General features: G+C 36.2%; 2 protein-coding genes across 4 annotated transcripts; both read right to left on the bottom strand.

Annotated features, from left to right (window-relative positions):
• Positions 1–29,354: 29,354 nt before the first annotated feature.
• On the bottom strand, positions 29,355–132,207 carry SH3BGRL (SH3 domain binding glutamate rich protein like). 3 transcript variants are annotated; one of them, XM_059157931.1, is made up of 6 exons: positions 131,872–131,921; positions 82,791–82,845; positions 76,217–76,356; positions 41,934–42,119; positions 37,347–37,427; positions 29,355–31,248 (listed from the first exon to the last, which is right to left on the bottom strand). In XM_059157931.1, exons 3-6 carry the CDS (start codon positions 76,334–76,336, stop codon positions 31,216–31,218), a joined length of 420 nt encoding a protein of 139 aa, XP_059013914.1. In that variant the 5' UTR covers positions 76,337–76,356; positions 82,791–82,845; positions 131,872–131,921; the 3' UTR covers positions 29,355–31,215. The 3 variants fall into 3 exon arrangements, with proteins under 3 accessions (XP_059013914.1, XP_059013916.1, XP_059013915.1); XM_059157933.1 differs by having other exon boundaries at positions 76,201–76,356; positions 131,872–131,917; XM_059157932.1 differs by lacking the exons at positions 76,217–76,356; positions 82,791–82,845 and having other exon boundaries at positions 131,872–132,207.
• LOC131821672 (52 kDa repressor of the inhibitor of the protein kinase-like) lies at positions 82,863–83,840 on the bottom strand. Its single transcript, XM_059157930.1, has one exon. The coding sequence runs from the start codon at positions 83,549–83,551 to the stop codon at positions 83,039–83,041; it is 513 nt and encodes a 170-aa protein (XP_059013913.1). The 5' UTR covers positions 83,552–83,840; the 3' UTR covers positions 82,863–83,038.
• Positions 132,208–144,179: the final 11,972 nt, after the last annotated feature.

Raw genomic sequence — 144,179 nt, 5'->3', positions numbered from 1 at the left:
TCTAATGTGCAGCCAAACTTGAGAACAATAGCATTAGAGGAATTTTTCTAAAGTATGAGTTTAATCAAGTGGATGTAACCTGCAGCAGAATTTCTCACAGTGTAGGATAAGAAAACCACATTCTGGAAAACTTAATAAATATTCAGATTCCTGAGTCGTCCCCCAGACCTGTAAAGCTGGGGCAAAAATATTCAAAATTTGTATGAGTAATTTCAGATGATACACTGATTTTTGGAAATGTATAGGTAAGAATCTAAAGTGTATATTTGTTCCCTGAAACAAGGTTCTGTAGATTGTTCTTTTCCCACCTTTTAGTTACATGCAAGTCTCTACCTCATTAACACTGTTTACCTCTTGGTAGTTTCCTAAATTTATCAGTTTTGCAGACTCTTCTCTTCTGCACACATTTGCAGATTTACTCTTTCCTGCCAACTGCTTGACAATTACTGATATTTCAAGTAAAACTCCCTTATGATGCCTTTTGTGACTTCTTCCTCCCTAAAAGAATGAGACACTCCTTTTTTCTACAACCTAGATGATACCCAGTACCTACTTCTATCACGACATTAGCAACAGTTTAGAACTATTGCCTCCCTTGAAAGTCATAATAGCCAATACTTTTTCAGTGCTCACTTATGCTCCAGGATGTTCTAAAATAAATGAATAAATAAACAAATAAATAAATTACTTTAAATTATTTACCTCATGATGACCCTATGGGATAAGTGTTATTATCATATCAAATGAGTTGTGAATTAGTAATTTTCATCAGGTTATACATCTAATAAGTGATAAACTGAAATTTTATACTTATTACATAGACAAAGTAAGAGGCCCTTTCTAGACATAAGGGAGGAGAATCTAAAAGGAGAGAAGACAGAAATAAAATGAGTCAGTGGTGTGAGCCATTACAAAACTAACTCCCACAGGTTGGCCCTCCTTATGATCAGAACCCTGAGAGATTTGGGAATAGAGTCCTTAAAATCCCAGCTAGTTTTAGGGGGACCATAAAACAGAAAACACTGGTAACTTTTATTTCCAAAGTATACCCAAAGAAGTCCTACAGACTCTCTTTGTACCAAAATTAGAGAGTTGCAATTCTCAAGTGAAGGTATAGGATGTTTGGACTGAAGGCAGCCTCGTAGAGCCCTATATCTCCATTGCACTGAGATAGAATTTCAAACATTCTCACAACTCCTGCACAAATAAAAGAAGACCAACCAAGTGAGAACTATTTTAAAGATTTAATTTATTTGACAGACAGAGATCACAAGTAGGCAGAGAGGCAGGCAGAGAGAGAGAGAGGGAAGCAGGCTCCCTGCTGAGCAGAGAGCCCGATGCGGGGCTCGATCCCAGGACCCTGAGATCATGACCCGAGCCAAAGGCAGCAGCCCAAACCACTGAGCCACCCAGGCGCCCCCAAGTGAGAACTATTAAAGGTTATTTATTCAGGGATTTTTATAACAAGGAGATACACCCCCCACACACACACCAACTGGAATTTTTCAGACTCAACACCAGGCAAAAGAGGAGAAAAACCTTAAAGAAAAGCTTCAGATATGCCCTGCTTGGAAATTGTTGGGATGAGGAAGCTGGAAGTAGATGAACTAGAAACAGGGCATCCTACATTAATGTTAAGGGAGCCTATTTGGTTTTCTTCAGTTAGTCCTAAATTGAAAGCAGGGCTAAAAATTAGGAAAACTTGAAATTACTAATCAGGCCCTGGTTATTTGGGACGCATTGCTGCAGAGATAGTCTGACTTTCTGGATGGTTTACTTCAGATATTGTGATTTGGTTTCTTGGGCTGACTCTTGAACGTTATGGGTTAGAGCTCTCTTTTTGTATAAAAACTGGCCTCTGTATATTCAGTCTAACACTCTACTGCAAGAGAATATCAAAGGTGACTGAGTGTGAACTAGCAGTTACAGAAGCCCTCTAAGGTAAGGAAATGAATAAGAGACATTTTAAACATGGTGACTAGAGAGTAGAAGGATATAAACATATCAGTCACAGTTTAAAATCAGTTTATCTTTTAAAACAGAGAAAATGACTACCATGTGAATTTTCCCCTTTAACACCTTATTTGTCTAGTTTTCAGGCACAGACTAAGAAAACAGGAGGATTTTCACACAGCATAATAACACTAATTGGAGATGCTTATGGGACTGTTAATCATAGTAGTGTAAAAAGTCTTATGATTTGCAGATGATGCACTCTAACAGCCATCTACTGAGAAGGACTTTTTCTCGTCTCCCCTCCTAAATCCCCTGCAGTGAACTGAATGGCAGCCCTGAACATATACATCCACATCTGGAGCACCTGGTTGTTGCAGTCAGTTGAGCATCCACCTCTTGGTTTTGGCTCAGGTCATGATCTTGGGATTGTGAGATCAAGCCCTGCTTTGGACTCCATGCTCAGCACAGAGTCTGCTTGAGATTCTCTCTTCTTCTCCATCTTCCCTTGCTGCTCTTGCTGTCTCACTCTCTCAGATGAATAAATAAATAAATAATTTTTTAAAGATTTTTATTTATTTGACAGACAGAGATCACAAGTAGGCAGAGAGGCAGGCAGAGAGAGAGGAGGAAGCAGGCTCCCTGCTGAGATAAGAGCCCAATGCGGGGCTCGATCCCAGGACCCTGGGATCATGACCTGAGCCGAAGGCAGAGGCTTAACCCACTGAGCCACCCAGGCACCCAATAAATAATTTTTTTTAAAGATATGTCCTAATCCCTGGAACCTATGAATCTTACTTTATTTGGACAAAGAGGTTTTACAAGTGTAGTTAAGGATCTTGAGATGAGAAGATCATCCTGGATTTTCCAGGCAGGTTCTAGATGTAATGAGAAGAATACCTATAAGGGTGAGGCAGAAGGATAGTATATAGAAGAGGAAGTACTGTGACCACAAAAGCAAAGATTGGAATGATGTTACCATACACCAATAAATTCTTGGAACAAAAAGCAGTCAAAAAATACAAAGAATAGATTTTCCCCTAGAGCCTCCAGAAGGAATACAGAACTATTGACATCTTAATTTCAAACGTCTGGACTCCAGGACTGCGAAAGGTTAAAAGTTTGTTGTTTTAAGCTACCCAGTTCATGGTAATTTGTTATGAGACTCATGAGAAACTAATATGCCCCATGTACAATTTCCCCAAATTAAGACGAAATAGAAAAAAAAAAAAAAACACCCTGGGGTCATGGTGAGGTCAGAAGCGGTTTCCCTTTATGCTGTTAAAGAAGGGAGACAAGGATATTCCTAAGATCATATGATGTTAGAGAAAGCTAGTGGAATAACACAAGAATCACTCCAAGTCCCAAGTAGTTTTTTACAAATAAATTTTGTAATACAGAGATTTTGAAAATGCAGGTGGCTACACAATAAAATTAATAGGGTTGTATGCTATGAGGATTTTTTGGAAAGATGAAATAAAACAATTGAAAATAATACATTATATGGCACATATTTGCATTTTTGTATTCAATTTGAATTTATTACCTATGATAATAATTATTAATAACACTGTCTTCACTTAATGTGCCAGCCATGTGTTATCTTTTTTTTTAAAGATTTTATTTATTTAAATCACAAATAGGCAGAGAGAGGAAGGGGCGAAGAAGTCTCCCTGCTGAGCAGAAAGCCCAATTGGGGGCTTGATACCAGGACCCTGAGACCATGCATGACCTGAGACGAAGGCAGAGGCTTTAACCCACTGAGCCACCCAGGTGCCCCCAGCCTTGTGTTACCTTATAACTGATTGGGTTTACATCTTATAGCTGATGAAAAGAAAAGTTAGAAAATTAAATAATTTAACAAATATGTACAACTAGTAAGTGCTACAATAATCAGAATTTGCAATGATGTGGATGGAAATAGAAGAGATTATGTTAAGTGAAGTAAGTCAATCAGAGAAAGACAGTTATTGTATGATATCACTTATATGTAGAATTTAAGAAACAAAACAGAGGAGCATAGAGTCCATAGTCTCTCATGGTTCACCTCCCCTTCCAATTTCCCCCAACTCCCTTCTGCTCTCTAATTCTCCATGTCCTCCATGCTATTTGTTATGCTCCACAAATAAGTAAAACCATATGATAATTGACTCTCTCTGCTTGACTTATTTCACTCAGCATAATCTCTTCCAGTCCCGTCTATGTTGCTACAAAAGTTAGGTATTAATTTTTGATGAAGGTACCAAGACTACTCAATGAGGAAAGAATAGGTTTTTTCAACAAATGGTGCTAGTACAATCAGCTATCTACATAGAAAATAATTTATATGGACCCTGTACCTTAAGCCAATATATAGAAATTAATTGAAATTGGATGAAAGACATAAATGTAAGAGCAAACACTGTAAACATCTTAGAAATAAACATAGAGATAAATCTCTGTGTCTTTGTATTATATAATCATTTCTTGCACCACAAATAAAAAGAGATAATTGGATTCTATTGAATTTCAAAATGTTTGTGTATCAAAGGCAACTATCAAGAATGTGGAGAGACAACAAACACGATAGGAGAAAATACTTGAAATTATGTATTTGATAAGGGTAGAGTATCTAGAATATATGAATTCAGCAACAAAGAGGACGATCCAATTTAAAAATGGGCAAAAACTTGGATAAACATTTCTTTAAAGAAGATGCAAAAATGGCCAACACATACATAAAAAAATGTTCAGCATCATTTGTTACTTGGGAAATACAAATCAAAACCATAATGAGATATCACTTCACACCAATTATTATGGCTGTTTTCAAAAGAAACAAAACGCAGATATTAAGAAACATTGGGGAGATTGTGGAGAAATTGGAATGCCATGCACTATTGATGGGAATGCAAAATGTCATAGTCATGGTGGGAAAGAACTTAACATTCTCTCAAAAAGTTAAACATGGAATTATCCTATGACCTCACATATACATTCTAGATATGTGTAAATGTAAACACATGCTTATTGGAGCACTAATCACAATAGCCAAAAGGTGGCCACAACCTAAATGTCCATTACCAAATGAATAGATAAATGGTGGTATAAACATACAATGGACCATTATTCAGTGATAAATAATTGAAGTATTGATACCTACATCATGGATGAACCTCTAAAACATAATGCCAAATAAGAAAAGCCAGACACAAAAAGTCATGTATTTTATGATTCCATTTATATGAAATACCAATAATACATAAATCCATACAGACCAAATGCAGATTGTTGGTTATATAATACTTGGGAGAGTGGAAATAGGAAGAAATTGTTTAATGAATAAGGAGTTTTATGTTGGTAAAAAATAACAAAAATTAACAAACAAGAAATACAGCATCAACTTCTGTCTGAGTTTCTAGCCTGCTAATCTCTACAAATTCTAGACTTTCTAGTTCACATAGTTGTGTGAGTCAATTCCTTAAAATTATTCATATATCAGTATATACACAAATTTAATTTTGTATATATTGATATATGAATAATTTTATATATACACTTATAATCATATAATATATACATATTTTATGTATACATATACATATGTTTATGCATATGTATATGTATATGTATATATGATACATCATATATATATATGATGTATATGTATATTCCACACACATATATATCACATTTGTTCTGTTCTATTCCTCTAAAGAATCCTGACAGAGATTTTGGTACAAAGGGTTGTTCTATAGGAACAGAATCTTAAGGATGAGTACTTTTGGGATTTGGTTTTGGGATTTTTAGTATTGTTTCTCTTATCTGATTAGATTTGAAGGCATTACTGAAAAGGGCATTGATAGTCCCAAGACATTAAGTTGTTAATAGAAAAAAATCAAAATATAACCACTGGATACCCCTAATCAAATATTTATAAGAAGTTTCTATGTAACTATGTATTTTATGCCATAAAGTATTCTTGTCAGATTCGTGAATATAATGAGATGGCAGTCTCCCCCTAACTGCAACAGAGAAAGTGGGGAAAGAAAAAAAAAATGCTGGTATCTAAAATTTCTTTTCCAATTATATGGAGAGATAGCATACATGATTATAAATATGTATATATGATATGATTATAAGTGTATATATAGAGATATCAATGCTGATAATGATGCGTATACATATAGATGTATATTAAGGTGCATTTCTCACAGGACATGTTGAGCATCTTTCATGTGTCTGTTGGCCATCTGTATGTCTTCTTTGAAAAATGTCCTCTGTCCATTTTAATCAGATTATTTGTTTGTAGGGTGTTGCTTTATATCATTTTTTTAATCACTTTGGATATTATGCTGTATTGGATATATTGTTTGTAAATATCTTTTCCCATTCAGGAGGTTGTTCTGTCATTTTGTTAATGGATTCCTTCACTGTATAAAAACTTTTTTTAATTTGATGTAATCCCAATAGTTTATTTTTGCTTTTGTTTCCTTTTCTAAGGAGACAGATCCAGAATTATATTGTTAAAGCCAATGTCCAAGAGATCACTACCTATATTTTCTTTAGGAGTTTTATGGTTTCAGATCTCATATTTAGGTCTTCAACCCATTTGGGGTTTGTTTTGTGTATACTATAAGAAAGTGGTCCAGTTTTACTGTTTTGCATGTAGCTCTCAAGTCTTCCCAACCCCGTTTATTGAAGAGATGGTCTACTCCACATTGTATATCCTTGCCTCATTTGTTATAGATTAATTGAACATATAAGGATGAATTTATTTCTGGCCTCTATTCTATTTCATTGATTTATCTGTCTGTTTTTGTGCCAATACCACATGTTTTTTTCATTTCTACAGCTTTGTAATATAGTTTGAAATCTGGGATTGTGGTACCTCCTGCTTTGCTCCCCCCACCCCCGCAAAGTGCTTTGGCTATTTGTAGTCTCTTGTGCTTCCATACAAATTTTAGGATTATTTGTTCTAATTTTGTGGAAAATGCTATTAGTATTTTGGTCAAGATTGAATTGAATTTGTAGATTGCTTTGGGTAGTATGGATATTTTAACAATATTAATTCTTTCATTCCATGAGCATAGACTATTTTTGAGTTTATTTTTCATCATTGTCACAGTTTCCAGAGTACAGGCCTTTAACATTCTTGGTTAAATTTATTCCCAAGTATTTATTCTTTTTGATGCAATTGTAAATGAAATTCTTTTTATTAATTTCTCTTTGTGATGGTTCATTGTTAGTGTGTAGAAATGTAACAGATTTCTGTATATTAATTAACTAGTATTTGTGTATATTAATTTCATATCCTCAAGCCTTACTGAATTTATTAGTTGTTTATTAGTTGTGATAGTTTTATGTGAATTCTTTAGGGTTTTCTAAATATATTGCTATGTAATCTGGAAATAGTGACAGTTTTACTTCTTCCTTACTAATCTGGTTGCCTTTTATTTGTTTTTTTGTTTGTTTGTTTGTTTAGTTAATATATTTGTTTTTACTGTCTAATTGCTGTGGCTAGGACTTCCATTACTATGTTGAATAAAAGTGGTGAAAATGGATAGTTTTGTATTGCCCCTGATCTAAGAGTAAAAGATTTCAATTTTTTACTATGAAGTATGAGGTTAGCTGTGGGTTTGTCATATATGGCCTTTTTTTATGTTGAGATATGTTCCTTCTAAACCCACTCTATTGAGAGGTTTATCATTAATTGGTGCTGAATTTTTTCAAATGCTTTTTCTGCATCTGTTGAAATGATCATATGATTTTTATCCTTTGTTTTGTTGAGATCATGTATTACATTGATTAGAAGATACTGAACCATCCTTGTATGCCTGGGATAAATCCTACTTGATTATGGTAAATCATAATTTTAATGTATCACTGATGTTTTTGTTTTAATAATTATAGCTATGTTTGTGTGTGTGCAGTGGTGTCTCACTGTGGTTTTGATTTTCTCTAATGACTAATAATGTTGAACCTGTCTTCAAGCACCTGTTTGCCATTTGTATATATTTCAGAAAAAGTCTATTCAAATATTGTGCCTAATTTTAAAATGGACTAATATCTTTGAATAGTTGAGTTGTAAGCTTTTTAAATATTATGGATATAATTTTCTTATCAGGTACATGATTTTCAATATTTTTCCCCATCCCATGCATTGTCTTTTCACTATCATGATGGGTGCTTTTGGAAGCACAAAAGTTTCAGTTCTGTTGATGTCCAATTAATTCTTTTCTTTCATCATTTGTGTTTTATTGTCATATCTAAAGATGTTTGCCTAACTCAAATCCATCTTTGCTTCCAAAGCAATAATAACAAATTTTTTACAAGTATGAAGACATGTGGACCCAGGACCCACACTAGGAAAATTGTAAAACAAGACCACCATTCCATCACAAGCCTCTTTTTCTGTTCTCACAGATAGGTCTGTACCGTAACAAAATTTTCATGTGTCTCTTGGCCATTTGTGTCTCTTTGGAAGTATCTATTCAGATTCCCTGCCCATCTTTAATTGGATTATTTGTTTTTGTTATTGTTGAGTTGTATATGTTTTTTTTGTTTCTGAAATTAACCCTTTATCAAATATATGATTTGCAAATATCTTCTTTCACTCAGTAGTTTGCCTTGTCATTTTGTTGATTGTTTCTTTTGCTGTGGAAAAGCTTTTTATTGTGGTGTAATTCCAAGAGTTTATTTTTAATTTTGTTTCAACTTGTTAATCATCAGGGAAATGCAAATCAAAATCACAATGATATATCACTTGATATTTGTCAGAATGACCAGAATTAAAAAGATAAAACATAAGAAATATTGGTGAGAATGTGGAGGAAAAGGAGCCCTCATACCTTGTTGGTGGGAATTAAAATTGGTGCAGTCACTATGAAAAACAAAATGTGGGTTCCTTGAAAATTTAAAAATATAATTACCACATGTCTAGTAATACTGCTATCTGGTATTTAACCAAAGAAAATAAAAACACTTACTTGAAAAAGTATATGCAGCATTATTTATAATAACCAAGATATGGAAGCAACCTAAGTGTCCATCCATAGAACAATGGAGCAATAAAATGTGGTAATGGAATATTACTCAGCCATAAAAAGAAAAAGATCTTGCCATTTGTAACAACATGAATGGAACTACAAGGTATAATGCTAATTGAAATAAGTCAGACAGAAAAGACAAATACTAATGATTTCAGTCGTATGTAGAATTTAAGAGCCAAAACATGTTTGAAACAAAACTTTTTTTTTCTTTTCTTTTTTTATTATCATTAACATATAATGTATTATGTGGTCAGGGGTATAGGTCTGTGATTCATCAGTCTGACACAATACACAGTGCTCACCACAACACATACCCTCCCCAATGTCCATCACCCAAACACCCCATATCCCCTCCATTCAGCAACCCACAGTTTGTTTCCTGAGATTAAGAGTCCTTTATGGTTTGTCTCCCTCTCTGGTTTCTTCTTATTTTATTTTTTTCCCTCTCTTCCCCTATGATCCTCTGGTTGTTGGTTTTTTTTCTTAAATTCCACATACCAGTGAGATGATATAAATGCCTTTCTCTAATTGATTTCTTTTGCTCAGGGTAATACCTTCTAGTTCCATTGACATCATTGCAAATAGCAACATTTCATTTTTTGAAGGCTGCATAATATTCCATTGTGTGTGTGTGTGTGTGTGTGTGTATACCACATCTTCTTTATCCATTCATCTGCTGATGGACATCTGGGCTTTTCCCATAATTTGACTATTGTGGACATTGCTGCTATAAACATTGTGATGTATGTGCCCCTTCAAATCACACTTGTATCTTTGGGATAAATACCAGTAGTGCAACTTCTGGGTCATAGGGTAGCTCTATTTTTAACTTTTTGAGGGGCCTAAATACTGCACCAGCTTGCAGTGGCTGCACCAGCTTGCATTCCCCCCAATTTTTCTTTATGAAGAAAAAAAATAAAAAAGAGACAAAAAACCAACTCTTTTTTTTTTCCAGAAAAATTTTTTTCAAATTTCTTTTCAGTGTGACAGAATTCACTGTTTTTGCACCACACCCAGTGCTCCATGCAATACATGCCCTCCTTAGTACCCACCACCTGGCTCCCGCAACCTCCCACCCCCCGCCCCTTCAAAACCTTCAGATTGTTTTTCAGAGTCCATAGTCTCTCATGGTTCACTTCCCCTTCCAATTTCCCTCAACTCCCTTCTCCTCTCCATCTCCTATGTCCTCCATGTTATTTGTTATGTTCCACAAATAAGTGAAACCATATAATACTTGACTCTCTCTACTTGACTTATTTCACTCAGCATAATCTCTTCCAGTCCCGTCCATGTTGCTACAAAAGTTGGGTATTCATCCTTTCTGATGGAGGCATAATAACCAATTCTTAAATACAGAGAACAAGCTACTGGTTACCAGAGGTATGGTATTTGGAGAGAGGGATGAAACAGACAAAGAGAACTAAAAATATACTTATCTTGATAAATGCTGAGTAATGCATAGAACTATTGAATCCTTATATTATAAAATGTAGACATAAAATTTAGAGAGTCATATTTTTATGACAGACTTCCCTGATGACCCAGAATGCCTTTTTCTTTTTTTTTTAAGATTTTATTTATTTACTTGTCAGAGAGAAGGAGAGAGTGCACACAAACACATGCAAGGGGAGAGGCAGACAGAGGGAGAAGCAGGCTCCCCACTGAGCAAGGAGCCCAATGTGAAACTCAATTTCAGGACCCCTGGGATCATGATCCAAGCTGAAGGCAGACACTTAACTGACTGAGCCACTCAGGCATCCCCAGAATGACCTTTTCCTTTTTGTATCTCCTTAGAGCATATAAAATAAATTTTAGGGAGCAAAAAATGTAGAATGGAGCTGGAAGGGCTATTCCAGAATGTAGAATGGAGCCGGAAGTGCTATTCACCACTAACTATATAGACTGATGTATCACATACTGAGGTGGCAGTCACTATACCAGGTGCTCAATTTGTGGTTCTTCCCACCTCCACTACACTTTAGTTATTATAAATTGAATATACACAATCATTCCCAGTGCCTTCATTTAATATCTTATTAATATTTAGAAATAGTTGAAATCATGTATGATTTGCATGTATTTCATCTGATATTATGAGGAAATGTGAAAAGAAATGAACTTATCCATTATTTCTCCCAAGCTCCATCTACATGAACAAACCAGTTTCATTGTTTTGACTGACTTAACCAGTTTAAACTGGCCAGAAGCTGTCAATCACACATCATTTGACATTTTACCCTGATGGCTGGAAAAGTCAGCACAAAAATCAAAACACTTCATGAGTGAAGAGCCAGATTAAAGTTAGAAAAGCTAAACATTGGAGGCAAAATTTGTACTTTCTTTTGTTTCCTAAATTATTTGCTTTTATTTGCCTCAAAATACCATTTCACAGAGCAGACTTTCTGCTGCCATAGTAACAGCAACATTCAGTAGGACTAGGATCTGATTCTTAAACACAAACAACAACAACAAAAAAATGGTTTGGGGCCTCCAAATTTGACTTTATAGTAACGTTTTCAGAAATATAGTGATCTCATATATGTGGCCTGGGAATAAAAGGGGCAAAAAAGACAGTTTCTTTCACGCTAACTTTTAAGGAGAGACAACACTACAGATTTTGGAGTTACTAGGACTAAGGTAACTGCTATTTATCAGCTGTGTGTCCCTGGTAAAGTTATATAACTTCACTTTTTCCATCAAAAATATGGAAATAATAATACCTATTGCATTAATTAGGGTTCTCAGAGAAACAATGCCAATAATACCAACAATACCTATATATATGCATCTCCTATTGATATATATAATATATATTGTATACTATATATATATATATATATAGAGAGAGAGAGAGAGAATTGGTTTAAGTGATAGTGTAGGTTGGCAAGTCTGAAATTTGCAGAACAGGTCAGCTGGCTGGAAATTCCAATAAAAATTGATGTTGCAGTCTTGAGTCCTGAGGCACTCTGAAGACAGAATTCCTTCTTCCTCAGGGGGCCTAGGTCTTTTTCTCTTAAGGCCTTCAACTGATTGGATGAGGTCTCTACACATGGAGAGTAATACTTTATTCAAAGTCTACTGAATTCAATGTTAATCATCTCTAAAAAAACCTCTAAGACAATATCTAAATGCATGTTTTAACAAACATCTGGACATTAGAACCTAGCCAAGTTGATACATAAATTTAGTCATAAATTTAATTTAATCATAAATTTAATGATTACATCTACTTCTCATGGTGTTGTGAAGATTAACTGAAATTATGTGGACAGAAGACCTGTACAGTGGTCAGAGTATGTGCACAGCCTTCACCTTGCCCAGTCACAATATAATAATTGGGATTTGAATGAAGAAAAGTAGTGAAGAAAGAAAAGGTGCTATATATATAGCTATATATATGTGCTATATATATATGCTATATATACGTGCTATATATATATATATAGTCTAGACTATAGACTATATATTGATATATAGTCTATCCATATATAGTCACATATATGGATATATATATATATAACTATATATAGATATATCATATATATGTATATATATATGTGTGTGTATACATATGTATATGTATGTATGTATATATACACACATATATAGTCACATATATATATATATATATATATATATATATAGTCATCTTTGCTTTGCTTAAAAGTGGGGGAATGAAAATAAAGTTACTAAAATAGGTTCCCATTACTGTCTCTCTGCTTCTTGCCCTACACTAACCCAGTACTAGGGCAAATGGTAATACAAATTAGTAGCTCAAAGTTTTCAAGAATCTCAGAATCTCAGTCACTTAAATGGTTTGACTAATTTCTGAAATTGAGTCCTTTTCTTTACCCTTACATTTTTAATTTGGGTCATTACGTTAACCTTCCCACAATGTGGACTTTTTAAGAAACCTGGAAAGATCACCTATTTTTTTTAAAGATTTTATTTATTTATTTGACAGACGTAGATCACAAGCAGGCAGAGGCAGGCAGAGAGAGAGGAGGAAGCAGGCTCCCCACTGAGCAGAAAGCCCGATGCGGGGCTCGATCCCAGGACCCCGAGATCACGACCGGAGCTGAAGGCAGTGTACTAACCCACTGAGCCACCCAGGCGTCCCAAGAGCACCTATTTTTAAAGTTATGCTATTTTGATGACATTTTGGGAAAATATAATTTTTTCCATAAATCCCATGGCATGATATGTTGGAGGAATTAAAGACTTTGTTTTTAGAGTATAGACCTATACTGGAATAAGAAATGGCGCCAGATGGTAACTTAATTCCACAGGAAGAGATTCAGTAAAACAAAATAGTAAATAGGATTAATATGCACATAAAATGTCATTTATATTTGTTCTGTCTCTCTTTTCTCAGACTCTTTTAAAGACATAAATTAAATAAAGTAATAAATAAAACAATCTGTTGTTGAATTTGTAACATATGGATGTAAGAAGCATAATAATAACAGCACAAAAAAGAAAGAAATAATGGAATTATATAGGAGTGAATTTTCTATATCTCACTGGAATTAGGTCAGTATGAATCTGAGGGTGATTTTGACTAAAATGAATATTGTGTCCTCTGGACAAACATTAGAAAGTTGAAATATTATTTAAAAATTATCAAATAAATTAAAAGATTATAATAGAAAATAACTAATTCAAAAGAAGGTAACAGGGAAGGAAGAAAGGAACAAAAAGATTATGAGGTATAGAAAACAAAAAGCAAGATAACAAATGTTAATCCATCTATATCAATAGTAACATATGCAAATGGATTTAAAAATCTGATCTGAAAGCAGAGTACATCAGATTGGATTAAAAGAGCAAGTTCTAACATTAAATTGCCTGTGGGGGATACACTTTGGATTCAAAGATAATAACTGGTTGAAATGTAAGGATGGAAAAGATATAGTTTGAAAACAACCACCATAAGAGAGGTAAATTGGGACGCCTGGGTGGCTCAGTTGGTTAAGCGGCTGCCTTCGGCTCAGGTCATGATCCCAGGATCCTGGGATCGAGTCCTGCATCGGGCTCCTTGCTCAGCAGGGAGTCTGCTTCTCCCTCCGCCTCTGTCTGTCTCTGCCTGCCTGTGCTCGCTCTCTCACTCTCTCTCTCTCTCTCTGAAAAATAAATAAATAAGATCTTTAAAAGAAAAAAAAAAGAGAGAGGTAAATCGATAATACTAATATCATGCAAAACAGATCTTCAAACAACAAAAATGTCATTAGAGAAAAAGGTGGACATTTCATAATTATTTTAAAAATCAATCCATGAAAAAAAAAATCAATCCATGAAGAAAATAAAACAATCATAAAACTACATACACCTAACAAAAGATTTCTAAAACAAAGAAAGAAAAAATTGAATTGAAGTGAAAAGTAGCCAACTTAGCAGTAATAGTTTGAGACCTTAAACAACGTGTTTTAAATAATGAATAGAATAATTGGGCAGAAAATCAAGAAAGAAATTTGAATAAAAATATAAACCAATATGTCGTAGTAATCATCTTTAGAACAACATTAAAATACTTGCTCAAGTGTACATAAAATATTCTCCAGAGATCATATGTTAGGCAATAAAACAAGGCTTACTAAATTTAAAAGGATTGGAGTATATGATGTATGTTATCTAAACATAATAAACTAAAATTAGAAATTAATAACAAAAGGAAATTTGGGAAACACAAAAAGTAAAAATTAAAAACAACAACAATAACAATCCTAAGTAACCAATGAGTCAAAGAAGAAATCACCAAAAAATTAGAAAATATCCTATTGCACTTACCTGATAGAAGAGATACCATAATCAAAAAAATACATTGATATAAGTGAAAATAAAATCATAACATTCTCGAACTTATGGGATACAGCTAAAGCAATCCTTAGAGCAAAATTTATAACTAATATTTTAATGTAAGAAATATCTCAAATCAATACATTAACCTTCAGCTTTAAAAAGTTAAAATAAGACAAGCAAGCTAAACTCAAGAAAGCTAAAGTTTAGTGTGGAGAATTAAAAATAAGTTTTTAAAAAACCCACAAAAGTTGATTTCTTGAACGATCAGCAAAATTTGCAATTATTTAGTTAGACTGATGAACAGAAAAGAGTAAAGACTCAGAAAAGAAAAAAGGAACATCATGATCAACTACACAGAAATAAATAGAAGCATATGGAACAGAACAAACAACTGTATTTCAACAAATAAGGTAATAGATAAAATGGATAATTTCCTAGAATTTTTTTAAAAACTGTAAACTAACAAAGAAGTAGAATATCAGAACAGATTTGTAACAAGTGAAGATATTTAATTAATAATACAAAGAATGTCCAAATAAAAAGGCCATGGATCAGGTTGTTTTACTGGTAATTTCTGCCAAACATTTAAAGAAAAAATTAGCATTTATCGTTACAAAAATTTGAAGAGGAGGATAAATTTCACAATTCATTCTATGAAGCCAGTATCACTGTGATACTGAAAGTAGACTAAGTCATCACAAGGGAAAAAATGACAGAACAATATTCCTTATGAATATAGATTCAACATTGCTCAAAAACCACTAATAAATGGAATCCAGAAATATCTAAAGGAGATTATGCACTATGGCCAAGAGGCACTTATCCCAGGAATGCAAAGTCAGTTCAACATATTTAAATCAATTAATATCCAGATACGATATCACCCTCAATGGGGAAAAACTGAGAACTTTCCCTCTATGGGCAGGAACAAGACAGGGATGCTACTACCCAAAGCAATCCACATAAATGTAATCCCTGTCAAATATCAACAATATTTTTCACAGAGCTAGAGCACATGATCCCAAGATCTGTATGGAAATACAAAAATAAAACAAAACAAAAAACAAAAACAAAAACAAAAACAAACAAACAAACAAAAAACTGGGTAGCTCAGTTGGTTAGCAGCTGACTCTTGATTTTGGCTCAGGTCATGATCTCAGGGTCATGGGATCAAGCCCTTCATCAGGCAGTATGCTGGAGATTCTTTCTCTCCCTCTGCTTCTTCCTCCTGCTCTCTCTCTCTCAAATAAATAAATAAATCTTAAAAAAAAAAAAAAAAAGAAAGGACCCTGAACAGTGAAAGCAACCATGAAAAAGAAATGTAAAACTTCAAGCATCACGATTCTGGACTTCAAGTTATCTTACAAATGTGTAGTGACCAAAACACTATAATACAGACACAAAATAGAAACATAAATCAGTAGAATAGAAAAACCAGAAATGAACCCACAACTATGTGGTCAATTAATCTTTGACAAAACAGGAAAGAATATGCAATGGGAATAACGACAGTCTTTTCAACAAATGGTGTTGAGAAAACTGGGTAGCTCATACAAAAAAGGAAACTGGACCATTTTCTTACACCATATGCAAAAATAAATTCAAAATGGGTGAAAGACGTAAATGTGAGACAGAAAACCATCAAATGCTATAGGAGAGCACAAGCAATAACCTCTTTAGCACTGGCCATCACAACTTCTTACTAGACAGGTCTCTTGAGGCAAGGGAAACAAAAGCAAAAATAAGCTATTTGACTTCATTAAGAAAAAAAAGTTTCAGCACAGTGAAGAAATAATCAACAGAACAAAAGACAATCTATGGAATGAGAAGATATATTTGCAAATGACATATTTGATAAAGGCTTAATATACAAAATATATAAAGAACTCATCAAGCTCAGGACCCAAAAAATGAATGGTCCAATTAAAAACTGGGCAGAAAACAAGAATAGACATTTTTCCAAAGAAGACATACAAATAGCTAACAGAAATATGAAAAGAGACCCAACATTACTCATCATGAGATATGCAAATCAAAACTATAATGAGACATCACCTCACACCAGTCAGAATGGCTAAAATCAGCAACACAAGAAACAATAGGTAATAGTGAGGATGTGTAGAAAGGGGATCCCTCTCTCACTGGTGGTGGGAATGCAAACTGGTGCAGCCATTCTGGAAAACACTATGGAAGCTCCTCAAAAATTTTAAGTAGAACTCTTCTATGACCAACATTTGCACTAGTAATTATATACCCAAAGAATAAAAAAAAAATGAATTCAAAGGGATGCATGCACCCCAATGTTTATAGCAGCATTATTTACAATAGCCAAATCATGGAAACAGCCCAACTGTCTACTGTCTATTGACAAATGATAAAGAAGATGTCATATGTATGTATATATATATATATATATATATATATATATATATATATATATGATATTACTTAGCCATCAAAAAGAATGAAATTTTGCCATTTACAGTGACATGGATGGATCTACTAAATATAATGTTAAGTGAAATAAGTAAGACAAAGAAAAATACCATATGGTTTACTCATATGTGGAATTTTGACAACAAAACAAATGAGCAAAGGGGAAGAAAAGAGAAAGAGAGAGAGAGAGTCAAATCAACAAATAGACTCTTTACTATAGAGAACAAACTGCCAGTTACCAGAGGGGAGGTGAGTGGAAGGGATGGCTTAAAAAGGTAAGGGGATTAAGAAGTACACTTGTGATGAGCACCAGGTGTTGTATGGAAGTGTGAAATCACTGTATCTTACACATGAAAAAAAAATGCACTGTATGTAACCAACTGGAATTTAAATAAATACCTAAAATCAATTAATGTAATATAGCATATTAATAGAATAAAGGGAAAACATGATTATCTCAATAAATACAGAAAAATAATTTAACAAAATTTAATACTGTTGCCCAGAATATCTTACACATTGGCAAAGACTGAGTGCTCTTCCTACATCAAATTATAAATCATAGAAATACCATATGATTCCTACATATATATAGCAAAGAGAGAGGAAAATAAGTGCTCAAATAAAACAACTGTACACAAATATTCTTAGCAGCATTACACAGAATAGCCAAAAAGAGGAAACAACCCAATTATCAACTGATTAATGGATGAACAAAATGGTTAAAGACATACAATGAGATATTATTTGCTAATAAAAAATGAAGTACTAATGCAAACTACAACATGGATGAATCTCAGAAACATGTTACTTGAAGCCAACAACAAAAGACCACATATATTGTGATTCCATCTATATGAAATATTCAAAATAATTAAATCCATAGAAACATAAATAGATTAGTTGTTGCATAAAGTTGAGGGAGTATGAGATGGGCAGTGTCTGCTAATGGGCACAAGGTTTATTTGTTGGGTGATAAAATGTTCTAAACTTAAATTATTGCCAGTTGTGCAACTCTAAGAATATACTAAAAAGCATTTAATTGTATACTTTAAACAGGTGAATTTTATGGTATGTGAATTGTATATTAATGAAGATATTTAAAGGCAACTATACTCAAATAATACTTATATTAACTGTATGTTAACATTTAGGTAGAAATTCAAAATTGTGTTTCCTAAATAAGAGAGAGATAACTGACAACATTTAGGGACAGCATGGGGGTGGTGGGGGGAAGAACACAAGAAAGCCCCAATGAATCAAATGTGAATGACTCTTATCAGTTTTACTGGAATTCTTCAAAAGAAAAGAAATATTTATTTTACAGAGAAAAAAAATAAGTCAATGACAATCTTTCTATATTTTCACCATCCATATCAGGACAATAAAATTCATGTGAGTCTTCTTTCTTTTTTTCCTTTTGCTGAATAAATGAAATATGTGAAGTGAAGTCTGATTGTACAAAATTCTCTGTATTTATACTTTCCTGAGGAAGTAAATAATAGCCTGTTTCAAAATTCTGTTTCCATATTGGATGAGATAGACATAACAGACATATACAGAACATTCTATCCCAACACAACAAAATACATATTCTTTTCAAACACACATGGAATATTTTTCAGAATAGATCACATATTATGCTATAAAACAAGCCTCAATAAATTTAAGAAAATTGAATCATACCATGCATCTTTTCTGACCATAATTGTATGAAACTAAAAGTAAATCACAAGAAAAAATTTGAAAAACAAAGACATGTAGAAACTAAACATTATATTAAATGGCCAATGGGTATATGAATCAATCAAAGAATAAATAAAAAAAATACATGAAACTGAAAACACAATGGTCCAAAATGTATGGGACACAGCAAAAGCAGTTCTAAGAGGGAATTATATAGAAACAGGGGCATACCTCAAGAAACAAGAAAAAACTCAATGTTAACTTAGGCCAATGGAGGAAAAAATAAGAAGAACAAAGTCCAAGGTGAATAGAAGTAAGAAAAGAATACAAATCAGAGCAGAAAAACATGACAAAAAGAATTTAAAAATAAAAGAAAAAACTGAATGAAACCAAGGTCTGGTTCCTTTAAAAAATAAACAAAATTGAAAAGCACTTAGCCAGACTTATTAAGGGAAAAAAAAAAAAGAGAGAGAGAGAGAGAGAGAGAGAGAGAGAGAGAGAGGACCCAAATAAATAGAAGGACAAACGGGAAAGAAGAATAACAACTGACACAACAGAAATACAGATTTTTTTTTTATTTATTTGACAGAGAGAGATCACAAGTAGGCAGAGAGAGAGAGAGAGAAAGAGAGGGAAGCAGGCTCCCTGCTGAGCAGAGAGCCTGATGCAGGACTCAATCCCAGGACCCTGAGATCATGACCTGAGCAGAAGGCAATGGCTTAACCCACTGAGCCACCCAGGTGCCCCAGAAATACAAAAGGTTGTAAGAGAAAACTATCAAAAGTTATATGCCATCAAACCAGATAATCTATTAAAAAATAGATAAATTCCTAGAAGCTATTCCAATCTTCCAAAATTCCTAGAAGCTATTCCAATCTTCCAAAATTAAACCAAGAAGAAATAGAAAATCTGAATGAACAGATTATAAGTAATAAAATTGAATTAGTAATCAAAAACCTACCAAAAAATAAAAGCCCAGGACTACATGTATTCACAAATTAATTCTACCAGACATTTATTTTTTTAATTTAAGTTTAACTAGCCAAAATATATTACATCATTAATCCCACAAGTAGTGTTGAGTAATTTATCAATTGTGTATAATGCCCAGTGCTCATCACATTACATGCCCTTCTTGATACCTATCAACAAGCTCCCCCATACCCTCACCCACCTACCCTCCAGCAAGGGAGGTGTTCTATAGTTTGTTTTCAGTTTTTTGTTTGTTTGTTTGTTTGTTTGTTTGTTTTGTTTTTATTTTTGTTTTTGTTTTTATAGTTAAGAGTCTCTCATGGTCTTTATTCCTTTTTGGTCACTTCCCATTCAGTTTTCCCTCCCTTCCACTATGATCCTCTCTATTGTTTCCTATATTCCACATGTGAATGAAAACGCTTGATAATTGTTTTTCTCTGATTTACTTATTTCACTCAGCATAATACTTTCCAGTTCCATCCATGTTGATTCAAATGGTAAATATTCATCCTTTCTGATGGCTAAATAATGTTCCATTATATAAAAATACTACATCTTCTTTATCCATTAATCTGTCAACGGACATCAGGGCTCTTTCTACCGTTTGTTATTGTGCATATTGCTGCTATGAACATTAGCGTGCAGGTGCCCCCTCAGATCACTGCTTCTGTATCCTTGGGGTAAATTCAAAATAATTAAATCCACAGAAACATAAATAAATTAGTTGTTGCAATTTCTGGGTCATAGGGTAGCTCTATTTGGGAATATTTTTTAGGGACCTCTATACTGTGTTCCTGTGTGGCTGTACCAGTTTGCATTCCCACTAACAGTGTAAGAGGGATACCTTTTCTTCCCATCGTCACCACCATTTTTTGTTCCTTGTCTTGTTAATTTTAGCCATTCTGACTGGTGTGAGGTGGTATCTCATTATGGTTTTGATTTGTATTTATCTGATGGTTAGTGAGATTGAACATTTTTTCATGTGTCTGTTATCCATTTGTATGTCTACTCTAGAGAAGTGTCTGTTCATGTCTTCTGCCCATTTCTTGACTAGATTATTTGTTCTTGGAGTGTTGAGTTTTATACGTTTTTTGTTTTGTTTTGTTTTGTTTTTATTTTTATTTTTTTTTATTTTTTATTTTTTATTTTTTAAGATTTTATTTATTTATTTGTAAGAGAGAGAGAGTGAGAGTGAGCACAGGCAGACAGAGTGGAAGGCAGAGTCAGAGGGAGAAGCAGGCTCCCTGCGGAGCAAGGAGCCCGATGCGGGACTCGATCCCAGGACGCTGGGATCATGACCTGAGCCGAAGGCAGCTGCTCAACCAACTGAGCCACCCAGGCGTCCCTTGTTTTGTTTTTAATCAGTCTTGGATACTAACCTTTTATCTGATACGTCATCTGCAAATATCTCGTCCCATTATGGAGGTTGCCTTTTGGTTTTGTTGATTTTTTTTTTTTTTCCTGTGAAGAAGCTTCTTATCTTGATGAATTCAAGGGACAAGGGACATATCTAGCAAGAAGTTGCTATGGCCGAGGTCATAGAGGTTGCTGCCTCTGTTCTCCTCTAGATTTTGGTGGATGCCTATCTCACGTTTAGGTCATTCATCCATTTTGAGTTTAACTTTGTGTATGGTGTGAGAAAATGTTCCAGTTTCATTCTTCTGCATGTGGCTGTCCAATTTTCCCAGCACCATTTATGGAAGATATTGTCCTTTTTCATTGGCTATTATTTTCTGTTTTGTCAAAGATTAGTTGACCATAGAGTTGAGGGCCCATTTCTGGGTTCTCCATTCTCTTCCACTGTTTTTGTGTCTGTACCATACTGTCTTGATGATTACATATTTGTAATATAGTTTGAAGTCTGGTATTATGATGCCAGCAAATTTGGTTTTCTTTTTTAACTTTCTTCTGGCTATTCAGAGTCTTTTATGGTTCCATACAAATTTTAGGATTGTTTGTTCCAGCTCTCTGAAAAATATCTAAAGTATTTTGATAGGGATTGAATTGAATGGCCAAAGTCAAATGCTTGTGTTCTCCTCTAGGATTTTGATGTGTTTGTAAATTAAATTTAGGTTTTTCATCCATTTCAAATTTATCTTTGTGTATGGTATAAGAAATTGGTCCCATTTCATTCTTTTTCATATTGCTGTCCAGTTTTTCCACCACTGTTTGTTGAAGAAACTATCCTTTTTTTCCACTGGATATCCATTCCTGCTTTGTCAAAGAGTAATTGACTGTACAGTTTTGTGTATTTCTAGGTTTTCTACACTGTTCCTTTAATCCATGTGTCTATTTTTGTGCCAATACCATACTGTCTTGATGACTACAGCTCTGTAATATAGCTTGAAGTCCAGAATCGTATGCCTTGGTGTTTGCTTTTCTTTTCCAGGAATGCTTTGAATATTTGGAGTCTTTTGTGGTCCCATAAATGTAAGGATTGTTTGTTTTAGCTCTGTGAAATATGCTGTTGGTATTTTCATTGGTACTGCATTGAATCTACACACTGCAAGTGTAGATTGCTTTGGGTAGTATAGACATTTTAACAATGTTCTTCCAATCCATGCACATGGAGTGTTTTTCCATTTCTTTGGGTCCTCTCCACTTTCTTTCATAGGTGTTGTATAGTTTTCATATTACACATGTTTTACCTCTTGATTAGGTTTATTCCTAGGTATCTTATAATTTTTGGTGCAACTGTAAATGGAATCAATTCCTTGAGGTTATTATTATTATTATTATTATTATTCCTGCTTCATTATTGAGGTATAGAAATGCAACAAATTTCTGTGCATTGATTTTATATTCTACAACTTTCCTGAATTCATGCATTAGTTCTCACAATTTTTTGATGGAGTCTTTCAGATTTTCTGCACAGAACATCATGTTGTCTGTAGTGCATGAACATTTGACTTCTTCCTTACCAATTTGGATGCCTTTTATCTCATTTTGTTGTCTGATTGCTGAGGCTAAGACTTCTGGTATTATGTTAAAGAGTAATGCTGACAGTGGATATCCCTGTCTTGTTCCTGACTATAGATGAAAAACTCTGTTTTTCTCTAATGAGGATGTCATTAGTTGTGGGGCTTTTATATATGACCTATATTATGTTAAGGTATGTTCCATGTATCCCTACTTTCTTGAGGGTTTTTATCAAGAATGGATACTGTATGTTGTCAAATGCTTTTTCTGTTTATATGAAGAGGATCATATGGTTCTTATCCTTTTATTAATGTGATTTATCACATTGATTGATTTGTGAATATTGTACCACCCCTCCAGTCCATGAATAAATCCCACTTAATTGTGATATATAATTATTTTAATGTAGTTTGACTTTGATTTGCTAATATTTATTTTTGTTTAAGATTTTATTTATTATTGGACAGAGAGAGAGATCACAAGGAGGCAGAGAGGCAGGCAGAGAGAGAAGAGGAAGCAGGCTCCCCGCTGAGCAGAGCACCCGATGCGGGGCTCGATCCCAGCACCTCGGGACCATGACCTGAGCCGAAGGCAGAGGCTTAACCCACTGAGCCACCCAGGCGCCCCTGATTTGCTAATATTTAATTGAGAATTTTTGCATCCATATTCTTCAGGGATATTGGCCTGTAATTCTCCTTTTCAGTGAAGTCTTTGTCTGGTTTTAGAATCAAGGTCATGTTGGCCTCTTAGAAGAATTTTGGAGTTTTCCTTCCATATCTGTATTTTGGAACAGTTTGAGAAGAATAGGTATTGACACTTTTTTAATTGTCTGGAAGAATTCTCTTGGGGAGCCAGGTATCTGGCCCTGGACTTCTGTTTGGTGGGATATTTTTTGATTACTGCTTCAATTTCTTTGCTGGTTATGTGTCTGCTCAAATTTTCCACTTCTTCCTGTTTCAATTTTGGTAGTTTGTACGTTTCCAGATACTTATGCAATTCTTCCATATCTCCTAATTTGTTGGCATATATTTTTTCATAATATTATCTTATAATTGCTTGTATTTCTGTGGTGTTGGCTGTGATCTGTCCTCTTTCATTAGTGACTTTATGTATTTGGGTCCTTTTTCTTTTTTACTTTTTGATAAGTCTGGCTAATGATTTTTCAATTTCATTATTTTTCTTCAAAGAATCAGCTCTTATTTCTGTTGATCTGTTCCACTGTTTTTTTTTTCCTATATCATTTATTCCTGCTCTAATCTTTATTATTTCCCTTCTGTAGGCTTTAAGCTTTATTTTCTGTTCCTTTTCTAGTTCCTTTAGGTGTAAGGTTAGGTTGTACATTTGAGGCTTTTCTAACTTCTTGAGGTAGACCTGTATTGTTATATACCTTCCTCTTAGGATCTCCTTTTTATGCATCCTAATGGTTTTGGACTATGGTGTTTTCATTTTCATTTGTTCCATATATTTTTTTTCCTTCTTTAATATCCTGGTTAACCCATTCTTTAGTAGAATGCCCTTTGATCTCCATGTATTTATGGTCATTTAAAATTTTTTCTTATGGTTGACTTTGACCTTCATAACATTGTGGTCTGAAAATATGCATGGTATGATTCTGATCTTTTTGTACTTGTTGAAGGTTGATTTGTGGCCCATATGTGATCCATTCTGGGGAATGATCCATGTGCACTTGAAAATAATCAGTTTTCTGCTTCTTTAGGATGAAATGTTTTGAATATATCTGCTAGTTTACCTGGTCTTGTTTATCATTCAAATCCATTGTTTCCTTGTTGATTTTCTGCTTAGATGATCTGTCCATAACTGTGAGTGAGGTGTTAAAGTCTCCTACTATTATTGATTATTGTAAATAATTTTCTTTATGCTTGTTCTTATTACTAATTTATATATACATATATATGCACATACATACATGGGAGAAGTACAATATATATATTGTACTTTGATATACAATATCAATATACAATATATATAGTATATCAAAGTACAATATATATATTGTATATCAAAATTAAGGGGTTTATCCATCAAGATCTAACAACTGTAAATAGTTATGCCCCCAACATGGGAGAAGACAAATTTATTTACAGTTGTAAGATCTTGATGGATAAACCCCTTAATTTTGATATAGTGTCCTTCTTCATCTTTTATTACAGACTTTGTTTTAAAATCTAGTTTTTCTGATATAAGTATATCTTCTCCACCTTTCTTTTGATGTCCTTTAGCATGATAGATCGCTCTCCATCTCCTCACTTTCAAGCTGCAGATGTCTTTAGCTCTTAAATTGGTCTTTTGTAGGCAGTGTCTAGATGGGTCTCTTTTCTTTATGCATTCTGTTATCATATGTCCTTTGATTGGAACATCTAGTCTACTTACATTCAGGATAATTATAAATATATATGAATTTAGTGCCATTGTGTTACCTGTTAATTTGGTGCTTCTGGTGATGTGCTGTTACTTTTAAGTCTTTGTTGCTTTTGGTCTTTCTTTGCCATTCAAAGCCTCCCCTTTAATATTTCTTGCAGGACTGGTTTAGTGGTCACACATTCCTTTAGTTCTTGTTGCCCGGGGAAACTTTTTATCTCTCCCCTATTCTGAATGATAGTCTTGTTGGGTAAAATATTCCTGATTGCATATTTTCCCCATTCAGCATATTTCCCCATTGAATATATTATGCTACTGTCTTCTGGCCGGCCACGTGTCTGTCTGTGGACAGATCTACTGTTAAACTTATTTATCCTCCCTTGTAGGTTAAGGACCTTCCCCCCATCCCTTGCTGTTTTCAGAACACTTTCTTTGTCTATGTACTTTGTAAATTTGACTAGGATATGTCTTGGTGTGTGCTGGCTTTTGTTGAATGTGATGTGAGTTCTCTGTGCCTCTTGGATTCTGATGTCTGTTTCCTTTCCCAGATTCAGGAGTTTTTCAGCTATAATTTGCTCAAATAAGCCTCTTCTCCTCTTTTTTTATTCCCTCTTCTTTTGGGACTCCTACGATATGAATGCTATTACATTTTAATATGCAGCTGAGTTCCCTATGTCTACCTTCATGTTCCATTATCTTTATTTTCCTCTTCCTTTAAGCTTCATTATTTTGTATAATTTTATCTTCTATATCACTGATTTGCTCCTCTACTTTGTCCATCTTCATTGTGTTTGCATCCAGTTAGCTTTACTTCTCAGTTATAGCATTTTTTATTTCAGCCTGACTAGTTTTTAGTTCTTTTAGCTCTGCAGGAAGGAATTCTTTGGTGTTTTCTATGGTTTTCTCAAGTCCAGCTAGTATCCTTATGATTGTTGTTTTATAAATTCTGGTTCCAGTACCTTATTTATATCTGTTTTGTCTAAGTCCCTGGCCATTATTTCTTCCTGTTCTTTTTTAGGGGATGAATTCTTCCACCTTGTCATTTTATCTGAGTCACTGTGTGTGTGTGTGTGTGTGTGTGTGTGTGTGTGTGTATGTGTGTGTATGTGTGTGTGATTGTTGGAAAGGCCTGTTATATCCCTGCTTCTGAGACTAATGGTTATATTTAGGAGAGGTCTTATATTGTCCTGCCCAGCTGCTTGATGAGGTGTTTCAGCATGTGCACTCTGCTTTTGTGTTTTGTTTACTCTTCCCTCAGGTCAGTCTTCTGCAAAGTTTCTCCTTGCTTGCAGTGGGGAGTGTTTAGACCTTTTCCACTGTTTGGTAAGTTTTACTTAGGTGTGTTTTGGTCTGCTTCTTAAAATAAGTTTGATCCTGGGGCCCCTGGGTGGCTCGGTCAGTTAATTGTCTGCCTTTGGCTCAGATCATGACCCATCAGTCCTGGGATCAAGCTCCAAATTGGGTTATCTGCTCAGTGGGGAGCCTGTCTCTCCTTCTTCCTCTGCCTGTCACTCTGCCTGCTTGTGTGCATGCTCTCTCTCTCTGTGTCAAATAAATAAATAATAAATAAAATCTTTAAAAAATTAAGTAGAAAGAAGCTTGATCTTATTTCCCCTGGAGCTGAAGCTTTGCAGCAGTCTACCATCCATAGATCTGCTGTGTGCAAGGGGTTTGTGTTGGTCTTCTGGGGGAGGGTCCTGCTGTGCTGATTTCTCAGGTGGACTTGCTTTAGTGGAGATACACCCGCAAATGGTGGGTCATTTATGCAAGCTGTTCTAGCCTCCAATGGGGACGCTGTGTTGCTCACTGAAGTTGGTTTGTACTGATGGGGAGGAGGGGGATGCATTGTCTTGTCCTCTCAGTCTTGTCGTGGGGAATTCACTCCTGCCACTTTTCATGAATCCCTCACAGAAGAGCAAACTCTCTTCTAGTCTCCCTAGCTTCTATCAGATCCATGCCTTCACCCTGTGTCCAAGCTCCCTGTCTTCCAGGCTGCACAGTACCTCTGTGTTTTGTCTCAGGCCCATGGCTGGGTTTCAAAACTCCAAATTTTAGGCACCTGCATGGCACAGAGTCACACTGATCTTTTAGGGAGAGGATCTTGCCACACTGTGTCTGGTGCTGGTCTGTCCCGGAAAAGCAGTCACATGACCATGCAGTGGTTCTGAATTTATAGTATATTGCAGCAAAAATGGTGACACCAAGATTTGCTGCTATCAGCAGGGGTCTCTGTTCCTCTGGTAGTGAGCAGGGCAGAACATGGGCTCCTGCCAGCTCTTTTGTCCCCAGAAAGGCCATGCCAACACTCCCACATGAACTCCAGGAAGGGGAACTCTTCCTCCCTGTGGGGCCCAGAGGATCCTGAGACTACATTGCCCGCTCCTAGGCCTCAGCCCTCCTTCCCCACAGGTACACTGCTAAGCCTACCAGGCACAACCCTGGTTTGTAGGGTTGTAAAATTTGTAGACTTGTAAAACTTCACAAATTTGTAGACTTGTAAAACTTCACACTTTGAGCTCTGCTGGGTTACAAACTTGCAGTAAGTAGTCACCCCAACTCTTTTTCCCAGTCAGTGGTTTTGGTAAGTTTTTCTTGACCAATCTCCTATATGCTTTCATTCTCTCTTTCTCACTCCTCTCTCTGTGATCAGGATTCCCTCCTCTCTCCACAGCACCCACATTATTTTCTCCCTCAAATGAACTCTCCACAACTCCTTTAACAATGTGACCATTGTTCTACTTGTAGATATGCAGTTTGTTCTGTCACTCCTCAGACTGATTTCTTGAGTGTTCAGAATAATTTTATATTTATCTATCTGTGTTTGAGGGATGAAGCAAGCTTAGGGCCCCCCTACTCCTCCATCATCTTAACTCTGAGGTCAAAAATGTCATTTGTTTTTGATGGATTTTTGACATTTTTAACTTATTTGATAGTAAAAATAATTTCAGTGCAGTTAACATACAGTGCTGTATTGGTTTTAGGTGTACAATGTAGCAATTCAACAATTTCATACATTTCTCAGTGCTCATCAAAGTAAGTGTGAAAGATGCTTTTTAACACTATAATCCATAAGTATGTATATGTAGCATGTTGAGCCTTATATTCTGAAATAATCTATTTATATAAAACAGAAAATATGTTTTGAATTTTCAGAATTTCACAGTAGCAATATTATATTATTGTTATTATAAGATATTATAGTGTCTTATTCTATCTTGTGAAAATTTGGATTGAAATGAAAATTAAACTATTAAGTACAAACTATAGAATGCTTCATTGGAAAGGCACCTGGGTGGCCCAATTAGTTAACTGTCTACCTTCAGCTTAGGTCATGATCCCAGAGCCCTGATATGGAGCCAGGCATCTGGCTCCCTGCTCAGCAGGAACTCTGCTTTTCCCTCTCCCTCAGCCTCTCCCTCCGCTTGTGCTCTCTCTCTCTTTCTGTCTCTCAAATAAATAAATACATAAATAGATAAACAAAATCTTTAAAAAAAAAAAAAGAATGCTTCATTGGAGACAATGTAAACTTGAAGGATGAAAAGTGGGTTGACATTGTTTTCTATACTCCACTGTGATTATAGGTTTTTTTAAAAGATTTTATTTATTTGACAGAGAAAGACATCACAAGTAGGCAGGGAGGAAAGCAGAGAGAGAGGCGGGGGGGGGGAAACTAAGCTCCCTGCTGAGCAGAGAGCCTGATGTGGGGCTCGATCCCAGGACCCTGAGTCCATGACATGAGCTGAAGGCAGAGGCTTAACCCACTGAGCCACCAGGCACCCCTCCACTGTGATTATTCTGAGCACATAATAAAACTATAAAATTGTATTAAACAATTGAATTAAATGTTAATTTCTTTCTCTTGTTGAATATCTGTGTCATGAATAACAATGTTTTAAAAAGTATAAGGGAGGTATTATAAAACTCTGAACTGCTGGAGGAATGATTCACTCTTCATGTTGGTAGCATTATGTCTTACATTCCCATTTATAATATCAAAATAATTCACCATAATTAATGTTAGGATAGTAAGCCAACGAAAGCAATAGTGATTTGCTATATTATTTGTTATTATCATTTAAGAATATTTCAACTTAGTACTATTACTTTTCTCATAATTTAAATGAACTGAAATACAATTTTTGAATGAGTAAGTATAAAGAAATGTCCACATAGAATATCGCAAGTAGTATAATCAACTTTTAATAAAGCTTAGGAAAAGATAGTCACCAAACATTTTTTTAGCATTTTCCAGAATCTATTACAAGGCATCCTGTTTTCTCTAGAGTTCTCCCTGGCCTATTTTTGAAGACAAAACAATGGAATAGCTCTTTGTGCTAGTCTAGTGTGGGTAGCAAAATTTAGAATTTTAAAAAGGAAATTTAGAAATTGCATTCAAATTATTTTCTTTCTTTTTTTTTATTTTCTCCTTTGATGCCTTTTAAAACATGTGTTATTCATCTAAAATTACTATTATACTATTTAGAAACTCTAGGGACACATAGATTATATTTCTAAAAAGACTGAATTTATTTTAAAGCATTGTGTCAAGTTTGAATTTCAGTAAACAAAGCTATATCTTCATTATATGCTGATTTTGGCAAAAAGCACAGACTTGAATATATCAAATGATATGATAAAGTAATTTAAATTAAAAGGGTTTTTTAAAGTTTTAGTATGGAATAAAAGTATAATATGTATATCTTCTGGGTAAGTAATTTAAGCCATAATGTTTCTTATTTTCTTAGAAGTTTTCATGATTAAAATTTTAAAAATGGAAGTTTTTAATCTAATACTTGTGCTATTCACTGTAATAGAAGCATAGAAAATATTCTTTCCACTTACATTAATAATTTCATGCAATATATGCCTAAACTGAAAAAAAATATCAAATATCTAAGAAGTAGTGGCATTTGTGATCATAAGTCATTTTAAGGAGGAAATGCTAAGAATTTTTTAGCAAAGATCCTACAAAAACCAGTCTTGGGCACTGAATGCTGTGACCTATCTTACAGTAGTTAATTAAAATTCAGAGCTCTTTGCAAAAGGTTGCCATTTTAAACTTGCATGCTATCATACATTCCTAACATATATACACATGTATCACTGGGCAAGCAACTTAGAAACATGATCACATTATAGCTGTGCAGTTAAGCAGGGAACTTGTTAACTGAATGCATCTATTTTTTGTAGGAGGTCATCTGTTCTAATCACTGAAATATACAATGAAAGGCTACATTTAGAAGCCTAGAAAACCTGTGGTTTACTACATACAGTTTCAATTACAAAATAATAGGCATGTTATAGTTACCATAAGAAATTACAATGTCTAACATATCATAAATATTACCTGCAGGTTCCTTTCAATCACAAAAGCTTCACATCAAAAGGTACATATTTGGGGCACCTGGGTGGCTCAGTGGGTTAAGCCTCTGCCTTCGGCTCAGGTCATGATCCCAGGGACCTGGGATCAAGCCCTGCATTGGGCTCTCTGCTCAGCAGGGAGCCTGCTTCCCCCTCTCTCTCTCTGCCAGCCTCTCTGCCTACTTGTGATCTCTGTCTGTCAAATAAATAAAAATTAAAACAAAACAAAACAAAACAAAAAAAAAGTGACTGTACCATAAAAAAATGTACATATTTTTATTAACTAAAATTAATGAGGCAATTTGGGGACAAGAGATGGATTCTTTCTTTCACTCTGTATTTTAAATTCCTCAACATAAAGCTACAGAAATATTGAAGCTGCAATAATAATACCACAAACAAAGGACAGGTCTTCGCTTTTTAAAGTAACCGAAGTACATAAAATGCCTTGGAAGATAACAAGATACTGTTCCATGACATCTAAAATTTTTATGCACACCTCCCATTAGCCTCATCATAATATTCATATTTTAGTTATGTATTCGTTATGATTGTTTGCATGTGAAAAAACCAACTAATCTATTATCTCAACATTAAGCTGATTTCTCTTGAAGCCAAGATGATTTTAAAAGCAATAGAGACTCCTTTTTCAGGATGCTTAAGGCAGAATGTTTAAGGTTCATGCTTGCTGCTTTGCCTGAGCTTCTGCTTCCTGAAATGAAAAACAAACAAAACAGATATATTTAAATATCACAGAAGGGACATCTATGTACATTGTGGATAAATTATATTAACTTAAATTATTAAGAATATTCAAAAGCTGGGGTGCCTGGGTGGCTCAGTCTGTTGAGCATCTGACTCGGCTTCTGCTCAGGTCATGGCCTCAGGGTCCTGGGATCTAGCGAGTCCTCTGGCTGGCTCTGCTCTCAGTGGAAAGTCTGTTTCTTTCCCTCCACCCCTTCATGTGTCCTCTTTCTCTCTCTCTCTCAAACTTAAATAGATTTTTTAAAACAGAATATATTTTTTGAGGTTAGATTAGATTATATATTTCAGTGAGTTGCCTTGTTCACATAATAAAAAAAAATAGGAATCATCTTTTCATGACAGAGGATATACATATATCACCCACCACCAGGGTCACCTATCAAAACAGAATATTCAAAAACAAAAACGGCTTCTGGAGAAGACTGCCTTGCCTAAAAATTCTTAGTAGAAAAACTGTAAAGGGTGCCTGGGTGGCTCAGTTGTCTGCCTTTGGCTCAGGTCATGGTCCCACGGTCCTGGAATCCAGCCCTGCATCAGGCTCCCTGCCCAATGGGGACTCTGGTTCTCTCTCTCCCTCTCCCTCTGTGTGTATGCTCTCTCTCTAGATCTCTCTCAAATAAATAAAAATCTTTAAAAAAGGAAAAACCATAAAGTAGAAATTTCTGCTTAGAAGCAGCTATAATAGAAGACTGCCTAATCATTACTAATTGTTTGAAATAATTCCATAAAGGCAAGTGATTTACAAGTATAGTTCATATATTATTTGGAAGTAGATGATTTCTTTTCTGTATGATTTTTCACCAAAACTGGCTGTTCCACAACATTGTCACCTAAGGTTTACAGTAAATTGTTTTGTTTAATTAAGGTTGAAATTACTTGGAAATCGATCTTCTTGATTCTTTCAAAAAAATATGCTATTTGTTAAAATATTGTTGTTTTTAAATTTTACAACTGTAGGCAGGAGAAGAGGTCAAGTTGTTATTCTTCTCCTCTGGGCAATGAGTATCTCCAGCATAGGAACTCTGACCTATTGATGTGCTCTGGCACCTACCATAGTACTTGACACAAAATACATTGCAGGAAATGTTTGTGGAACTAAAGATGGGTGGTAAAAGTGACTTTGGTGAAAGTTACTTCAGAGTTAGGTTGTAAAAATCGTGTATACTAGACAATACCATAATAAACATGTGCCTTAACTTGAATACTTGATAGTCTCAGGAGGAGTGGGGACAGTTGAATACTCCAAAATGGGCATCTGATACTATGCCCAGAAAAAGGGGAAAAAGAAAAAAAAATATGCTAGATTTTTATGAAACAAAAAATGGAGAAATGAAGGAAGGATACTAGAGAAGACACTGTACTAACTCACCTTCCAATACCCTTCCAAAAAAAAAAAAAAAAAAAACAGCCCTGATCTCTTTTAAAACATCAAACTCAGTGTTTGGCAGTCAAAATGAATATATCTTAGACCCACATTATACATTTTGTTTCATTTTATGAAATTAAATTCCAAGAATTTCCTTGCACAGAGAATGAATTTTACACCAAGTTCCCTCAAAATCCTAGCACATATAGTTGGGGAAGTAGTTATATGTAAATATGTTCTAATGTGATGTCCTTTTTCTTTTACACATCCAATGCCCCTGAGTAACTAGTATTTTGGAAACAGCCTAATTCCCTAAAATCACATCCTATCAATCTTTGGTGTAATTTGTCATAAATACTTTAGTTCTCAGTTATCCCTTTTAATGGAAGAAATTATTAGCACAAACATCCAAAACAAAAAGACAATTCAAAGTTCTTTATGGTTTATCTTTTTAATACATCATCTTTAAATTATTTCATTTTCTTTTTTTTAAAGATTTTTAAAAAATTATTATTTGACAGAGAGAGATCACAAGTAGGCAGAGAGAGAGGAGGAAGCAGGCTCCCTGCTGAGCAGAGACCCTGATGCAGGGCTCAATCTCAGGACCCTGGGATCATGACCCGAACTGAAGGCAGAGGTTTTAACCCACTGAGCCACCCAGGCACCCTTATTTAGTTTTCTAATTACATTTTATACACCATTTATGTAATTGGGCTGAAATATTTGTTACTACACAGATGTGCCAATATTTATAGTTCATGGATTATGTAACCAACCAGAGAGATTGGAAACAGAGATATGAGGCATCCTCCTCCTCTATTCTTAATATAAACATTATTCTATAAATGCACTGATTTTGAGTCAGATAATCCTGGGTTCAAATTCCAGCTCTGCTACTCAATTGTTATGTAACCTTGAACAAATTATTTAAATTATCTGAACATCAATTTCCTCTACTGTAAAATGCCATTGAGGACACCAAGCTCATAAGTATGATATAAGGATAAAACAAGATGTATGTGAAGTGTCTAGCTCAGTGCTTGGCCCATTGCAGACATCCATCCTTCTTTCCTGCTTTTCTCCACTCCACTTCTTGCCTAATAACCAGCACCAACACCACAGCTAAGTGAAATATAGAATTTCTCTTGGAGATGTAGTACAATAGGATGGGCTTATTGGAAATAGAAATGCTTCAAATTTCACAGCAGAGGGAGTTTCCATTGCTCCTCCCTAAAGCAGGGTGGTTCAACCAAAGCTAATGAGAACATTTCTCTAATCAGTGTTCTCTACTCCATCAACATACTAGTGAATAACAGTTAATGATTTTTCTCTCAACATGATATCACCAAATTTTTACTTTTTAGTATAAATACAATATTTTCTTTCATATCTGAAAATAATCACCTCCACTATAAAGAAATGCTAGTACTAAGGAATAAACTTTTGTATTAATAAAAAAGTAATTTGTAAGTATCAATATGCACTGTTTTAAATGCATCCAATATACAAAAAAATATAAAAACTGTCTTCCACAGAAGGATTTATTTTATGGAAGTATATTTGTCATAAGGTACTTTTAAATATCAAGTTCTCCACTGCATTGGTTTTGAATAATTCTTAAATATAAAGACAATGTATGTTAATTATTTGGAAAATGAAGAAAGGAGAAAAATAGTCACATTTAGCTATGGTTAAGTTCAGTCTCCTAACATAATTAGAATATTAATTATACAGTAAAAACAGCTATGTACTGTATTATAGTGTATCTTTACACAAACCCCTTATTTATTTATTAATTATTTTTATTAGCATATAATGTATTATTTGCCCCAGGGGTACAGGTCTGTGAATCGTCAGGCTTACACACTTCATAGCACTCATTATATCACATACCCTGTCCAATGTCCATAACCCAACCATCCTCTCCATACCCCTCCACCCCGCCCCCAGCAACCCTCAGTTTGTTTTGTGAGATTAAGAGTCTCTTATGGTTTGTCTCCCTCCCGATCCCATTTTGTTTCATTTTTTCCTTCCCTACCCCCCAAACCCCTAACTCTGCCTCTCAAATTCCTCTTATCAGGGAGATCATATGATAATTGTCTTTCTCTGATTGACTTATTTCGCTCAGCTCTAGTACCATCCATGTTGTTGCAAATGGCAAGATTTCACTTCTTTTAATGGCTGCATAATATTCCATTGTATATATATACCACATCTTCTTTACCCACTCATCTGTTGATGGACATCTAGGTTCTTTCCACAGCTTGGCTATTGTGGACATTGCTGCTATAAACATTCAGGTGCACGTGCCCCTTCAGATCACTACCTTTATATCTTTAGGGTAAATACCCAGTAGTGCAATTGCTGGGTTATACAGTAACTCTATTTTCAACTTTTTATAAACTAATTTAATTTTTTTTGTTTCTTTAAATATTTTAAATGATTTTTTTTATGTATTTGACACATAGAGAGAGAGAGAAAGAGAGCACAAGCAGGCAGAGGGAGAGGGAGAAGCAGGATCTCTGCTGAGCAAGGAGCCCAATGTGGGGCTTGATCCCAGGACCCTGAGATCATGACCTGAGCTGAAGGCAGTTGCGTAACTGACTGAGCCACCCAGGCATGCCTACAAACACATTTTTTACTGAAAGCACTAGTTCATTCAGTAAATAAACTGTTTTTGTTGACCCTATATTTGGATGTTTAACTTTGTTTTCAAAGTTTCAAGACTATATAATGGGTTGGCCTATCTATCTCTAATATCTAATTTCCCCCATTTTTTTTCACAATTTATACAACTGCCAATTTTCTTTTTTTTATATTTTATTTTATATAATTTTTTATAAACATATAATGTATTTTTATCCCCAGGGGTACAGGTCTGTGAATCGCCAGGTTTACACACTTCACAGCACTCACCATAGCACATACCCTCCCCAATGTCCATAACCCCACCCCCCTCTCCCAAGCCCCCTCCCCCCAGCAACCCACAGTTTGTTTTGTGAGATTAAGAGTCACTTATGGTTTGTTCAACTGCCAATTTTCTTAAGACATAGATAAAATCACATCTTAAAAATGCAGAGATAAACTTATCATTGTCTTCCCCCATTTCCTGCCATGGCTTTTGTATACCTAGAGCATAAAGCTGAAAGTACCTAACACAGCATTTATAATTTAGTCAAACTTACCTAGCCAATCTCACATCCTCTATTTAATATGCCCTATTCTGGAGACGAACTGCACTACACTCTGCTTCCTGAACATACCATCATTTGAAGCTACATCCCAATGCAGTGGTTCCTATTGCTGCCTCTGTGAAAGACATCTTTGTGTCATTTCAGTATTTTTGAATCCTAACAGCTCAACTGTCATTTCCTCTGTGAAACTTTCCCCAAATTCCTTAGTAATAATTTATTATTATTTCCTCTGGTCACCTACATTTTATTCAGGGTATACAGAATTTACCATAATATGTGTTTGATTATAATTATTTGCAGACATTTTTGTTGAAGAATTATTGTATACTTTTCCTTCATTAGGTTAAATACACTTTGAAGGTAGTGACTATGCTTCATTCTCTGTATTCGTTCCACCATTAATGTCAAGTTAGTGCTTGGCAGTCAATACTTGCTGAAAGAGTAAGTAAATGAATTACTCATAATTTTAATTGAAGGAGAGGGAGTAATGAGCCACAGAAAATAGATTATCTCTCCTTTCATACTTCCTCTTATCTGTACTGATATCAATGATTTAAATTGGATTTTCCTAATTTGATTAAAACAAAAATATTTTACTTAACATTTCTTACAACTCAAATTATACAAAGCCTAAAATAAGACATTTTATCCATGGGAAAAGAAATTTCATCAAGGAAACAGAATTTCACAGTGACTCAGAAAACAATGCTAGTAAATGTTCTCTGCTGAAAACATGAGCAATAACAGACTCTGAAAATTGAAGAAGTTGGAGTTCAAAGAATCTGTTTAACATAAAATTAGTTGCTAAGAACAATACATAAAGTGATAGAACAGGGACATACGTTCTGGTTAAGCCAGCCTGTATAGAATAGACCTATGGTGAAAGGCAAAGAAATATTTAATGCCCATAGCTTTAAGACATTTCATTAAATAGATAATCTAATTTTTTTATTCTTTTCTTTATATGGTCTCCCCTGGAAACATTACCACTTGAAAAATTAATTTGCTGTTGGCAGGGAGAAAGCCCCAAATTTAGCCAGCAATTTAGTGACCAATTTTGAAACTCAAATGCTTTTAGTTAAAGCATTTGCTTTCACACAAAGACAATAGATGCTGCCAAGAAGATAACTATAAACTAAGATCAGTTCTGCTGATACAAAACCATGCATGACAGCTGAAATAATGGAGTCTTTAAAATTGGTAGTCACTTATGAATGAGTCAATGATAAATTTGTTGCTTTGGATAACCCAATGAGGAAATCACTCCACCTACCTCCTACTCATATACTTTACATATTTGATTATGCACATCTGTTTGCCATACCTGGGATTAAGTGCATGCAGAGAAGGAATATTTCCTTTTAGCCATGTTACACTGCCTCTAGTTTAACCTGAGTACTTAATAAAGGTAGAACTCTCACTGACTAAAAAACCCAGCAGCAATAAAATGGCTTATAAAGGAGGGGGAAAAAAAAAGAATCATACCTTTGAACCAGGTGGGGCTGTCAATCCTAAAAAGGCATACACTGCATTATTTTCTCTGGCTTCAAAGAAGGCATCATAGTCCTTAATGAAAAGAAGGCAAGAGGAGTTAGCAATAAACAACCAGCAAGGTAAATAAAATAATAAATTTATTCAAAATGAACTCATTGGTCAACCTTTTGGGTGGGGCATACAGACTACCTAACTTCCAAAATGCTAGAATTTTAGAAAGAGAAGTGAAAACGCAAGGCATATTAGATCCCATTTAACGCGGGTTAGAATAAGTGCTGTTCTGCTGGGCAGAAACTGCAAAATGGCTTATTCCATATCATATAGCATTCAAATCTGTCTGAGGACAAGTAGCTTTCTCCACAGCCCAAAGCAACCATAATTTACCAGTAAAAGGTTGGTTATTTTTGGTAGGGGGGTGTTGTTCCTGTTTTGCATTATTTCCCTTTCGTTATTGATTAAGGTAGAGATATCCTCAGAACCTACAGTATACCAGATATTAGCTAGGCCATGAGAGTAATAAAGCTATGTTGTCTTTGGAGGAAAGGAATGAGATTTTCATGAAATATGACCAGAAGAGCAAACAAACCAGTAAGATGTTTCAGTTCAGGGATCCAAGAAAAAAACCCACATGACTGAATTTGGTTGGGCTTTCCACTGTCATCCTCTAAGTCACCAAGCATGCTTTAGAAGTAACACAAAGAATTGCCTAAATTTAACTATAAAATGTAATCAATAGCAAATCTACTTATAAAACACAGCCATTGCCTCTAGCTGGCCTTACTTTGTTTAATTTAAAACACATAGAATTAAGATTGACATTTTGGCTAATTTATTGGAAGTAAAAAGCATTCATAATTTGCTGGTTTCTCTAGAGATTCCCTCACCAATAAATAATCAATTACAGGGTCACGTCCTGGCACTTGGAGGATCTGGAGATATAAAGTTTAGATATATGCAGGATTTCTGGTACTTGGAGGATTTCTCAAGCCACTGATGACCCTAAATTGGAACCTCACCCCAAGAAACATCAGTATCTCTCTTATTTAGGGATTATTTTTAAAAAGTCAGAATTGTTCAGAGCTACTTGAATCTCCCTAAGGATTGATTCAAAGCATCTTACTGTGTTCCCTCCATGTTGGCAAAGGAATAAACCCTAAACAGCAGACATTTATGAACAGCCTCCTATGAGTTTACTCTTCAAAAAGTGAAACTAATTGGATCTTGACAATAATTTCATACTGAGACACATGAGACTTATAAACTACTCAAAGTAAACAGACAATATACATCATTTCTACACTCAACCACTTGAAAGGAACCTCAAAATGCTAGTTGTAAGAGTTCAACATTCACAGAAGAGGTATTTCTTACTGCTTGTTCAAAGTAACAGAAATAACTCATGCCAGTCTTTAAATTCATGTGAAAGAAAGTAGGTTTCAGCTATACTGAAATCTGATCATAAAGTGCTAATCTAGTTGTCTGTTTCAAGTGTTTTGGGATCAATGTATATTATCATTTTTTGGCCCTGGACTTAGGTTTGTAACTCTGAGAGAAAAGAACATGATCCATTTCTCAATTAAGCCAGATTAATTAATTTATTCTGCAAATATGTACTGAGAACCTATTACATAGCAATCATTTTTGGTGCTAAGAATACAAGATAAACAAAACATGAAGATCTTCGTATCTATACATGGCTCAATCCTACGGAATGCAAATTTAAAATATTTATAAGGAGTATACAAAACCAATTGTGACATCATCTGCTTCTTCTATAGGAATTCACGTGAGGAAAAAATAAAAGATATTTTGTTTACACCTCTGGGATTTCAATAAGATTAATATATAATGTATTCTACCATATATTGGTATCATATTAGTTACTAATCATGAAAAAATGCTCCAGTTCTCCATATACATATCAGAAGCTTTTTCAGAACCAAGATTATCCTTATAAATGTTTTACCTACTATAGCAGAGCTTCATCTATGTTGTAGATTGGTTATTTCCAGTCTAGAAATAAGAACCTAAGCCAGAGTTCAGTGGTAGGAAGTAATCCACCACCCTACACCCTTGGACATCTGGCAAAGTCTGGAGATACTTTTGGTTTTTCACAACTGTGAGGGTGTTACTGGTGCTCATAGATGGAAGCCAAGATGCTGCTAAATGTCCTACAATGCACAGGGTAGCCCCCAACAACAAGAATTATCCAACCCAATATGTCAGTTGTGCCAAGGTTGAGAGACCTTGAGATGTTTTAAACAAGGGAATTTGATGTGAAGAATTTATTTACCAAGGAACTGATGAAAGACAAATGGGAAATAGCAAGGCAACCACCAAGATTAGCAATAGCAAGAAGATGTTACCACAGTTATAGGGCTAAAGGAAGAATTGCAGAAGATGATATTACAGAAACCAGGAGCTGGGATACCTGGTACCACAAAGGAGACACAGCCACTGCCATGGCCACCTCCAGAAGCAGGAAGGAAGTGAATACCTTGGCTTTTCCTCTCTTCTGTCCTCCATTCTTCCAACCAATTCTCCTGTTAATTGGCCAAACCTAATAGGTAGCCAGTCAGCAATAGAGACTGGGAAATATAATTTACTGAGATCAGTACCCCCACCATAATACAGAATGTAGGAAGAAAATAATGAAAATGAAATCTTTGTATAAATAGGAAAATGACATATACAGTAATTTAACAGAAAAAGTAAGCTTGAGAATAAAACAGATTTAGCTAGTCAGTTAACCTTCTAGGCCTCAATTTTTTCATCCATAATACAGGAATAACAACACCTACCTCATGGGATTAGTATGGGAACTAACTAATAAAATACACATAAAGTATGTAGTATAATAACTGACACATCACACGCTTTCTATGATGGTTATTATATACCCTTCTCTCTAAGAGTCTGTATAGAGAAAAATCTTAATTTTTATTGTTATTAAACTCTTAGCTTAGTGCTTGATACACAGCAGGCATTCGATAAAAATTGGATTCTTCTTCCATTAACAAATATTTATTTGGTTGAGTCTCATCTCCTGCCCCTTCTTTTCCAGCTCCCTATTTCTCAGGGATACCTGATTTGTGTAATACACTCCATTTCCTTACAGTGTGGCTTCTGAAGGAGAAATAAACCAGGTCAATGGGGTTTTTTGAAATGTTACCCTTATAACCTAAAATGTGTTTGGTTTTAAAGCCAAATGAATTAAAATATCTACTTCAAAAAAAAAGTTAAGAATATATGCTGACTTATATTGGACTGGATGGCCTCTGAGGCCTCTTCCAGCTCCTGGGATACAGCATTTACAAAAATTTCAATTATAGAGGCATTGAGGTTTCACTATCTAAATGAATAGCCTAATTGCCTTTTTCTTATCTGCAGAGTACATCATTACACGTTGGTACTGTTAGTAACAACAGATGAAATCTTCAGGACCCTCCTCAGAACTAAAAAAAAAATTCAATTCACAGAGAAAATATTTTGTGTCAGTAAAATTCTCATTTTTGCCATGTTCCCTCCCTTTAATTTTCAGAATTGGCACACAAAAAAAAGATCCCCACCAAAGGAATCCTTTTACTTCCATGGAAACCTATAAACTAGAATATTTGGATTGCTGGCTATAATACATTTATTCTCCAGTCATGCTAATTCTGAGGACATAACAATTCAAACAGTTCTTTACTGGAAATTCCTGTAAGCCTTACAAATGCTTTCTGTATTCTCTCACCACATAGCTATGGATTCATAACCACACTCCAATTGTTTGAGGTGTGTGTGACTTTTCCAAACCTCACTTCCAACCAGCTCCTTAAGAGAAAAAATATATATATTTATACTTGTACTTGCCATGGAACCCAGAAAGGCCATAAGCTGCTAAATATAAAGTATTAAATGTTAAATATACATTAACAGAAGATTAAAGGAAACTACTCTATGGCTTAAATAAAGACTAAAGATGGCATACTTGAAAGCACCAGTCACAAAGCAAAAGCCTATTTTTGTTTCCCTTGTTTTTCAATGAGTTTAACTACCTAACATAACATTTTCTAAAACTTCATTAATAATACCAAAATAAAAGTATTACTGGCTTCAAGTAGGAAGTAAGATATTACTCTTTTTAAGTTATTTTTAATCCAAATAAGCAGCTGACTTCTCAGAAGCTTCTTCATGGACATAACTGAAACAACACCATTGCTCTAGATAGAAATAAGATGAGGAAATGGAAAGGCAGGTTGCCTGGCTGGCTTAGTTGATAAAGCATGCAACTTTTGATCTTGGGGTTATGAATTCAATCCAAAGGTTGGTTGTAGACATGGCTTAAAAATAAAATCGTAAAAAAAAGAAATGGAAAGGTAACTATATATTCAAGGTCTGTATTTATGCATTTACAGGACATTTTGGGGGGAATGACTCCATTTGCTTCCTAGTAGAAATAACCCAGCTGCCTAGGATGGATGAAGAGATGAACAGGAGAAATGGCTCTATGCAAAATTGGAGGTGGGGTGAAAGGGATAGGATGGATTTAAGGTGATCCATTTGATAAAACAAGAGTTTAAATTGGTTACTTACCCCACGGTACTGGCTTTCATTGAAAATCTGAGGTGGCAGAGGGTATCCTGTGGCTGGTCGACTGTTTTCAGGTACATTTTCTCTCATCCACTTCCGATTCTCTTCATTGGCTGCAATGTCTTTTTCTTCAAATCCTATTTTGTTAGCTTCTAAAAAACCAAGCACGTCTTGCTGTTTCTTCTTAATCTAGAACCCAAAGGACAAAGAACCTATGTTGAACATACAGATTTTGTTTTTATTTTTCATTTTTTTTATTATGTTATCATCCATGTCCTTGCAAATGTCAAGGAGTTTTTGTTTTTTGTTTTTTTAATAGCTGAGTAATGTTCATTTATTTATAGAATCACACTTTTATCCATTTATCTAACTGCACACTTGGGCTGCTTTCATAATTTGGCTATTGTATATAATGGTATAATAAACATGGGGTGCATGTATCCTTTTGAATGAGTGTTTTTTTGAATTCGTGTATTTTTGAAGTAAATACTCAGTAGTGCAATTACTGGATCATAAGGTAGTTCTATTTATAAAATTTTGAGGAAACTCCACACTATTTTCTGCAGGGGGTGCACATATTTGCATTCCTACCAATGCTACAAGAGTTTCCTTTCCTCCATATCCTTACCAACACTCGTTTCTTGTTTAGACAATCTGATAGGTATAAAATGATATCTCAATGTGTTTTTAAATTGCATTTTTCAGAGTTTCTGAGTGAGTTGGTTAAAACTGCTTTTAGCTCTGGTCATGATCTCGGGGTCTGGGATCAAGCCCATCTGGCTCCCTGCATAGCAGGGAGTCTGCTTCTCCTTCTCCCTCTACTCCTTCCCCCTACTCATACACTCTTCTCTCTCTTTCTGTGTGTCTCTCTCTCTCTCTCTCTCTCTCAAATAAATAAAATATTTTAAAAAATAAAATAAATTGTACTTTTCTGATGATAAGTAATGTGCAGCATTTTCTCGTGTGTCTATTGGCCATCTATATATCTTTTATTTCAATTTTTAATTAATATATAGTTAAATATATATAAATATATTAGTTAATATATAGTGTAATATTGGTTTCAGGAGTAGAATTCATTGATTCATCACTTAACATATAACACCCAGTATTTATTATAACAAGCGCCATCCTTAATACCCATCATTCATTTAGCCCATACCCTACCCACCTCCCTTCACCAACCCTCAGTTTGTTCTCTGTCCTTTAGAGTCTTTTATGGTTTGCTTCCCTCTCTTCTTTCCCCCTTTCCATATATCCATCTATTTTGTTTCCTAAGTTTCAGATATGAGTGAAATCATAATTGTCTTTTTCTGACTGACTTATTTTCTTAACCTTGTACTAGATTTGATTCAGCTGAATCATTGCAAATGGCAGGATCTAATTCCTTTTGATGGCTGAGTAATATTCCATTATATATATATATATATATATATATATATATATATATATATACACACCCCCCACATCTTCATTATCCATTCATCAGTTAATGGACGCTAGGGCTTTCTCCATATTTCAGCTATTATTGAGAATGCTGATATAAACATCAGGTGCATGTACCCCTTGAAATATGTACTTTTGTATCCTTTGGGTAACCACCTAGTAGTACAATTGCTGGGTCATAGTGTACTTTTATTTTTATTTTTATTTTATTTTTAACTTTTTGAGAAACTTTCATAAAGTTTACAAAATAGCTGCACCAGTTTGCATTCCACCGGGAGTGAAAAGAGGGTCCCCCTTTCGCTGCATCCTTGCTAAAATATGTTGCTTCCTGGACTGTTTATTTTAGTCATTCTGACACGGGTGACATGGTACCTCATTGTGGTTTTGATTTATATTTCTCTGATGATGAGTGATGTTGAGCATCATTTCATGTATCTCTTTGCCATCTGGATGTTTTCATTGGAAAAATGACTATTCATGTCTTCTGCCCATTTTTAAAATAGATGATTTGTTTTTAGGATGTTGAACTTATTAAGTTCTTTATAGGTTTTTGGATACTAAGCCTTTATTAGATATGTCACTTGCACATATCTTCTCCCATTTGGTAAGCTGCTTTTAGTTTTGTTGATTGTCTCCTTCACCATGTAGAAGCTTTTTATTTTGATGAAGTCCCAAGAGTTAATTTTTGCTTTGTTTCCCTTGCCTCCAGTAACATGTCTAGTAAGAAGTTGCTATGGCCAATGTCAAAGAGGTTACTGTTCTCCTCTAGGATTTTGGTGGCTTCCTATCTCTCATTTGGGTCTACCATTTTTTTTCTTTCAATATTCTATTTAAATTTTATTTAGTTCAGGGGTACCTGGGTGGTACAGTTGATTAAGCATCTGACTCTTGGTTTCGGCTCAGGTCATGATCTCAGAGTCATGAGATCAAGCCCTGCATCAGGCTCCACACTCAGCACGGAGTTGGTTTAAGACTCTCTCTCTCTCCCTTTGTCCCTCCCCACTGTGCACTCTCTCTCTCACACTCTCTCTCAGCAAAATAAGTAAATACTTTTAAAAAATGAATACAAGTTAGTTCACATATAGTGTAGTACTAGTTTCAGGGGCAGAATTTAATGATTGATCAGTTGCATATAACATCCAGCGCTCATTAATTCAAGCACCATACATAATGTCCATTATCCAATTACCCCATCCCCCCACCTATTTCCTCTCCTGCAACCCTCAGTTTGTTCCCCATATTTAAGGGTCTCTTATGCTTTGCCTCCCTATCTTTCTTTTCTTTTCTTTTCCTTCCTTCTCCCTATATTTATCCATTTTGTTTCTTAAATTCCACATGAGTGAAATCATATAGTATTTGTCTCTATGACTGACTTATTTCACCTAGCATAATAAACTCTAGTTCCATCCATGCTATTGCAAATGGCAAGATTCCATTCTTTTTGATGGCAGAATAATATTCCATAGTGTGTGTATCACTTCTTTATGCATTGATCAGTTGATGGACATCTCGGAATTTTCCAAGTTCTTGGCTACCACAGATAGTGCTGCTATAAACATTGGGTTGCATGTGCCTCTTTGAATTTTTGTATCCTTTGGATAAGTACATAGTAATGCAATTGATGGGTCATAGGGTAGTTCTATTTTTATTTTATTATTTATTTATTTGTTTATTTTACTTTTTAGGGAACTGTTTCACAGAGTGGCTACCCCAGTTTGCCTTCCCACCAACAGTGTAAGACAGTTCTCCTTTCTCCACATACTTGTCAACATCTGTTGCTTCCTGAGTTGTTAATTTTAGCTATTCTGACTAGTATGAGACAGTATCTCACTGTGGTTTTGATTTGTATTTCTCTGATGATGAGAGAGATCTTAAGCATTTTTTCATGTCTTTTAGCCATTTGTATTTCTTCTTTGGAGAAATATCTGTTTATGTCTTCAGTCCAGTTATTAACTGATTTGTTTTTGTTTATTTTTTTTTTTAATTTTTGGGCTGTTGACTTTGTTAAGTTCTTTATAGATACTACCCTCTGATCTAATATACTGTTTGCAAATATCTTCTCCCATTCCATGTCTTTTAGTTTTTTTTTGTTGTTGTTTCTTTTCATGTGCGGAAGCTTTTCCATTTTGAATTTATTTTTGTGTCTGGTGTAAGAAAGTGGTACTGTTTCATTCTTCTGCATGTTACTGTCCAGTTTTCCCAACACCATTTGTTGAAGAGACTGCCTTCTTTCCATTGGGTATTCTTTTCTGCTCTGTTGAAGATTAGTTGACCATATAGTTATGGATTCATTTCTTGGTTTTCTACAGTGTTCCATTGGTTTATGTGTCTGTTTTTGTGCTAGTGCCATAATGCCTTGAAGACTACAACTTTGTAATATAGCTTAAAGTTCAGAATAATGGTTCCTCCAGCTTTGCTTTGCTTTGCTTTTCCAGGATTGCTTTGACTATTTGGCATCTTTTGTGGTTCCATACAAATATTAGGATTTTTTTTTTTTAGCTCTGTGAGAAATTCTGTTGGTACTCTGATAGGGATAGCATTAAATGTGCAGGTTGCTTTGGGTAAAGCAAATATTTTAACAATATTATCCCAACCCATGAGCATGGAATATTTTTTTCCATTTCTTTGTGTCTTTCTCAATTTCTTTCATAAGTGTTCTATAGTTTTAAGACTACACATCTTTTATCTATCTGGTTAGGTTTATTCCTAGGTATCTTGTTGTTTTTGACCCAGTTATAAATGGGATCAATTTCTTTTTCTGCTGCTTTGTTATTGGTGTACAGATGGCAACAGAGATCTGTACTTTGATTTTTTTTTTTTAATGTGTAACATTACACAATTCCTGTATCTTTTCTAGAAAGTCTTTGGTAGAACTGTTTGGATTTTCTACAGAGCGTATCATGTCTTCTGCAAAGACTGAAAGTTTGGCTTCATTCTTGCTGATTTGGATGCCTTGTATTTCTTGTCTAATTGCTGAAGCTAAGACTTCTAGTACTATGTTGAATAGTAATGGTGAGAGTAGACATCCCTGTCTTGTTTCTGACCATAGAGGAAAACCTCCCAGTTTTCCCCCATTGGGTATGATATTAGCTGTGGGTCTTTTGCATATGGCCTTTATGATGTTCCATCTATAACGGTTCTTTTGAGGGTTTTTATCAAGAATGGATGTTGTATGTGGCCAAATAGTTTTTCTGCATCTATTGTGATGATCATATATAGTTCTTATCCTTTCTTTTATTAATGTGGCGTATTGCATTGATTGATTTACAAACATTGAACCATCCTTGCAGCCCAGGAATAAATCTGACTTGATTATGATATATGATCAGTAATTCTCTTCATATACAGTTAGATTCCATTTGCTCATATCTTGTTAAGATTTTTTTTTTTCATTCATGTTCATCAGGGTATTGTTCTGACATTCTCCTTTTTAGTGGGGTCTTTGGGTTTGGAACCAAGGTAATGCTGGCTTCATAGAGTGAGTTTGGAAGTTTTCCTCCCATTTCTATTGTTTGGAATATTTTGAGAAGAATAGTTATTAATTCTTTTTTAAATGTAGAATTCTGGTAGAATTCCCCTGGGAAGCCATCTGACCCTGGACTTTTGTTTGCTGGGAGATTTTTGATTACAGATTTAATTTCTTTGCTGGTTATGGCTCTGTTCTGATTTTCTATTTCTTCCTGCTTCAGTATTGGTAGTTTTCAGGTTTGTAGGACTGTGTCCATTTCTTTCAGGTCGCCCAGTTTGTTGGCATATAATTTTTCATAATATTCTCCTATAATTGTTTGTATTTATGTGTTTTTTTGTTGTAATCTCTCCCTTTCACTCACAATATTATTTATTTTGGTCCTTTCTATTTTGTTTTTGGTAAGTCTGGCTAAGGGTTTATCAATTTTGTTAATTCTTTCAAAGAATCAACTCTTAGTTCAGTTGATCTGTTCTACTGTTTTTTGTTTGTTTCTATATTGTTTATCTCTGCTCTGATCTTTATTACTTCCCTTCTTTTGGCTTTAGGCTTTATTTGCTGTTCCTTTTCTAGATCCTTTTAGTAGGTGTAAGGTTAGGTTTTATCTTTGAAACTTGTTTGCTTCTTGAGGTAGGATTGTAAAGTAATATTCTTCCCTCTTAGTACCACCTTTGCTGTATCCCAACTGATTTGGACTATCATATTTTCATTTTCTTTGCTTCCATTTTTAAAAAATATATATTCTTTAAGTTACTGGTTAACACATTCATTCTTTAGTAGGATGTTCTTTAATATCAATGTATTTGTGGGTCTTTCCAATTTCTTTCTTTCCCCCCATTTTGGGGTTAACTTCAATTTCCACTGTGTTGTGGTCTTAAAATCAGCATGGTAAGGCCTTACTCTTTTTGTAATGGTTGAGAGCTGATTTATGGACCCATTATATGATTTATTCTGGAGAATGTTCCATGTGCCATTGAAAAGAATGTGTAATTTCCTGTTTTAGGATGAAATTTTTTGAATATATCTGTTAAGTTCATCTGGTCTAAAATCAATGAGGGAGACAAACCATAAGAGACTCTTAACTATAGGAAACAGACATGTTTGCTGGAGAGGAGGTGGGTGGGTGGATGTGGTAACTGGGTGATGAGCACTAAGGAGGGCAATTGATGTAATGAGCACTGGGTGTTATATCCAACTGATGAATGACAAAACTATTTCTAAAAGTAATAATACACTATATGTTAATTAATTGAATTTAAATAAAAAATAAAGTAAAATTATGAAATAAATAAAAAGTAAAAAAAGTTCATCTGGTCTAGTTTGTCATGCGGATCCATTATTTATTAATGATTCTTTGCTTAGTTGATCTATTGATGTAAGTGGGATGTTAAAGTCTCCCTACTATTACTGCATTATTACAAAGAGTATTTTTATGTTTATTATTAATCAATGTATATTTTGTGTGCTCTCAAGTTGGGGACATATTTACAGTTGTTAAATCATCTAGTTGGATAGTCGCCATTATTATGATATAGTTCCCTTCTTCATCTCTAGTTACAGGCTTTGCTTTAAAATCTAGTTTGTCTAGATTTAAGTATGGGTACTTCAGCTTTCTTTTGGCATCCACTAGCATGACTGATAATTCTTCATCCCCTCACTTTCAATTTGCAGGCATCTTTAGGTCTAAAATGAATCTCTTGTGAGCATTATATAGATGGGTCTTTTACACTCTGACCTTTTTTTTTAAAGATTTTATTTGTTTATTTGTCAGAGAGAGAGAGAGAGTGAGCAAGCACAGGCAGACAGAGTGGCAGAGGGAGAAGCAGGCTCCCTACAGAACAAGGAGCCCGATGTGGGACTCGATCCCAGGACGCTGGGATCATGACCTGAGCTGAAGGCAGCCACTTAACGAATTGAGCCACCCAGGCGTCCCACACTATGATTTTGATTGGAACATTTAGTCTACTTATATTCTGAGTGATTATTGATATATATGAATTTAGTGTCATTGCATTATCTGTAAAGTTGGTGTTTCTGTTGATGCTCTCTGTTCCTTTCTAGTCTTTGCTGCCTATGGTATTTTTTCACAGTTCATAGAGTCTCCTTCAAAATTTCTTGCAAGGTTGTTTTAGTAGTCATAAACTCCTTTAGTTTTTTGTTTTTTTTGGGAAACTATTTTTCCTATTCTGAAGGACAGCCTTGCTGGATAAAGTATTCTTGGTTGCATATTTTTCCCATTCAGCACGCAGAATGTATCATTCCATTCTCTTCTGGCCTGCCAAATTTCTGGGGACAGATATGCTGTTAAATTTATTTGCCTTCCTTGTAGGTTAAGGACTTTTTTCCTTGATGTTTTCAGGGTTCTTTCCTTGTCTGTGTATTTTGTGATTTTGACTACGTTATTTCTTGGTGATGACCATTTTTTATTGAATTTGTTGGGAGTTCTCTATGGTTCTTGGATTTGAGGTCTGTATCCTCTAGACTAGGGAACATTTTAGCTATGTGCTAAAACAAACCTTCTGCTCGATTTCTTAGTCGTCTTCTTCTAAGATTCCTATAATATGAATGTCATTATTACACTTTAAGGAGTCACTGAATTCCTTTAGTCTGTATTCCTGATCCAATATCTTTTCTTCTTGTTTTTAGCTTCATTATTTTCCATAATTTTTATCTTCTTTATCACTGATTTGTTCCTTTGCTTCATCTATTCTCATTGTCATTGCATCCATTCTGCTTTGCATCTCAGTTATAGCAGTTCTTTTTGGTTTTTGTTTTTTAATTTCAGCCTGACTAGTCCTTAATTCTTTTATGTCTGTAGAAAGGGATTTTCTAGGTCTTCTATGTTTTTCTCAAGCCCAACTGATTTCCTGATGATTATTGTTTTAAAATCTGATTCAGACTTCTTTTATGTGTATTTATTAAATCCCAGCTGGGACTTTCTCCTGCTCTTTCTTTGGGGCGAATTTTTCATCTTGTCATTTTTTCGGGATCACTGTTTATTCTGTGATTATTGGAAAGCTTGTCGTGTTCTTCCTCTTAAGAGTAATGGTTATACTAAGAAGAGGTAAAAATAAATAAATAAATAAATGATTTTAAAAAGGTAAATCCTGGGTCTGCTGTTTTGGTCTGCTTATTAAAAGAAGCTAGATCCTATTTTCCCTAGAGTTGAAGCTTTGCAGCCCTCTATAATCAGTAGACTTGTGTGTGAGGGGTTTGTGAGCATCTTCTGGGGGAAGAGCCTGCTGTTCTGATTCTCAGGTGGACTTGCCCTATTTAGAGAGGCATCTGTGAGACACAGGAGGGTGGGGCTTAGTGTAAGGGACAGCAGCTTCCACTGGGTGGCGCTGTTTTGTACACTGAGGTGGGTCAGTGATGATGGGGGGATGGGAATATGATGTTATCCCACTCTAACTCCTCAGAGTGGGAAAGCAGTGCCCATCACTTTTCAGGAAGCCCTCACAGAAGAGCAAAGAATCATCCCATTTGTGTCCCTGGCTTCATCAGATTCTTGCCTTCTCCCTGCCTACGTCCAATCTATCTGTCTGCCAGGCCACGTGGTACTCCTTCTTTTCATCTCAGGCACACAGGAGGGTTTCAAAACTCCAAATTTTGGAGAACTGCCGGCTACCGACTGGCACTGCTCTGGGGGAGGGCATCGCAGCACTGAGTCTGGTCTCAGTTTGTCCTGGAAATTGGTCACATAACTATGCAGCAGTTTGGAGTTTATGGTAAAGCATAGTCAGAACCCACCACCAAGGTTTGCTGTCCTCAGATGGTCTCTCTGTTCCTTTGTCAGTGAATAGAGCTACATGTTGGTATCTGCTGGATATTTTGCCCATGGAGAGGCTGTGCTACTTCTCCCAAATGGAGGGGAAAGATTTCTCCCCAGGCAGTCAAGGGGATCCTCAGATGATGTTGCCCACTCCTGGATCTCTGCCCTCCTTCCCCAATGGAGCACTGCCAAGCCTCCTTGGGGCCACCCTGGCAATGGCACAAACCTCCAAATTTTCAGACTTTGCACTCTGCAGCTCATAAAAACTTGCAGTAGCCAGCCCCTCTTATTTCCCAATCAATGGTTTTGGGGAAAAGTTCTTCCTGTGTAATCATGCCTTCAATCTTTGTCTCTCTCCTGCCTCCCACCTACACCCCCCCACCCCGCCCCGCCATCTCCTCTCTCTGTGATCAGGGCGCTCTCCCCTTTGCAAAACCTTCAGTTTTTTTCTCTCCCAAATCAACTCTCTTCAGCTCCTAACTTCCATGATATGGTTGGTTACTTTTCTACCTCCAGCTTTGCAGTATTGCTCTCTCTGTCCCCAGATTGAATTTTTGTGTGTTCAAAATGATTTTATACTCATCTAGCTGTGTTCAAAGGACAGTGCAAGTCCAGGGTCCTCCTACTCTTCCATCATCCTCCATCTATATGTCTTCTTTGGAGAAATGTCTGTTCATGTCTTCTGCCCATGTTTGACTTTGATTATTTGTTTTTGGGGGACTATTGAGTTGCATTAGTTTTTTAAAAATATATTTTAGACACTAACCCTTTATCAGATATGCCATTTGTAAATATCTGCCCCCATTTAGTAGGATGTCTTTTAGTTTTCTTGATTGTTTTCTTTACTGCATAGAAGCCTTTTATTTTGATGTGGTCCCAATAGTCTGTTTTTGCCTTTGTTTCCCTTACCTCAGGATATATATCCAGAAAAATGTTGCTATGTCCAAGGTCAAATACAGTAGCCTGTGCTCTCTTTTAGGATTTTTATGGTTTCAGCTCTCACATTTAGTTTTTTTTTTTTTTTTTTTTTTTTTTTTTAGATTTTATTTATCCATTTGACACAGAGAGAGAGAGAGAGATCACAACTAGGCAGAGAGGCTGGCAGAGAGAGGGGGAAGCAGGCTCACTGCCTAGCAGAGAGCCCGATGTGGGGCTCGATCCCAGGACCCTGAGATAATGACCTGAGCCGAAGGCAGAGGCTTAACCCATTAAGCCAGGCGTCCCTCACATTTAGGTCTTTAATTCATTTTGAATTTATTATTGTGTGTGGTATAAGAAAGTGGTCCAGTTTCACTATTTTACATGTAGCTGACAAGTTTTCATAACACTGTTGAGGAGACTCTATCCCATGAGATCTTTTTTGCTACTTTGTCAAAAAATAATTCCTGATATAATTGTGGGTTTACTTTTGGATTTTCTATTCTGTTCTACGGATATACATATCTGTTTATATGGTGGTCCCCTACTGTTATGATCACTACACTTTTGTTAACATAACTTGAAGCCCAGAATTGTGATGCCTCCAACTTTGCATTTCTTTTTCAAGATTGCATTGGCTATTCAAGATCTTTTGTGGTTCCATACAAGTTTTGGATAATTTTTTTCTAGCTCTGAGAAAAAGGTTGTTGGCATTTTGATAGGGATTGTATTAAATGTGTAGGTTGCTTTGGGTAGTATAGACATTTTCACAATATTTGGTCTTCTAATCAATGAGCATGGATTGTCTTTCCATTTCCTTGTATCTTCTTCAATTACTTTCACCAATGTTTTATAGTTTTCAGAAAACAGGTTTTTCACCTCTTTGTTTAGATTTATTCCTAGATATTTTATTGTTTTTGGTGCAATTGTAATTGGGATTGATTCCTTAATTTCACTTTCTGCTGTTTTATTATTAGTGTATAGAAATAGAACAGATTTTTGTATGTTGATTTTGTAACTTGTGACTATTGAATTGATTTAGGAAATCTAATATCATTTTGGTGGAGTCTTTAGGGTTTTCTATATATAGTAGGCATCTGAAAAGAGTGAAAGTTTTGCATCTTCCTTGCCAATTTGAATTGGTTTTATTTCTTTTCGTTATCTGTTGTTGCTTGGACTTCCAGTTCTATGTTGAATAAAAGTGGTGAGAGTGGACATCCTTGTCCTGTTCCTGATCTTAGAGGAAGAGTTCTGAGTTTTTCATCATTGAGTATGATGTTCACCGAGGATTTTTCATATACGGACTTTAGTATGTTGAGGTATGTTCCCTCTAAACCTAGTGTGTTAAGGGCTTTTATCATGAATGCATGTTTTACTTTGACAAATGCTTTTTATGTATCTATTAAAATGATCATATGGATTTCATATTTTCTTTTATTAATGTGTTTTATCACATTGATTGATTTGCGAATATTGTACCACCATTGCATCCTAGGAAAAAATACCCAATTGATTGTGGTGAATAATTTTTTAAATGTGTTGTTGGAATCTGTTAGTATTTGACTCATGTTTTTTGCATCTATGTTCATCAGAGATATTGCCCTGTAGTTTTCTTCCTTCCTTCCTTCCTTCCTTCTTTTCTTTCTTTCTTTCTTTCTCTTCTTTTCTTTCTTTTGGTGTCTTTATCTGGTTTTGATATTAGGGTAATTTTGGCCTCGTAGAAGGCATTTGAAAGTTTTCCTTCCTCTTCTGTTTTTTTTTTTTTAATAGTTTGAGAAGAATAGGCACTAACTTTTTAAATATTTGGTAGAATTTGCCTGTTAATCCATCTCGTCCTGGATTTTTGTTTGTCAGGAGTTATTTGATTACTAATTAAATTTCCTTGCTAATAATGAGTCTGTTCAAATTTTCTATTTCTTTCTGCTTCAGTTTTGGTAGTTTATATGTTTCTATGAATTTATCCATTTCTTCTAGTTTGTGCAGTTAGTTGACTTTTTTAAAATAGTATTCTCTTAAATTTGTTTGTATTTATGTGGTTTGGGTTGTTTTTTCTCCTCTCTCAATTGTGGTTTTGTTTATTTGAGTCCTTTTTCCTTTTTTCTTGATTAGTCTGGCCAGAGGTTTATCAATTTTGTTGTTTTTTAGAAAAAAAAAAACCTTCTGATTTTGTTGATTTTTTCCATTGTTTTATTTTTCATTTTATTTTCTATATCATTTATTTCTGTTCTAATATTTATTATTTCCTCCCATCTGCTGGTTTTAGTTTTTTTTTAAAGATTTTATTTATTTATTTTTACAAGAGAGAGAGAGCATGCACAAGTTGGGGGAGGGGCAAAAGGAGAAGTAGAATCGTCATTGAGTAGGAGCTTGATGCAGTATTTGATCCCAGGACATGAGCTGAAGGCAGACACTTAACTGACTAAGCCACCAAGGCATTCTGGTTTTAGGTTTCGTTTTTTCTCCTTTTTCTAGCTCCTTTAGGTGTAAGGTTAGGTTGTTTGAGATTTTTCTTGCTCCTTGAAGTAAACTTTTATTGGTATAAATCTTTGCTGCATCACAATGGTTTGGATTATTATGTTTATGTTTATTTTCATTTTCATTTGTTTCCACATAATTTTTTTAAGATATTATTTATTTATTTGACACAGAGAGAGAGATCACAAGTAGACAGAGAGGCAGGCAGAGAGAGGGGAAAGCAGACTCCCCACTGAGCAGAGAGCCTGACACAGGGCTCAATCCCAGGACCCTGAGATCATGACCTGAGCCAAAAGCAGAGGCTTAACCCACTGAGTTACCCAGATGCCCCTAATTTTGTTTAATTCTTCTTTAATTTCTGGGTTGACACATTCATTGTTTAAAAGCATTTTATTTAACCTCCATGAATTTTTGGTCTTTTCAGATTTTTCCTCGTGATTGATTTCTAGTTTCTTAATTTTGTGGCCGGAAAAGGCACATGGTATCATTTCAATCTTTTTTTTTTAATTTTTTGAGACCTGATTTATGGCTAATCTATAGTCTATTATTATCTGTATTCTAGAGAATGTTCCATGTGCATTTGAATAGAATGTGTATTCTGCTCTTTTAGAATGCAATGTTCTGAATATATCTGTTAAATCCATCTAGTCCAGTGTGTCATACAAAGCCACTGTTTCCTTGTTGATTTTCTGTTTGGTTGATTTACCCATTTATGTAAATGGGGTGTTAAATTCCCCTACTATATTGTATCACTTCGATTATCTTCTTTCTGTTTGTTATTCACTGTTTTATGTATTTGGGTGCTTCTATATTGGGTGCATACATATTTACAATTGTTACATCTTCTTGTTGAATTATCCCCTTTATAGTATCTTTCTTTGTCTCTTGTTAGTCTTTGTTTTAAAGTCTGTTTGCCCTGGCTTTCTTTTGACATCCATTTGAACTATAGATGTTTCTCCATCATCTCACTTTCAATCTGCAAGTGTCTTTAGGTCTGAAACGAGTCTATTATAGGCAGCATATAGGTGGATCTTGTTTTGTTTTTGATTTTTTTTTTTTTAAATTCTCTCATCCTATGTCTTTTGATTGGAGTGTTTATCCCACTTACATTCAAAGTAATCATTGATAGATATGTATTTATTACCATTTTGTTACTTGTTTTGTGGTTGTTTCTATCATTTTCTCTTATCCTTTCTTCTCTTGATGGTTTTATTTGGTAATATAATTTGATTCCTTTCTCTTTATACTCTCTGTTCTAATAAGCATCCTAAAACAAACAGAAATGAATCTTTCCTTGACCATGTTACAAGTCAGAGTTACTCTACATTCAATTTTCATTGTTTAGAACATAAATTGGATAAGAATTTATGAGCTAAACATGCCTGTATATGAGGTTTGGAATATACATGTACCACTCATGAGCCACTAACATGTGCTGTTAAGGTTATTTTTCATGTGTTTGTGCTACTTCTTTCATAGAAGATTTGAAACCCTATATTCCCACCCTGTGACAATGGAACAAGTATGGTCATGTTTCAATCATATTTTCTGTCCTCAAACTCTTTCTTGTTTTTTTTCTTTTTTTTTCTTTTCCAACACTGATCAAGCATAAAACTGATGAAGCCAATAAGAAACAAACAAACAAACAAACAGCATTTGTACCTGATGCTTTAACAATATTTGGGGGGGGGAGCTATAAATTAATCCATTAAAAAACAAACTTTAGCGGCACCTGGGTGGTTCATTCATTAAGTGTCTGCCTTTAGCTCAGGTCCTGATCCCAGGGTCATGGGATTGAGCCCCACCTCAGGCTCCCAGCTCAGCAAGAAGCCTGCTTATCCCTTTCCAACTTCCCCTGCTTGTGTTCCCTCCCTGTTCTGTCTCTGTCAGATAAATAAATAAAATATTAAAAAAATACAAAGTCTACATTTGATTTCTGTGTTAGCTCTTTAGATTACCAGATAGAGATAATACACTTATTTTGTCTCCTAATCATCCTAGGAGAGAGAGCTTTAAGATAGTAAAATTAATATTTTTAGTTAGGTTTTTTCACCACTGATTTTTTTTAAACTTTAATTCACACATCTATGGTAATTTGCCCAAACTTAAAACTATTACTTAACATTTCTGAGCTGCAGGGCTCAATCAATAAATTTCTCAATGGAGTCACACTGAAAAGTTACATGGAGCAGAGGCATCAGAAATACAAAATCAATAGGAGCAGTTATCCCAAAAGATATAATAATGCAAAACAAAAAGAAAAACAACAAAGCTCTATGGTCAAAACCCCTCTGAATTTGTACCCCACATATACATACATGCATACATACATATATGTGCATACATACACAAAGGCTGTATTTTGTCCTTTTAACTTGCTTGTGATTGTGAGTAAACAATTTTCTCTCTCATCACATAACCTCAGGAAAAATAATTATCTTCTTTAAAGATGCATTACAATCCAAAAAAATTTACAAGATACTTTTGATAACAAGAATCCTATTTCCTTTTTAGCTAATAAGGTCAAATTTTTACTCTTAAGTATAACGTATAGACTTTTATGAATTTTGAGGAAAATCAATGTAAAAATCAGTAAATAATCAGGAGTATCTAGTAGACTAATGCATTAATGGAAAATTCAATTAAATCAGTGGTTTTAAATCTATTGAAAACAACAGGTGTTCAGTTAATGTGAAGTGTGTCAAGTAATTTGTCAATTATGTGCATATTTACAAGTAAGTTTTATATAAAAATGATACATAAATATGGTATTTTCAGGAACTTATCACATTAAAACATATAATTTTTTAAAGATTTATTTACTTTATTTTAAAAAGAAAGAGTGTGTGCAAGTGAGAGCATGAGTGCTGGGAGGGTTATAGGAAGAGAGAGAGAATCTCAAGTAGACTCTCCACTGAGCACAAAGCCAAACATGGAACTCAATCCCAGGACCCTGAGATCATGACCTGAGCTGAAATCAAGAGTCGGACACTTAACCAATGGAGCCAACCAGGCACCCCAACAGATATTTTTAGATAAACAAAGAGTTAATGTTATAGGTCACATGCTAAGCACTACACATGGCACTGAGCAAATGTCATTTTTTCTGTCTGTGTGAAACACAAAAGGCACAGAACATGTAAGATTAATCTTTGAAGTCTTCCCTCCTTATTGAATGCTATGCTAAAAACAATGTATACTGTGCTGAGTTAAGATGGTGGTTAGGCCTAGTATCACTGGGCATTATAGCATATATTAATCGATATCCTTGTCTTTCAAACATCAGCTACAGACCCAAAATATTTTTCCCATCCACTGGAACTACCTGACAATAACTATACATGCTTCCCAAGTGTTTACATCTCTATAAGGTTGAACAGGATGGGCCATAATAACACTAGGTAGGTTTTGCCTTGTCAAATGTTCAGCTTTGAATCATCAGGATAGGTACATTTCCCCCCTAATTTAATCATATCTGTGAGTTTAAATTTATATATAAAATTTATTTCTAACTTCATTAAGTCCTCTAAAATATCTAAAGAAAGATAGCAGATTCCATTCCAAGATTACAATCTAATGGAAAATATTATACAACATGATACTTCAATATGAAGCTAAGACAATCAAACATACAGTGTGGTGAGAGGTGCCAAGTGAATGACAAAGCCAATGAGTGCAAGGACCTCAGAAAAGAGAGCAAGTGCCTACAGCTATTATTGATGTCACTTAGACTAACCTTAATAATATGCTACATCTGTGTCTACTGCATGAAATCTGTAATTTTAGTGAAAAGATACTGTACTTAATAAAGTTTAATAAACTGGCCTGCAGTGAAAACTAAGCACACAAATGTTATAGCATATTGCACTAGAACAATAAACTTGGAAAGTTTCTAAATGGATACTTCACAATTTCTATGACTAAACGTTTATCCATAATTAAACTCTACAAATGAATAAACCATTGTGTGGATGTGTATTTTGTCTTTTTTAAAGAGGTTAAAATTTGTGATCCAGTCAACTTTTGCAAAGCAGAATGCAGATATATATATTTAATCCAATTGGTTCTGCTAATTTTAAATGCTTCCTTAAGAAGGATCACTCCTCTTTGTAGGAAAATAATAAGCCTCTATTTGCCTAGCTTGTACCTAAAGATTTAACAGTGAAGTGAAGGAGGAGTAAACAAATAACATTTAAATATGCCGACCTACTTACAAAAAAAATCCAAAAGGAGAATCAAATCTGAATTACCACTTAGTTTGTTTGACACTGGACAAGTGCCATGTTACCACTGTTAACACTGAGAGAGGAGGAAGAAGGCTCCCTGTGGAGTAGAGAGCCCCGATGGGGGTGCTCAATCCCAGGACTCTGGGATCATGACCTGAGCTGAAGGCAGTGGCTTTAACCCACCGAGGCCCTAGTTTTACTTTTACCACCTCATGTCTACACAGATACTAAGGCCCAAGTATTTTATCTGAGGGTTTGAAGGGGTGGGGTGTGGGAGGTTGGGGGAGCCTGGTGGTGGGTATTATGGGGGGCACATATTGCATGGAGCACTGTGTGTGGTGCATAAACAATGAATTCTGTTACACTGAAAAGAAATTAAATTAAAAAAAAAAAATAGACCCTAGTGTGAGAAGAAGAAAGAGTAGATATTTAAGGTATTTTCTCAGAAATAGCTATTTCTTAAGATAGTCACAGTAAGGAAAGTACAGTCACATTTATTTTCTAGGTTAAAAAGGCTTTTCTTGACTAAATTAAATAGTCAGTTCTGAAGAACCTCATTAACCCAGCTGTTTATTATTTAGCACTTTTTTTCTGTATGTATTGTTTCCCCAGAATCAGAAGGATTGAAGCTCATAAGCTTCACAAGATTTAGAGTATGTGGGCTCACAGAAACTATGGTTTCATCTACCATAGAGGGACATTTTGAGGTATTAGAAGGTGACCAGTAAATATTCCCAAATTCACAGTAATTTCAAATTGTGGTTGCATTCAAACAAGATTGGGAGACAGATATTTTCTTTATTATTTATACCAATCAATCACAACTATGATTCATAGAAAGCCAATTAAGTGACAGTTGGCAAGGTAAGTGTTTTATAAATGCTATTTCATTTAATATTTATAATAGCTCTATAAGGTATATATTATTACCTCCACTTTACAGATCAGAACAGTGAAGCTAAAAAAGGTTAAGTAAATTTACCCGAAGTTACAAAGTTAGTGAGTGGCAGGGCTGACATTTAAACCTAGTTATCTCTATCTCCAAAGCTTAAGTTCATTCAATGATAATTCCCTACCCAGCTTCATGACTATCTTATATAATTTTTTTAAATATGTAAGATTGGCAATCTCTTACAAAGAGCAATAACACCTTTTGATGTGTTCTTACTATATAATTTCATACTATATTCTACTTACCAGACTATAATTTTGGTTCCATTATCATCCAAATGTACATACAATTTAATCAATCTCACATCATTATGAAAAAAAGTGACTAGACTACTCAACTCCAACTCTAGGATCCTTTGCTGCTAGAAAAGGATTAGTGCTGGACTCCTGCCTTGGTAATATTAAGGGCTACCATTCAATCAATAAGGGTAGCTACACTTGTGCCAAGCATAGCATAATGTATAGAGAAGTTGAACCAATAAGTTGTACACCTGAAAATAATGTAACATTGTATGTGAGCTACAATCAAATTAAAATATTATAAAAATAATATAGTTTCTAAGTAAACACTGAGCCTCCAGGCCCTTGTTCTTACCCTGATATAAGTAAAAATAAAATAAAATAGATATTACTTATAGTCTCAAGGAATTTATAAATTATAATTATAGGATTATAAATTCCATACTAGCAGATAATTTAAGCAATGGAATCTAGGCCCTTAATCAAAGTCTGGCCTCTTTCTGCTGCATGATAGTGGGTGGATTAGGGCTGGGGTAATTAGGAGAAACAATAGAACACAGACTTCAAGTTAGGGTATGCTAATAATGTGCTGCACAATTTTATATGTACCAGGTCCCTGTCTGCATTGCACAAAATGTAATCTAACTCTAAAGTTCAATTTAGTAATTATTATTTATTAAGGATTTTTTTATGGACCAGGCATTATCTAAGTCCTTTATGTGCTTATCTTTTTTCTGCCACGTACTTATCTTTAGTTTCCATAACGGCTGGAGGCAGCTAAGGCAGCTACTATTATTTTCATTCCAGACTCATAGATGAAGAAACTAATGCTCAAATGAATAAGAAACTTCCTTCAAAGCACACACCTGCTCAACATCTGTCAGAGTGAAAACACCACTTAAACACTAAGTATAATGAATAATGCACCACCATGCATCACCATGGTGCACCACCATGTGTGTTATCTCATACTAAATTGTACTGTCAATTTAATGATGGCTCTTTGAGTGCAAATATGGGTCAATTCTTTTGTATCATTCTTAACTCCAAACCTTGGCCTAAAGTAAGAGTGAGAAAACCCATTGGTTGTTTCAAAGGTTTTATACACAGGGTGGATTTTTCTACATAACCCCTTTAGTCTTTTCCTATTCTGAAGTTCTATGATAATGAAACAAACATACCACAAGTAATAAAAGCTTCTGGCACTTTAAAACTTGGTAAGAAAAAGTTACAGTGAAGAAGCAGTCATTCGTATGAATCTCCCTGTTTTTATATATTAAAAAAATTCTCCATTTAAAACTGTCATATATTTGGACAAATAAAGTGTGAAGTTAAGAACATTTCTAAGTTCTTCCACATAAGTGTTAGTCACTTGTGGCCATAGGTAGCTACAGGAAATTAACGCAAATGGAGAAATAGGGCAACAAGTATTTTTGGCTGTTCCAGCTGCTTTGGGAATGCCCTTAAAGCAAAAACTGTCCTTGAAGCAAATCATGGTGTTATAATCAAATATCAAAGCTAAATATTTGTGACAAGTGCTAGTTTAACATATGTGTGGATCTTATGTTCCAGCAAAATTCAGGCTAAGTTTGCACTAAGAATTTAAAAATAAACAAATTAATTTATTCCAGCTTTCACCTCCCTGACTTAAACACTTAAATCATTATCAATTCAGGGACACCTGGGTGGCTCAGTTGGTTAAAGCGGCTGCCTCTGGCTCAGGTCATGATTCCAGGGTCCTAGTATCAAGTCTTGCATTGGACTCCTTGCTCAGTATGGAGCTTGCTTCTCCCTCTGCCTGCTCTGCATGTTCTGCCTGCAGCTCTCCATGCTTTGCTCTTTCTCTGGCAAATAAATAAAATCTTTAAAAGAATCATTATCAACTCAGTACAAGAGTTTCTATACAGATTTCAATCCTCTTTAGAACTTTCTTATAATAGAATAAAGGAAATTTGGTATATTAAGAGGTATAAAATGCTGGTGATTTTAGAGTTAGCAAGGATATTCTCCAACTCAGTATCTCTGTAAGAAACAAATTATGGCAGTATAGAAACTTAATTACACAAACTGAGACTTCCTAATGCTGCGCTTTCTGCAAATGCTACAGGTTTCTAATTCTGGTCAGACAGATTCTCGAGGCAGCCTTCCCATATAAGGATAACCAAAAACACAGGAATCCTCCAACAGGCTAATGTAAGGTCACAGGGCAGGCATATGAAAACCAAATATGGTAGCTAAATTCTCCAGCTCACAACAGATACTTTAAAAAAGGGAGGGGGGTGCTGTAACCACCAACTCCAAACTATCAGTTCTTGGATCATAAGAAAAGTAAGCAATTGATCTGCTCTTATTAGTGTTAACCAGATGACAAATACGAGCCAATCTACCATGCATTATATCAGCTATTCCCTTTTCTTCTTTTCCTTTTCAATTCTAGGAAAGGCTACCTGCTGCTAACATGGAGCAGTCAACAACAAGGTATGGCATCTGAAGAAATAAATTAGTCAAATCTGCCCCTGTACAGAAGAAAATATAAATTTCTGAAGTATCTCATGTGAATAGTTTCTGCCCCATTGTAGGGAAGACAGTGTCTTACTCTATGATTATGAAAAATATCTGTGTAAGTAACATCCTTTAGTATTAAGTATATGACCTGAGGGGATCCTTTTCCTCACCTGAAATCCAGGATAGAACAACATCCTGAGACCTGGTCCATGACCATAAAGAGAAGATAATTTCTCCTACTTATCACTACCAAAACCCCCACATTAAGAACAGTTAAGTTACTGTCTTTCTTTCCTGTGGTCATAGAATTTCAATTAGCATTATCATATGCTTCTGAAATTTTGAAGCCTGGTTAATTCATTCAAAGTCAAATAAAATTAGAAGGATTTTGAGAGTGTGCGTCAAGAGTCGTGGAAATATTCAAGTTTCTTGATGCAGTAATTTCACTTCTAGATTTCTGGTTTAAGTAAATAATCCAAAAGAGGCTAGAAATTGTGCCTAAAGATGTTATACAATGTTTTGTTGTGTTTTTATTGTTGTCATTTATTTGTTTGACCTTTTAGCAGTGGAATATTGAAAGCTGTCTGCATCAAAATAATTGGACTTAGTTAAATAAACCATGGTATGGTCATTCAAAAGATTGTTGACTCCAATTGAAACTGACAACTGTATGATTACGTAGCAACAAGGAAAAACTTTATGGTAAAAATAATGGAAAAGGAAGTCTAGAGAATCATGTATTTGCTATGAATCCAATTTATGAAAAGGAAAACTTTTTTGAAGATTGGACAGGAATTCAAACACAATTATTATGAGTGGTTATATAGATAGTAGGAATGTTATCTCTTAGCACCTTGCTCAGGAGACTGACTGAGTAGTGCCGGGATCATGAGACTATGGGGATTCCCCCATTGACATTTTTCAAGAGAGAGAGAGAGCTTGCATATGCAATGGGGGAGGAGAGGAAGAGGGAGAGAGAAAGAGAGAATCTTAAGCAGGCTCTACTCCCAGCATGGAGCCAAGATGGAACTTGATCTCACAATCCTGAGATCATGACCTAAGTGAAAACCCAATGTCAGATGTTTAATTGAAGAGCTACCCAGTGCTTACTCATCAAACTTCTTTAGTGGTGTTATATTGTTTTACACAATTTTTAATAATATTTCAAAAATCAATTTATGTATATTGGGTTCTTAATAGAAGCAGCATAGTATAGTGAAAAGATTATGGAACCCGTGGCAAACATATTATCATGGGGCCCCCCCACATGACCCTCACCTCCTGGTATTCATGCCCTTGTATAATATCTTCCCCTGGAGTGTGGAAATAACCTGTTATTTGTTTCCAATTAATAGAACATGGCAAAGGTGACGGGATGCATCTCTAGTGATGAAGTTGTAAAACTATCTTTCTAGCTGATCCACATTAGATTTTCTCTCTCCTTTGTTGGAAATGAAAAAAAAAAAAAAAAAAAAACTGCCATGAGTGTAACAGCCTCAAGGAAATGAAATCTGCTAATAACCACATGAGCTTGAAAATGGATTCTTTGATAGTGGATCCTCTCAATGGCAAGCCAGTCCTGGTTGGCACCTTGCTTACAGCCTTGTAGAGAACCCAGCTAATGTATACCAGATTTCCTGACCCACAAACACTGTGATATAATAAATGTCTATTGTTTTAAACCACTAAATTCATAGTAATTTGTTACACAGCATTGAAAATTCATACAGAACACGACTGACATGGGTTTGAATCTATATCCTCCACTTATTATCTCTGTGATGAGCAAATTAATTAACCATGCTGAGTCTCAAGTTCCTCATTTATTAGTTGAGAATAATAGCACTCACCTCCCAAAATGATTACAGACAAAATTTTAGGTAAGAGAAGCAATGTACCTCTTACACTGCCTCCCACAAAGCAGGCTAAATTGTAAATTATATGCTCTTTCATGGCTGGAACAATATCTATCTTGCTGATGATTTATCCAGTGCCCATTATCATATCTTAACTATTACAGTTGTTTAAAAAATAAAAAGCAGGTGTTCCTTTTTAAAAGATTTTATTCATTCATTTATTTATTTGAAAGAGAGAGAAAGAGTACACAGAAGTGATGGGAGGAATGGAGAGAAGAAGAAGCAAACTCCCCACTGAGTAGGAAGCCTGATGCAGGGCTCTATCCCAGGACCCCAGGATCGTGACCTGAGGCAAAGGCAGATGCTTAATGTACTGAGCCACCCAGGCACCTCTGTTTAATACTTTTTGTAATTTAAAAATTTTCTGTTTTTAAGGTGATATCTACAAACCTTGAAATTAAAAATGTTAAATGTATATAGGAGGCTTAACTGACTGATCCATCAGGTTCCCCATATAGCAGGTCTTCTATAAATAAGCTCAATTATTTTCTATAGCTTATTATTCTATAGCTTGTTATTCTTATTATTTCTATAGCTTATTATTCTATAATAAGCTCTCCAGGAATGGTAGCTACTATTTTAAATATGCATAAAGAACCCCTGTTCTCAAGTTATTAAAAACAATGAATTACACCATAGTGCATCAATCATAATACAGGACAGTCTTTCCAGAACAGTATGATAGTGAAGGTAGGCATATGAAGGGCCAGACACTGGAATCAAACTTAAAAATATTGTATCTGCACAATTCAATGTAACTTTTTGATAAGCAGCTATCAGTATCAATGGAAATTGCACATAAGGATGATAAAATGGTGTTTAAAGCAAGCAGTGCAGTCCCTAGGTAGTCACAATAGGGCAAGTGGTTTGTAAAGTGCTGGACTGATGCCAGAACATTAACATAGTCTAATGACTTCTCTCTCTCTAAATTTCTGGGGCTCTGAGAAACAAGATGGGCTGTCAAGCACACCAACCAAATGTTTGAGGGACCACTCAGAGACTGTAAAATTCCTCTTAAGAAACCTTAAAAAGATGAAATTCTTTACCATGTTACAGTAAGATTCTGAAGGTGTTGTGCTTAGAAATTGTTGACCAAAGTAAGAAATTGTATCCTGATAATATTCTATAGAAAAGCACTTCTAATGTAAGAGAATCTAATAGAAAGTTGGCTGGCAGTTAGGTATTGTCAAGCAATACATTTCTTGAGACCTAGAGTCAATTTCCATTAAAAACATCCTGCCAAGGGGGCGCCTGGGTGACTTAGCATGTTAAGCCTCCAACTCTTGATTTCAGCTAAGGTCATGATCTCAGGGTCATGGGATAGAGCCCTACATTGGGCTTTGTGCTCAACGTGGAGTCTGCTTGTCCCTCTCTTCTCTCTCTCTCAAATAAATACATATATAAGATCTTTTAAGGATATATTTAAAAATATATATATATATGGCCAGAAGTATGTTGGCTGGCTCAGTTGGTAGAGCATGTGACTCCTGAACTTAGGGTCATGAGTTCAAGCCCCACATTGAGCATAGAGCTTACTTAAAAAAAAAAAAAAAATCCTGTCAAATCATAAAACTGGTCTTTTTCTTAGATTGGTTGCTTTATCTGGCATCTATTAAACTGCTCCAAATGCAAAATAATTACTTCTCCCAACTGAGATATATCTGAAGCAGTAGAAAAAAAAAATTCTAAAGTTAACAAACTCTATACTCACAACACTTAGCTAGTGTTCACCATAAAAATCCACTAACATTTGTTACTGTTAAAAGGGTAAGACCAGGGCACCTGGGTGGCTCAGTTGGTTGAGCGACTGTCTTTGGCTCAGGTCATGATCCCGGACTTCCAGGATTGAGTCCCGCATCGGGGTCCCAGCTCCTTGGGGAGTCTGCTTCTCCCTCTGACCTTCTCCTCTCTCATGCTCTCTCTCACTCATTCTCTCTCAAGTAAATAAATAAAATCTTTAAAAAAAAAAAGGGGGTAAGACCAAAAATACAGTGAAACAATGAGTAACGAAGTCATTGACTTAATCTCTCAAAGTCCTCCAAATTATTCTCGAAAGACCAGTAATACTCTCAAATAAAAAGACACATGCACATTCTCAGAATGCAATTCCTAATAATTCTTGGTTGAAAGAAAATGATATCTCTACTTCCCTTTATTTTTTCAAAGGGAAAAGAAACTGTTTTTACATATGTCATATTATATTTTTAACCCAGTAAAACATATTATTGCTATAACCAAATTCTGTCTCAGTACAATAAAAAATATTTTAAGGCAATGGTTTTCTCAATTAAGAGTGGTATTGTGGTGGCAACAGAAAGAAGGGGAATAAAACGTAATGATTTGGGAAGGTTTGACCTATTACTAATGACATTAGTCAAATAGGGAGAGAATCTCAATTGCCCACCATGAAGCAAAACATCAAATGCAGGAAAAGACCATAATCCTTTTGAATGTTGATCAAATTCATGGGCATGGCACAAAAGGTACCAATTCAACTTATTCAAATTCAATTTATTTACATTTAAAAATTACCATTCTATCAAACACATAACAGGAGATATCAAATTTTTGTACACATTACCTAACTGGGTAACTTTCACAAATAATTCTGCCAAATTTTTAGATCTTAGGGTCAGCTTTCCAAATAATAAAAGCTTTGTCTAACTAAATAGCATGGTTTATTAATGTAATATAATGTAAAAAATAAGCATTTTTGTTTGTTTGTTTGTTTTATACACTAAAAACAAACAGCCACTCAATTAAAAGAAAGCCCTCAGTCTCTTCAAGGTAAAGAATTTCAAGTGGCCTTACACAAACATATGATGATTTCAACTTTTTTCTTTGTTTTTTAAAGGAACTTTTAAGAATCTTTACAAAGAAGTGCATATTACTAAATGTTGTTTAATAATTCAAAAGTTGTTTATATGACTATTTATTTAAGGTGTGCGGGCTCAGTTGGTAGATGAATCTTTGTCCAATTACTTTCACACACATATAAAAAGCATGTCCCTGATCACGCTTTCTAGAATTTCCTGGGAAAACAACTGCTAAGTATATCCAGCTGATGGTGGGTCCATAGCATAATCTTGACACCTATAATGCTGCCTATGACTTCAGGAAGCAAACACGAAAAAAGTAAATACGACATTTTCAGACCACCGACTTATCTGTAGTGCTAATATTGTCCCCTATTATTGGTGAAGTGATAACATTATAAGTGAAATTAAATACTTTCTTTTCAAAGGACCATGGCAACATAGAGAATTCTGGACAAAAATAATCTATTTTCCATAGGAAAAATAATTAGCCTAAAAGAAAAAAGAAAGAAAAATAACTAGTCTGAAGATTTAGCTGACCAGTGGGACCCATGTGAACATTCCAGAGAACACTATGAATGTATCCCCAGACTAAAGCCAATATAAATCATGTTCCAAACTATTCAGCTGAGAATAACTATGTGTTACCTAATTAGTTAAATAAGACTGGGATCAAATGGTCCAAGCAGTTAACCAACTAGCAAACTAAAGTTGCTAAACAAAAGAGGTCTGGATTATGCCATTCTGTGGGCTCATCAGTGAGTTTCAATGCAGTTTAATAGTCACCATTGTTATTTGGACTATGACCATCAAGAAGAAGAGCATGAACATCAATAAGAACTACTGTCAAGGGGGAGAGAAGATGGTGGGAAAGTAGGCGGAGGCACCATTTCAACCTGTACCCTAAAGTGAGCTGATTACCTACCAAAGAGCTCCGATCACCCATGAAATCAGCCTGAGATCAGAATTATACAGGTCTGGATCTCTACAGGGGCAGAAGATGCCAGTGGGCAGGTAAAGCGGAGTGGGAACAGGGGACTGATATCGGAAGATAAACAAAAGGGGTAGGAAACCACCAGAGATGACCAATTAGAGTAATACCCCTAATATAAGAGTGCCCTGCATCTGGGGACCAGCATTAACTTGGAGACTGGTTGAAAGCACTCAAAAAGAGCAAAGGATCGTGGGGGTGAGGGAACTGTGGGAATCGGGGTGGCTAGGGAAACGGGCTTAAGTCCCCAGACCCAGGACAGCCTCCCCTAGCGCTGAGCCAGAGAGAGTGCTGTGGAGAAACCAGGTCTTGGTCCCTGAGCTGCCAGCGCACCGAAGAATGCATGGGGTCCAGCTCCTATGAGGGGCTGGGAGCCTCGCCAGATGGCAGAACGCTGAGCCGTGCTACAGAGCCTGAGACACGTGTGCCCCTCACTCTCCCCTGAGAGTGGTGCGTGAAGGCACAGCCTGGTGCTCTTGGACCTGAGCCCTGCTACCAGAGCTTGAGACACACGTGCGACCCACACCCTCCCAGGAGAGAGGTGCGTGAAGGCACAGCCTGGTGCTCTTGGACACGCGCCCTGCTCTCAGAGCCTGAGACACACGCGTGACCCACACCCTGCCCTGAGAGAGGTGCGTGCAAGCCCGGCACTCGTAGACCCAGAAAGACCAGGCACTCCCAGCCCGGGCCAGCAGGAAAATCTGTGTGTGATCACTACTTGGAACCTCTCTGGTGGTCTGGAGTTTCCCAGACAGCTACCGCTGCCGTGGTTTGGGGTACAAGCAGAAGATCCTGTGTCCCAAGGGACCATGACTCGGAATCTGCTCTGCCAGCGGCCAAGGGGGAATTTTAATGGGCTCTGCAGCACCCGCAGGGGACCATACTGAGGCTTCTTTCTGAGAGGGAGGTCAGGGTGCATTTTGCTTTCTTCTAAACCTACAAAAACCATCAAAAGTGGTCAAGGCGAGAGAGAGAAAAAAAAAGTGAACAAACATAAAAACCTGAGAGAACAAAAGCCTGAAATAAACGGTTTCCTCAGAGCCCACCCCTTGAGGGAAGCAGGAGAACTTAAGTCAGGGAACATTATTGACTGAAAACGCAGGAGGCAGGCCCCTCCCCGAGAAAACCAAACAGGAAAGAAAAAAAAAAAAAAACTACAAGAGATCAACCACCACTACTTCATAGGACAACTTTTATTTTTAACTCGTTCCCACTATTCTGGTTCATTTTTTTTATATAGATAATTTTTTAACCTATTTACCATCACAGTGAGATGTCCAGTACATCAAATTCCATAATAACCTTCTAACCTGAACTTTTTGATACATACAACTGTGTTTTTCTTTTGCATTTTGATTTTTTAATTTTTTTGTAAATTTTAGTTTAGTTTAGTCCAGTTTATTTTTTTATTTTTATTTTCTAATATTCATATAGAGTTAAACTTCAAGGTAATCCCCTTTCTCCAGTCAATGTTACCCCTATAGGTAAACCAATTTTTAATCCCCCGTTATCTTAGGAAAGTTGAGTCCTTTAACAAAGGTATCAAGATACATCCAGGAAGAATCAAAACAAACTTCCTCACTCATACTGAGAATTTATAACCACTCTCCCATCTTTTTCTTCTGCCAGTGTTTCTGTATTTTTGAGTTTGTCCTGATAGTATATAAAACTTATACTTGGGATTCTTCTTGACGAGCTACTTCCTTTATTTGCATATACATATACATATATATTTTTTTCCCTCTTGTCATATACTTTTATCAGTCTTTTCGTTTGTCTGTTTTTGTTTGTATACTTCATAAATCTTAACTTGGGGCCCATTTGGGCTAAACCTTCTCTTTTATCCTCCCATTTTTTTCCTCTCTTTATCTCTCCTTTTTCTTTTTCTTTTCTTTTTTTTCTCGTTTGGGTGGGGAATCCTGATTGCTCAGAAGTGTTCCAAGGTGTACCTTGACTGCGCCATAATCGATACATCCAGCTACATCTGTTCAGTCATCTCTCACCAAAATGACTAGGAGGAGGAAAGCCCAACAGAAGAAAAACACAGAGGATGGGCCTTCTACAACAGAGTTAACAGCTATCAACATAGACAATATGTCAGAAAGAGAATTCAGGCTAACAATTATCCAGGCAATAGCTAGGTTGGAGAAAGCCATGGATGACCAAACAGAAATGAATAGAGCAAAACTGAAAGCGACCAGGGATGATTTTCACAATGTTAGGGAGGAGTTAAAAGCTACCAGGAATGAGGTTCACAATGCTCTCAATGAGTTCCAATCTAATTTAAATTCTCTAAAAGCTAGGGTAGCTGAGAAAGAAGATAGAATTAGTGATCTGGAGGACAAACAGATAGAGAGAAAGGATCTAGAGGAAGCATGGAAACAAACAGCTTAGAAGCCACGAAAACAGAATCAGGGAAATAAATGATGCCATGAAATGTTCCAACATCAGAATTATTGGAATCCCTGAAGGGGAGGAGAAAGAAAGAAGTCTAAAAGATATAGTGGAAAAAGTTCTTCATGAAAATTTTCCCAATCTCACAAATAGAACCAGCATTCATATACTAGAGGCCAAACATACCAACCAAGATTATAGATTCCAAAAAAACATCAAGGCACCTGATAGTCAAATTGAGGAATCATAATTGTAGATACAACCTCTTGAAAGCCGCTATGACAAAGAGGCTCCTTACTTACAGAGGAAAGCTCATCAGAATAACGTCAGACTTGTCCACAGAGAACTGGCAAGCCAGAAAGGGCTGGCAAGATATATTCAGGTCACTAAATGAAAAGAACATGCAGCCAAGAATACTTTATCCAGCAAGACTGACATTCAAATCGGATGGAGAGATAAAGAGTTTCCAAGACCAGGAAGACTTAAGAGACTATGCAACCACTAAGCTGACACAGCAGGAAATATTAAGGGGGGTTATATAAAAGAGGAAAAATCCTAAGAATAGCATTAAACAGAAATATAGAGACAATCTACAGAAAGAAAGACTCCAAAGGTAACATGATGTCAATAACAACATATCTATCAATAATCACTCTCAATGTGAATGGCCCAAATGCGCCAAAAAATGACACAGGGTTGCAGATTGGGTAACATGAAAGGACCCATCCATATGTTGTCTATAAGAGACCCATTTTGAATCTAAAGATACCCCTAGACTGAAAGTGAAGGGATGGAAAAGCATCTTTCATGCCAATGGGCCTCAAAAGAAGGCCCGGGTAGCGATTCTCATATCAGATAAATTAGATTTTAAACTAAAGACTGTAGTCAGAGATACAGGAGGACACTACATCATTCTTAAAGGGACTATCCACAAGATGATTTAACAATTGTAAATATCTATGCCCCCAATATGGGAGCAGCCAATTACATAAGAAAACTGTTAATCATATTGATATGAATACATTAATAGTAGGAGATCGTAACACGCCTCTCTCAAAAATAGACAGATCATCGAAACAGAAAATCAGTAAAGAAAAAAGAGCGTTGAATGACACTTTGGACCAGATGGACATCCTAGATATATACAGAACATTCCACCCTAAAACAACAGAATACTCATTCTTTTCGACTACACATGGAACTTTCTCCAGAATAGACCACATACTGTGTCACAAATCAGGACTCAACCGATACCAAAAGACTGAGATTATTCCCTGCATATTCTCAGATCGCAATGCTTTGAAATTGGATCTCAATCACGAGGATAAGTTCAGAAGGAACTCAAACACCTGGAAGCTAAAGACCACCTTGCTTAAGAATGCTTGGATCAACTAGTAGATCAAAGAAGAACTGAAACAATTCATGAAAACCAATGAGAATGAAGACACTTCAGTCCAAAACCAATGGGATACAGCAAAGGCAGCCCTAAGGGGGATATATGTAGTCATCCAAGCCTCCCTCAAAAAATTGAAAAAATCCAGAATACACCAGTGGTCTCTACACCTTAAAGAACTGGAGAATCAACAACAAATCAAACCAAATCCACACATAAGAAGGGAAATATTCAGGATTAGAGCAGAGATCAATGAGGTAGAAACTGGAGATACAGTACAATGTATCAAGGAAGCTAGAAGTTGGTTTATTGAAAGAATCAATAAGATCGATAAACCATTGGCCACACTAATCCAAAAGAAAAGAGAGAAGGCCCAAATTAATAAAATTATGAATGAAAAGAGAGAGATCACAACTAACACCAAGGAAGTAGAATCATCAGAAGTTATTACCAACAGTTATATGGCAATAAGATAAGCAACCAAGATGAAATGGATGCATTCCTGGAAAACTATAAACTCCCAAAATTGAACCAGGAAGAAACTGACAACCTGAATAGACTGATATCTATTAACGAGACTGAAGCAGTAATCAAAAACCTCCCAAATAACAAGAGCCCAAGACCTGACGGATTCCCTGGGGAATTCTATCAAACTTTCAAAGAAGAAATAACACCTATTCTCATGAAGCTATTTCAAAAAATTGAAGGAGAAGGAAAACTTCCAGACTCTTTTTATGAAGCCACCATTACCCTAATCCCCAAACCAGGCAAAGACCCTACCAAAAAAGAGAATTTCAGACCAATATCACTCATGAATATGGATGCAAGATTCTCAACAAGATCCTAAGTGACAGGATCCAACAGCACATTAAAAAGCTTATCCATAATGACCAGGTAGGATTCATCCCTGGGCTACGAGGATGGTTCAATATTCGCAAATCAATCAATGTGATAGAACAAATTAATAAGAGAAGAGAGAAGAACCACATGGTCCTTTCAATTGATGTAGAAAAAGTATTTGACAAAATCCAGCATCTGTTCCTGATTAAAAAGCTTCAAAGTTGGGGTGCCTGGATGGCACATTAAGTTAAAGCCTCTGCCTTCGGCTCAGGTCATGATGCCAGGGTCCTGGGATAGAGCCCTTCATTGGGCTCTCTCCTCTGTGGGTAGCCTGCTTCCTCCTCTCTCTCTCTCTGCCTGCCTCTCTGCCTACTTGTGGTCTCTGTCTGTCAACTAAATAAATAAATAAAATCTTTAAAGAAAAGATTAAAAAACGCTTCAAAGTATAGGGATAGAGGGAACATTCCTGAACTTCATAAAATCTATCTATGAAAGACCCACAGCAAATATCATCCTCAATGGGAAAAAGCCTGCAGTCTTCCTGTTGAGATCAGGAACACGACAAGGATGCCCACTCTCTCCACTCTTGTTCAACATAGTATTAGAAGTCTTAGCAACAGCCATCAGACAACAAAGAGAAATAAAAGGTATCCAAATTGGCAATGAAGAAGTCAAACTTTCTCTCTTTGCAGATGACATGATTCTTTATTTGGAAAATCCAAAAGACTCCACCCCCAAACTACTAGAACTCATACAGGAATTCAGCAACGTGGAAGGATACAAAGTCAATGTGCAGAAATCAGTGGCTTTCTTATACACTAACAATGAAAATACAGAAAGGGAAATTAAAGAATCAATTACATTTACTATAACACCAATAACCATAAGATACCTGGGAATAAACCTAAGCAAAGAGGTAAAGGATCTTTACTCGAGGAACTACAGAACACTCATGAAGGAAATTGAAGAAGACACAAAAAGATGGAAGACCATTCCATGCTCTTGGATTGGAAGAATAAACATTGTTAAAATGTCTATACTGCCTAGAGCAATCTATACTTTTAATGCCATTCTGATCAAAATTCCACCAGTATTCTTCAAAGAGCTGGAGCAAATAATCCAAAAATTTGTATGGAATCTGAAGAGACCCTGAATCGCTAAGGAAAGGGCATCACGTTACCCAATTTCAAGCTTTATTACAAAGCTGTGATCACGAAGACAGCATGGTACTGGCATTAAAAACAGACACATAGACCAGTGGAACAGAGTACAGAGCCCAGATATGGACCCTCAACTCTAAGGTCAATTAATCTTCAAAAAAACAGGAAAAAATATACAGCGGAAAAAAGACAGTCTCTTCAATAAATGGTGCTGGGAAGACTAGACAGCTATATGTAGAAGAATGAAACTTGACCATTCTCTTACACCATACACAAAGATAACCTCAAAATGGATAAAAGACCTCAGTGTGAGACAAGAATCCATCAGAATCCTAGAGGAGAACATAGGCAGTAAGCTCTTCGATATCAGCCACAGCAACTTCTTTCAAGATATGTCTCCAAAGGCAAAGGAAACAAAAGCAAAAGTGAACGTTTGGGACTTCAAAATCAAAAGCCTTTGCACAGCAAAGGAAACAGTCAAAAAAAACACAAAGAGGCAACCCACAGAATGGGAGAATGACAGTACAGACAAAAGGTTGATATCCAGGATCTATAATGAACTCCTCAAACTCAACACACACGAAACAGACAATCATATCAAAAAATCGGCAGAAGATATGAACAGACACTTCTCCAATGAAGACATATAAATGGCTATCAGACAAATGAAAAAATGTTCATCATCACTAGCCCTCTGGGAGATTCAAATTAAAACCACATTGAGATATCACCTTATACCAGTTAGAATGGCCAAAATTAACAAAACAGAAAACAAGATGTGTTGAAGAGGATGTGGAGAAAGGGGATCACTCTTCCACATATTCCTCGCAGGGGGTTCTCCATGTGTACGGTTGGTGGGAATGCAAGTTGGTGCAGCCTCTTTGGAGAACAGTGTGGAGATTCCTCCAGAAATTAAAAATAGAACTTCCCTATGACCCTGCAATTTTACTCCCGGGTATTTACCCCAAAGATACCGATGTTGTGAAAAGAAGGGCCATCTGGACCCCAATGTTTATAGCAGCAATGGCCACGGTCACCAAACTATGGAAAGAACCAAGATGCCCTTCAATGGACGAATGGATAAGGAAGATGTGGTCCATATACACTATGGAGTATTATGCCTCCATCAGAAAGGATGAATCCCCAACTTTTGTAGCAACATGAACGGGACTGGAAGAGATTATGCTGAGTGAAATAAGTCAAGCAGAGAGAGTCAAAACAGGAAAAAATATACAGTGGAAAAAAGACAGTCTCTTCAATAAATAGTGCTGGGAAATCTGGACAGCTATGCATAGAAGAATGTAATTCGAACATTCTTTTACACCATACACAAAGATACACTCGAAATGGATAAAAGACCTCAACGTGAGACAGGAATCCATCAGAATCCTAGAGGAGAACATAAGCAGTAAAGTCTTCGATATCAGCCACAGCAACTTCTTTCAAGGTATGTCTCCAAAGGCAAAGGAAACAAAAGCGAAAATGAACTTTGGGGCTTCATCAAAATCAAAAGCTTCTGCATAGCAAAGGAAACAGTCAAGAAAACAAAAGAAGCAACCCACAGAATGGGAGAAGATATTTGTAAATGACAGTACAGACAAAAGGTTGATATACAAGATCTATAAATAACTCTTCAAACTCAACACACACAAAACAGATAATCATATCAAAAAATGGGCAGAAGATATGAACAGACACTTCTCCAATGAAGTCATACAAATGACTATCAAACACATGAATAAATGTTCATCATCACCAGCCATCAGGGAGATTCACGTTAAAACCACATTGAGATATCACCTTACACCAGTTAGAATGGCCAAAATTAGCAAGACAGGAAACAACATGTGTTGGAGGGGATGTGGAGAAAGGAGAACCCTCTTCCACTGTTGGTGGGAATGTAAGTTGGTGTAGCCACTTTGAAAAGTGTGGAGATTCCTCAAGAAATTAAAAATAGAGCTTCCCTATGACCCTGCAATTGCACTACTGGGTATTTAACCCAATGACACAGATGTAGTGAAAAGAAGGGCCATCTGTACCCCAATGTTTATAGCAGCAATGACCACGGTCTCATATAAGGTCTCATATAATGGCTCTCTGTAAGGTTCTCAAGGCTTCTAGGTATCTGAAAAGCTATCTAAACATTGAATGTAGTTGCCAAACTGTGGAAAGAAACAAGATGCCCTTCAACAGATGAATGGATAAGGAAGATGTGGTCCATATACACTATGGAGTATTATGCCTCCATCAGAAAGGATGAATACCCAACTTTTGTAGCAACGTGGACGGGACTGGAAGAGATTATGCTGAGTGAAATAAGTCAAACAGACTGAGCCACTTATCATATGGTTTCACTTATTTGTGGAGCATAACAAATAGCATGGAGGACAAGGGGAGATGGAGAGGAGAAGGGAGTTGAGGGAAATTGGAAGGGGAGGTGAACCATGAGAGACTATGAACTCTGAAAAACAATCTGAGGGTTTTGAAGGGGCAGGTGGTGGGAGTTTGGGGGAACCAGGTGGTGGGTATTATAGAGGGCACGGATTGCATGGAGCATTGGGTGTGGTGCAAAAACAATGAATACTGTTATGCTGAAAAGAAATAAAAAATATATTTAAAAAAAGAACTACTGTCAAGAATTGTGAAAGATCTAATATTTTTAGTCCACTTGCAAACTAACAAGTAACCCAGCCAGAGTTTTAAGGATAGTGGCAGATAACATGAGACTTCTAGGTCACAATGGCAATAGTATTCAGATTACCTGCATTTTCTTATACCTTTTCTCTGTTCGTCAATTCCTTTATGGTGGCACAGGAAGCCATGTTAAGGAACCCAGATTTTTTATACTGAACCAAACACAAATCTTCCTTTTGCTTTGGAGAGAGAAAATATCTCATATTTCAAGACTGATTGCATCCTTGAAAAGATAACACAGAACAAATGTAGTCAGTGCCTTTGCTCACAAATGTGCACAAATGAAGGAGACCAATGGATAACTGCCAACATTTACTATTTACAACTTATTTGGCTATTATAAGGTTCTTAAGGTTTCTAGGTATCTGAAAAGGAAGCTATCTGAACATTGAATTTAGTTTTAGGTGATGAAATCCCATAATTTCACCATCTTGTAGAACAGAAAATTGTAAGAATTTGGTTGTACAGAAATTCTACTAAAAAGAGAAATCATGGGGCACCTGGGTGGTTCAGTGAGTTAAGCCTCTGCCTTTTGCTTGGTCATGATCCCAGCATCCTGGGATCAAGCCCCACATTGGGCTCTCTCCTTAGCAGAGACCCTGCTTCCCTTCCTCTCTCTGCCTGCCTCTCTGCCTAATTGTGATCTCTGTCTTTAAAATAAATAAATAAAATCTTAAAACAAAACAAAACAAACAAACAAAAAAACCCCAGAAGTCATTCCTTTCAACCTTTTTCTTGTGGTTGAGTTCCAGTTTCAAAGAATTATGGTCTGATAATATGCAGGGGACAGGGGATAATCTCAGTCTTTTTGTATCAGTTGAGCCCTGATTTGTGACCCAGTATGTGGTCTATTCTGGAAAAAGTTCAATGTTCACTCGAGAATAATGAGAATTCTGTTATTTTAGGGTGGAATGTTTGGTATATATCTATGAGGTCCATATGGTCCAATGTGTCATTCAATTCTCTTATTTCTTTATTGATGTTCTGCTTGGATGATCTTTCTATTACTGAAAGTGGTGTGTTAAGATCCCCTACAATAATGTATTCATATCAATATGGCTCTTTATCTTGATTAACAGTTGTCTTATGTAGTTGGCTTCTCCCATATTGGGGACATAAATATTTACAATTGTTAGATCTTATTGGTGGATAGACCCTTTAAAAATGATGTACTGTCCTTCTTTTATCTGACTAAAGCCTATATTTTAAAATCTAATTTATCTGATATGAGAATCACTGTCCCAGCTTTCTTTGAAGCCCATTGGCATGAAAATTGCTTCTCTCTCCCTTCACTTTTAGTCCAGATTTTTCCTTGGGTTCCAAATGGGTCTCTTGCAGACAGCATATTGATGGGTCCTGTTGTTTTATCCAATCTGCAACCTTGTCCATTTTTTTGGAGCATTTAGGGCATTCACGTTGAGAGTGATTACTGAAAGATATGTTTTTATTTACGTCATGTTGTATGTGAAGTCCTTGTTTCTATAGATTGTCTCTGTAAATTTCTGTTTTATGTCACTCTGGAGTCCTTTCTTCTTTTATAGAGATGCCCTTAATATTTCTTGTGGTGCCAGTTTGGCAGTCACATACTCTTTTAAACCTTTCTGGACTTGGAAGCTCTTTCTCTCCATCCATTTTGAATATCGGCCTCACTGGATAAAGTATACTTGGCTGTATGTTCTTCTCATTTAGGGCCCTGATTAGGTCTTGCCAGCCCTTTCTGGCTTGCCAGCATTCTCTGGGCAGGTCTGATGGTATTCTGATGTACTTTTTTTTGTACATAAGTAATCTCTTCCTCCTAGCTGCCCTCAGAAGCTCTTGTCTAAAATTATGATTTGTCAGTCTCACAATCAAGTGCCTTGAGTTCTTTCTAGATTCGTCGGTCTTTGGAGGTGTTCTTTCTGCCTCTAAGACCTGAACATTTGTTCATGTCCAGGGAAAATTTTCATGCAGAATTTGTTCAACTATAACTTCTAATCTACTCTTTCTCCACCCCCTCAGGGATCCCAATAACTTTAATATTGGAACACTTCATGGTGTTTATTTCCTTAATTCTGTTTTCATGGCTTCTAAGCTGTTTCTTCCATGCCTCCTCCTGATCCTTTTACTCTATCAATTTGTCCTCTAGATCACTAATTCTATCTTCTGCCTCAGTTACCCTAGCTGTTAGAATATTTAGATTAGATTAGATCTCATTGATAGCATTTTGAACTTCTTCCCTTTCACTTCTGCCCTTAGAGATTCTATGGTGTCACTATGTTGTCACTAATGGTTTTCTCCAACCTAGCCATTGCCTGAATAATTGTTACCTTTAATTCCCTTTCTGATATAATGTTTATGTACATATCCAATAGTTCTGATGGAGAGGGCACAGTCTCTGAATTTTTCCTCTGTTGGGTGTTATGTATAGAAGAATGAAATGTGATCATTCTCTTACACCATACACAAAGATAAACTCAAACTGGATAAAAGACCTCAATGTGAGGCAGGAATCTATCAAAATCCTAGAGGGGATAAAAATATATGTATATAAAAAATATATGTTTATAAAAAAAAAAAAAAAAAAAAATCCTAGAGGAGAACATAGGCAGTAACCTCTTCAACACTGGTCATAGCAACTTCTTTCAAGAAATGTCCCCAGGGGCACCTGTGTGGCTCAGTGAGTTAAAGCCTCTGAGTTCAGCTTGGGTCATGATCTGGATCTCTGCTCAGCAGGGAGCATCTGGCTTTCTGCTTAGCAGGGAGCATCTGACTCACTGCTAAGCAGGGTGCTTGCTTCCCTTCCTCTCTCTCTGCCTGCCTGTCTGCCTAATTGTGATCTCTGTCTGTCAAATAAATAAATAAAATCTTAAATAAAAAAAGACATGTCCCTAAAGGCAAACGAAAAAAAAGCCAAAATGAACTTTTGGGACTTATCAAGATCAAGTTTCTGCACAGTAAAGGAAATAGTCAACAAGAACAAAAACAAAACAAAACAAAAAAAGCCAACCCACAAATGGGAAAACATATTTGAAAATGACACTACAGGCAAAGGGCTGATATCCAAGATTGATAAAGAACTCCTCAAACTCAACACACATGAATCAGATAATCACATCAAAAAATGGGCAGAGGGGGGCTCCTGGGTGGCTCAGTGAGTTAAGCCTCTGCCTTTGGCTAGGGTCATGACCCCAGGATCCTGGGATCAAGCCCCACATCGGGCTCTCTGCTTGGCAGGAAGCCCCCTTTCCTTCCTCTGTCTGCCTGCCTCTCTGTCTACTTGTGATCTCTGTCTGTCAAATAAATTAATTTTTTTTAATGGGAAGACTACTTGAACAGACACGTCCTCAAAGAAGATATACAACTGTCTGACAGACACATGAAAAAAATTATCATCATTAACCATCAGGGAGAATCAAATAAAAAACACATTGAGATTCTATCTTACACCAGTTAAAATGTCCAAAATCAGTAAGACAGTAAACAACAAGTGCTGTAGAGGATGTGGAGAAAGGGGAACAGAACCCTGTTACACTGTTGGTGGGAATGCAAGTTAGTACATTTGGAAAAAAGTGGGGAGATTCCTTAAGAAATTAAAGATAGAGTTACTCTATGACCCTGCAATTGCACTACTGGATACAGATGTAGTGAAAGGGAGAACCATCTGCACCCCAACGTTCATGGCAGCAATGGCCACAGTTGACAAACTGTGGAAAGAACCAAGATGCCCTTCAGTGGATGAATGGATAAAGAAGATATGGTCCATATATACAACGGAGTATTATGCCTCCATCAGAAAGGATGAATACTTAACTTTTGTATCAATATGGACGGGACTAGAAGAGATTATGCTGAGTGAAATAAGTCAAGCAGAGAGAGTCAATTATCATATGGTTTCACCTGCTTGTGGAGGATAAAGAATAACATGGAGGACATTGGGAGATGGAGAGAAGAAGTGAGTTGGGGGAAATCACAGGGGAAGACAACCCATGAGAGACGGTGGGCTCTGAGAAACAAACGGGGTTTGTTTTGGAGGGTTTTGGAGGGGAGGAAGATGGGGGACTGGGTGAGCCTGGTGTTGGGTACTAAGGAGGGCACATATGCATGGAGTACTGGGTGCAGTGCACATGCAATGAATTTTGAAACACTGAAAAAATATAAAATATATATTTAAAAAAAAAAAACAGAAATCATGGATTCTTCAAGAATCCATCAAACCAGACTGAGCTCTTCTTGCCCCAGGGATAATACATGTATTCAGCAGTCCCTCATAAGTTAGGTTGTTCATTTGTGAAATCAGTTCTTGTAATCAATGTCATATCTTTAACTTCTCTCACTGAAAAAACAAATATCCATATGTTTGCCAAAAGACAAAAAATAAATCATGACCTCATTTTGAAGTCCAGACAAGCTGCAAAGCATTCATTCTCTATAAACATGTGTTTGCCGTAAGGATTTTGATCCTGATTCAGGAAATGATTTGTTTAAAAAATCTATTATTAATCAAGTTTAAAAAGGAAAAAAAAACTTGGAAGTTATCACTTTTTTATTGAAAGTAAATTCTATGAAAAAAGGACTGTGATGTCAATGTTACTATGAAAATGTTATACAAACAACATTGCTTTTATATTTTGTTTTGATTTTAATCAGTATTAGAAGTAACCATACACTGTAGGGAATAAAATTACAAAAATTAAAATGCTAATTTTACCTTACCATTTTTTTAAACAAAATTCACATTTTATTTAAGTCGAAATAAACTATACAAATTGATCTTCTTCACCAAAAATAACAGCAATATTTTCTGTATTATTCCTAGATAAACCACAAAACACTTATTTTTGTAGGTTTTCCAGGTTTTGTTTATAAATCAAGATGAGGCGGTAGATATAGTCATGGGAAAAGACAGAGGAAAACAGACAAATCAGTTGTCAGTATCCATGGCCTCTGATCCTGCCTTGACCATGAACAGAGGTGTTCAACATATACCTGCTAAAAAGCTTATGAAGTCATAGGTATTTCAACATACCTGTGCTAAAGAGCTTATGAAGATGTAGGCTCAACAAAGGAATGTAAATAGCAACAACCCAATGTGGAACAATGGGAGGCTCTCCCATTCAAACTTCAACTGTAACTTGTTCTGTTAAGTTCATTTGGTAAAGACAAAATCTGTACTGCAATCCTTGCTTGGCAAGCTCACATGTTTCTGTCTGGTAACTCCCTGAACTGTCCATTACAGATTTTAACATACTAACACTCCTACTACTCAAGGGTCACTCATGAGCTTCTTGTAACATTTTCTAAAATATATCCCCTTCCCCCCATACCTCTTCAAAATCTTTATCTTCTAAGAAGTGATAACTCAATACCCGACAATTGAATCCAGTGATAATAAATGTTATGTCTAAAATGACTTAACTAAAACAATTCCCAAGTGCCACTAGCAGAAATCCCATAGAAGTGTAATGTGGCACTTTCAATGCTATCTTCTGGAAGAACAGGTATGTCTCCAAAGCATGAGAGTTTAAACAGGGGCCATTTAAATAGGCATATTATCAAAGTCTAATATACTCAATGAGAGGTCAATATGTCAAGATATTCAGTGATTAAATGGCCTACATACACCTGACAGATTTTCTGTAAGATGTTTTCAAATTTCTTACAGATTTTTCCAAATATCAAACATAAGAGAAAGCCTACTTTAAATGTTTCTTAGGTATTTTCAATGGTTTCTGAGTTATCTGTAGGAAGCTCTGACTTAGTTGTATAGAGTTTGATATATGTGTCCACCATTAAATCGAGATCATGTTTTATGCCAAAATTTATGTTAAACAAAGCCAAGTTACTTGACCGTTGGTCTGTCAAAGTGTTCCTCAGGTATGCTTTGAGATGCTTTTGCCCATTTTCATTGCGTTCATTCTCAACCTTCATCACAGGAAGAGTATACAGGACTTTCAGCAATGCATAAACATTAGGAAAAAACTTGATGTCTGGTAGATGGAGGGCCTCATAAATGGTAGATGGAAGCTCTATATCTTTCCCTCTGTGTTTCCATTTGATTCTCCAGCAATGCAGCTCAGCTGAGAGTGTGTCAGGATTGGGCAAGTCACTTCTGCACATGTCAGCATGGTGTTCCTCTGATGTATTAAATTTGAGCTGTCCCATGACAGAGGGTACAAGAGATATGCATTTAAGAGCTTTGAGGTGCTGTTCTGAGACTGTATCTTTCAGTTCCTGAATAATGTGTTCCACTGTTGGAACACTTAGTTTCTTTATAGTAACTCTCAGAAGTGAGCTGAGATTCCAGGTAACCTTGCTGCGCTCTGCGGAATTTCCCAGGGAGTTTCATCTGAATATCAAGTTTAGTTGCCAAATTTGTGGCTTCTTCAAACCAAAATTCATGATAAGCTTCAATATTTTCCATCACTTCATTTAGTGAATGCAGCACTACAGTCAAGCTACTGGCTGCAAAGAAGACATCAGACGTCTGCCCTTGGAGATTTTCCCCAAAGGCTCTTGTAAAAGATAGAACATTTTTAAGAACAACAATGGTAACAATGAAATCAAAATCTGTTACTGCACAGCAGAGTACAAAAGCTCCACCAGCTATATAGTTATTCCACCTAATATTTGTATCATTATTTATACCATCTAAACATAAAACAAGTGCATCATGCCTACCTGTCCACTGAGAATGGCAGATCTCCTTCAGTTCTTTACCCTTTTCCTCATTGTTCTGAAAGAGGACAGAAATTACATTGTCAAGCTCCAAAAGCAGTTGTGAGGATCGATGGAACAAAGAACAAACTTCCTCAATTGTTCCTAACGCAACAGACACTCCCACAACAGGCACTGATTTTGCCAGCCACATATTTAAGGCACAAGATGAGCAAAGTGTGTAGACAGCTTGGGGATATTTCTCTGAAAGTCTAGAAGCAACAACTTTCATTTTGGAAGAAAATCCACTGGACACAATGTAAGCCTGGCCACGACAATACTCCATGTTTAACCCCCCACTTCTCAGTTATGGTAGTGTGAAATTTCACAGCCAAAATTTCTGCATCAGCTTCACAAGGCAAGAAGCCCACAAATTCCTCTCTCAGGTTATGAGATTCATCAACAAACCTCACCAACACAGGCAAGTGTTCTTCTCCTGCTATGTCCACTACGTCATCAGTGATGATGGAAAAGAAGTGCGCGTCTCTCACTTCCCTGAGAGTTTCTTCCCAAATGCAGCTCTCACAGATCTCTATCATCTGTTTCTGCTGTGTTTTCCAGCAGAACAATGTGTTAACTGCTGTTGTCTCAAAGCGCTTTGTCAGAACCTCTTCACCAGAATTTATCCGGCACTTCAGCAGCGCTTCAAAGTTATCAGGAGTAAAGAGACCCTCTGGGATTTCATCAGTTTCATGCCCATCCAGAGGTATGTTTTGTTTTCCCATAAGAATCAAAATTTCAAATAGAGATTTTAAGTATTCTTTGTTTTCTTTCTCTTCAAGGGTTAAAGGTAAAATATCTTCATCCTGTTCCTCACCCCCTTCTTCTGCACTAAGATTCTGAGCGTTGCTGTTTATTTCTTTATGTTTTGGTTCCTGTTAAGAAGTTTCATCGATTTTTTTTCTGTTTCAGTGTCCTGGTTTCATCTTCACTCAATTCTTTTATTCGTTTTCTGTGTCTACTATGTGGATAGTTCAAATGACTGGTAAGATCAAATATTGTTGGTATTGCATTATCTCGAAGAACTGTCCTATAAGGACTCTCCCATGACTTCACAAGTATCTGCTTCAATTGATTTTGAGAAATAAAATAACCCAATCATTCTTTAGTTTTCTGATGCCTCTGCAAAATGTATAGTTCTACAGATCATAGAGGTCTCAAAGTGTTTGGCATGTAATCGATAATGTTTGTTTAGTTGATCAGGCGTTTTATCTTCTAAGTCTGCACTCCTACAATTCTCCACCCACTTCTGGCATCTGGCCGGATCCGGCGGGAACCTGAAGAAGGCCAGGTCCGACTGCGTGCTCTTCCTCGTGCAGTTGGGGGCATTGCCGAAGTTCGGCATCGGCACCCACCCGCGGGCTGGCCCAGACCTCCCCTCCCCGCCTCCTCAGGGCAGCCCACCCACCTGTCGTGGCCGGGGAGGGGAGCCAGGCCCGCTGGCCAGCCAGACAAGGCCGGCGCGCCGGGGGGAGGGGCGGCGGGCGAGAAGCCTACCTTACCATTTTTAAAAAGTGTTTTACTCTTATGGCAAATGTAGACAAAACCCGTGAAGAATCCAAGGATACTGAAAACTCGGGGTCAGTTATAGATCAGTTTCCATGGTGAGCCAATAAGATATATTCTTTGCATTAAGATCCATATGCACAAGGAGGATAAATTATTCTAAGTTATAATCTAGTTGATTGGACAGTGTAGATAATTTTTGGAAATATATCTAAATGCCCTAAGAATCTGACTCACTCAGATTATAGTAAAGAATTGTAAGAATAATTAACAGAATATGGTCATCAAATCCACACTTATCATGGCCTTTATAAAATTTGAATGTTACTGATTAACTGTGTAATCTACCACAGCAGTAACATCTCATATTTGTGGGTTGGGAGATATGCAGTCTCCTTAAATATTCATGGATCTTATAAAATATCTACATGATACATATTTATTAATGATCCTTCATCATAGAATCCTGCCACTTTTTAACATTAGGCTTGGGACTCACAAACATTTCAGTGACTAGTTTTGTAGGGCAACAGGAAATAATTGCTAAATATTCCCAGCCTTCAAGAATGTGTGAAATTCCATTTTGGGAGCATAAAAACAAGTAAAATGGTGGAAAAGAGATTCATTGTTACACTGCATGTAATTAAAAGAATTTTTAAATTAACATTTTTTTTTCTGTTTTCTTCAATCCATCCTTATATCTTAGTAAAGAAATCTACCCTTTCCCCCAATCCTGTATATTAATTCTTTTTCCACAGCCTAGCTCTTCAGGGAGCAAAAAAGGAAAAAAACACTATTTCTGTTTTACAAAAGTTTAAAATTAAGGACACTAAATTCAATTTTCTGCATTTCAGCAAAATGCTTGTGATAGACTTTTTAAATACTTATGTGCTAAATATCACACTAAGCACTTTGTGTGATTATCTCATTTTTATAGGTCAGAAAATAGTTCTTAGAACAGTTAACCTTGTCAAAGACACAACTAGAAAACAGAGGAACAGAGAATCAAAGTAAGCAGATTTTAATATTGATTGAGCCCCACGTCAGGCTCGCTGCTCCGTGGGAGGCCTGCTTCCTCCTCTCTCTCTGCCTGCCTCTCTGCCCACTTGTGATCTCTGTCTGTCAAACAAATAAATAAAACCTTAAAAAAAATAAAGAAAGAAAATAATCACAGTTCCATAATTATAAAACATAGAGACCTGATACTGCTTAGCAGATAGAATAGAAAAAAAAAGTTGAAAACTTCACAATATTAAAAATATTTTAGAGGTGCCTGGCAGGTTCAGTTGGTAGAGCATGCAATTCTTGATTTTGGGGTTGTGAGTTTGAGTCCCATGTTGAGTGTAGAAATTACTTAATTTTTTTTTAATATTTTAAATTTATTTTTATACATTGTGAAATTTACTCCTTTGGGGTACAATTCTATGAATTCTGACATATGCGTAAAGTCATGCAATCACCAGCAGAATCAGAATAGTTCTTTTATTCCCTCTGAAATTTTCTAGTTATGCCTCTGTGTGGATTAGTTTTTATAATTAAAATTTCAGTTCACAGATATTCTTCTTAACTACTATTATTGCATAGTTACTTGCTAGATTCTTTCAACCTTTTGCTGAATAAGAATTTAGTTTAGTTGTTTGTTTTTTTCACAGAAACACAATAGGATAAGGGCATGTATGTCAGGCCAGAAGTGCCTCTTCTGAGCTCAGATAAGGGTATGTATGTCAGGCCAGAAGTGCCTCTTCGGAGCTCAGAATTGCACAAATTATTCTGGGAACTACAGTAAGAGAAGATAAAAATAGTACATAAGAAGGGAGGTCATAGGAATGTGAAACTTTATAACAATTTGAGAGTTTATATAATGAAATGTTTAATTGTGAGGTTCATATTATGAAAGGGATTCTTTCTCTAAAATGCGTACATGTATATCTTTGAGAAGCGGCTCTAGTGTTTTTATCAGGTTATCAAGATGATTAAAGTGGAAGGTCTATAAATGTTTTAGAAAGGAAATAAGAATAGAGAGCTGGGGTGGAAATAATTGGTAAATCTTATAATCCAATAAGCAAAAGGAAGATCAAAACATCACATAGCACTTTAAGCTTTCATATTCAAGACCAAGAAGCATTTGGGGAAGATTCCTAAGTAATGAAATGAGATAAAAGATACTGTGAGGAAAAGTAGTACATCAGAATGTACTATGTACCATGAATGTACTATGCAGAATGGATTGAAAAAAAGACTGAAGGTAAGAAATTATTTTTAGGTCTAAAGGGACAAGGGGTCAATTGAAAGGTATGAGTTATATAAGTGTGGAGGGAGTAGAAAATCTAAGAAACATTATTAAGTGAAAAACTGATAGGATTTGTTGGGAAACATTATGATTAGGATTTTTAAAAATCACTCACTCATTTATTTATTTTTAAGATTTTATTTTTATTTATTTATTAGAGAGAGAGCATGTGTGTGAACCAGGGGAGGGAGAGAGACAAGCAGACTCCACATTGAGCATGGTAGCTGATGTGGGCTCCATCCCAGGACCCCAAGTCCATGACCTGAGACAAAATCCGGAGTCAGACAGTCAACTGACTGAGCCACCCAGGTGCCCCTAAAATCAATCACTCATTTAATAAGTATTTACTGAGCTGAACCTATTAGGTTCTTGGCACTTATAAGGAACAGATAAAAGAGCAATAAACAAGACAGACAAGGAAGGTCCCTTCCTCTATGGAGTTTATAATCTAATGAGGAGAAGCAGGCAATAAATAGGGAAACAAATTAACAAATAGATGAAATAATTTCAGATATTAATTAATTGATAAAAGCTATCAGTTATCAAAGTGAAAATGACTCCCAAATTTAAACAGAACAAATGCAAGAGAACTAAGTAAGTGTCAATTAATGGAGTAGGCTTTTAAAAAATTTTTCTCATTTAATGAAAAGATGTTGCTGACAATCACATGGGACCACTGGCAAAAGCAAGACATTGTAAATGAAGGCAGACCTTCTGTATGTAAGAGTGTGTGTTGAGAGGGTATATCTGAGAAGGAAAAGATGGTGAAAGAAGGAACAGATAGTAAAGATGATGAGTTATGTTTAAATAAATTGAGCTAGAAGTCCTCTGTTTGGGGAAGAAATCAACCCATGGGTATGATAGCCAAAAGTACAATCTGAACAAAGAAAAAAAGAAACTACCTCAGCACAATAAAACAAGATGACAAATTTAGAAAATGCTATCTTTACACATGAAGAAGTTTTAGTTTATGATAATCATATGACTATTCACAATAAGGAATGAACAATTGGTAAATTAATGCATTGTGCTTCTCTTTTGTTTTCTACTGCCATGGTTAACTGTTAATATAAGTTCTTTGTCATTATAGAGCTGATACTGAAATATATATACACATACACATGTTTACATACAAGTTTTGTTATCCCTACTAGATTGCAATCTGAAGGGCAGGCCCCACATTGGATTTATGTTTGTTTCCATCAGAATACCAGAATGCCTTACACATTGTGAATATTGAAAAAATATTTTTAGGTTAAGGTCTGTTCAAGGCAGAAGACCTTATTTAAACCATGATGCATCACTTTGATGGTTCTCCTCTCATGAGAATACTAACTGGATTTATTCTTTTGGCACTGTAACCACTGTAAAATTTATTTACTACTAGTATTGTCAACTTTCAATCAAAGCCTGTTTTGATCCAATTCTAAATAAGAAGAAAAGGAACTTGAGAAAAACAGAGTATATGGATTTTCAGGCTCTAAAACTAAGCCAGAAAAAAGAGGCAGGCAAAGAGATAAAGAAGGTAAAAATGCTTTGCTAGTATCTCTAACTCCTTCCAGGTTTTTATCTTCCTCTGCCCAACATCTAAAATGTCTTCTGTTTATGGACAGTAAGGAATCTTTCTTAAAGCTGTTAACCAAATACTTAACATATGAGCCACTAGAAGATCTACTTAGAATTAGCTAAGGTTAAAAGATGATTATGTATGTACAACTGGTTTTTACTCTGCCTGTATAGTTTGAGAAGGTAGACAATTCAAAAATGAAAAAAATACACCTTGAGGCAAAAAGCATGAAATTAAATGCTGTATAGAGGCATAATATCACAAGGTTCACAAAAGATGAGTCTCAATTAAAATCTTCATGGAAATGTGCACTGTTGATCAACATTTTAAAGTTTAACATTATTATTTGACTACTTCCTTACAAATGGTCATCAGAGATAGCTACATGAACATAGTCTTAAATAACATGACCTCTCTGGCCCTATAATTTATAAGTGTCCTTCTACCACTCCTTTTTCTTAGCTTTCTTTTCCACCTTTTTTTTTTTTTTTTTGTCTGTGTTCTATAAAGAGTTCTAAGGAGTATCTAAGGATAGGAAAGGCACATATGTTAGATACAAGGATTTTAGAAGTTGGGATGGAAAACCAATCTTGGATAGATAAAATGATTCTAGAAAAAAAGAGGACTAAATGAATTAAGATATAAAATGCTGAAAACAATATCTGACACACAGTAAGCATTTAACTAATGTTAGTTGTTGTTATTACTGATATTATTATTTCCATAGGTGAGGGAGGCAGTATTGGTGTATTGGTAATATTACTGAACTTTGACTTAAAAAATAGGCTCAAAATTTGTCTATTCTACCTACTAGATATGTGATTATAAACAAGTCACTTAAATTTTCTGGGCCTCAAGTTTCCTAATGTCCAAAAGAGTGACATGAGTACTTATGCTTATAAATTATTGCAAGTATTAATGTGAAATATGATATTCCAAGTGAAAAGACTTTGTAAATATAATAAATAATGATTTAATTCAATAAAATTTCTTGACTTTTCTCTCACTAACATCATCTCACTTGAGTCTACTTAATTCCCATGGTCCCAAGTCTCCAGGCTGCGTCTGCTTTCTTACTGAGTGTTCCCTGGGACTTCAAAACCATATCAGGATTCCTTTGCACTGTTATTCTATTCTATTCTATTCTATTCTATTCTATTCTATTCTATCTCTCTTACACACCCACCCACACGTGCACATACACACACATACCACAAAACTTACTGAATTTCAGAGTAGTTTTTCTTTTTCTCCTAGAGCCCTACGTATTATTTCTCAAGTGGTTCCCTGGACCTAGACTAATTCCAAACACTGCCACTTATTTTAGAAAGTCATTATTAATTCTCCAAGCCATGTAATTTTCATTACTTTAAGAAGGACTTGGTTTGGTCTCCCCAGTTCCTCAGCTCCTTAACCTTAGTTACATATAGCTACTTGATTCTTTTTGATATTGCCTCTGATGCTCAAAATGTAGACTCTTGAGTCACATTCTTACAGATCATAATTCAGTAGAGCATCCATGAATGGCATTTTGAACAAGCATCTTGTGAGATTTCTGATGCAGGTGGTCCCCATATTACACCATGAGAAACAAAGAAATGTTTATAGAGCACCTAACATTGAGTTGTTCACCAGTCCTCTTACCATATCTTTGCTCTTACTGTTGCCTCTCTCAGGAATGTTTTTTCCAACACTAATAGTAAAAACTTTGCATATTTTTTGAGGTTTGGCTTAAATGTAGCCTTTCAGTCTACTTCCCTCACACCTGACACATGTGTTCTTTTCCTCTGAATAAAATATGGAACATTATCAGCACTGGGATATAAGTATTGAGTGATCATAGGGTCTCTGGGCTTTACAAACTGAAGTTTTATATCTAAGTCTGTGTCCTTGAGTTAAATTTGCTATAAGGCCTGTAAACTGGGTAAACTAACTGAAAAGTTTACAGAACTTGGCATCAAATTGGTTTAAGGTAGTAACCCAAACCACATAGAAACTGGAAAGGAAGACTGGCAGCTATGTCAGGACCAATCATTGAGAATGAGAAGTAAACAAAAAACAATGTTAGCTAGAACAATGTGCAAGTTCTGTAAGGAGTAGTTAAGTGATACTACTCCAGTGGTCTCAGGGGAAAAGATGATTGGTTACACAACTACCCAAATCAGTTTATACAGTTGGGATTAGCTATATAGTAACAAGGAGGAAATAAGGGAGGGAGGGAGCTAACAGCAGAGTTGGCAGTGACACATGAGAAGAGTAGAAGACTTGGGGATAGTTAATAAGTGGCAAAATAGGGATTTAAAACCAGATCAACCTAATTTCACTATACTAGTGGATTTTCAGACCTTAGTATGACTTGGAATATAGTTCAGGAAATCTTGACATGGGCTCAGAAATCTGCATTAAAAAAAAAAAGGAAAAAAAAAGAAATCACCCTTCTAGGTGCAGTTGGGCAGTCTGTAGGTCATACGTAAGAAAGAGTGAACTACTGCTTTTCAGTTTGCTTGAAGTATTATTTCTTTCCTTCTCCGTATAGCCACATCAGCCTTTCAGAGATACCAAGCTACCTAGCAAGCCCAAGCATTAAAAAGATAAATTCACTGATCTCTTTCCCATTTTCCCCATCTTTGCAAGGTCTGGGTTCTCAAAATTAGACTTCTTTAAACTTCCCAAAATATAAAAGCAACTAACTTTCTGAGACAGCTTGGTAGTGGTCTCTGCCAGACATATTAGATCCTGAACACTTAAGCTCATAAATGCATGTTTTCTTTGTTAAAATTAAATATCATCATCATCATCGTTGTCATCATCATCATCATCATCATCAAGATACCTTATATCTTATCAAGTCATCATCATCACCATAAAGATACCTTACATCTTATCAAGTACCCACTATACACTAGGCACACTGTAAAGCATATCACATTCTCTCTTAATTTTTAAAAGAAAACTGTGAGGTTGATAGTATTATCTTTATTTGACAGAAACCAGAAACTTTATTTGACAGAGCCTTTGAGGGGGAAAAGTTAAGTAACCTACTCCAGATAACCAAGAGTAAATGGTGGTTTAAACCACTACATGGAATTTGAACCCATACATCTGAATCTAAACCCTGTGCTCTCAATTGATCAACTCTATAGTCTGCAGAAACTCAGATATTTCATGACTATTGACTAGCTCATAATTATCTGCACTAACTACTGGCATAAGTCAAAGACATAACCAAAAATTTTTAAAGGAAGACAAAAGGACTTAGTCCAAAGCTCAGAATTATAATCCTTCATGATATTACCTATCCTAGGTATCCTATTACCAAGTTCATACAGTTGTGATCAAGTATTTGCATGCCTCAAGATCCCGAGAGGTTTAATGATTTTAGAGGGAGACAGAATTGGAAAAAAAAAAAAGAAAGGATGAATAACTCCTGTCAACTTGCATCTAAGAACTTTTAATTTCCATAATGTCTAATGTTATGTTAAATATCACACATCCTCTCACAACAGAAGAAAATTTTTTCCATGTTATAGGAAAAATACTCAACAAAGAACATTTTGTCATAACATAGATCATAAAACAGTGTAATCAACAAATCACATCTACTGTCTTTGGACAAAATAATCAACAACAAGTAAAGTCAATCAAAGATGAAATAATCTCTTCAATGATGGTCTAGAAACAGCATAAGTTTTCTCAACAGGATATTCAAAACATATTGGGATAATTAAGATGGGCCTGCCAAATGAGGAAGTTCAAAAGCAAACCACTGTTATAATTTCTGTGGAGGCCAAGCTTACAAGTTCAAATTCACTCTCTTTATCAACATTAACAGTAGCTGGATTTTGTAATTCTCATTAGAATAATGCTAAGGTAAAATCAAGGTATGGATCCTGGTTATGCAGATTTACTGGCTGTAAGACCTCAGCCAAGTTATTAAATACATTGAGACATTATTTTCTTATATGTAAAATGGATATAACACAGATATATTATTGCATGTATGTATGAATGTGTATATATATATATATATATATATATATATATATATTCATAATAATTCAAGGAATAATGAGCCTGGCTTTGAGCCTGGCACCCTCAAAACACTCAATAAATAGAAAGCCTTTCCACATCCTTCTCCTCCTTTTCTTTCTTTTTTTTTTTTTTTTCCTTTCAAGATTCATTTAAGTCCAAGGTAGTTAAGATATAGTGTAGTATTAATTTTAGGGGTAGAATTCAGTGATTCATCACTTGCATATAACACCCAGTGCTTACTACAAGTGTCCTCCTTAATACCCTTCACTCATTTACCCCATCCCCCACCCACCTCCACTCCAATAACCCTCAGTTTGTTGCCTATGGTTAAAAGTCTCTTATGGTTTGCCTCCCTGTTTTTTTCCTTATCTTATTTTTCCTTCCCTTCTCCTGTGTTCATCTGTTTGATTCTTAAATTCCACATATGAATAAAATCCTCTAGTATTTGTCTTTCTCTAACTTATTTTATTTAGCATAATACACTCTAGTTCCATCCACACGAATAAAAATACCAAGATTTCATTCTCTTTGATGGCTAATATTCCATTGTATATATACACTACCTCTTCTTTATCCACTTATCTGCTGATGGAGTTTTGGGCTCTTTCCATATTTTGGCTATTATGGATAGTGCTGCTGGATGCATGGGCCCCTTAGACACTATTTTTGTATGCTTTGGATAAATACCTAGTAGTACAATTGCTGGACCTCAGCTACTTTATTTTGAACTTTTTAAGGAACCTCCCTACTGTTTCCCAGAGCAGTTGCATAAATTTACATTCCCACCAACACTGCAAAAGCATTCCCTTTTCTCCACATCCTCGTCAATATTTGTGGTTTCTTGAACTGTTCATTTTAGTGATTCTGACCAGTGTGAGGTGTTATCTCATTCTGGTTTTGATTTGTATTTCCCTGATGAATGATGCTGAGCATTTTTTCATGTGTCTGTTGGCCATTTGTATTTCTTCTTTGGAGAAATGTCTGTTCATGTGTCTGCTCATTACTTAACTGGATTTTGTTTGTTTGTTTGTTTGGGGGTGTTGAGTTTGATAAACTCTTTATAGATTTTGGACACTAGCCCTTTATCTGATATATCATTTGCAAATATATTCTCTCATTCTGTTGGTTGTCTAAGTTTTGTTGACTCCTTTTTTATACAAAAGCTTTTTATCCTGATGAAGTCCCAATTATTCTTTTTGATTTTGTTTCCCTTGCCTCTGGAGATAGATGTCTAGCAAGAAGTTGCTGCAGCTGAGATAGAAGTTGTTGCCTGTGATCTGCTATAGGATTTTAATGGATTACTGTCTCACATTTAGGTCTTTCATCCATTTTGAATTTATTTTTATGTATGTTGTTAGAAAGTGGTCTAGATTTATTCTTCTCCAAGTTTTTCTCCAATTTTCCCAACACCATTTGTTGAAGAAACTTTTTTCCATTGGATATTCTTTCCTGCTTTGTCAAAGATTAGTTTACCATATAGCTGTGGGTCAATTTTTGGGTTCTCTATTCTGTTCCATTCATCTATGTGCCAGAAACATACTGTCTTGATTACTACAACTTTGTAATACAGCTTGAAGTCTGGAATTGGAATGCCTCCAGCTTTGGTTTTCTTTTTCAACATTCTTCTGACTATTTAGGGTCTTTTCTGGTTCCATAGAAATTTGAGAATTATTTGTTCTAGCTCTGTGAATAATGCTGCTGTTATTTTGATAGGGATTGCATGGAATGTGTAGATTGCTTTGGCTAGTATAGAAATTTTAACAATATTTTGTCTTTCAATCCATGAACATGGAATATTTTTTCCATTTCTTTGAATCTTGCTCAATTTATTTAATAATTATTCTATACTTTTCAGATTACACATTTTTAACATCTTTGGTTAGGTTTATTCCTAGGTATCATTGTTTTTGGTGTAATTGTAAATGGGGTCAATTCCTTGATTATTCTTTTTGCTGTTTCATTATTGTTGTATTGAAATGCAATAGATTTCTGTCTGTTGATTTTATATCCTGAAACTTTGCTCTATTCCTGTATTAGTTCTAACTTTTTTTTTCTTTTTTCTTTTTTTTTTTTTTTTTTTTTTTTGGTGGAGTTCTTCAGTTTTTATATGTAGAGTATCATCCCATCTGTGAAGAGTGAAAGTTTGTCTTCTTCCTCACTGATTTGGATGTTTTGTTTTGTTTTTTAATTTCTTTTTGTTGTTTGATCCAGATGCTGGGTCATCCAGGAAAATATTGAGCAACAATGGTGAGAGTAAACATTCCAGTTTTGTTTCTGAACCTAGAGGAAAAGCTTTCATTGAGGATATTAGCTGTGGGTCTTTTGTATATGGCCTTTATGATGTTGAGGTATGTTCCACCCATACCTACTTTCATTTTTTTTTTTAAGATTTAATTTATTTGTCAGAGAGAGAGAGAGAAAGAGAGTGCACAAGTAGGGGAAGCAGCCGGCAGAGGGAGAAGCAGGCTCTCAGCCAAGCAAGGATCCTGATGCAGGACTCAATCTCAGGACACTGGGATCATGACCTGAGTTAAGGCAGAGGCTTAACTAACTGAGCCACCCAGGTGCTGCTTCACTAGGAGTTCTTAAACCTCCATGGATTTGTGCTTTTCCCAATATTTTTCTTATGTTTGACTTCAAATTTCATAGTGTTTTGGTTATTCCTTCCCTCAGGCCAGATCTCTGCAGTTTCTCCTTGCCTGCAGTAGGGAATATTTGGACTTTTACCACAGTCTGGCAAGCTTTACCTAAGTATGCTTTGGTCTACTTGTTTAAAGAGGCTTGATCCAGGGGCCCCTGATGGCATCCCTATCCCTACTTTCTTGAGGGATTTTATCAAGGATGCTGTATTTTATCAACTGCTTTTTCTGCATCTATTGAGAGGATCATATGGTTCTTATCCTTTCTCTTATTAATGTGATGTATCACTTTGACTGATTTGCACATAGTGAGCCACCCCTACAGCACAGGAATAAATCCCACTTGGTTGTGGTGAATAATCCTTTTAATGTACTGCTGGATTCAATTAGCTAGTATCATGCTGAATATTTTTGATCCATGTCCATCAGGGATATTGGTCTGTAATTTTTTTTTTTTTTAACAATCTAGATTGGAATTTTGGTTTTGGCCTTTACTAGGTGTGCAACATTTTTTAAAATTTTATTTTATTTTTTTAATGTTCCAAGATCCATTGTTTATGCACCAAACCCAGTGCTCCATGCAATACATGTAATTCTTTTTATTGGGGCCTTTGTCTGATTTTGGAATCAAGATAATGCTGGTCTTACAGAATGAGTTTGGAGGTTTTCCTTCCATTTCAATTTTTTGGAACAGTTTCAGAGAAATAGGTATTAATTATTTTTTAAATGTTTTGTGAAATAAAATGGGTAGCCATCTGGTCCCAGACTCTTGTTTGTTGGGAGATTTTTTTAAGTGTTTTTTTTAAACTTTATTTATTTGACAGATAGAGATCACAAGTTGGCAGGCAGAGAGGCAGGCAGAGAGGCAGGCAAGAGGAAGCAGGCTCCCTGCTAAGCAGAGAGTCTGATGTGGGGCTCGATCCCAGGACCCTGGGATCATGACCCAAGCTGAAGGCAGAGGCTTTAACCCACTGAGCCACTCAGGTGCCCCTGTTGGGAGATTTTTGATTACCAATTCAATTTCTTTGTTGACTATGAGTCTGCTCAGATTTTTTTTTTTTATTTCTTCCTGATTTAGTTTTGGTGGTTTATATGTTTCTAGGAATTTATCTATTTCTTCCAGATTGCCTAATTGGTTGGCATATAATTGCTCCTAATATTCTCTTACAATTGTTTCTTTTTTCTGTGGTGTTGGTTGTAATATCTCCTCTTTCATTCATGGTTTTATTTATTTGAGTCCTTTCTCTTTTGTTTTTGATAAGCCTGTTTGGGAGTTATCAGATCTATAAATTATTTCAAAGAACTTGCTGCTAGTTTTGTTGATCTGTTCTACTGTTTTATATATATTATGTTTTTTAGTTCTATATCATTGGCTTCTGCTGTAATCTTTATTATTTTTCTCCTCCTGCTGGACTTAGGCTTTATTTGCTCTTCTTTTCCCAGCTTCTACAGGGGTAAGGTTAGGTTGTGTTTTTGAGACTTTTCTTGACTATTGAGGAAGGTTTGTTTTGCTATATACTTCCCTCTTAGGACCACCTTTGCCACATCCCAAAAGTTTTGGACTGTCATATTTCCATTTTCATTTGCTCCCATGTATATTTTGACTTCTTTAATTTCCTGAGTAACTCATTCATTTTTTAGTAGGATGTTCTTTAACCTCCATGTATTTGTGTCAGTTCCATTTTTTTTTTTCTTGTGGTTAACTTCAAGTTTCACAGCATTGTGGTCTGAAAATATTCATGGTATGGCTTCAATCTTTTTGTACTTGTTGAGGCCTGATTTGTAAGCCAGTATGTGATCTATTCTGGAGAATACTCCATGTGCACCCAAAAAGAATGTGTATTCTCCTGATTTAGGATGAAATGCTCTGAATACATCTATTAAGTCCATCTGGTCCACTGTGTCATTCAAAGCCCTTGTTTCCTTGTTGATCTTCTGTTTAGGTGATCTGTCCATTGCTGTGAGTAGGGTATTAAAGTCTCCACTGTTATTGTATTATTATCAATGAATTTCTATGTGTTTGTTATTAATTGATTAATATATTGTTAGGTCTTCATGTTCAATAGATCCCTTTGTTATGATAGAATGTCCTTCATCTCTTCTTACATTCTTTGGTTTAAAATCTATTTTGTCTGATAGAAGGATGGATATTTTAGCTTTGTTTTGATGTTTGTTACCATGATAAATGGTTCTCTACCCCCTCACTTTCAATCTGGAGGTGTCTTTGGGTCTAAAATGGGTCTCTTGTAAATGCATATGGATTTTTTTTAATCCATTCTGACACCTTATTTCTTTTGATTGGAGCATTTAGTCCATTTATATTCAGTGTGATTATCAGTAGGTATGAATTTATTGTCATTGTATTATCTGAAAAGTCACTGTTCCTATAGATTGTCTGTGTTCCTTTCTACTTTTTGTTGCTTTTGGTCTCTCTTTCCCTCTCAAAGTGTCTCCTTTAATGTTTCCTGAAGAGCTGGTTTAATGTTCATGAACTCCTTTAGTTTTTGCTTGTGTTGGAAACTATCTTTCCTATTCCGAATGACAGCCTTGCTGGATAAAGTATTCTTGCCTGCATATTTTTCCCATTTCACACTCTCTTCTGGCCCACAAAGTTTCAGTGAACAACTCTGCTGCTAACCTTATGTGTCCACCCTTGTGGGTTAAGGAATTGCTGTCCTTAGCTGCTTTCAGAATTCTCTCTTTATCACTGTATTTTGTGAGTTGCACTAGGATATGTCTTTTTGTTGACCTGGTTTTATTGATTTTGAGGGAAATTCTCTGTGCCTCTTGGACTTGAGTGCCTTTTTCCTTCACCAGATTAGAGAAGTTCAAAGCTATAATTTGTTCAGATAAATCTTCTGCTCTTCTAACCCACTCTTCTTTTGGGACTCCTATAATACAGATATTACTAGTTTTATGGAATTACTGAGTTCCCTAAGTCTACTTTGGTGATCTAATAGTTTTCTTCCCCTCTTATTTTCAGCCTCATTATTTTCCACAATTTTTTCTTCTATACCACCTGTACTCTCCTTGATGTCTTCAATCTTCATTGTGGTTATATCCAGTCAGTTTTGCATCTCAGTTACAGCACCTTTTTTTTTCAGTCACCTTAGCTTTTAGGTCTTTTATCTCTGCAGCAAGGGTTTCTCTGCTATCTTCTAGGGCTTTTTTTTTTTTTTTTTCCAAGCTCAGCTAATAGTCTTATAATTATTGTTCTAAATTCCTGTTCAGAAATACCGCTTATATCTCTTTTGAGCAAGTTTCTGATTATGATTTCTTCTTGCACCCCCCTCCCCGGGGGAGAATTCCTCCTTTCTGTCATTTTGGCTAAATTTCTATCATTTGTGTGTTTTGAAATCTTGTTGTTTCCTGTACCTGACAGTAATACTATATTAAAAAGGGGTCATACACTGTCCAGGACCTGGCACTTCAGGAAGTGTTTCTCGTGTATGCTGTGTGCGCCTTACTGGTACATTTTAGTTGTTCTTTCCCATTGTTTATTCCTCTGCAGAGTTCCTCTTTGCTTGCAGTGGAGAGTGTTTGCACCTTTAACTAGGTTTGCTTTGATTTGTCTGTTAACATAAGCCTGGAAAAAAGGGGGGAAAAAGCAAAAAAAAAAAAAAATCCTGACCAAAAATACATAAACAAAAACAATAACAAAAAAAAAAAAAAAGAACAAAGGAAAAGGAACAACAACAAAAAAGACAATAAAAAACTATACTATATAAGCTTGATTCCAAAGAAAAAGAAAGGTTAAAAAAAGAAGAAGAAGAAGGAAAAGAAAAGCAAAAAGAAGCCACATTAAAAAAAAAAAAAAAAAAAAAAAAGTAAGGAAAAAAAACCTAAAAACACACAAAAAACTATAACCCTGATTCCAAAGAAAAGGAAAAAAGAAAGTAAAGCCTTGTCCTATTTCCATCAGCATTTCAGGTGATGCTTTGAACCACTCTATGTGGTGCATGTGGAGTGCTGCCTATGCTGGTCTTCTCAGGGAGAGGCCTATTTCAGTGGCTCAGAGTCAGACTTACCCTAGTGAACATGCACTTGCCACACACAGCAGCCTGGGGTTTGGTATAAGCAACTCTCTCCTCCACTGGGGGCCACTGTGTTGCTTTCTGAAGTTGACCATGTTATTGGTAATGGGAAAATGGGAGCACTGCACTATCTCCTCCCTGGACAGGGTATCTCAAATCCCTCCACTGTTTAGGAAGCTCTCACAGAATAGTGAAGACCTTCAGTGTGCCCACTGCCACAGCTCTCCTGCTTTTTATGTTTGGTGCATGGATGGGATTCAAAATTCCAAATCTTAAAGGACCCGCACTAAAAGGACCAGTCCCCTCTTTTGGAGTACAGTCTTGTTGCAGCACTCTGTCTAATGTTCTTTATCCTAACTGCACAGAGCACAGAATCTATGGTATAGCACAGTGAAAAGCCGTGACCAAATTACCCACCCTTTGTGCATGCCTCTGACCCCTGGGGATGTATAGTATAGTATAGTTTTTTATTGTCTTTTTTGTTGTTGTTCCTTTTCCTTTGTTCTTTTTTTTTTGTTGTTATTGTTTTTGTATATGTTTGAGGGTGCCTATAGGATTTTGTCCTTGGAGAGACAATATACCTTCTTTCAAATGTACTCCGGGAAGGGGAAAGTTTTCTCCCAGTGTGACCTAGGATATCCCTACACCACGTTTGCACTCTGGGTCCAGCACCGTCTTTCTCCCCAGGAATACACACCACAGCTTTGCTCTGATGGAAGTTGTACCCTTCGCAACCTTAGAGTTTGAGCACCACCAACTGATGCAAAAGACCTGCAACATTCAGAACCCCTTGCTCATCAGTCTGTGATGCAGAGAGATTTTCATCTTGTGCCAACCCAGTGCTGCATTTCCTCGACCCCTCTATCTCTCCCTTTTCTCTCTCCCTGGAAAACTAGTATTTCTCTCCCCCAATTCACTTCCAAGCCTCTTGCATCTGCCACATTATCTCCCTCCAACTGTGGAGTTCCTTCTCCCAGTCCTTAGATCTATTTCCTAGGTGTTCCATGTGATCTGACCTCAATATAGCTGTGTTTGAGGGATGAGGAAAGGTCAAGGTCCCCCTGCTTCTCTGCCATCCTAACTTTTTCATGGCCTCCTCCTTTTCTTTTACTCGATCTTCAAACTTAAGCCAAAGTTTTACCTTTCATATAATATATTTACATATATTATATATAATATGTATAATATATAATATATGCATTTTTAAAGATTTTATTTATTTATTTTACAAACAGAGATCACAAGTAGGCAGAGAGGCAGGCAGAGAGAGAGGAGGGGAAGCAGGCTCCCCGCTGAGGAAAGAGCCTGATATGGGGCTCTGTCCCAGGACCCAGGGATCATGACCTGAGCGGAAGGCAGAGGCTTTAACCCACTGAGCCAGCCAGGTGCCCTAAAATTAGGGTGCCTGGCTGGCTCAGTGGGTTAAAGTCTCTGCCTTTTTTATTTTATATAAAATAAAATATATATTATATATATATAATAAATTTACAATTATATAAATTATATAATTATATTTTATATAAATATATAAATAAATTATATAAATATATTGTATAAATATGAATTAATATATAAATATAATAAATAAATAAATTATATGAGATATGTTTTATTTTACATACATAAAATATATTTTAATTGCACTGATTTTCCTTATTTAATCTGAATTCTTATACAGTGGTTTCTGATCTGTGGTCAAGAAATCACTGTGAAGAGGGAAGAATAGAGTTATTACTGTAAATGACTTAAAAAGCTCTGAGTACAGGAAGCATTTTCTAGAGATTTAAAGAATACGTCTTGAACTGAAACGTATGATTATGTTTTCTAATATGTATAGAAACTGTTGTGTAAATTAAAAGACAAATTCATTTCATTGCTTCTCAGCCTTTTGGCTAAGATCAAGTATAAAAAACAAATTCATTTCAAAGTATTACCAAATTTATGGTAGTTTTTCTTATATTTTATTAATCAATACATAGTAAAAATTCAAATACTATCAGGGTATATTTCCATATTTATATTCTGAAAAGCTATATCCCATTATCTCAAGGAGCTCTATAGTTTTATGATGTTCTTCAGTTGTTTAGAACAGACCTAGACTAGGGTGAAGGAAGTGAGGCCCTCACCTAGAGTAAAATTTTAAGGGGTGCCAAAAACCCCAGTAATCAAGATAAATAATATTTTAAAGAAATATTTAAAATAAAAATTAATACAAAAAATATATGATGAACAAAATATCAAAATTTTAAATAAAGACATGATCTGATAAGGCCAAATTTATGGTAAAGTGAGTTAGAAGAATCAGACAAGTGCAGAGCCAGATACTAGTTCATAAGCATATTGAGAATATGACCCTGTATGTCAAAAGAAAAAGGAAATACTGGATCATTATTTCACAGTATGAAAATTGTTTTACTAAGTATTCAGTTAGATCTCTGAAAAAGCAAATATATGCCATGAGTGCTTTCCCAAAGCAGCTACCTTTAGCATGCAAAAACCAGAGCCAGCACAGGAGAGAGAATGAGAAGAGAAAGAGATGGGTATGCATTTGAAAGTGTAAATTTAGTAACAGGAAAAACCATTCCAGGTCAGTATCAATAGAGCAGTAAAAGTCTTTCTGTTCAAAAGGGCTGACAGCTAGTCTACACTTATTATCCATGGGACAGACAAATCATCTTTTTTTATCATTATTATCATCATTATGATTGATTGAATACTTAGAGTATGCCAAACATTAAATTGAGAGCTTCATCATGTTTAGTTATCAGTGATTCTGTGATGTATATGTAGTCATATTACCTCCATTTCATAAAATGAGCTTCAGAAGGGATTAAATAACTTATATACAATGCTGTACCTAGTAAAGGATTTTATGGACAATATGAATTCATCTATTTATATGTAATAATAAATAATAATTACAAAAACTAATAATACCAAGTGACATTGAACAATTACTGCTTTAACACTGTACTAATTATATTATCTCATTTAAACTTCATAACAGCCAAGTAAGGTAGGTTTATTATCTCTGTCTTACTGAGGCTTAGAGGTGTGTGCATATGAGTGTGTGTGTGCATATTTATTTGTAATAAATTTCTTTTTTTAATTAACATATAATGTATTATTTATTTCAGTGGTACAATTCTGTGATTCATCAGTCTTATGTAATACCCACTGTTTATTACAATACATACCCTCCCCAATGTCTATCACCCAGCCACCCCATCCCCTCCACCCCCGTTCCCTCCAGCAACCCTCAGTTTATAATTTCTAAGCAAAAGATGGAGCCACTCCTGACTGGAGTGCCATGTTAGGAAACTAAAATTTAGATATTTTTTTGTGTTCCTATAATGTTGTACTTGGCCAGAAACAGTATACCCAGTCAGTCAATCTCAAAATAGCATGCTAAATCTGGGCCTTCTCACCCCAAACAAGTTAGACTATGTGTCCCCAACCAACTAGATATTTTCTACTTTTCTCTTCCTTATTCTTTATTCTTTATTCTGTAAAAGCTTCCTGCCTTCCACCCCATTTTGCAGCTCTCTAAATGAAGACTTCCTCCTTCATGATGTGTTGAATATAGTTTGTTTATATTACCTACATTGTTTAATCACTTTTTTAAAATACACACATACACATTAATAACATATGGACATACATATATATTTAGCATTTACTATGTGCCAGGTATTATGCTAAATACCATACACATTATCCTAGTTAATTTAATTTGCTAGTTCCCAGAGAATATTGCTACTGTAGCCTTGTACCCAAAGCTGACACTTTTACAACTGGGGTCTTCTAATAGCTTGGCATTAATGTTTATGTAGCTGAGTTTCATATATTATAAGGTTCTGAAAGGTTCTTCTATAGAGATATTATTGGTATCACTTATGAACACTAATAAATGTTACAAAACAAGAACCAAAGAAGAGTACTGGAATTTAAATGTCAAAAATTCACATTTTAATCTCAAAACTAACTAGCATGCTAATGTGGTTTTTCTGACAGCTATATGTAATTTTTCTACATTAATAACCAATTTTCCAATTCTCTGATACCACATGTGTCTACCAATACAATTAAGACACTATTTGCAATTAAATAAGATCCCACATTTATAGGACTCAGTCCTGGGATTATGCCAGTCACAAGTGGTGACCCCAGGAAGCCCATACTTCTAACTACAGATTCAAGGGTTTCCAACCCCACCCCCCAAGATCACTAGAACAACTCATAGAACTTAGGAAAGGTCTATGAAAAACAAAATAAAACAAAACACTTCTATTTACTATTTATTGTGAAGGATAGAAATAGGCAGCCAGATAAAAAGATACATAGAGTGAGTTTTGGAAGAATCTGAAGTGTAGGAACTTTTGTTCTTGTTGAATTAGGGTGCACCATTCTCCTGGAACATGGATATATTAAAAAACTTATAAGTTCCCCAAATCCTGTCATTTTGGGGTTTTATGAAGATTTCATTATGTAGGCAAGATTGATTAAATTTCTGGCCACTGGTGATTGAGCTCAATATCCCGTCCTTCTCCAAGTCCCAAACCCCTAATCACTTGATTGTTTTTCTGGAGATCAGCTTTCAATCTAAAGCCATTTAGAGGCTACACCCAGCCAAGGGCCACCTCATTAGCATAAAATTCCATGTGGTCGTTATGAATAACAAAAAGCACTCTTACCATTCAGGAAACTCCATGGGTTTAGGAGTTCTGTGCGAGGAACCAAAAGATCAAATATATATTTGGTCTTTGGTTATATATATATATATATGTATATATTATATATATATAATATATACATATTTTTAATTAATTTATTTATTGTACCACAATGGCATGCTAAAACTTAAATAAGAAGTCATTATGAAAACTGTCAGCACAGTAATTTTGCACAAATTGAAACTGAATATTGTTTCTTAATTACACCTAACTTAATTATACCCAATTAATTACACACTTAACTTAATTACACTAACTTTTCAGCAAAAATTTGACAAGCTCATCACAAAATTGATTATACAATCACCAATTTAACAGGTAGCAATTCAGTTAAAATAATTGCTATTAGATGATAAGAGTTAGGAATCCCCCTTCCAGTCAGCTATAGCAACAAGTCAACTGCTTTCTAGCACAGGGCAAAATCCCATAGAACTGGACTACTTTATTTAGGTCCTTAGTTTCAGAAAGAAATGATTAAAAAAATAAAGTGCCCAAAACTATAAACTAATTTGTCTATTTTTAAAATGACAAACAACGGATACGGTTATTTTCAAAGGCCATTAATATGTATGGAATGAAATTCAATTTCTCTCATTAAAAAAAAAAAAGCCTAATGTCACGGAGTTAGGAATGATGAGTATTCACTTGACTGCAAATGTACAAACAGAACTTCATCTTCAAGTGCATCTTTTTTAGATGACAGGTAGGTATATGGTATATGGTCAGTGAAATGTGTCATTCTCTTCTGCAGAAAACTATTTTCTTGAAAGATTAAGAGCAAACAACGCTTGTATTCACAGGCTTCTTACTAAAATTATATTTAAACTTATTTTTTAATATTTTATTTTTATTTATTTGACAGACAGAGATCACAAGCAGGCAGAGAGGCAGGCAGAGCTAGAGAGTGGGAAGCAGGCTCCTCCTGAGCAGAGAGCCCAATGCAGGGCTCGATCCCCGGACCCTGAGAACATGACCTGAGCCCAAGGCAGAGGCTTAACCCTCTGAGCCACTCAGGCGCCCCTTAAACTTATTTCTACATGAAAAATTTTCAAGAGCAATCCAACATGGATTTTCTGGCTTCTCTCCTTATAGAGCCACAGACTACCAATTAGTGAATGCATTTGCCTTCAATGGCTATGCCTTCAATAGGAAACAGAGGCACAAGAAAAATTACTAAATTTCCTTACCCCCTGACAAGCCCATAAAATAGGCAGAGTGACATTCCTCTAGGAACTCAACTACCCCCACCTTAAGGCTTTGCTAAGAGCAAAGGGCAATCCTAGCCTGATGATTCCTACCCCCCGACCAGGATCCTGTAAGTCTATTTTAACAATTCCTTTGGACACTATCTCTAAACCCTTCAAGATACAGGTTGACAATCACTCCCAAGCATATGGCCCACTGATACACATCTAAAGGGTCTCACGAAAAGGTTTTATTACTGGTAATGAATAACCTTTTTCCCAACAATAGCTAGCCCCTCAAGGTCCTGGAAACCTTGCTTCCAAGATTCCTTAGAGACTTATGCCATCCCTAACCCCCTTCCAACTTGCAAGCCTATAATGCACCACTCCTCAAAACCCCAGAGTAGCAGCTCTTTCTGCCCATGGGTCCTAACCCTGTGCTTTAATAAACCACCATTTTGCGTCAAAGACATCTCAAGAATTCGTTCTTGCCCACTGGCTCCGAACTCTACATTACTGAAACTTATCTATACTCTAAGATTTCATCATTTGGTGACCATGAAGGGACTTTGAGTTTTTAGATCTGGACTCTAAGTTTTGGTGCAAAATTGGTGAGTACTTTCTCTCTTCCTTTACTCTCATTTCAGGGGCTTTTCAAGGAGTATGGTCTTATTGGAACACTTTCATGTCAATTGCTCAAGCTGCATGCAGTCCTCTAGACTATGACTACTGAATGGGGAGGAGAATGTCTGCCTTTGGGCTGGAAGTTAGTACCCTGGCTGGAATGGTAATAAGATCCAGAAACTTGATGCCCTCTCTTTATTCCTGTTCTCAAACAAAGTGGTCTGTCTTGGGCACGGGACAGCCACCTAAGTCACCAGGATGGCTACCAATCAAGACTCCTGTGTGATGTTTCTTCCTTATTGATCTAATATGATCCCCTCTACATCCTTGGTCTAGCCACTTCTGACCATGGGACCCCCCACTGGGAGCTGGCCAAAACCAGTACCTGATTGAATTAAAACCCAACCAGGGATCATTTCCTAGGGAATTTGGCTGTAAGGACTATGTGTGTTGGAATGTTGCTTAGACCATGATGGATTTCAGTCTTTACTGTTTCTTGTCAGTGTCCTTTACTACTTAAAGCTACAAAATTGGGTAATTTCCCCTTGCCAAACTTTTCTAGTATTTTCCATGGGTTAAAATAGCAAAGCAGTACAAAAATTTCAGGACAGATGATGGCATGGCATAGCACGGTATTTTAGTCCATTCATCAGGCATCCATCGGCAGCCTAGGATGTGATGGGGTAGTGGAGGGCACCAGTACCCCTTCAAGGCCTTTTAGAGCAGGAATGCCTTCCCAGGGAAGGCAGGATACTGATCAATAGTGATGTCTTGTGTGAGGGATGCCTCCGATCCCTTTTGACAAAGGGGAACCTCTGACATATCTGGTGTGGGACCCCACCCAGGAGTCAGCGGGGATTTAATAATGGACCTTCCTTACTTTTCTGGGAGCATGGCCTCAGTAGGCTTCTTTGGTTTCCAAGGACTCTACCTTGGAGTGCCCTTTTAACCCACTGGAAACAAATTGCATTATAAAACTCAGGAAAGGACTGAGCTCCTGTATCACTGCATGGCCTCAGTAGGATCTATCAGTTAGATCCCCTCTGTAGGAAATAGGGCAAATGAACTAGGATACCTTCATTGCTCATACCTAGGCCTTCATTGCTCTACACTTTAAGGAATATTCCTAAGCAGCTGCTGAAACTCCTTTTGTTTCAGGCAAATTCCCTGTCTTTTCTGGCCCGACATGGACTGTCTAACCCTTCCCTCCTTGTTGGTGGGAAAACATGACATCTGCTCCTCTGTTGGAGCTGATGACCTCTAAAACCAGGAACCCTTTCTCTGCCTTCTGGCAGCACTTTGTTTCTTCTATCTTCCCCTTCTCCTGTTTCTGCACCAACCTGGGTATGACTTGGATAACTGGCTTCTAGACCATCTTCAGTGCCTCCTGCACCATGGCACCTCCTCTCTTCTCTCTCAAGGAACAAGAAGAGCACCCCCTGGACCTAACACGCCCCACTCCAGATTTCCCCACCCTTGTCTCAGGTAAACATTGGAAAGTGGAGTGGGTCCAGGTGGAACGTAAATCAGTAATTGAACTAAGTTAAGTCTGTTTGTTTAATTAAGATAAACGTGTCTTTTGAGTAATTATCATTAAAGATGACACTTCAAAGTTTACTGAAGGTCAAATAAGCTTGTGTTATCTGTTGAAATTTGTTAGCAAAGAGATGACTAAATTGATGGTTAATATTCTGTCTCAAATTTCTTATGGGTACTTGCTGAGATAGCTTTCAAAGTTTCTGGTAACCTAAAAGTTTAAAGTTTTGCTTGGATGACAAATGAAATTAAATTTATTGGACATCTAGGTCTTTTCCAAATAGGATAAGGTGCTAAAACATTGATTACTGGACATAGGTTTGTACTTTTAACTTACTGCAAAAAATTAAAAATATTTAAAATTGTTGGCAAACATATTGTGTGCTTAACTGATTCATAAATTTGCCATCTAAAAAATTCTCTTGTAACAGTTGACAATCAGTTAATACTTAGCCATCACTAGAGATTAAGGTGCTTCTAAGAGTACAGAATTCTGCTAAGTGTAACTAAGACTGATGGAAATAAGGAAAACAACTCTGTATGTGGAAAAGTAGAAGATATGTAAGAAAGATATAAGGAGTGGGAATGCATTTTGTTGAAGGTAAAGGAAGGTAATTTTGTCCTAAATGAGATGGTTGTTTGTAAGGAAATGGCTTGGGACAAAATCTGAATGCAAAGGAAATGCAAACCTTGTAGACGGTTTGTGAAGGGAAATCTTTGGAATGGAATTTTAGGTATGGTCAGGATGGACTAAAGATTGAAATGAATTTTAAAAAGGCACTGGTATAGAAAGCTGGTTTTCTCTCTGTTCAAAAAGACAAAGTTTTCGTAGATTAATTGATCTGCTGTTAAGAAGAAAATGTAAATAGATTTCTCTTTGCCTGCCTAGAAAAAAAATAGTTTCTATGTTTTGTTTTATCAGATCTTTAATATCCCTAATCCTATTTAGGCACGTGCTTTAAAAGGTTTTAAAAACTTTCCCAAGATTTAAATCTTGAACAAAGTCTTGACTAATTAGGCTTGCTTGTTTGGTATGGTACATTCTGGTTCTGGCTGTAAAAGTGTTATGTGTCAGTGTGTCATAGGATAACTGAGTTTCCTTGGCTATAGTATCATAGTGAACTCTTATTTCAGATCATTAACAATGTCCATTTCTGAGTTTTTTTTGTCACTTATAATTGTTCTAATTCTCGTGTAAAATGAGTTTTATCTTCAAAGAGATTCATATAAAGGACTTTCAGGACAAATACAGGTATTCAATATATTGAAAATCCTAAAACTGAAATGGGTAAAAATGTCCAGAACTAACTAAAGCTGCATTCAAACTAAACCAGAGTTAGTAACATGGGACTAAATGAACTAAAAGATTATAGTGTTATGTCTCTTATTTTAGACATTGCTTGTTCTCTAATTTTGCTCTTTCAGACTAAGGAAAACTTTACTTAAGTTATCTGTGACTTACAAAAATGTAAAAATATTCATTTGTAACAAATCAAAGCATTCTTTTTCTTTATCTGAACCCTCTGAAACTCAAGGTCTCAGAAAGTATTCTTTCTTCCATGCAGTCATTTGCATAAGTTCAATAAGAATCTGTTCTTGTAACAGGACACTATTGGAAACATTGGTTATTTTACCAAGGCTTTGACTAGAAGGTCATATTTGAGAAAGACATGCATAGACTCACTCACCAGACAGCTTTAAGGAATTGAGATTGACTTAATGAAACCTGGAGCCATAAAGCCCCTTGGAACTGTGGGCCTGATACCTTGCTTACGGAGTTCGCAGTAGCCTCAACAGGTGAGTAAAGAATGTCACTTCCTGTCAGGTACAGGAACCTCAGGATATTTTGGGGACCTCTAACAGGACTCTGCCCAAATCGACAGGTATTGCAGGCATGTCTGATGGCAAGTACTTGTCTTGGCTTCTGGCCTCAGAGGCTACTAAAAGTTCAACCTAGATATTCCTTATAAGAAGTTCCAGCAAAGCAGATTCTAAAAGATTTATATGATCACTCACTGTTCTTGCTGAACTTATGTAAATAATTAGGCCAACTTTGTTAAAACCAGACTTGTTTTTCAAATAAATTAGTCCTGACTTGGCTATCTCTGGAAATGAGGGTTATTTTAGAGTGAAAAATTCTGGGGCACCTGGGTGGCTCAGTGGGTTAAGTCGTTGCCTTCAGCTCAGGTCATGATCTCAGGGTCCTGGGATTGAGTCCTGCATCGGGCTCTCTGCTTAGCGGGGAGCCTGCTTCTCTCTCTCTCTCTCTCTCTCTCTCTCTCTCTGCCTGCCTCTCTGTCTACTTGTGATCTCTCTCTGTCAAATAAATAAATACAATCTTTTAAAAAATTCTGTTTTAATAACACACCTTGGTGAATGTTAAATTCTAGATTTGATTGTCTTGAAATGTTGTTTACCTAAGCTATACAATTTGAGGTAAACTTCAGAAAGGTTGCACAATAGCTTGTTTAGACAATCTTCTTGCTTTTTATTCTGTGGGGATTATAACAAGACCCCATGGCACATGATTAAACAACTGGAAAATGGGATTGATTCCCCAACAATTATATAACTTAACTATAACGTTTACCAATTCTGTGTGGTTGGGATAATAAAATTGTCCAAAAGCCAAAAGCATACCCTACTCCATAGGATTAACTATGGACTTGTGGAGATAATAAATGATGCCAATTTCTTTATGATTGGATTGGATGATGCATGTGGGACTCCCCTTATCTCTTGACAAGTTTTCTCCCACTTGCAAGTGATCCCACTTGCCAGTAATTAGGATATTATTAAGGCTGGACCACTCAAAAAGAGCTTTTTAATGGTCTCATCCCTTAGTCATATTTATCCTAAAAGCCACCTCTATTAAGGTACAATTGCAAACAAAGGCTTTAGCTAAGCATACAACAGTGCTCTTGGTAAAGGGAGCCTCAAATCTAACTGTAGTACAGTCCCTGACTATAATGACTTCACATCAGGTCCAGATTTGTCTTCGAAACCAAAGGCCACCCACCAATGGATGATGGAGGCCAACTTATAAATACCAGGTTTCACTTACAGATATGCCTGAAATAATACTCAACCTATCAGACTTATCTACCCTTATACCTGGACCTGACCATTCAGAGGTTATTGATCTTGCTTACTCTAGTTGACCAGATTTAAGATGCCCCTATTAAAAATAAATGACAGTTGGTTTACTGAAGACAATATTTATAGTTTTCATAAAAAGAATAAGAAAAGCTGGGTATGCCATAGTGCTCACTAGTGCTTTGCAACTGCCAAAACCTAAAAAATAAATATTAATACTGACTCCAAATATGCTTTTCTAGTCCTTTATGTCCATGGAGCAATTTGGAAGAAAGGGGGATTATTATCAAGCTATAACTCCACAATCAAATACAGGCCTAAAATTATTACTTTTCTTAAGGCTGTACACCTACCTAAAGGAGATAGCTATAATTCACTTCAAAGGATGTCAAAGGATATGACCTTAGGATCCAAAGTAATATAAGGTTTACACCAGGCCACTGATTTGGGCAAAAAAGCCATGGAGGTGACAAAAACTTTGTGAAGGAAAACTGTCCCTAGGTTTGGACTCCCTTGGTCCCTACAAAGTAACAATGTTCTGCCTTTATTACACATTAAAAAGACGGCCCTCCAAAACTAAACAGCCCTTGAGATCTTAACTGCAGTTATAGAAACCCAGAATTGGAGGATTGTCTCCTAATGGGACCTGATGGTTATATGGCTCTAATTTATGTTCATGGCTTCCCCAGAGTGGATAGGTCACTGTACTTTGGGTTTTGCCCAGAATCATGGATGCATTATTAAAACCATTACCAACCTGGCCAACCTTCCAAAACTTAAAACAATGGTGAGCTCATTCTGTGTCTCATTGGTGCGACCAACTAACAACCATTTTTGTTTCCCCTTTGGGACTGAAGGGTGTTTTTTGGCACATAAAAGGTCTTAACAAGTATATGGTTAAATACCATAGTGATACTCAAAATAGCATTTCTCTATTAAATAACTGAAACACAAAAGGTGTAAAGCAGTTTTACAAAATAAAATCAACCTTAGCTGTCCTAAGAGCAGCACAGGGCAGCACATGTGCAGTTACCAGAACAAAATTCTGTGTGTACATCCCAGATTATCACAAAAATGTCACCAGATTCTAACATAAGATATGAATACCCAAATTGGGATTCTACAAAATCCTTCTTTTTCTCTCAGTGATTGGTTAAGTTCCTGTTTTAAAGGAGGATTATGGTCAACAATTAAAGATCGTTATTGAACTTCTCATTGTTAGCCTTACTAATCTTAATGTGTTGCCTTGCTCAGTGTATCTCTATTTGGTGTTGAGACTCCATTGCTACAATGACTTCTCATCGACAGATGATCCTTATCACTCACAGAGACACTTCTTTACTGTCAGCGTTGGGTTCAGCTGGCTCTGTCTTTTGTAATTCCCCTACACATTCCTCGACTGACCAATACTGACCCGTAGGTATGGACAGCCTACGCTCCTATTCAGCAGGAAGAAGTTATAGAACATGAGAACTTCTACCCTCAGCAACCTTAAAAATTTAAGGGCCAAGATTGTTCAGGGGAGAATGATGTGGGAAACAGAGGCAGAAGAAAAATTACTAAATTTCCTTACCCACTGACAAGCCCTTAAAACAGGCAGAGTGACATTCCTCTCGGGACTCAACTGCCTTCACCTTAATGCTTTGCTAAGGGCAAAGGGCAATCCTAGCCTGAAGACCCCTACCCTCAACCAGGATCCTGTAAGTTCTACTTTAACAAATTCCTTTGGAAATCTTATCTTTAAACCCTCCAAGATAGTGTTGACAATCACTCCTAAGCATATGGCCTACTGATACACATCTAAAGGGTCTCATGAAAAGGTTTTATTACTGGTAATGAATGACCTTTTTCTCAACAATAGCTAGCCCCTCAAGGTCCTGAAAACCTTGCTTCTAAGATTCCTTAGAGACTTATGCCATTCCCTAACCCCCTCCCATCTTGCAAGCATATAATGCACCACTCCTCAAAACCCCAGAGCAGCAGCTCTTTCTGCCCATGGGTCCTATCCCTGTGCTTTTATTAAACCACCATTTTGCATCAAAGACATCTCAAGAATTTTTTCTTGTCCATAGGCTCTGAACTCTATGTCATTAAACCTTATCTATATTCTAAGACTTCATCAAGTGTATCAACATACTGTTTTCAAGAGCTCTGACCTACAAGTCAAGTAACCTGGAGTTTAGTTCCTGAGCTGTAGCTCTTTATATATATAATCACGAATTTTAAATAGCTTATTTCTAAGGAAGCTTTCTATTCTGCTACACTGTTGTTTCATGAAGTCTTCCACTTCAACAGACAGATAACCCAAGTATAATAAGTGATGTCTAATTATCAATCTTTCTCTTCTAGAAACTCATTGGAAAAATAAGTCCTTGTTTTTCCTGATGAGTGTGACATAAAGAAGTATGCCTTCAAGTGACCACTTAATAAAACAGTTCTTTACTTAGTTTTCAGGGATGAAATTGTTGATATTAGAAGTGCAAACAGATAAAACTCTTCTGCCTACTGTGACTTAATCAGGAACTCCAAGAAACCAATAATTTCATTTGGGGAAAAGTAACTATAGAAGACACCTAGAATACCTTTGATCTGAAGACAAATGAGGAAAACCCAGCTTTCATCCCATCTGACTCAGAGTCAAAGCTGAAATACAGAAATCCACAGGCCTATCTCCATGTGCCAAGATTCACTTAGGGCCACACATTCATTATAGGGATGAGAGAACTCAGGGATATTACATCAAAAATAGTAGTGCCAATAATATTATCACAGCTTAAACTTACAGAGGATTTTAGAGTTTATAAAGTTTACCATCATGTTCTCAAAGCTCTATTTAATGTCTTCTCACTTCTCAGTTTTATCTCAAAATATCTCAAAAAGTTGCTATTATTCCTTCTGAAATATTATTTTTCTTGCGTGTCATGTAATTGATTCTTCCTTCTTTCAAGAGTAAACTTAATTATCACCTCCACAGTGGGATCCTTCCTGACCACACTACCTGAAGTAAGTCTCTTGTTATGCTCTCACATTAAACCCCAAACCCCTCCTTCATGGTACTTATCACAAGTTGTAATTCCATATTTATGTCTTTACTTTTTTAGTATCTGCATTTACCATTAGAATGTAAGCTTAATGAAAGCAAGTGCTATGTCAGTCTTATTTATTGCTGAATCCCCATGGCCTAGCACAGAGCCAAGCAACATAGTAAATGCTCCAAATGTACTTGATGAATGAATAAATAAAAGATACATATTCACTCATTCTTTACAACAACATTATGGAATAGGTAGAGCAAGTACTAGTATACTCATTCTCTAGTTGAGGTCACTAAGGTCTATAGAAACTAAATGACCTAGTAACACAGCTATGAATGATGGAACTGAAATTCAACTTCTGAATTTCTTACTCTAAATCCAATGGACTTTTCATTACACTACATGTTTGGTAAATCCCTAATTACTAGTAATACCATTTCATTTAATCACTGATACCTCCTCTATAGCCTCTGGAAATGAATTCTAGGCACCAGAGATGAATATGCATCACAGCTTCCTTGAAGAAGAGTTACCCAGGAGTGCCTGGGAGGCTCAGTCAGTCAAGTATCTGTCCCAGGATCCTGGGATTGAGCACATCTTCTGGCTGCCTGCTCAGCAGTGAGTCTCCTCCTCCCTCTCCATCTGCATCCCCCTTGTGCTCTCTCTCTCTCAAATAAGTAAATAATATCTTTTTAAAAATAAGAGTTGCCAGATTATCTATGTTCTTTTCAAAAGCAGACCTCCCTTTCAACCAGACATTCAGGATTCCCAAAATTCTATAATAGTGAATCTCAAAACCTGTAAGTCCTATATGTAACTTATAAGCTATAGCTCATGTGTCACACTTAATGTCATTTTGCTGAACAAAAGATTTTAGAGTTATATATCCAAAAAATATAAACAAAGTAAAATGGGTTGACTATATACTATAGTTCAAAATGGACTGTTCTTATAAACATAGTAATAATAACTACCACTAGGAAAGTCAATACGTATTTATGGGCAATCATTGTAAACATATTTTCTAGAGCCCTTGTATCTAAAATTATCTGCTTAATAAAATATATAAAAGAATGAAGCTACATGGTCACAATTTGTTTTGTAATATTTCTGTAAATTAGAGAGTGCAGAAATCCAAGAAATTAGTGAAGTATGTTATCTGTGAGTTAACATTCCAGATGTTAGTTTATTGTACTCATCCCACTCTTGGTTTAGGTTATTTAACAACATACAAGCTTATAAGAGCTGGGAAAAATGACAATTTATTTTTAATTCCATGATTTAAAGAGTATTTGATATTTAAAGGCTATTACTTTTTTTTTTTAATTTTTTATTTTTTATAAACATATATTTTTTATATACATATATTTTTATCCCCAGGTCTGTGAATCACCAGGTTTACACACTTCACAGCACTCACCAAATCACATACCCTCCCCAATGTCCATAATCCCACCCCCTTCTCCCCAACCCCCTCCCCCCGGCAACCCTCAGTTTGTTTTGTGAGATTAAGAGTCACTTATGGTTTGTCTCCCTCCCAATCCCATCTTGCACACCAGTCAGAATGGCTAAAATCAACAAGTCAGGAAATGACAGATGCTGGCGAGGATGCGGAGAAAGGGGAACCCTCCTACACTGTTGGTGGGAATGCAAGCTGGTGCAGCCACTCTGGAAAACAGCATGGAGGTTCCTCAAAATGTTGAAAATAGAACTGCCCTATGACCCAGCAATTGCACTATTGGGTATTTACCCTAAAGATAAAGGCTATTACTTTTAAGAAGCAAATTAATTATTGTGACTTTAAGACTTAACCATGACAGCAAGTTAAAAAAAAAAAAAAAAAGTCCTTTGTAAAGCAAAAGTAAAACTTGGTTCCCTTTATGCTCGAGAGATGTCAACAGTTCCATCTGATAGTCTGTTCAAGAATATTTGTGCAATCTTCACATAGACTCAAGCCCCAAGGGTTTTGCAAGCAATATGGCAGGTTTTCCATTTTCTAAAATAAATCTAGCAGAGTGAGGACATATGGTGGTAAGAAATGTAAGAAATGTACAGAAGAAAATATTTTCCTTGTTTTTAAGTAGAAAAATAAAGTGGAACTCTTAAATGAGAGACTAGTTAATTGCTTTAGCGATATTGTAGTGAAAAGCCCAAAATATTTATTTCAGGTACAACTTTACACAGTTCTTCATAACAGGCTTGATAGAGCTATAACAGGCACTGTTAAACCCAACATTACCTAAAAGGAACAAAAGTAGTCACAGAATTAAACGAATTAGCCAAGAATACATGATTTAACGACAGAGCAGGGAATTATATTGGTTTCCTATTGTCACAATAACATATAATTACAAATTTAGTGGCTTCAATCAATACAGATTTATTCACCTACAACTCTGGAGGTCAGAATTTGAAATTAGCCTAATTGGGCTAAAATTAAGATGGTGGTAAGGCTAGTTTCTTCTGAGGGTTCTAGATGTAATTGATTTCCCTAGCCTCTTATAGTTTCTAGAGGCTACCTGCACTTCTTGGCTTGTATTCCCTTCCTTGTAGCACTCTAACCTATTATTTCCATCATTATATCTCCTATTTCCCCTTCTGTCATCAAATATTCCTTTGCTTCCTTCTTATAAGAATCCTTGTAATTACAATTAGGTCCTACTTAGATAACTTAAGATAATCTCCCCATCTCAAGATCATAAATTTAATCATACCAGCAAAGCCCCTTTTGCCATATGAGGCAATATTATCAGGTTCCAGAGATTAAGACTTGATATCTTTGAGGGCTAGATCTAGCCTACCTCAGGAAGAACACCGAATTCAAATACATTCATGTTTCACCCACTAAACCAAAGATGTCTTGCTCATGGTAATATGGCCTCCATGGGTTGTTTCTGGTTTTCTGTGCGATTCTGGGATTCTGGTGAAATAAATAATCCATTCTCAATCTTCTCTCTCTCTCTCCTTCTCTCTCATTTACACATTGTTAAAACAGAGTATCAATGTAATTTAAAATTAAAAAAATTAACAAACGTAGAGTAATAATAAAAATATAAAGAAATATTTTAGTTGAATATTTTCAACAGAGCAAAACATTTTCACAGTAAAAAAAAAGATTGTTAAATTCTAGCTTTAAGACTGTCAGCAGTAGACTAAGATGCAGAGTAAAAGCTTATATACCAACATTTGAAAGATGGCTGGTAATTATCTAGTGAGTTCAAGTATTACAAATGAAAAAATTTACATAAACCAGATAATTCCTATCCCTCCTTCATCCCATCTAACCCCCAAAATATTTTTACCTCTATAGATAAAAAAAAAAAAACTGGGTATTACATCTGAATTATGAAGCTTAATTTTGACATCAGCTGCCTAATTAAAACCACATATATTCTCTCAGTGACCTCACTGGTGAGCTGTGTGACCTTGATCAAGTCTTTTCATCCTTCTAAAACTCACTTTCATATTTGAAATAAGTTTAAACAAGATATTAAAAGTTATTAACATGAATGACATAAATTGCCAAATAGAATAGATGTCCTTATTATAGTGAAATATAGAGCAATCTAAAAATACTAATTGAAGCCAAAAAATTCTAATCCTCACTCTTCTACCACTTCTTTAAGAATTCTGACTAGTCATTTAATATTATCATATCTTGGGTTTCTGCCATTCACAAATGCTTAGCAACCTTCATATGAATTAAACATTCTATTGTTTGTCATCTTCACGAAGCTTTGAGAAGAACTACTAAGAATTATATTATATCATAAAATCTATCTATGAAAGACCCACAGCAAATATCATCCTCAATGGGAAAAAGCTTGCAGCCTTCCCATTGAGATCAGGAACACGACAAATATGCCCACTCTTACCACTCTTGTTCAACATAGTATTAGAAGTCCTAGCAACAACAATCAGACAACAAAGAGAAATACAAGGTATCCAAATTGGCAATGAAGAAGTCAAACTCTCTCTCTTCACAGATGACATGATTCTTTATATGGAAAATCCAAAAGACTCCACCCCCAAACTACTAGAACTCATACAGCAATTCAGTAATGTGGCAGGATACAAAGTCAATGTATGGAAACCAGTGGCTTTCTTATACACTAACAATGAAAATACAGAAAGGGAAATTAGAGAATCGATTCCATTTACTATAGCACCAAGAACCATAAGATACCTGGGAATAAACCTAACCAAAGAGGTAAAAGAACTGTACTCGAGGAAGTACAGAAGATTCATGAAAGACATTGAAGAAGACACAAAAAGATGGAAGACCATTCCATGCTCTTGGATCGGAAGAATAAACATTGTTGAAATGTCTATACTGCCTAGAGCAATCTATACTTTTAATGCCATTATGATCCTAATTCCACCAGTATTTTTCAAAGAGCTGGAGCAAATAATCCTAAAATTTGTATGGAATCAGAAGAGACTCCGAATTGCTAAGGAAATGTTGAAAAACAAAAATAAAACTGGTGGCACCACGTTACCTAATTTCAAGCTTTACTACAAAGCTGTGATCACCAAGACAGCATGGTACTGGCATAAAAACAGGCACATAGACCAGTGGAACAGAGTAGCCTAGATATGGACCTTCAACTTTATGGTCAAATAATCTTCAACAAAACAGGAAAAAATATACAGTGGAAAAAAGACAGTCTCTTCAATAAATGGTGCTGGGAAAACTGGACAGCTATATGTAGAAGAATGAACTCGAACATTCTCTTACAGCATACACAAAAATAAACTCAAAATGGATAAAAGAGCTCAACGTGAGACAGGAATCCATCAGAATCCTAGAGGAGAATATAGGCAGTAATCTCTTCGATATCAGCCACAGCAACTTCTTTCAAGATATGTCTCCAAAGGCAAAGGAAACAAAAACCAAAATAAACTTTTGGGACTTCATCAAAACCAAAAGCTTCTGCACAGCAAAGGAAACAGTGAAGAAAACAAAGAGGCAACCTACAGAATGGGAGAAGATATTTGCAAATGACAGTATAGACAAAAGGTTGATATCCAGGATCTATAAAGAACTCCTCAAACTCAACACACACAAAACAGACAATCATATCAAAAAATGGGAAGAAGATATGAACAGAGACTTCTCCAATGAAGACATACAAATGGTTATCAGACACATGAAAAAATGTTCATCATCACTAGCCATCAGGGAGATTCAAATTAAAACCACATTGAGATATCACCTTACACTAGTTAGAATGGCCAAAATTAGCAAGACAGGAAATAAGGGGATAGAGGGGATTTGGAGTAAGGGGAACCCTCTTACATTGTTGGTGGGAATGCAAGTTTGTGCAGCCACTTTGGAGAACAGTGTGGAGATTCCTCAAGAAATTAAAAATAGAGCTTCCCTATGACCCTGCAATTGCACTACTGGGTATTTACCCCAAAGATAAACAGATGTAGTGAAAAGAAGGGCCATCTGTACCCCAATGTTTATAGCAGCATATAGCATATAGTTTGGCCACGGTTGCCAAACTGTGGAAAGAACCAAGATGCCCTTCAACGGACGAATGGATAAGGAAGATGTGGTCCATATACACTATGGAGTATTATGCCTCCATCAGAAATGATGAATATTCAACTTTTGTAGCAACATGGATGGGACTGGCAGAGATTATGCTGAGTGAAATAGGTCAAGCAGAGACAGTCAATTATCATATGGTTTCACTTATTTGTGGAGCATAACAAATAGCATGGAGGACAAGGAGAGTTAGAGAGGAGAAGGGACTTGGGGGAAATTGGAAGGCGAGGTGAACCATGAGAGACTATGGACTCTGAAAAACAATCTGAGGGTTTTGAAGGTGTGGGGGGGTGGGAGGTTGGGGGAACCAGGTGGTGGGTATTAGAAAGGGCACGGATTGCATGGAGTACTGGGTGTGGTACAAAAAACAATGAATACTGTTATGCTGAAAATAAATAAGATAAAATAAAATAATATATTATATGCTAATTGTCTTTAATATAAGAAATATGACCCATTTGCTTAGTCATAAAGATCTTAGGTAGATAAAAGCAGGGAAACTTGCTTAAAATCTCTCTTGAGGAAAAAAAAATTGGGGATTGAACTTTAAAATAGACCTGCATTTGGCTCCTTCTGCCAAGCTCTTTCCATAACTCTGTAGATTATATAGTCAGAAAGTTTTATATGGAGTTTAAGTTATATTGACTATCTATAATATGCTGACTCTGTTCACTGTCATATGTCTTTCTCAACAAAACAATCAGGCAGGCAGGCACAATTCTTGTGGTGCCAGATTAGATAGTTCAGGGCTCTGATCATAGTTCCTTACAGACAATTACCAAATGACCAGATCATTGGAAAAATGCTCAATTGTTCCATATAGAAATCTTACCCTACTCCTCCATTACTGACAATATTCTGGAACCTCCTATTTTCAATTCTCTATACTATATCAAGGGAAACTGAGACTATTCAATTTAAACATTGGTTTATTCACTTCTATAACAAATCACCACAAATTTAATGGCTTAAACTAACAGATATTTGTTACCTTAAATTTCTAGAAGTCAGAAGTCCAACATTTCTCAGTGGGCTATATCAAGGTGTTGGGAAGGCTGTGTTCTCTTCTGGAGACTATAGGAGAGAATCCATTTTGTATCTCTTTCCAGCTTCTAGAAGCTGTCTGAATTCCTTGGCTCATGGCCCATTTCTCCATCTTTAATCCATAAATGGCTGTCAACTTGTTCTCATGTCAATCTGACACTGATTGTCCTGTCTCTATCTTTCACTTATAACAAACTCTGTGATGACATCAGTCCCTTCTGGATAATCCAAGATATTCTCCCATCTCAAAATCTTTAATCACATCTGCAAAGTCCTTTTTGCTATGTTAGGTAATATAGTTACAGGTTCCAAAGATTAGGATGTGGCTTTCTTTGGGAGGCCATTACTCTGTCTACCACAGTTGGCCTTAACACTAATAGTTAATCCAATGTGATTGTATGCAGGCATTCATCTATGTTAATTCACCCAATAAATGTAGCCAGTATAGTCAAATGATCATAAAAATAACCCTCTTCAATTTGCCCTAATAGAAAAAAGGAGATTTGAAAATTACTTTTCTACTTAACTATAAAACTTAAGCACAGCTCTTATCTCTGTCACATTTATTCCAAGTGTTATTGCCATCAGATTCTCTCTCAGTCACAGGGACAACCTGAACACATCATTCATCTTAATGTGCTTTTATTAAAATTCATCAAATTTCTCAGAAATATAAGCATATATATCCCAAACTACACTGAATACTTACACCAAGGTTTCAGGATTAAAAACTTTAAAGATAATTAGCGAGACTTAAATTAGAAACTCACAGTCAGGATAGTAAATGACAAAATATATGCATTATATGGAATATTTGAAAGAACTAAGAACAATCAGTCTGCAGACAGATATTCAAAAACTATTTTCAAAAAACTGCAAGAAGTCATGATGTGGGTCTTACCTTAGGTAAAGGGATCTAATATCAAAGAGATGATTTAGTTCCAAATTAAAAAAAATTCAGACCACTGGTAGAAGTTTGAATGAACCATAATTTGACTTAATTTAAAATTACTTTTTAAAAAAATATTTATTTGAGAGAGAGAGAATGAGTGGAGGGCAGGAGCAGATGAAGAAGCAGGCTCTCTGCTGAGCTGGATGCATGATGTGGGGCTCTGTTCCAGGACACTGGGATCATGACCCAAGCCAAAGGCAGAATGCTTAGCCAGTGGAGTCACCCAGGTGCCCCTAAAATTACTTTTAATAACTGGAATTATCTAACAATGAAACAACTATTTTTTTTAATAAAGATTTTTTATTTATTCATTTGAGAGTGAGCAAGAGCCCCGGGGGGGGGGGGGGGCGGTGGTCAGGGAGAGGCAGATTCCCTGCTGAGCAGAGTGCTCTGTGCAGGACTGGATCCGCAGGATCACAACCTGAGCCAAAGGCAGATACTTAGCAGAATGAGCCTCCCAGGCACCGTCCAGGTGCCCCAAAGTGTGAGTGAGAGACAGAGTGTGTGTGTGTTTTGGTTTGTTTTGTTTTTATAGAGGGAGAAATGGGGAGGGTCACAGAGCAAGGAAGAGAGCTAATCTTAAGCAGGTTCCATGCCTAACCCAAAGCCCTACCTGGGGCTTAATCTCAAAACCCTGAGATCATGACCTGAGTTGAAATCAAAAGTTAGATGTTTAACTGACTGAGCCAACCAGGTGCCCATGGAAATAAAATCTTTTAAAGGCATTACATTAAGCCTTACATTAGTCATGGCATATGATTCTCTTCATTATTAATACTGTCATCTATCATAAATGAATGATGCCTAATACTTAGACTTCAGCAAATTACTGATTTCAAAGTGCATAAACTGCTGATTTTGAAATTAATTTAAAGTCAATAAATCACAAGTCTCACGAAATATATATAGCTGGAAATCCTATAGTCCTTGGAAAAGAAGGAAAGAGCCAGAGAGAACACAAAGGGAGAGACAAAAAATAAGATGGCTGAGGTGTTATAAATAAAGGAATTAATGAATACACCTTAGATTTTTGTAAAGCATAATTGTTTACACAAAAGATCACTCCAAAGTGAAGGGATTATTGAGTGGACTAAAAGACATTCTGAGGTAATAAAATAGAGGTCTAGCATGCTTTGTTCAAGAATCCCAAGGTAACTGATAGAAATAGGTAATAAAACCACAAATCCTTAACTTGTCATTGTTGCTACATTTGACTTTAATCAGAACTGTATAATAGTACCAGTGCAAAATCTATAAATATAAGTGAAATGGCAGGAAAAAGGAGTAAAAGTTAAAGTCAATATTAAACTATCACTGTTTTCAGAATAGTGATTCAAGGTGAAGATCATTGTCAGGGCAACTGGAAGACGTAGACAAAATACTTTGGGGTATTTTTTGGAGGTAAGAGAATGCTAATTCCTGCGAGACAGCATACCAACTTGCACAAAAATAGTCCCTAAAGTACTTCCACTTTCAAGCCCCTCATATATATCTTGTTATTTGTAAACCATATAATTTGGTCACTAAAACTGACATCTCTATATGTCCTCCCTTATTCTGGCTCAGGGAAGAGGCTGAGGATTATTCCTGGCTCTTTTCACTCTTGAGTACCTGGGTCTAGAATCTAGCTCAATGGATGACAATAAATATTTTCTGAATGAATGAATGAATATTGGGATAAAAGAAGGGAATGCTCAGCATAGCCTATAGATCCAGAATTGGCAGGGCCTGTCCATGCTAAGATTCAGCACTTGAGTATCTCCACCAAATTTTTATCTAGTATGTGTATGTGTACGTATTAAGTTTGCTCAATGTAGAAGTACTAAACCAGAGCTCTATAAACTCTCTGAAGTTGAATTTAATAATTTAATTTATATGGAGCCTCAAATTTCTAATTTCTTTCCATTTATCTATGTCTTTTTTATTGAGTTGCTTTCACCAGATCCCAAGTCAGCCCAGAAATTTTGGAAGCTAGGTTAAGATTAGGAGGTGGAGGACTAAATGTAGAAGAACAAATTGAAAAAAAAAAAAAAAAAAAGATAAATTGTACTTTCTTTTGACTAAAATAATCCACCTCATAGAAGTTAGAGCATAGAGAACAATATTTTCTGAAGAGTAAAGCTAGTTTTTACTGAAGTTTAGAGTAATGTAAGTTGTCCAGCTATTCTTCATAATTTCTGTAGGAACTTTGACTTTCCTGACTATTCTCTTACAAGGGCAATTTAAATTTACAGCTAAAAATAAAGACATTTTACTACATAGTCAACACAGACTTTATATGGTAACTGAAATTAACAAAGACTTTTATACTTTAAAGACAATACTTTCTGAAGTAATTTGTATCTGTCTTGATAAAATGTTCAGTGGACATTTCAACAAAAATGTTTACTTGTTTTCATTGTTTTATAATTACAAATATTCATTTTTCTCTGTCATAATTTCTAAAATACTAATTCTTGAATATTTCAGCCACTAATAATTGAGTTAGTTTAAAGTTGATTCTACAATGAAATAAAACAACAACAATGTTCTGATAAATATAGGCTGGGAAAACTGACAAATAGGATTTTTTAAGGCAAAATTCCAGTTACTTAGTTTTGTTCCATTTTAATAGCTCTAAGGTAATGTTACTTAATTCTTTTCAACTTTTTTTTCTTTTTATCAAACTACTCAAATCTTAGCCTACCTACTCACCTCTTTTCAATATATAATGCATTTCTTTAGACTTTTTAATCAGGTTTCTGTCCTCAGCATTCCACTGAAACTGCTATTTCCAGGATCACTAATGATTTCCTTACGCTGAATTCAACAGCCTTTCTAAATCAGTACTCTGGTTTCTACTAAAGGATGCCACTCTGATCTCTCTTAATGAATCCTCCTGTTATCTGCTGCACCTGCTTCCTTTTACCCTATCCTAAATGTGAACATCCACTAATATCCTGTCCTTGTTCTTAGCCTTTTTCTCATTTCACTCTACAATTCCTCCTTTCAAATGAGCTCATTCTTTCCTTTGGTTTCAAGTACTTATTTCTGAATGACTCCAATATATATTCTCCAGCACCACCTTCCCCAAGTTCTAGCCACACATTTCCCACTAGCAACTGCAGAACCTCATTTGAATGACATGTCTGAACATGAATTTAAACATGCCATCCATTCATGCATCAACAAATATTTATTTAGAAACTTACCATGAATAAGCATATTCTGGACAGTAAGAAGTTCATGATATGGTAGAGAAAGAAGGTAGGTAAATTGTTATCTCTATTGAATTTTCCATAATTTAGCTAGTGGTGATAATGCTGCTGTAAGCATCGGAGTACAGATATCTCTTTGAATTAGTATTTTTATATTATTTGAGTAAATATCTAGCAGTGCAATTGCTGCATTATAGGGTATTTATATTTTTAACTTCTTGAGGAACCTCCATACTGTATTCCAGAGCTGTTGTACCAGCTTGCATTCCCACCAACAGTATAATGGGGTTCCCCTTTCTCTGCATCCTTGTTAACATTTGCTGTATCCTGACAGGCTCATCATACTGAGAGGAGAAAAGCTAAGACATAAACTGTAGAAACACTGATGAAGCCTCAAAATCTGTTCTTTTATGTACAGAAACCCACCTTGTGTGACTTAAAACAATTATTGCAGTAGAGACAATATTTATAAATTTAAAAATATTTATAAAAAAACTTAATCTTATTTTATACAACAACACTTCAAGCTATTATTACAAAGCTGTAATCATCAAGACATTATGGTATTGGAACAAAAACAGAGAATAGAGATCCTAGAAATGGACCCTCAACTCTATGGTCAACTCAACTAATCTTTAACAAAGCAGGAAAGAATATCCAATGGAAAAAGGACAGTCACTTCAATAAATGGTTTTGGGAAAATTGGACAGCCCATGTAGAAGAATGAAACTGGACCATTTTCTCACACCATATACAAAGATAAACTCAAAATGCACGAAATACCTAAATGTGAGACAGGAATCTATCAAAATCCTTGAGGAGAACACAGGCAGCAACCTCTTCCACCTCAGCCAGAGTAACTTCTCATTAAACACGTCTCCAGAGGCAAGCAAAATGGCATGTTTCCAGAGGCAAGCAAAAAATGACCTACTGGGATTTCATCAAGATAAAAAGCTTCTACACAACAAAGGGAACATTCGACAAAACTAAAAGGTAACCTAAGGAATGGGAGAAGATGTTTGCAAATGGTATATCTGATAAAGGCTGGTATCCAAGATCTATAAAGAACTTAGAAAACTCAACACTGAAAAAACAAATAATCAGTTAAGAAATGGGCAAAAGACATTAATAGACATTTCTCCAAAGAAGACATACAAATGGTCAACAGATAACATGAAAAAAAAATGCTCCTTATCCCTTGCCATCAGTGATATACAGATCAAAACCACAATGAGATACCACCTCACACCAGTCAGAATAGCTAAAATTAAGAAGTTAGGAAACAAGAAATGTTGGTGGGGATGCAGAGAACAGGGAGCCCTCTCACAGTGTTGGTAGGAATGCTAGCTCATAAAGCCACTCTAGAAAACAGTATGGAGTTTTCTCAAGAAGTTAAAAATAGAGCTACCCAGGACCACGCAATGGCACTACTAGGTATTTACCCCCAAAGAATTTGAATTTGAATTTGAATTATGTTGGCCTATAGCAACATGAAAATACTTTTTCAGGGAAGAGAATCAAAATCATAAGTGTTCAATACATGGCACAAATGCTATTTAAAAATCTGCCCTTAGGCAATTTTATTAGCAACAACAAAAAAAGAACTAAAACGTATCTGAAATTGATGCTACTAACCAACCTCCCTACTTTCCACAGTCTCACCTAACTCTCATGTAAAGAGTATGGATGAAGACACATTTGCCTGGTTAGGCATCATTCAGTCTTTTTCTTTCTTTTCAGGCATCATCCAGTCTTAAACAGCAACTATAGGCCCATAGTCACATGACAAGATTTTAATGCACTATTGACATAATTTTTGTTTAATACCTATACACTAAGTGAAAGTTTAAGTAACAGAGTGTTTAGGAGTGGGTTCTGGAGTCAGAACAACTTGTGCTTTTTTTTTCTTCTTCTTCTTTTAAGCAGGCTCCATGCCCCATGTAGAACCCAACATGGAACTTGAACTCACAACCCTGAGATCAAAACCTGAGCTAAGACCAAGAGTTGGATGCTTAACCAACTGAGCCACTCAGGCACCCCCAAAACAACTTGGGTTCTAATCTCAGTTCTGTCATTTGTAACTCTTTGATCTTGAGCAATATACCTAATGTTTCTGGGTCTTAGAAATACTCCAATTTCATTAAATAGATCTAGTAATAGTATTTATATTGATCTTGACCAATATACCTAATGTTTCTGGGTCTTAGAGATACTCTCTCCAATTTTATGGAATAGATCTAATAATAGTACTTATTAGTGTTATTATAAAGATAAAACTAATTAAGATAATGTATGTAAAGCACTGGGCACAGTGTCTGATATATATATGTTGCATAAATAAATGTTAGCTTTTACTATTAATAGAGTCAAATCTTGATTAGTCATGTTAATGAATGAGTAATGAAACAAAAACCTCTGGGGCTCCTGGGTGGCTCAGTCGTTAAGCATCTGCCTTGAGCTCAGGTCATGATCCTTGGGTCCTGCGATCAGGATCCATGTCTTTTGGGCTCCCGGCTCAGCAGGAAGCTTGCTTTTCCCTCTCTCCCTCCCCCTGCTTGTGTTCCCTCTCTCACTGTGTCTCTCTCTATCAAAAAATAAAATCCTTAAAAAAAAATCTAATAACACTGACACTGAATACTTCTAAATATATAATCTTTGAATTTGTCATGATATGTTTTAATTTATATTTAAACTTTACCTAATGTTCTGGCAATCTGCAAAACTTCAAACAACCTAATAAAGCCAAAATGTGAGGGACTGGACTAGCAAATAATCCCTTTGCTTAGAATTCTGCTAAACCAAGTGTAAAATGTCAGCTTCGCCTCTCATATTAATAAAAAAAGTCTTCATAAATGAACAGCCCCTTCTCTCTAATTATACTTTCATTTAATTTTGATCTGGATTGGAGGAAGTCATTAAGGACTAGGTATAAAAGGCTTTCTGGTGGGCTACAAAGCAGAACTGAAAGCAAACAGATGGTCATAGTCACTGACAAATTGTCAATATGTTTAATATTTTCAGTAAGAGATGAAATACCACAGTCAGGCTTAATTATTCAATTAAGTAGCAGAAAATATTCCTATAAAAAGATATATGTTTGATTTTGCAATGTATATTTTAGAGAAGAATTTAGAGATAAACTACAGAGAATTAGAACATTTGACCTGAATGTGTCTGGGGTTTCAATTTATTTTTTTCCCCCAGGCCAATCCAGGGGGAAAATTGACCTTAAGGTACATAGATCAAAATGCCTACTCAGTAGAGAAACTAGTCTTTGAGCTAGAGATGAATTCATTTTATCTTTCTCTTCTACCAGATCATAAACCTAAATTTATACTAAATTCCCAAAATACATTCTTCCCTAAAACCATTTGACTTTTAAGTGCTCAAGAATCATCATTACTGATAATTGTGTTTTCCAAGCATCTTTAAGTTGGGCCAAATTATTCCAAAAACTTTTCCATTATTGCTGTGAAATTTAGGAAGTCAGTCATAGAATATAGGGCACCAAGTTGAAAGCACTAATATTGAGTTCCTGCATTAACCTAGAGAATGCTGTCATTTTCCACTGTTTAGAGCATCCAAAAAGTATGTCCAAACATTCAGTTCCTGATTTTGTTCTTTTAAATAGTTTGTAAATACCTTTAAACAGCATCCAAACAAACCTTGAAAGCTATAACAAAGACCATACATCAAATCAATGTTCATTATAAATGCAGACTCAGAGCAGCAAAATACTCTGTCACCTAAAATACAATTAAGTGAGAATCATATAAATGAAGAACTGTAGTGTTTTATTCCACATCTGTATTATCCAAATCAAAAAAATACTGTGCCTAGTGACTCATGCTTTGGCAATCACAAGCATTTATTTACTTGTTTTTATAGGTTGTGTACTGAAGACTGTCATAAAAAAAAATATGTGTATTTCATTTCTTACATGGATAATAGTTTCCTTTAACAGTCATAAAAGAGATCATTTTTAAAAAATCATTTCATAAATAACCCCCTCAGAAACCATCTATGTATCACAATCTTAACATTTCTACACCAAGCATACCTAGAATACATAGAGATCATAAAACAGAGATTATTATGGGTCCAGGGAAAAGAAGTGTTGGGCTGGCAGGAAGGGCTACCAAAGATGGCGAAAGTTCCCACCACAAGACCTGAGCTCGGACAGGAGAACAAAGGCCCAAGCAGGAATCTGAGACCCCCGCTCCGGGCTCCTGTGGACCAATGGGATCCCGATGAGTGGTGGGATATCCAAATAAGGGAAACTTGCCAAAAGACCCCTGAGCTTTCCCCAAGACCCCTTAAAAGCCCCCTCGTCCCTGCCTTGGGCGCGACTTCCGCCACTCTGCTTTCCAGAGTGGTGGAACCTCGCCCGAGGGTGCCCACCTCCTCCCGGCGCAACTTTCCTGGCTCCCCTTCTCCTGAGCCCTGAAACTTCGCCGGAGAGCGTTTTTAATAAATCTTGCCTTGCACCCACTTTGCCTGGTGTTGTGTTTATCTCGCCGGAAAAACCTTACAAGAAGTATGAGAAAAAATCCTCCCAAAACAGTTAAAATTCTCCAAGCAATCATCCCTCCAGCAATTCTCATCAATACCCAATGCTGATTTTTGTTAAAAGTTTTTGAAGTTTGGGGCGCCTGGGTGGCTCAGTGGTTTGGGCTGCTGCCTTTGGCTCGGGTCATGATCTCAGGGTCCTGGGATCGAGCCCCGCATCGGGCTCCCTGCTCCGCAGGAAGCCTGCTTCCCTCTCTCTCTCTCTCTCTCTCTCTGCCTGCCACTCTGCCTACTTGTGATCTCTGTCTGTCAAATAAATAAATAAAATCTTTAAAAAAAAAAGTTTTTGAAGTTTATTAAGATACACAAGGTCTGTGTTTTCTATTCCTTTTCCATTAAATATAAATGTATAATGCATTACAATCTTGACAAAAAAGGTATACACTTCTGTGTTATAGTTGGTCAAGACATGCACAAACAGTTCTGAACAGGCAGAAATCACCTCCTATAGTCAGACAACTTTGGAATTACATTCCTGCTAAATGATTTCCATAAAAAGAAACTGTATTAAGGTCTGAATTTCTTCTACCTTGACCTATAAAAAATAGTTCCAAATAGGAATGTCTTCTTTATCTCCATGTTCTTGAATGAAAAGTCATTTACCTCACTTACTGACATTCAACTTTAGACATGCTATCCCTCTTCCACATCAGCTCCTCATTTTTCTAATCCCTATATGTGTATATGCTCAGGTAATTCTTCCATATACAGGGGAAAGTCATTTCTGTACCTCTCCTCTCATGTTCACATTTATCTTCTCATGCCTCCTCTACATGCCTCACTGGGACAATGTATTTCTTGGTGGTTAAATACATGTTACTGTATTTAAACAGCTTGTGTTGGATTCAAGTTCTGTGGCTTTCTAGTTATGTGACCTTGAGAAAGTTGTTTAAACTTTCTGAACCTGTATTTCCTTATCTTAAAAATAGAGATAATCATAAACTTAATTCACAGGACTAGAAATTGTAAAGAAAAGGTGAAATAGTACCTGATACACTTAATTGTTCCTATTATTATCACTTTCTTTTTTTATTATTATGTTACATTAGTCACCATACAGTATGTCATTAGTTTTTGATGCAAGAAAACCATTGCAAAACCAACCTACTTGCTTTCATTTCTAAACTTTTGAGAAGCAAGTGCTGTGTTGGGGCAGAGTTGAGTAAACACTTGAAAACTGTTTTTTTGTTTTGTTTTGTTTTGTTTTGTTTTAATCAGTCTATGAAGGAAAAGGAGTCTTGAAATAAGAACAGAACAAGTTAATGTTGTTTTGGACTTAGCATAGATTCTCCTCTAGCTGATAAAACATCTAATATTGGTTATTTTTATAACAACCACTAGAAGGAATCAGAAAACAGTGAGAAATTACAAATTCAAAACCAAAAGCTTTCTTTTAAATGCTCTTCAGAGACCTACACTTAGTAACTTATAGGACTGTCTCATTTTGACCAATTATTGTGTTTCCATTAAGATTTTTGCCCCAAAATTTCTAAATCGTGTGTTAAAAACTATATGGTAGCAATTTTAATGAAACCTTAGTATTTGTGTTATAAATGAAGAATATAACTATTATAAGTATTATAAGTATATAAGTATATAACTATTTGTGTTATAAATGAAGTATACTCACTTTATACTGTTTTAGCACTATTTAAAAGTACCCATGCTTTTAAAAAAAATAATTTATTTTGGCCTTATGCATAATTTTGATAACAGGCTCATAAAACTATAATTAGTGAAACAACATACAAACCTCTACTGATAAGAAAAAAATCAAACAAAACACAAGTAGCATAAATATTTCCTATTTGTATAGTCTTCAGCAATCCAGTCTAACAATGTGCATAATAAGAGACAGCAGTCATTTTTTAAGGCCCTTAGAAACTTAAGTCTTAACAAAGAAAGAGGTACAATTATTCTTTAATAGAAATTATGAAAGGAGTTTATTTTTTAATCTGCTTTTGGGGGAGGGGCAGAAGAGCAAGAAAGCAAAGAGTAAATGGCAATATTGGAACTGCATATCACCCAAAATGAAACTAACTTCCTGATCTGTTCAGTCTAATAAGGAATTTAAGTAAGGTTATTAAGCTGGTCTTTAAAATTTTACAATTACTGTATTGGATTTGAGACTCAGAGTAACTCAAATATTACTTCAAAATATCAAAATTAATATATGTGGTTAATAATAAAGCAAGAAGCTCATGAAGTGAAGTTCAAAGACAATATGAAAATTTTATGTTTTCAACCTGAACTTGCTAAAAAAATGTCAAGTTTTTTGTCAGAAAACTGTCTAAACACATCCACACATAGTGTCTAGAGAAGACAAATTTCAAAGTTCAAGGTTCTTGTGATTTCACATAACCTTCAGTTTTATCCCAAACCCACCTAGGGGTACATAAGCAAAACAACCAGCAACAGTAAAAACATGGAATAGCTGCTGCTCTAAAGCTCAGAAGAGGAGGCAATTATTACATCCTATATCCAGAACTCTTCTATCTACTCTTGCTACTGTTAGCTTTGTTCGAGTTGTGAAAAACAGGCACTTTGATTTATCATGGATATACAGTCAGGTTACATCCCAGTTTATCCTATTGCTTCCCACAGCCGCTGAAGAACTGTTACTCTAAATTAAAAGCACATGAATCCAGGGAGGAACTGTCCCAGCATTTGAAGAAACAGCAACTGGAGTCTACCACTACACAAGCCACTTACTTGTTAGTTCCCTTTTTAGTTCTCAATATATTTGAAGCAGTTAGAACCTGTTAGAAGACAAATCTTTGGGGGAAAAAAAAGAAGTCAAAATAAGGGACACTATGGAAAGAAAAAACAGGTCCCTTGTTACATTGCTTTTTAAAAACCCCACAATTTTGCACCATTGTTCTCAACTTCACCTCCCGAACTCTGCCTAGTTCTAACACTCTTTTTAGTCTGAGTTTAAACACCCTCTCCTACACACTGGCAAAATGACTCTTTGATTAAAGCGGCCTCACTTCAAAAATAATCGCAATGCCTCAGTAGGCCTCCACTCAATGTCATCAGCCGGCGCATGTTTTACATCCTTACAGAAGGGCACGCCAGCCCTTCGTCTCAGTACCTAAAACACAAATGTCAAATTTCCCACTCCTGAAACTCACCAGTCTGTGATTTTATTTGACTTCTTCCACTAACCTTAAAGACCCTATATACCACCTTTCCCCATCTACCAAAATTCAGTAGCTTTTCTTTTCCCTCAAAGAAGAAATGTGATCTTAACATCATAAGGCAAACAAAGCTAAACTCCACGGAAAAATGAAATTGAAGCAACAAAGGAAAGAAAGAGAAGGGCAGGACGCGGAAGACGCTTGTGTCCTCTGAAGGAACAGCTGCCCTGATGAACTTCTGCAATTTAACGGTTCTGGGGCAATAGGAGATAGGTGTGTAGGAAAACAAAGGCGGTTTCCCCACCCTCCTTACCGCCGTAGAACCAGAGGAAGATGCAATATACACACGGATCACCATCCTGGGAACAAAGGCCGCTGTTCTTTGGGTCGTGCAAACGGCTAGAGAGCAGCTGCCGCAAAGGCTGGAATCGAGGTAGAGGTGGAAGAAAGGTGGGAAGAGAAGGGTGGGGGAAGGTGGAAGGGGAACTCGCCGGAGTCCCGCCTCCTCCTTTGACTGCTTTCAGTGAGCTCAGAACACTGCAGTCCCAGCCCCAAAGCCTGGAAAACACAGGCTCCTTTGCATCCTTCCTTCCTTCCTTTCTTCCTTCCTTCCTGCCTTCCTTTCTTCCTTTCTTTCTTTCTTTCTTTTTTTTTTTTTTTTTTTTTAATAGGGAATCTCGAATAGCACCGCGAGATCTGTTGAAACAGATCTGTTGACTGTTCTATCCCCAAGAAGTGGTAGAGGAGAAAGAAAAAACAAAAGGGAGCATTGAATTAAATTACATTAGAATGAAAGACATTTTACCACAGAAAGTCAAAGTTCTGCGCATAACTTCCTGCTTAGAAATGTATGCAAATAAGAAGACAAATCTTCCTTGAAAGAAGACTGTTGAATCCAGAGCCCATGCCTTCAAAGCCTTGCGCATTTTAAGACTTCTATTATGTAATGATCATTTTGAAGTTAGCTGGTAGCAGAAATCCGGCACTGAAGAAGTGAGCAATGGCACAAAAGATTTAAGAAAAGTTTCAAGTTTCCCTAAGACCAGAAATGGCAGGATTGGCTTCTTTTATGAGTTTTACTTTTTGTTAAGATAGTGAATCCTGTCTCTGAAAATTTTCAGGAGGCCTGACTGGCAAACTCAATAATGGAGGAATAAATTGCAAACAATAAAAAATTGAAAATACGGCATAAGAAAGTGAATGATTTTTGTTTTGTTTTATTTTTTAATTGACTGAAGAAAGGGAGTTGAGTTATATGTTGCAGGGATGTTGAAATGATGAACAGAGAGTGAAAGACACCCCCCCCCCCCCCGTCTTTAAATAATTAACTGCTCTTTTGTTGTGTAAGAGTACCCCTCCTCCCCTTGCAGTGAAAAGACCCTTCCCCCAGGGTTGAATTCAATGTAACTGCTCTTTTGCCTTTCTGTAACTGCTTGGCTTTTAGGGCATGACACTTGTCTCCTGTTTGAACAAGATACCTTCTCCTAATAGCCGAGGCATGGTCACATAGGCAAGGGGGCTGCATGGTCACGTAGGTCACGTAGACAGGGGGCTGCATAGTCAGGTAGGCAGGATGTCTTTCTGCTGAGTAATAAGGTCAAACTTCCCCTCTTTGTTTCCCCTTCCCGCCTTTCTCTTCGCGCGAGGGGGTCTTCCAAAGCCAATCCGCTAACACCAAGTATGCCTTTTTTCAAATGTTCAAATTGTCAGCCAATCGGCCCTGTCCCATCCGGGACTTGTATATACCTGTCTATAAAAATCCTGCACCACCCCAGCCAGGTGTGCTCAGCTAGCAGGAGCTGCTGACCACCCGCAGGCGCGCGCTGACCACGGCAGGCGCCTGCGTAACAATAAAGAACCTCTTGCTGTTTGCATCCTGTGTCTTTCAAGAGAACAAATGGTTATTTGTAGCTCTAAGGAGATGTATAAACAATCGATAATGTTCAGAGAGGGACCCTATTCTTAAGAGTATAATTTCATTTTCCCAGATTATGTCAAATGAACAGAAATAAGAAACTTGCAAGATGAATGAGAGTGAGTTGAAGGAGTCAGTCACCTGTCCTGCTTCTTTACTTTTCCTTTGCAGTCCTTCCTCCTTCTCCATTCCAGTGGTGTAATCACTTTTGTCTAGAATCAATAATTGTAATACCTTATCTTAACTGTTCTCTGTTCACAGGATCTCCCTTCTTCAGAATATGTGATTCATACAACAACCTTGAGAGGTATATGTTATTATAACAATTTTGTAGATGAAGAAACTAAGACTCAGGAAAATAAGTAATTTCCCCAATGTCTTATAGCTGGTAAATTCCAGAATCAGGACTCAACCTCAAGTCTAACCAACTTCAAAGGTTCCCTCCTAAACATCACTATATCACATCCCTGAAACAGGGAAAGTACTTAATAATTGTTAGCTGTTTTTCCTCCTAAAATTTTACTTTCATATATCAATAAAGACAATGTAGGCTGAAATACTTTGGATAGTTCTTCAATGACTATCAAACAAAACCTAAATTATGTTTTTGAGGATCCCCTTCCATGATCCTACCCTACAATATCCATAGCTCCTCTAAACATAGCTCCTCTAAACCCATTGCTCCTCTAAACTTCCCTGCATAATCATTATTGACTCCTCATTGGAATAACTGTATTTATTCTTATTTTCATGCCTTTGCTCTTTTTGTCCCATTCTTCACTCTCCCTCCATATTCTTATATGCTAGGCACTCTTATTTTGGAAACACCACTACACAGTGTAGCAAAATTTTAAAAAATTCAAATGTACCTATCTTCTTATTTAAATATAAATAATATAAATGTGAAATAAAATATAGTAATATTTTAAAACTCCATTTCTAAATTCAAAATTACTTAACACCAAGTAATTCATTAAATCATGCTTGATAGTGATTTCTCTGCAACCATTATATATATATATATGTATATATATATGAATTCTGCTAGTGTAGAAGAAAAAATCTGAATTTCAAATTGTTTTAAAGTGAAATGAAATATTGATGAATACTAAATTTAATATTTAAAGAAGCTGACATGGTCATGTTTTGCATATATTTTAGTTAAGCATTTCCTTTTTTTTTTTAAGATTTTACTTATTTATTTGATGGAGAGACAGAGCACAAGCAGGCAGAGAGGCAGGCAGAGAGAGAGAGGGAAGCAGGCTCCCTGCTGATCAGAGAGCCCGATGCAGGACTCAATCCCAGGACCCTGGGATCATGAACCAAGCTGAAGGCAAAGGCTTTAACCCACTGAGCCACCCAAGTGTCCCTAGTTAAGCACTTCTTAATTGTGATTTTATAGTCTTCTTTTTGTATTAGGGGGTAAATAATACTTTCACTTTCTCAACAGTTTAAAAATAGGAAATATTTCTGCTTCTGGCAATAATGGACTGGGTGATCTGGGACAACCTTTTTGCTAAAGACAATTTAAAATTTTAGAAGACAACTTACAAAATCTTCTTAATAATATCAAAGACCTAGGCAGGAAAGTAAGGAATTACCAGGGTAAGAAATGGGGATCGATTACAACTCCAAAGGACTCAGTGATAAATTAGAGCTACTTTTGCCCAGGGTCCATTTGCTGAGCAAGAAAATGAAGCTTCTAAGCAGACCTTCACTTTTGAAGATAATCCACCTAGAGACTCCTAACCCTGAGTGGTGTGTGAGAACATAAGCAGCCTCCACTTGAGAGGGGAAAGTGCTGTTCTGGAGAAACAAGTATCAGTTAAGGCAAGGAGGTAGAAAGAACACAGGAAAGGTTGAAGATGTGGATCTTTCTCATCATAAACAGAACCCCCAGTGAATATAGTAAAAAAGGTTTGGGTGGAAGGAAAGACAGAGATTGAAACTGAGAATTTCTGAATGGGAGATGGCTGCTAGCTCTTATCCTATGCAATATGTATGGACCCATATCTACCAGAAATAATTTGACTCTTGTTATGGAACTTTTCCATGTGAGAGATAAGCTCGATTCTGTCTTATTCTATCTGCTCAACCTATTCCTACACTATGTACCCCAATTCTACCACTGTATGGGTTTTCTATTCTGTTCCATTGATCTATGTGTCTGTTTTTCTGCCAGTACCTACGGGCTTGATGACTACAGCTTTGTAATATAGCTTGAAATCTGGAATTGTGACCCCTCCAGTTTTCTTTTGTTTTCAGGATTTCTTTGGTTAATCAGGGTCTTTTGTTGTTCCACAAAAAATTTAGGATTATTTTTCCTAGTTCTGTGAAAAAATTGGTTGGTATTTTCATAGTGATGGCATTAAAGGTCCCGATTGCATTGGGTAGTATAGCCATTGTAACAATATTTGTTCTTCCAATCCATGAGCATGGAATGTTTTTCTCCATTTCTTTATGTCATTGTCAATTACTTTCATCAGTGATTTATAGTTTTCTTCTATTAGGTTTATTCCTAAGTATTTCATGATTTTTGTGCGATTGTAAGTGGGATTGATTCCTTGATTTATCTTTCTGTTGCTTTATTATTGATGTATAAAAATGAAAGATTTCTGTACATTGATTTTGTATCCTGTGAATTTACTAAATTCCTTTATCAATTCCAGCAGGTTTTTTGGAGAGTTTTTCAGGCTTTCTAAATAGAGTACTATGTCACCTGCAAACAATGAAAGTTTTACCTCTTCCTTGCCAGTTTGGATACATTTTATTTCTTTGTATAGTCTGATTGTTATGGTTAGGACTTTAAGTAATATGTTGAATAAAAGTGGTAAGAGTGGACATTCCTTTCTTATTCCTGATCATAGAAGAAAAACTCAGTTTTTACCTATTGAGGATGATACTAACAGTGGATTTTTCATATATTGTCTTTTTTTGTTGAGGGATGGTCTCTCATGTTGTACTTTGTCAAATGCAATTTCTGCATCTACTGAAATGATCATATGGTTCTTATCCTTTCTTTTAGTAATGTGATATATCACACTGATTGATTTGTGAATATTGATCCATATTTGCAACACAGGAATAAATTCTGCTTGATCAGGGTGAATTATTTTTAAAAGATATTGTTGGATTTGATTTGCTAGAACGTTGTTGAGAATTTTTGCGGTTGTGTTCATCAGGGATAGTGAACCACAGTTCTATTTTTAAGTGCTGTCCTTCTCTGATTTGGTGTCAGGAGAATACTCGCCTCATAAAATGAACATGGAAGTTTTCCTATCATTTCTATTTTATGGAATAGTTTCAGAAGAATAGGTGTAAAGTCTTCTTTAAATGTCTGGTGGAATTTACCTGTGAACATATCTTGTCCTAGAATTTTGTTTGTTGGGAGATTTCTGATTACTAATACAATTTCTTTGGTGGTTATCAGTCTTTCTCTTTCTTTTTTTTTTCTTAATTTATTTTTTATTTTCAGTATAACAGTATTCATTATTTTTGCACTGCACCCAGTGCTCCATGCAATCCGTGCCCTCCATAATACCCACCACCTGGTACCCCGACCTCCCACACCCTGCCCCTTCAAAATCCTCAGATTGTTTTTGAGAGTCCATATTCTCTCATGGATTACCTCCCCTTCCAATTTCCCCCAACTCCCTTCTCCTATCTAACTTCCCATGTCCTCCATGCTATTTGTTATGCTCCACAAATAAGTGAAACCATATGATAATTGACTCTCTCTGCTTGACTGATTTCACTCAGCATAATCTCTTCCAGTCCCATCCATGTTGCTACAAAAGTTGGGTATTCATCCTTTCTGATGGAGGCATAATACTCCATAGTGTATATGGACCACATCTTCCTTATCCATTCGTCCGTTGAAGGGCATCTTGGTGCTTTCCACAGTTGGCAACCGTGGCCATTGCTGCTATAAACATTGGGTTACAGATGGCCCTTCTTTTCATTATATCTGTATCTTTTGGGTAAATACCCAGTAGTGCAATGGCAGAGTCATAGGAAAGTTCTATTTTTAATTTCTTGAGGAACCTCCACACTGTTCTCCAAAGAGAACAAAGAGGCTGCACCAACTTGCATTCCCACCAACAGTGTAAGAGGGTTCCCCTTTCTCCACATCCCCTCCAACACATGATGTTCCTGTCTTGCTAATTTTGGCCATTCTACCTGGTATAAGGTGATATCTCAATGTGGTTTTAATTTGAATCTCCCTGAGGGCTAGTGATGATGAACATTTTTTCATTTGTCTGATAGCCATTTGTATGTCTTCATTGGAGAGGTGTCTGTCCATATCTTCTGCCCATTTTTTGATATGATTGTCTGTTTTGTGTGTGTTGAGTTTGAGGAGTTCATTATAGATCCTGGATATCAACCTTTTGTCTGTGCTGTCATTTGCAAATATCTTCTCCCATTCCGTGGGTTGCCTCTTTGTTTTTATGACTGTTTCCCTTGCTGTGCAGAAGCTTTTGATTATGATGAAGTTCCAAAAGTTCATCTTCACTTTTGTTTCCTTTGCCTCAGGGGACATATCTTGAAAGAAGTTTCTGTGGCTAATATCGAAGAGAATACTGCCTATGTTCTCCTCTAGGATTCTGATGGATTCCTGTCTCACACTGAGGTCTTTTATCCATTTTAAGTTTATCTTTGTGTACGGTGTAAGAGAATGGTCAAGTTTCATTCTTCTACATATAGCTGCCCAGTTTTCCCAGCATCATTTATTGAAGAGACTGTCTTTTTTCCACTGGATATTTTTTCCTGTTTTGTTGAAGATTATTTGACCATAGAGTTGAGGGTCCATATCTGGACTCTCTACTCTGTTCCACTGTTCTATGAGTCTGTTTTTATGCCAGTACCATGCTTTCTTGGTGATCACAGCTTTGTAGTAAAGCTTGAAATCAGGTAACGTGATGCCCCCCATTTTATTTTTGTTTTTCAACATTTCCTTAGCGATTCCAGGTCTCTTCTGATTCCATACAAATTTTAGGATTATTTGCTCCAGCTCTTTTAAGAATACTGGTGGAATTTTGATCAGAATAGCATTAAAAGTATAGATTACTCTAGGTAGTATAGATATTTTAACAATGTTTATTCTTCTGATCCAAGAGCATGAAATGCTCTTCCATCTTTTTGTGTCTTCTTCAATTACTTTCATGAGTGTTCTGTAGTTCCTCGAGTACAGATTCTTTACCTCTTTGGTTAGGTTTATTCCCAGGTATCTTATGGTTCTTAGTGCTATAGTAAATGGCATCAATTCTCTAATTTCCCTTTCTGTATTTTCATTATTAGTATATAAGAAAGCCACTGATTTCTGTACATTGACTTTGTATCCTGCTATGTTGCTGAATTGTTGTATGAGTTCTAGTAGTTTGGGGGTTGAGTCTCTTGGGTTTTCCATATAAAGAATCATGTCATCTACAGAGAGAGAGAGAGTTTGAATTCTTCATTACCAATTTGGATACTTTGTATTTCTCTTTGTTGTCTGATTGTTGTTGCTAGGACTTCTAATACTATGTTGAACAAGAGTGGTGAGAGTGGGCATCCTTATTGTGTTCCTGATCTCAACAGGAAGGACAGAAGCTTTTTCCCATTGAAGATGATATTTGCTGTGGGTCTTTCATAGATAGATTTGATGAAGTTCAGGAATGTTCCCTCTATCCCTCTACTTTGAAGCATTTTAATCAGGAACAGATGCTTGATTTTATCAAGTGCTTTTTCTGCATCAATTGAGAGGTCTATGTGGTTCTTCTCTCTTCTCTTATTAATTTGTTCTATCACACTGATTGATTTGGGAATGTTGAACCATCCTTGTAGCCCAGGGATGAATCCCACCTGGTCATGGTGGATAATCTTTTTAATGTGCTGTTGGATCCCGTTGGCTAGGATCTTGTTGAGAATCTTAGCATCCATAGTCATCAGTGATATTGGTCTGAAATTCTCCTTTTTGGTAAGATCTTTGCCTGGTTTGGGTATCAGGGTAATGCTGGCTTCATAGAAAGAGTCAGGAAGTTTTCCTTCTGCTTCAATTTTTTGAAACAGCGTCAGGAGAATAGGTGTTATTTCTTCTTTGAAAGTTTGGTAGAATTCCCCAGTGAATCCATCAGGTCCTGGGCTCTTGTTTTTTGGGAGGTTTTTGATCACCACTTCAATCTTGTTACTAGATATTGGTCTATTCGGGTTGTGAATTTCTTCCTGGTTCAATTTTGGGAGTTTATAGTTTTCCAGGAATGCATCTCTTTCATCTAGGTTGCTTACCTTATTGGCATATAACTGTTGATAATAATTTCTGATGATTGTTTCTACTTCCTTGGTGTTCATTGTGATCTCTCCCATTTCATTCATAATTTTATGTATTTGAGCTTCCTCTCTTTTCTTTTGGATTAGTGTCACCAATGGTTTATCGATATTATTTCTTTCATAAAACTAGCTTCTAGTTTCACTGATACATTCTACTGTATCTCTGGTTTTTACCTCATTGATCTCAGCTCTAATCTTGATTATTTCCCTTCTTTTGTGTGGAGTTGGTTTGACTTGATGTTGATTCTCCAGTTCTTTAAGGTGTAGAGGCAGCTGCTCTGTTCTGGATTTTTCCTTTTTTTTTTTTTTTTTTTTTTTTTTTTGAGGGAGGCTTGGATGGCTATGTATTTCCCCCTTAGGACTGCCTTTGCTGTATCCCATAGGTTTTGTATCGAAGTGTCTTCATTGTCATTGGTTTCCATGAATTGTTTCAGTTTTTCCTTGATCTCCTGGTTGATCCAAGCATTCTTAAGCAAGGTGGTCTTTAGCTTCCAGGGGTTTGAGTTCCTTCTGACCTTTTCCTTGTGATTGAGCTCCAATTTCAAAGCACTGTGATCTGAGAATGTGCAGGGAATAATCTCAGTCTTTTGGTATTGGTTGAGTCCTGATTTGTGACCCAGTATGTGGTCTATTTTTGAGAAGGTTCCATGTGCACTTGAGAAGAATGTGTATTCTGTTGTTTTAGGGTGGAATGTTCTGTATATATCTATGAGATCCATCTGGTCCAATGTGTTGTTCAATGTTCTTGTTTCTTTATTGATTTTCTGCTTCGATGATCTGTCTATTTATGAGAGAGGCATGTTAAGATCTCCAACGATTAGTGTATTCATATCAATATGACTCTTTATCTTGATTAACAGTTTTCTTATGTAATTGGCTGCTCCCATATTGGGGGCATAGATATTTACAATTGTTAGATCATCTTAGTGGATTGTGCCTTTAAGAATGATGTAATGCCCTTGTGTATCTCTGACTACAGTCTTTAGTTTAAAATCTAATTGTTCTGATATGAGAATCGCTACCCCAGCCTTCTTTTGAGGCCCATTGGCATGAAAGATGCTTCTCCATCCCTTCACTTTCAGTCTGGGTGTATCTTTAAGTACAAAATGGGTTTCTTGTAGACAACATATGGATGGGTCCTGTCGTTTTATCCAGTCTGCAACCCTGTGCCATTTTATGGGTGCATTTAGGCCATTCACATTGAGGGTGATTATTGATAGATACGTTTTTATTGACATCATGTTACCTTTGAAGTCTTTCTTTCTGTAGATTGTCTCTATATATCTGTTCAATGCTATTCTTGGGCTTTTTCCTCCTTTACAGAAGTCCCCTTAATATTTCCTGCAGTATCGGCTTGATGGTTGCATAGTCTTTCAAGCCTTGCCAGTCTTGAAAACTCTTTATCTCTCCATCCATTTTGAATGTCAGTCTTGCTGGATAAAGTATTCTTGGCTGCATGTTCTTCTCATTCAGTGCCCTGAATATATCTTGCCAGCCCTTTCTGGCTTGCCAGGTCTCTGTGGACAGGTCTGATGTTATTCTGATGGGCTTTCCTCTAGAAGATCCTCTAAGTAAGGATCTTCTTTGTCCTAGCTGCTTTCAAGAGGTTCTGCCAGAATTATAATTCTTCATTCTTACTATTAGGTGTCTCGAGGACTTTTGAGAATCTATAATCTTGGGGGGAAACCTTTCGGCCTCTAGTACATGAACACTGGTTCCATTCACGAGATTTGGAAAATTTTCATGAAGAACTTGTTCCACTCTATCTTCTAGACGTCTTTCTTTCTCCTCCCCTTCAGGGATTCCAATGATTCTGACGTTGGAACATTTAATGGCATCATTTATTTCCCTGATTCTGTTGTCGTGGCTTCTAAGCTGTTTGTTCCAGGCTTCCTCCTGATCCTTTCTCTCTATGTGTTTGTCCTCCAGATCACTAGTTCTATCTTCTGTCTCAGTTACTCTAGCATTGACAGAATTTAGATTAGATTGGAACTCATTGAGAGCCTTGTGAAGCTCATCCCTGGTAGCTTTCAGCTCTTCCCTAATATTGAAAACATGATCTCTGTTCGTTTTCAGTTCAGCCCTAATCAATTCCGTTTGGTCACCCATCACTTTATCCAACCTAGCTATTGCTTGGATAATTGTTAGCCTGAATTCTCTTTCTGACATATTGCCTATGTTGATAGCCATTAGCTCTGTTGCAGAAGGTCCATCCTCTGTATTTTTCTTCTGTTGTGCATTCCTCCTCCTAGTCATTTTGGTGAGAGATGGCTGAACGGGTGTAGCTGGGTGTATCGACTGTGGTGCAGTCAAGGTGCACCCTGGAATGCTTCTGAGCAATCAGGGTTCCCCACCCAAATGAGAGGAAAAAGAAAAGGAAGAGAAAAAAAAGAGAGAGGGAGAGAGACAGGAAAGAAAGGTGAGATAAAAGAGAAGGTTCAGCCCAAATGGGCCCCAAGGTTAGAGTTATGAAGTATACAAACAGACACAGACAAACAAAAAGACTGATAAAAGTATATGACAAGAGAAAAATATATATATATATGTATATGTATATGCATATATATATATATATATGCAAATAAAGGAAGAACCTCGTCAAAAAGAACCCCAAGTGTAAGATTTATATACTATTAGGACAAACACAAAAACACAGAAATACTGGTGGAAGAAAAAGATGGGAGAGTGATTGTAAATTCTCAGTGTGGGTGAGGAAGTTGGTTTTGATTCTTCCTGGATGTATCTTGATTATCTTTGTTAAAGGACTCAACTTTCCTAAGATAAGGGGGGGATTAAGAATTGGTTTTCCTATAGGGGTTGCATTGATTGGGTATAGGGGATTACCTTGAAGTTTAACTCTATATGAATATTAGAAAATAAAAATTTAAAAAAGGAATAAACTAGACTAAACTAAACTAAAATTAAAAAAAAAAGAAATTTAAAAAATAGAAATGCAAAAGGAAAACACAGGTGTATGTATCAAAAAGTTCAGGTTAGAAGGTTATTATGGAATTTGATGTACTGGACATCTCACTGTGACAGTAAATTGGTTAAAAAATTATCTATATAATAATAAAAAAATAACTATATAAGAAAAATGAGCCAGAATAGTGGGATCGAATTAATAATAAAAATTGTCTTATGAAGTAGTGATGGTTGTTCTCTTGTCATCTTTTTTTTTTTTTTCCTTTCCTGGTTGGTTTTCTGGGGGAGGGGCCTCCCATGAGGGTTTTCAGTCAATGCTGTTCTCTCAGTTAAGTCCTCCCGTCCCCCTCAAGGGGGTGGGCTCTGAGGAAACTGTTTTTTTCAGGCTTTTGTTCTCTGGAGGTTTTTATATTTGTTCACTTTTGTTTTTCTCTCTTGCTTTTACTGCTTTTGATGGTTTTTGTAGGTTTAGAGAAAAGCAAACTACACCCTGACCTCCCTCTCAGAGAGAGGCCTTTGTCTGGCTGCAGAGCCCAAATAAATGCCCCCTTGGCTGCTGGCAGGGCAGGTTCCCAGTCGCAGTCCCTGGGGACTCAGGATTTTTTGTTTGTACCCAAAACCATGGCAGCGGTGGCTGTCTGGGCAGCTCCAGATGGCCAGAGAAGTTCCAAGCAGCGATCGCACACTAAGATTTTCCCGATGGCCGGGGCTGGGAGTGCCAGGTCTTTCAGGTCTGAGAGCACCTGGCTGGCGTTTGTGTGCACCTCTCTCAGGGGAGGGCACAGGGTATGACTCGGACTTTGATGGCACGGCAGGGCACTCCTGTGGGGACTGCAAAAAGGCTGTGCTTCTGTTGGCTGGCGAGGCTCCCAGCCCCTCGCGGGGGCCGGGCACCACGCACTCTCAGGTGCGCTGGTAGTTCATGGACTGAGACCTGGTTTCTCTGCTGCACTTTCTCTGGCTCTGCACCAGGGGTGGCTGTCCTGGGTCTGGGGACTTAAGCCCCGACCCTAACACCCCGATTCCCACAATTTCCCCCCGATGATCCTTTGCTCTTTTTGAGTGATTTCTACCAGACTCCCGAGTTAATGCTGGTCCCCAGGCACAGGGCACTCTTGTATTGGGATATTACTTTCCAATGGGTCGCCTCTGGTGGCTCCCTCCCCCTTTTGTTTATCTTCTGATATCAGTCTGATGTTCCCACTCTGCTTTACCTGCCCTCTGGTGTCTTCTGCTCCAGTAGGAATCCAGACGTGTATAATTCTGATCTCAGGCTGATTTCATGGGTGATCGGAGTTATTTGGAAAGTAATCAGCTCACTTTAGGGTACAGGTTGAAAGGGCGCCTCCTCCTACTTCCCAGCCATCTTGTCTCCCAGTCTTTCTCTTTCAGTCTGGTTAGGTTATATATTTCTGGGAATCCGTCCATTTCTTCCAGGTTGTCCAATTTGTTAGCATATTGTTTTGCATTTTATT

The sequence above is a fragment of the Mustela lutreola genome, chromosome X (assembly GCF_030435805.1).
Source record: "Mustela lutreola isolate mMusLut2 chromosome X, mMusLut2.pri, whole genome shotgun sequence".
Taxonomy (NCBI): Eukaryota; Metazoa; Chordata; class Mammalia; order Carnivora; family Mustelidae; genus Mustela; species Mustela lutreola.
The sequence above is the reverse complement of the archived record's forward strand: the minus strand, read 5'-3'. Positions and strand labels throughout refer to the sequence as shown.

Coding starts and splice junctions, on each gene's coding strand:
- SH3BGRL (XM_059157931.1), bottom strand. CDS start 76,336: ATGAGATATTTTCTCTCTCCAAAGCAAAAGGAAGATTTGTGTTTGGTT. Junction 42,120..76,216: donor AATTGACGAACAGAGAAAAG/GTATAAGAAAAT, acceptor TTTGGGTTCTAG/ATTAAGAAGAAACAGCAAGA. Junction 31,249..37,346: donor CAGCCCCACCTGGTTCAAAG/GTATGATTCTTT, acceptor TTTTCATTTCAG/GAAGCAGAAGCTCAGGCAAA.
- LOC131821672 (XM_059157930.1), bottom strand. CDS start 83,551: ATGGGAAAACAAAACATACCTCTGGATGGGCATGAAACTGATGAAATC.